Source organism: Tamandua tetradactyla, chromosome 13 (genome assembly GCF_023851605.1).
Source record: "Tamandua tetradactyla isolate mTamTet1 chromosome 13, mTamTet1.pri, whole genome shotgun sequence".
NCBI lineage: Eukaryota > Metazoa > Chordata > Mammalia > Pilosa > Myrmecophagidae > Tamandua > Tamandua tetradactyla.
In genome coordinates, this window is record NC_135339.1 from 93,968,870 (window position 1) to 94,113,048 (window position 144,179).

Genomic DNA, 144,179 nt, shown 5'->3' on the forward strand with positions numbered 1-144,179 from the left:
AGCTGCCACGGGGGTGCAGGGGGAAACTCCAGGCCGGGCCCCAAACACCTGTTCTCTGGCTGAGCCCACAGGAAATAGGGTCTCCATCGGCGCATTATCCCCTGTGCCCTAAGCGGGCAGGAGGCCCTGTAGGTAGAAGGGATGAGTCCAGAGCCCGCTGCCCCCAGGGCTACCCACGAGCGCCAGCATGCTAACCCCTCCACAGCTGCTCTCGCTATGGGAGAGAGACTGGAGGCTGTGTCCCTAGGCAGAAATGATGGGGGACAGGGCCATCCCACCACAGCCAGGGGCTGCCAAGGACAGCTGGCAGTTTCCTGATGTTAATATGTGTGGCCAAATCACTGACTAACTCAGCCCTGAGTTAGATTCGCAGGTACCATAGAGGCACAGGGACAGCACCTGGCATGGGTGCACGGCAGGGTCAACGCATGGCAGAGGGGTTGTACCTTGTAGGGTAGTATGGGGGGCACGTGGTGGTGAGAGCAGCTGGCAGGGTGGTGCCTGGCAGGGCGGGCATGTGGCGGGGTGGGGACACCTAGCAGGGGGTGCATGTGGCAGGAAGAGGCACCTGGCGGGGGCTGCCTGCTGCTCCCCTCTGCTGTTGTAGGTTTCGGCCTCGAAGGCAGCACAGCTGCTCCTGCACCCCCAAGAACGGCAGTGACACCCACGCGTGCAACCCTTCGGGACACTGCACTGCAAAGCCCTCGGCTCCGACGCCAGCCCCCTCTGCTGATGTGCGCCCAGAGCCTGGGGATAAGGGACCCACAAGCTCCCGGAGCTCAAGAAGAAAAAGACCAAGTTTCGCTCCATTATCTGTAGGATGGCCCCAGCACTTCAAACGCTAACTTTCCAGAAAAAGGCGATTTCTGCAAAATGCCCTGAGGTACGTTACAGCTACTTTTTGTAGGTTCAGGAGTGGAACCAAATTCCCACGTAGACCAAAACTGAGGAAATCTATAATTGAATTTTATAAGAATTAATTTCCTTATGAGGAAACCTCAAACGTGTCTTAAACAGGAGAAAAATTGGCTCCCAGGGTTGAGAGGGACGCGGCGACGGCGTGGGCTGTGTGTGCGCTGCAGGGGAGCCCGTGTGTCCGGAGCAGGAGGACGAGACCCACCTGCCGAGGACCCCAGGCGGCTGCCTCAGGCCGGCGTTGCAGGGTTCAGCCCCCCTGCGTCTCTGCACCCCATGCGCAACGTGACTTCTGCCCCCAGGACCCGCCGTCTCTGGGTCTGTTGGGTAAACTCAGGATGTTGGTAACCTGAGAACCCCAGGGAGCCCAGTCACCTCCGAATTAGGGAGGTACTGCTGGTTCTCCAGCGCCCCAAACCAGCAGGTCCCAAACGCCAGGGCCCCCAAGGCTCTCCTGGGAAGCTTCTGGAAACGCACAGTCCAGGCCCAGGCTTGGGGGCTCTCGTGCCGCAGGCCGTGTGCTCCTCAGTCGAGAGGGGTTGGCAGGGCCTCCTGTTGACGGCCAGATGGCGAGTGTGTTAGGCCTGTAGGCAGGACCGCCGCACTGCAGCGCCCGCGGCACACATCAGCAAGTGGGCACGTCTGTGCTCATGGGGCCTTTATCTACGGACATGTAGTGGGAATTTCAGACATTTCCACAGGAAATGATGTTTCTTTCCATTTTCTTTAACCACTTAAACATGTAGACTTTTCTCACCTTGTGCATCATACGAACACCAGCCAGATTTGGCCTGTGGACCAGTCTGCCCGCCCCCCTTTTGACTGTCACGTGCCCAGTAGGTCCTTTGCAGGGTCCTAACTCCTGTTGACTGTCACGGGTGGCCTGTCACCTTTGCCAACCCATGTCAGATGCTGGGGGCCGCAGAACGCACCCCCACAGGCGACCCTGCAAAGCCCAGGCCAGGCGGGCCTGAGAGGGGGCACTTGTGCCAGCCTTGGATGAACTTTTCCGCTTATTCCACATTTTCAAGATTTCTGGAATGGGGGGTCTGAATGGGATGTTGGGTCACAACAGGTAGTGGCTTCACGGGGTTCCCCAAATCACGTCCGTACCTGAGCCCCGTCAGCCTGTGGGTGTGACCTGATCTGGAAAAGGGCTTTTGGAGATGTGAGTCACTCGAGGGTCAGGCGATGAGCTCCTCCTAGGTTGTCAGGGCGCCCTAAGTCCTCCAACCCCTACAGCCAAGCGTGCTCAGAGGAGACAAGACGACAAGAGTGCGGCGCTGGGGGTGAGAAGGATGTACTGCAGGCACAGCCGAGGAAGGGGGGTGCCCGGGAAGCTGGAGGTGGCCCCCAATGGCCCCTGCAGCCCTTCTCCAAGCTCAAGTTCAGGCTTATGGCCTCAGAACTGCGCGAAAACACAGCTCTGCTGCTTTAAGCCAGCCCGTTAGTGCTGGTTTCTTATAGTAACCTGGGAAATGAGCATGAGAGGCCCGAGCAGAAAAGCAGGGCAGTGGAGCCTCCCGGAAAGTCCGCTGAGACTCCTCGCCATCCTGGTCCTCCGTGCATTGGACCCCAAGGCCTGCACAGTCTGCCGAACACAGGACGCGTCTGAGCCACGAGGCAGGAAATCAGAGGCCCGGCCGTATCTCCCGGCCCGGTCCCGGCCCCAGGCCCACACCACCCCGACAAAGCCCCTGCAGCCTCCCTTTTGGGGACCCCACCCCGTCCCCACAACCAGCCCTCAGTGGACTCCAGGAGCACAGGAGGCTCTGTGAACGCCCCTCGGGGTCCACGGGAATGTGGGGAGATCTGACCCTCGGCTGCTCCCCTGCCTGCTCCATCCGGCAGCAGGACTTAGCTGGGAAGTGCCTCTGGGTCTCAGGTGGCCTTCACTGCTCCGCTTCAGTCCTAGGGGCTGACGGCTCTGCTGGGGCACAGGAGGACCAGTGAGATGCACTGCAATAAACTTGGGGAGCCCTGAAGAGGCTGGAGACCCCTGGAGAACACAAGAAAAACCCAGAAAACCCTGGAGAATCCCCAGACACGCAGCTGCAAGGTCCACGGGGGACATTTGACTGCACCTCTTCTCTCCTAATAGGCTCCATGACATAACTACCTTCCTTAAATTTGAAAACAATTAGGAAACCATTTTCTTTGTTCACCTTTGCAGGAAAATGCAATACCCTATGTCATCAGGCTATAAAAAGCAGTTCTGCTACTCTAACCGCTCAGAGGAGCAGACAAGATTGCCTGTCATAGCATAACGAGTAAGAATGAGATTATCTTAGACATATATCTCAAACAGGCCTGGGTGGTGGGGGTACACACAGCCTGCCCCGACACAGCCTGGGTGCACAATTCTTATACCAAGCTAGAGAGCAAGGAGGAAGGAAAATGCCAGAGGCTTGAATGATGTGCAAGTATGTCTCTGGAAGGGAGAGAGAATTTCATTTTCTTACTTATTATCCCCCACCATGTGTCACCAATGGTCTGTGAAGGGAAAAAGGCAGAGGACCGCAGTAAATTTTCTCACTAAGCTAAAAAGATTAGGCGAGAGGCAAAGTGAGCGCTTAGCTTGTATTTCTCCTTGAACCAAAAACATTAGTTTACTGAGCAAACCTTTTAATGCTTCCATTGGCTAAGAAAATGAAGAAATGAAAGAACAGCCAACGGATGAATCTGACAGCTAGAAAAAGTTGTCTTAATAACATAGTTTGGGTAAATGTCCTCAGAATACTTTTTAAAAACTATAAACATGAGGGATGGTTCTACTCAGATCCATTTTCTAAATGTTACATTGCCACTGCTACTAAAATGACTTCTTGCAAGTGTATTTTGGAGGCTGCAGCCTGCACTGCAAATGAGAAGATGGTGTTTCTTCCTTGCTGTGTGCGAGCAGCAGGCTGACCTTCCAGCAAACACTGTCCTTCCTCACCTATAAAATAAGAAGAGTGCCTGCCCATCATTCCCCTGGGAGCCTGTAAGCCTTTCTCAGTGAGGGAACATTCCTGAAGATGGGCAGAGCCAGAGAAGCAAAACACACATGTTGTGTGCGCATGCCTCCCCTCCCCACCTCCCACGTGCGAGTCCAAGCAGGGCCAGTTGGATCTCTATTTCCCCAAGCACCTGCCTGGACTGCGTGCTGGGTCCCAGGGTGGCATTTAATCTATGGCATTACCCTTGAAGGCGGATATGGGTGGCAACCCCATTTAAAGGCTTCAGAGGCCTTGAGACTGTCCTGAGCCCACACAAGCTTGTAGGACTCGAACTCAGGTCTCAGGTTGGCCCAGAAGCTGTACTCTCCACTCTCTATCAACCACCTCCCTGTGCCTTCGAAAAATGAGCCATTTCTGTTCCATGTTTACAACTGTGCCTGGTAAGTGGCAGATGCTATCTATGATCCTAAGACACTGTGGCTAGTACACTCTTTTGTTTTATGAGCTTTTTCAGGACCCATTTGACCCATGGAGCCACTTATACATACAATTGTTAAGAGATTTCAAGTGTACAATAATTTATATTTGTAATAATGTTCCTGTCGGATATTAGTTTTTGAAATATTCAAAACAGGCTGAGTTGTGTTCAGTATTGTTTTATTACCGAAAGTAATAAGTTCAGAGGGAAGTACTAATGCAATTGAATGTCCACCGTACCATTTGAATACCTTTCAGCCTGTGTGTGTTTCTATCCCTGCCCCACCAGGCAGGCTCTTTAGGACTTGGAGCCAGTTTCTTATCTCCTCTGAATTAAAAAAAAAAGTGCCTCATAGGTTTTATATAGCCCCTGGCATGTGTTATTCCTTCTAGCCTCTTATATTCTGGAGCAGCTAGAAGGAAAAATGTGAGAGGATGGTATGGGAGCCCATGACAAACTCTGGGATCTGTCCTGTAACTAATTATTGAGGAGTGCTTTGAAAACTTAAAAAAAACTTCCTGTGTTCTTATGTGAAATATAACTTCGGTAAGGAACAGAGAGTGTGTGATTTCATTTTCTATCCGGTCTGACGATCTCAGCCTTAAATGGAAAGAGTTATTCACTTAACTTTTAGTAAAATTACGGCTGTCCTTGGTTTTAATCTACCATTTCACTGCTACTTTTCAACCTGACCCCCTGTTTCATGTCCCTTCTTCTTCTTTTGGTTTTGTTCAAGATAATCAAAATATTTTAATCATCTGATTTTCCCTCCATTAACTACTCGATAGTTGTCCTAGTTGGCTAGCTGCCAGAATGCAACACACCAGAGACGGATTGGCTTTTAATAAAAGGGGATTTATTTTGTTAGTTCTTCAGAGGAAAGGCAGCTAACCTTCATCTGAGGTTCTTTCTTACGTGGGAAGGCACAGGGTGATCTCTGCTGACCTTCTCTCCAGGCCCCTGGGTTCTGACAACTTTCCCTGGGGTGATTTCTTTCTGCATCTCCAAAGGCCTGGGCTGAGCTGCAAGTGCTGAGATGAGGTATGCTGAGCTGCTTGGGCTGTGCTACGTTGAGCTCTCTCATTTAAGCACCAGCCAATTAAGTCAAATGTCATTCATTAAGTCAAATGTCATTCATTGCAGCAGGCACTCCTCCTAGCCAACTGCAGATGTAATCAGCAACAGATGAGGTTCATGTACCATTAGCTCATGTCCACAGCAACAGAACTAGGTGCCTTCACCTGGCCAAGTTGACAACTGAAAATAAGTACCACAATAGTTATACATTATTTTGTTGTCGTTGTAATGACTATGTAGAACTCAAAATATGCATCTTTCATGTATTATAATCTAATGCAAAGTGTTGGTTTTCCCACTTTCCCAATAATTCTAGAACTTAGAACACTTTCCTCCCATGTACTCTCTCCTGCTTTTGAGTTGTAGTTGGTTGGCCTTTTAATTTTGCATATATTTAAAATCACACAAGATGATATTAATTTTATCTTTATAACCAATGTTCTTTATATTTACTCACATATTTACCCTTTTCATTTATCTGCCAAGTTTTCATTGATTTACCTGATGTCCATTATGTTTTGTGTAATCATTTGTCATTTTCTTGCTCTCTGGAGACCACCTTTCAGTGTATATTTTTTTAATGAAGCACTGCAAGTGATGAATTCTCCTTTCTCTTTTTTTTTTTGGTCATATAGCATCTTTATTTTATATTCATTCTTGAAGGATATTTTTACTGGTTATAGAATTTGAGTTGACAGGCTTTTATTTTTCTTGCTTTAAAGATGTTATTCCATCCCTCTCTGACAGGCTTCCACCATACCTATCAAGAAATCACTTGTCAATCTCACTGTTGCTTTTTTGAAAGTAATATTTCTTTAATTCCTGTAAGGTTCTCTTTGTTTTCAGCATCTCTATAATAAAGAGCTTAGACTTGTTTGGTTTGGTTTGGTTTATTATTATTTTATTTACTCCTTCCCAAGTTTCACAAGTCTTTTTGGATTTATGGTGTTAAATTTTCAGCAATTTTGAAATATCCTCAGCCACTGTTCCTTAAAATATTGTTTCTTAAAAACAAGACAAAACTGTTTTCTGACTGGAACCCCAATTAAAAGTTTTTTAGATTTTTTCACTCCCAGATATTTCTTATAACACATTTGTGTTTTTATTCTTATCTCCGTGTGCTTCAGTTTGTGTACCTTTTACTGACTAATCTTCCAGTTCATTTATCCTGTCTTCTGCTCTAATTCTACCATTAAACTCATCCCTGATTTTAGAGACTGTGTCTTTCAGTTCTAAGATTTCTATTTGGTGGTGAATTCACCCTCTGTTGATCTATTTCGCCCAGCTATTCATTTACTTGCCTGAACATATTAATTACTGGCATTTTAAAGTCCTTGCCTGCTGAGGCCACTATTGCCATCAGCTGTGAATTTCTTTCTATTGCCTTTTTGTGTCAGATGACCCTACCTCCTCACAGGTCCAATACTTTCTTGGGGGGTGGGGTGGGGTGCATGGTCCAGGAAATCAAACCTAGGTCCCCCCACATGGAAGGCAAGCATTCTGCCACCCATGCAGCCAAATCCAATAATTCTTTATTATATGTCAGACATTAAGCCAGCAAAATCGTGTAGGATATATAGAGTTACAGAGCTTTCACCTCTCCTCTGCTAAGCAAATAAATAGGGATTGTTTACCTTAATCTAAGCCAGAGGTCCCAGACAGCAGCCCACAGGCAAAACCTGGCCTGCAGCCTGTTGCAGCACATAAACTAAGAATGTTTTTTACACTTTAAATGGTTGGGAAAAAGATCAAAGGAAGGCATGACATATGAAAGCCCTATAAAATTTGAATCTCTGTGTCGACACACAAAGTTTTCTTGGTGCACAGTCGCATTTGCTTGTTTCTGTGTTGCCTGTGGATGCTTCATGCCACCGGGCACAGTGCCTGGTTCCCAGAGCGGCCATGGGGCCTGACGGGCAGGGCTGTTTCCCAGCTGGCCTGCTGCAGCAAAAAGATCATTTGCCAATCCTTGGTCTCAACAAAAACGACACTAAATTGAGGCTAAGTTGCAACTTTGGAAAGGCGCAACTTTGAGAAGACAAAGAAAAGGAGGCAGAAAGAATAATTGAGGGAATAATCACTGGGAATTTCCCATCTCTTATGAAAGACCTAAAACCCTCTTGCTACCTGCTTCTGAAGGCATGGCCGGCAGCTCGTGGAACTTCCCTGTGCTTGTGCCCCTCGGGGAACCTCTGAACGCCCCTGGGCACCTTCCCGGGGAGGGGAGCGCCAGCCTCTAGAGGAGACCGTGCCTCCGTTTTGTGTCTCTAGTACTGAGACACAGCCAAGAAGCCTGTGGACTTTCTGTCTAGGCAAAGCCCAGACCTTCAGTCTTGTTCCTGGTGTCCAGAATTGAAATATAGTCTCAGGGAAAAAAAAAAACTCTGGAATGTCAGCCCTACGACATCCGTTTTTTACTGCTGCAGGAATTCTCCGTTCCTTTAAATCATCCTCAGTGAGAAAGTTGGTCCACCAGAATTGTTTGAGATGGAAATTCCTCTCCAAATTTTAGTTTTAATTGTCACATTTCGCACTACAATCCATCTCGAGTTAATTGTTGTTTTTAGTGGTAAATAGGGAAAAGGTCATGTGTTCTTCTCCATATGATTATCCAAGAAGCCCATCAAAACTTAATTCCCTGTATTCAGGGCAGCATCGTCTTAAATCAAGTGTCCATATATGTGTGCTCCGTTCTGGACTCTATTCGTTGCATCGTCCCATATGAGCATCTTTGCTCCAATATCAAACTTTCTTAATTCCCCTTTATAATAAATATTGATACGAGAGACATCCAGTCCTTCCAGTTTTTTTTCCATTTTTTTCAATATGGCCTTGGATATTTTGGGGTCTGTGTACTTCCATATGTTCAAGTTTGCCAGCTGCCAGAATGCAATATTCCAGAGACAGATGGCTTTTAAAAAGGGGAATTTAATAAGTTGCTAGTTTACAGTTCTAAGGCTGAGAAAATGTCCCAATTAAAACAAGTCTGTAGAAATGTCCAATCTAAGGCATCCAGGGAAAGATACCTTGGTTCAAGAAGGCCAATGAAGTTCAGGGTTTCTCTCTCAAGTGGAAGGGCACATGGCGAACACAGGAAGAGTTTCTCCCTCATCTGGAAAAGCACATGGTGAACACGGTCAGGGTTCCTCTCTCATCTGGAAGGGCACAGGTCAAACACAGTCAGGGTTTCTCTCTTGGCTGGAAGGGCACATGACAAACACGGCGTCATTTGCTTACTTTCTCTCCTGGCTTCCGGTTTCATGCAGCTCCTCGGGAGGCGTTTTCCTTCTTTACCTCCAAAGCTCACTGGCTGGTGGACTCTCTGCTTGTGGCGCTGCAGCATTCTCTGCTCTCTCTGAATCTCCCATTCTCCAAAATGTTTCCTCTTTTATAGGACTCCAATAAACCAATCAAGACCCACCCAAATGGGTAGAGACATGTCGTCACCTAAACCAGTTTAACAACTACTCTTGACTAAATCACATCATCCAGGGAGATGATCTGATTACAGTTTCAAATATACAGTATTGAATAGGGATTATTTTACCTTTAGGAAATGAGATTTTGATTAAAACATGGCTTTTCTAGGGGGCATACTTTCTTTCAAACCAGCACACCATATAAACTTTAGAACATGCTCATTCATTTACAGTAGCAAACCCTGCTATTATTTCCATTGGTGTTGCAATGTCTTTTACATAAATTTGGGCAAAATTGGCAGCTTTACAGCATTGAATTTTCCAATTCGTATCACATGTTCCTTGATTTAATTAGGTCTTCTTTAATTTTCTCAGCATAGGGTTTCTAGCTTTTCTCATTGTTCTCAGTGTTAGTTTTGATCTAAATTAACTCACCCACCACTTGCAAAAGAAAACTCATGTATGGGTTTTGTTAATTTACACAAAGCATCTAATTCTATAGGCCTTGCTCTATTTTTTTTTTTTTTTACTTTTTCATTCACCCCTATAATACATGTTATTATATTATATAATATAAAGTAGATATTATGAATATCTACTTTATTGCTTCTACTTCCTGCATAGTAATCCAGGAGTATCCTTAGTATAGAAGAAGACTTAAAAAATGATGAAACAATTAGCCAATAGAAAAGTGGACAAAGGACCTAAAATCCCCAGGAAAAGCCTTGCAAAGTGTCAATATGTGTGTGAAGAGACTACACATAAACTAACAATCAAGTAAATGCCACAAAAAACCACCATAACTACCATTGCTCCCATCAGATTGTCATAAGCTAGAAAATGCCAATTACACTAATTTAGCATGGGGGGGGGGAGTTGTCACTCTTGACTCAGTCTTCCAGGGCGCAGTGACGATTATCCCACAGTGGGCGGCTTAAGCAACAAGCATTTGTGGGCTCATCATTGCAGGGCAGAAGTCCAACCCCCACATGCAGGCCTGGCCGTGTTTTCTCCTCAAGGTTGCTTTGGGGCTCCTTAGCTTGCATCTCTGCCCCATCACATGGCCGTTCCCCTGGTATCTGCTCCCCAGTTTCCACTGCCTTCCAGCTGGCTCCTTCCTGTCTGTCTTCCAACTGTCTTCTCCATAAAAGGCCTCCAGGGATACAGATGACTCACCCTGACCGGTCCAGCCACACATTAGCCAAAAATAGCTTCTCCAGAAGACCTTACTTACCGTGGCTCCCACATCACGAGAGTGCAGATTAAGGTTAAGAATTTGTCTTTTCAGGGGTACATGATTCATTCTATCACAGCTCTCATTGAATATTGGTAGGAGCAGGAAGCCGAGTGGCAAATATCTAGTAAAATGGTATTGTTTTTTGATGCATCAGATTCTCTATCTGATGTTTATCAAACAAAAACATCATCACAAGGTCACAAATAAGTGTATGTGATGATAATCATTTTGGTATTAAGTGTAATGGAAACAAAAAATTCAGACAACTCAAGTCCATTAACAGAAGACTAAAGATCTAAGTTCTTGCTCGCCCATGCAAGTGAAATATTTAGCAGCCATTAGAAAATAATCTGAGAGGTAGGGCAAGATGGCAGCTTAGTGAGGTGTGAACTTAGCCCTCCAGAGCAGGAGGTAAATAGCCAGGAACAGGACAGAACAACTGCTGGGGAACTTCAGTGACTGGACACACAGCGTACGCCAGCCTGGACCAGGTGGAACGGCTGAGACCCACACAGAGCTTCTCCAAGCCACAGAGGCCACACCCTTCCCTACAGGCTCAGCAGGCTGATTCTCCAAGGGGAAAGGAGATAGATTTTACTAGTAGCAAGGGCTTAGCTCAACCAAACTCCAATTGGAAAATTAATTAATAAATTCTGACTGAAAATTTACCCCAGCATAGAGGGGCCGGGGCTGACAGAAAAAAAAATCCAGAGGCTTTTTTAGTTGGACAGCACAAAATACTGCAAAAGGACTGGGCCCCAAGAAAAGGAGGCACATGGAGTCTGGAGATGCACCCAGCCACTTACCAACTCAGGCTCTTGATTGACAAAGCCAAGGAGTGATCAGCTCTGAAAAGCCCTTTTTGTGCTTTTTTCTTTACTTCTTAAACAGCTCATTAGATAGAACTGAAAGCACTCTCAGTCTAAGGCACTGCTCCAGGCAAGGATGGAACTAAAGCTTCTCTGAGAGACAAGGTAACTAGTCAAGTGAAAGGGGTTAATTCTCTAAAGGCTGTATCTTCCCAAGAGGAAGGTGGAGCCCAGCTCAGGTGGAATCCCTCCTTCATGGAACTCAGGCCCCAGGGACTGGAAAACAGAAGCAATTAAGGCCACCCTACTACCTCACCTCTGTCTCCACCATGCCCCCAGCAGACAGAGTCTGCTGAAGTTAAAGCACCATATCACTTCAACCTGGTGGAAAGCTGTGGGCAAACAATCACCGCATGTTGGCCAGGACAGGAAAAACACAGAGTCTGGAGGCTTCACAGGAAGAGCTGTCAATGGGCTGCATCTCATCCTTAGGGAAACCTGATACTGACTACTCTTTCCTCCAGAGACATGAGCCCATCTTGTCTGGGAAAATCTGACTAGGGCCTATAATATTAGAGGAAACCCTCCTAAAAAAAAGCTCCAGCTAAGTAGGGCAAGAAACAGAAAAATAAGAACTCAAAAAATCTGAGTAGTTAAACAAAACTTATACCAGAGGTCTAGAATAAGTTGAACTGAATGTCAAAGAACAGATAGAGAACAAAGCCATACAACAGGAAAACCTTAGGTAGAAGAGGGAAAACAACCTCCAGAATAAACTAATTAAGGAAATCAAGTGCCTAAATGCCAGCAAAAATTAATGAATTGTACTAGGAAAATCAAAGGTATGGCCCAGTCAAAGGAACAAACCAATACTTCAAATGAGATACAGGACTTGAAAGAACTAACTCAGGATATTTGAACAGACATGCAAAATCTCATTAAAAAACTGAATCAACAAGTTGAGGGAGGATATAAATAAGACATTGGGGGAACAAAAAGAAGAAATGGAAAGTTTGAAAAAAACAAATTGCAGAATTTACGGGAATGAAAGTCACAATAATAGAAGAGATGAAAAAACAATAGAAACCTACACAATAGATTTTTTCCCCACACAATAGATTTGAAGAAGCAGAAGAAAGGATTAGTGAACTAGAAGACTGGACATCTGAAATCCAACACAAAAGAAAATATAAGGAAAAATGGAAAAATATGAGCAGGGTCTCAGGGAATAGAATGATAATATGAAGCACACAAACATATGTGTTGTGGGTATTACAGAAGGAGAAGAGAAAGGAAAAGGAGCAGCAAGACTAATGGAGGAAATAATCACTGGAAGTTTTCCATCTCTTAGGAAAGACATGAAATTACAGATCCAAGAAGTGCAGTGTACCCCAATCAAAATAGATCCAAATACATACTCCAAGAAACTCACTAATCAGATTGTCAAATGTCAAAGACAAAGAGAGAATTTTGAAAGCAGCAAGAAAATAGCAATCCCTCACATACAAGGGAAGCTCAATAAAACTATGCATGGATTTCTCAGCAGAAATCATGGCTGTGAGAAGGCAGGGGTACAACATATTTAAGATTCTAAAAGATAAAAACTGCCAGCAAAGAATTCTATACCCAGAAATACTGTCCTTCAGAAATGACGGGGAGATTAAAATATTTTCAGACAAATAATCACTGAGAGAATTTTTTCTAAGAGATAGGCTCTGCAAGAAATACTAAAGGGAGCACAAAAGGCAGATATGAAAAGGCAGGAGAGAGAGGTCTGGAGAAAAGTGTAGAAATTAAGAGTATCAGTAAAGGTAAAAAGAGAAAAGAGTTAGATCTGACATTTAAAATCCAAAAGACAAAATGATAGAAGAAAGTACTGCCTTTACAGTAATAACATTAAATGTTAATGGATTAAACTCCCCAATCAAAATACATAGACCAGTAGGATGGATTAACAAACAGGATCCCTCTATATACTGTCCACAGAAGATTCAATTTAGACCCAAGGGCAAAAATAGGTTGAAAGTGAAAAACTGGGATTGCTGTTCATGCAAACAGCAATCAGAAAAGAGCAGGAGTAGCTATAATAATATCTGACAAGTTAAACTTCAAATGTAAAACAATTAACAGAGACAGAGACAGAGATTATGTATTAATAAAAGAAGCAATTCAATGAGAAGTCATAACAGTCATAAATATTTATGCACCAAGACAGAGTGCTCCAAAATATATGAGGCAAACAGTGACAACACTGAAGGCACAAATAGACACTTATACCATAATAGTTGGAGACTTTAATTCCCCACTCTCATCAATGGATAGGACATCTAGACAAGGAATCAATAAGGAAACAGAGATGTTGAATAAAACAATAAATGAACTAGACAAAACAGACATTTACAGAACATTACATCCCACACAGCAGGATGCATATTAATCTAAAATTCTCATAAATCATTCTCAAGAATAGACCATATACTGAGTCACAAAGCAAGTCTCAATAAATTTGAAAAGGTCTAGATCCCACAAAATATTTTCTCAGAACCTAATGGAATGATCTTGGAAATCAATAAGAGGCAGTGGGTCAGAAAATTCACAAATATAAACATACTCTTAAGCAACCAGTGGACAAGGAAGAAATTGCAAGAGAAATCAGTAAACATCCTGAGACAAATGAAAATGAATGCAGCAAAAGCAGTGCTCAGAGGGAAATTTATTGCATTAAATGCCTATATTAAAAAAGAAGAAAGAGCAAAATTTGAGGAATTAGCTATTCACCTGGATGAACTAGAGAAAGAAGGGTAAACTAACCCCAAAACAAACAAAAGGTAAGAAATTATGAAGATTAAAGCAGAAATAAATGAAATTGAGACTATGAAAACAATTGAGAAACTCAACAAAACCAGAAATTGGTTCTTCAAGGAAATCAATAAATTTGATCGACCTTTCACTTGGTTGACAAAAAAAAAGAGAGAGGATGCAAATTTTAAAAAAATCAGAAATAGAAGAGAAGACATAAACACTGATACTGCAGAAATAAAGGAAGTAATGAGAGGATACTATGAGCAACTATATGCTAATAAACTAGACACCATATATGAAATTGACAACTTCCTAGAAAGGCACAAATAAGCAACATAGACTTGAGAAGGAATAGTTGAACTCAACAAATGAATCACAAGTAAAAAGACTGAATTATCCATCAAGAAGTTCCCAAAAAAGAAAAGTCCAGGACCAGATGGTTTCACATGTGAATTCTACCAAGCATTCAAGAAAGAAGTAGAATCAAGGCTGCTCAAACTCTTCAAAAAATTGAAGAGGAGGAAAAGCCACCTAACTCATTCTGCAAAGCCAACATCACCTTCATACCAAAGTCAGACAAAATACTACAAGAAAAGAAAATTACAAACCAATCTCTTTAATAAATATAGATGTAAAAATCCTCAACAAAATACTTGCAAATAGAATCCAGCAGCACATTAAAAGAATTATACACTATGCACAAATAAGATTCACCCCAGATATGCAAGGATGGTTCAACATAAGAAAATCAATTACTGTAATACACGATATCAACAAATCAAAGCAGAAAGAAACACATGATCTTTTCAATTGATGCAGAAAAGGCATATGACAAAATTCAACATCCTTTTTTTGATTAAAACACTTCAAAGCATAGGAATAGAAGGGAACTTCTTCAACATGATAAAGGGGATTTATAAAAAACCCACATCATCCTCAATGAGGAGAAACAGAAAGCTTTCCCCCTAAGATCAGGAACAAGACAAGGATGCCCACTGTCACTGTTGTTATTCAACATTGTGCTGGAAGTTCTAGCCAAAGCAGTTAAACAAGAAAAAGAAATAGAAGGCATCCAAATTGGAAAAGAAAAAGTAAAACTTTCACTATTTCCAGATGACATGATAAATAAATGTCAAAAATTCCAAAAAAAATCCACAGCAAAGCTACTAGACCTAATAAATAAGTACAGCAAAGTGGCAGAGAACAAGGTCAACACCCAAAAATCAATAGTTTCTATACACTAGTAATGAGCAATCTGAGGAAGAGATCAGAAAAAAAATCCATTTACAATAGGAACCAAGAGAATCAAATATTTAGGAATAAATTTAACTAAGAATACAAAAGACCTATACACAGAAAATACAAGAAATTGCTAAAAGAAATCATGGAAGACCTGAATAAATAGAAGAGCATACCATGTTCAGGAATTGGAAGACTAAATATAGTTAAGATGTTAATTCTACCCAAATTGATTTCTATATTCAATGCAATACCAGTTAAAATCCCAGAAACTTACTTTGCAGAAATAGAAAAACCAATAACCAATTTATTTGGAAGGGCAGGGTGCCCCCGAATAGCTAAAAATATCTTGAGAAAAAATGAAGTGGGAGGGCTCACACTACCTGACTTTAAAGCATATTATGAAGCTAGAGTGCTCAAAACAGCATGGTACTGGCAAAAAGATAAATATACTGACCAGTGGAACAGAATTGAATGTTGAGAAATAGACCCTCTCATCTATGGACAATTGATCTTTGATAAGGAGGTCAAGCCAACCCACTCAGAACAGAGCAGTCTCTTCAATAAATGGTGTTGGGAGAACTGGCTCTCCACCTGCAAAAGAATTAGAGAGGATCCATCTCTCACACCCTAAACGAAAATTAACTCAAAATGGGGATCAAAGACCTAAACATTAATGCCAACACCATAAAATTTCAGAAGCTTTTTGTAGGGAAATATCTTATAAATATTGTAATATGAGGCAGGTTCTCAGACCTTACACCCAAAGCATGACTATTGAAAAAATAAATAGATAGATAGGAACCCCTCAAAATTAAACACTTTTGTGCTTTAGAGAACTTTGTCAGGAAAGTAAAAAGGCAGCTGATGTAATTAGAGACAATATTTGGAAAATATATCAAATAAGGGTTTACTATTCAGAATATGTAAAGAGATTCTTCAACTCAACAACAAAAAGACAAACAACCCAATTAAAAATGGGCAAAAGGCACTTCAGAAGAGGAAATACAAATGGCTAAAAGGCACATGAAAGTATGCTCAACTTCACTGGCTATTAGGAAAATGCCTATCAAAACAGCAATGAGATATCATCTACATCCACTAGAATGGCCATTATCAAAACAAAAGAAAATGACAAGTGCTGGAAAGGGGTAGAGAAATAGGCACACTTATCCACTATCGGTGGGAATGTAAAATGGTACAACTGCTCTAGATGGCTGTTTGGCTTATTACATATTAAAAAGAACTGAAAACAAGGACACAAATGGGCATTTGCATACCAATGTTTATAGCACCATTATTTACATTTTTCAAGAGATGGAAACAGCCCAAACATCCACCAACAGATGATTAGCTAAACAAGCTGTGGTGTATACATATGATGGAATATTACACAGCTAAAAGACAGAATAAAGTCATGAAATACGTAACAATGTGGATGAACCTTGAGTATATTATGCTGAGTGAATTTATCCAGAAATAAAAAGGACAAATACGGTCTGGTCTCATTCATATGAACCAACATTAATGAGTGAACTTTGAGAGCTGAAGTTAAGAACACAGGTTATCAGGAGATAGAAATAGAGTAGAGATTGGGCATTCGTTGCTGAAGTACAGATTGTGCAACAGGACTGATTGTAAAAATTCAGTAATGGATAACACAATACCACTTGATTATAGGACAATTATATTAGTACACTGAACAAAGCTGGGTGTGAGTATGATAGAGGGAGAAGGGCTGGGAGCATGCATGACACCAGAAGGAAAGGGAGAGGATAGAGACTCGGACAATATAACTTAGAGATGCCTAGAGTGGACAATGGTGGGACACATGTACAAATATAAATATGCATTTGCATGAGGGAGAACAAATGAATGTCAATATTGCAGGGTGTTGAAAACAGATGGTATATGGGAAAAAGTACAATCAATTGGAGCTAGGGTCTACAGTCAGTGGTAACACTGTAATATCCTTCCACAGAATGTAACAAAGGCATTATGCCAAAACCACGGTCAGCAGAGGAGGAGCCATGGGGGAGGGGTATGGATCCTTGTGGAAGGAAAGGAAATGTCTTCACATAGATTATGGTGGCAAAGGCATGGCTAATTTCTTGGGTTGGATTGTATGATGTGTGAATAAAACTGTTTAAAAGTAAACAGAGAGAAACAAGTGCTGGAGAAAATGTGGAAAAAGAGATGCACCTGTTCACCATTGGTAAGGCGATGAGAGGTACAGCCTCTTGGAGGGCAGTGTGGGGGTTCCCCAGGAGACTAAGGGTGGGGCTGCCACGTGATCCTGAAACCCCGTTGCTCAGTATGTACCTGGAGGAACTGAGGGTGGGAACACGAATGGACAATTGCACACCGGTGTTCATGGGGACAGTGTTTGTGATTCCGAATGGATGGAGGTGGCCTAAGGGTACAATGACTGAGGAATGGAAGGGGGAACTGGGCGTTTACATATTACTGAGCAGCTACAGGAAGGAATGAAGCTGTGAGGCATGTAACTAGGTGAACGAACCTTAAGGACTGTATATTGAATGAAATGTCAGAAACAAAAAGACAGATTTTATCATGCCTTACTGATGTGAGCAAACTATAATATAAAAACTGGGTGAATTAAAGTCAAGAGCAGGCAATATCAGATTGGGGCCTATTGTCAAGGGTCTTAGATTGTGAACTCTTACAGCAGCCACGTATATTCAGGATTTGTAACTGTTATTCCTAAATTCTGAGATACTGAGCTGTTTGTGTATAACCTGGACATTCCCAGAAACTTTGTGTATATATGCAACACCTGAAACTCAGAGTTAGAGCTCTGAAGCTATGAAAGTCAGCAGCTTTCATACCCATACGGGAACTGTTTAAAAAGTTGATAAAGGGGTCAGGTTTGACTAGAGATATGAATGAAGCTGATCTGGATAGGACTAAGGTAAATCAGAATACGGGGTAAAGGATGATATCATCCATATTTTAAAACTTCAACTTCTGTGTGAGGCCAAAGGGAGAGATATTTATTTGGTGCAAAATTTTTATTTTTGGCAGTGTATTTCCTAATTTAATTTGTCTTGTCAGTTTAGTTGAACACCATAAGTACATGGAATCTTGAACAGGGCATGTGTGCTGGTTTGAAAACATGTATATCCCCTAGAAAAGCCATGTTTTAATCAAAATCCTATTTTGTAAAGGCAGAGTAATCCCTATTCAACATTATATGTTTGAAACTGTGATCAGATCATCTCTCTGGAAATGTGATTTAACCAAGTGTGGTTGTGAAGCTGGATTAGGTGACGACATGTCTCGACCCATTTGGGTGGGTCTTAATAAGTTTCTGGAGTCCTATAAAAGAGGAAACATTTGGAGAATGGGAGATTTGGAGAAAGCAGAGAATGCTGCAGCACCACGAAGCAGAGAGTCCACGAGGCAGTGACCTTTGACAATGAAGAAAGAAAATGCCTCCCGGGGAGCTTCATGAAACCAGAGGCCAGGAGAGAAAGCTAGCAGATGGCGACGTGTTCACCATGTGCCCTTCCAGCCATAGCTGTAAACTAGCAACTTATTAAATTCCCCTTTAAAAAGCTATTCTGTTTCTGGTATATTGCATTCCGGCAGCTAGCAAACTAGAACAGCATGAGATCTTGTTGGTTTGTCCAGGTTAGTGTGATGCCCTGACACATCCCAGAGTAATTTGGACAGTGAATAAGGAAGTATTTGCAAAGTCTCTTTGGAGGACTGGGGAGAAAGGAGGAAATATTCAGCTTCCCCATTTGGATCATTCCTTATATTCTCGCAGGCAGTGGGGACAACCAAATCAATAGGTTGAGCCCTCGATCTTGGAGTTTGCCCCTATGAAACCTATTCCTGCAAGGAATAGGCTAAGCTTACTTATAATTATGCCTAAGGGTCACCCCAGAGAAACTCTTTTATTGCTCAGATGTGGCCTCTCTCTAAGCCAACTCGGCAGGTGAACTCACCGCCCTCCCCCTTCATGGGACATAACCCCCAGTGGTGTAAATCTCCCTGACCATGGGACAAAACTCTCAGGACTCACTGGGACCCAGCCTTATGGTATTAAGAAAGACTTCTTGGCCCAATGGGGGAAGAGAGAAATGAGACAAATAGTTTCAGAGGCTGAGAGATTTCAAACAGAGTTGAGAGGTTATCCTGGAGATTATTCTTACGTATTATATAGATATCCCTTTTTACTTTATGGTTTACTGGAGTGGTTGGAGGGAAACACCTGAAGCAGTCGAGCTGTGTTCCAGGAGCCTGGAGTCTTCAAGATGATTGTACAGCAATACAGGTTTTATGGTGTGGCTGTGTGATTGTGAAAACCTTGTGTCTGCTGCTCCTTTTATCCAGGGTATGGACAGATAAATGAACAAACATGGATAAAATAAGTAAATAAATAATAGGAGGGATAAGGGCTAAAATAAATTGGGTAGATTGAAATACTTATGAAATAAATTGGGTAGATTGAAATACTAGTGGTCAATGAGAGGGAGGGGTAAGGGGTATGGGATGTGTGCGTTTTTTCTTATTTCTCTTTATTTCTTTGTCTGGAGTGATGCAAATGTTCTAAAAATGATCATGATGATGAATACACAACTGTGTGATGATACTGTGAGCCACTGATTGTACACTATGTATGCACTGTATATGTGAAGATTTGTCAATAAAAATATTTTTTAAAAAAGAAAAGAATCTAAAAATCTGAGATATAATGATACCTAGATTGTGTAGAGAAGCTAGCAAATTTCAGAAACTTCAGTGCATTATCATATTATTTCACTTAATAGCATCATAAGTTTAATAATTAGTACATGGTGGTGCTACAATGTGGGATTCTGGCATCAGACTGTCAGAGTTCAAATTCCAGCTCTGAGCAACTCTTGCCAAATTTATAACTTCTCTCTGTCTCATGAGCAGTCCACATAAAGAAACTTAGACACAGGTTGGCCTAGAGGAAATGAGGAAAAAGGGGATCCATTGTTCTGTAGATTCACACACACTCTAACCCCTGCGCACGGAGGAAGGCATCTCAAAGGACGGATGCTGTTTTAGTAGTGGTGACCTCTGACTTTGACTTCGAAATCATTTCAGTCTCCCTTGAAATTGTGAAAATGTGAAAAAAAATGAAAAAGTTGAGCAATTTTGAAAATTTCAAAATGAGATTTATTTCAGGCATTTTGTATTTGGGGGAAGCATAACCCAGATAAACACAGGCTTGTTTCTGAGAGACTGTGCCTGGGCCTCTTTCGGGCACTGCACACCCACCCAGGTGACCACGGCGCCAACTGGATGGCCAAGCATCACACTGGAGTGTTGCCCCGAGAAGCGAAAGGAAATTGTGGTGACAGCAGGCAGTCGTCACCCCGAAATGCAGCAGCAGTGACCCTACAGAGAAGCCTTGGGCTCTAGGCACAGTGTGACTTACTGCGACTTTTAAACATTAAGCGCATCTTTGCAATTATATTCTGCCTGCCCCAGTCCCACCCCCCTGTACTATGTTTTAGAAGTTATTGCACATCATTTTCCATTTAGAAACTGGATAAATAACAATGCACTCGACATTAAAATTGGTAAATTTCATTCTAGACCTCTGTTTAACTTCTTTTAGCAACAATTTAAGGCTGTCAGCTGCCCAGGAGGAGCATTTAAAGCTTTTCTTTTTTTAATAGCTCACATGATAAACTACCTACAGCTAATTTAAAAGAGAATAAAGAATCAGGTGAGGTTGATTTAGAATGCTTCTTTAGCACTCTCTCTAACTTGATGGGATGCAGACTCAATAGTTAAATGTCTTGGGCACTTAATACTCATTTGAACCCTCGATTCATAACTGCTCACCAGGTGTCACATAAAAAAGGTAGAAGGATGACATTCAGCAAGAAGATAAATATTACTGTGCTAGTTGAAATTCTAGTGGAAGAGAGGTGGCTTCCTCTACAGGGTTTAACGGAGGAGAATTTAAGGAAGGGACTATTTAGAGGTGTGGACAGGGCTAAGGGACTCCACAGGAGGGTGCCGGCTCAGTGTCCAGCTGAAGAGCAGCACCTCCCTCTCCCCAGCCCCGGAGGCCTACAGGACAGGGGCAGGTCTGGTCTTGCCGGGGCTGTGGGAGTGGGGCTGGGAGAGGAGGGGACCTTAGGGGAAGGGAGGCAGGCGTCAGCACCTCCTCCTCTCCCCATTCTCTTCCCTCCTCTGGATGCCCCACTGGCCAAACCAGCTGGACCAGTGGGAAGGGGACCCAGTGACGCCATCTGAGGCAGGGCAGCCTGTGGGGCACAGAGCAGGGAGGGCAGGGGCTTGGCGGGCATCGAGGGAGATGACAGCACAACTGTCCACACCTAAATGACCACGAGCCTGCAATGATGACAAACCATGCCGGTTTTGTTTCCCCACTCGAGGCTCATTCTTAACTACGGGCAGAATCAGGGATTGTTAAATAACAGCTCACATTCATAGAGCAATCACCATATGCCAGGCAATTTACATGGATTAATCTGTCTGGTCTCCATGGCCAACCTGCGTGGTAAGAATTATTATAATCCGAAAAGAAATGGGGTGTAGAGACCAGGACCTGCTAGAAACTCCCTTTCCAACTCAGCTGCTTCCTTTCTCCAGACTGTTTCCCCCAACAGGAGAGGGAATTTAAATTATAAACCAGGCCATGACACTTGTACGGCTGAAGCTTTTCAGTAGCTTCTCATGGCAAGTAAATCTTCATCCTTCCAGAGTTCATCTCCAAGCTTCCATGGCCAGCTTGTCAAGGCAGGGCCCCCCGTGTCCACCGCAGAGCCCACTCTGTGCAATCCCTTCCTTCTACTGACTGCATGTGCTCTTGTTTTTTATTAGCCCACCCAGGATTTCTGCCATGTCCATGTTGCATCCTTTCTGCAGAGCTGGGACCGGGTAAGTATTTGAAGGGTGAATGGAGCTAATTGCCCTCCCTCCCACCACCCAGCCAGCCGTGAGGGCCCACTCAGTTTGGCTCTGGAGTCCCCTCCCCACAGCTGCTGCCCTGACACCCCAACTCAAAGCACCCAGCCACACAGAAGGAAACGACCTCGTTCTGCCACCTGCGTAAAGGCAGCCTCGCTGGGCCGTGCAGTGAGTTTCATGGGCCAGCTCGGCTCGAGGAGGACATGCCTTCCCCAGAAGCTGGCTGGAAAGACTGAGCAGGCCAGGATTGCTGCAGCTTTCATCTCTAAAAGCCCTTAAAAGTCTAAAGTTGTACAACTTTGGATCTGGGGCCATATTAGAAGCACTTGTTTTTGTTTTTTTATTCATAGGTATCGAAGGTTTCCCAAAAGTTATTATATAAGTGAAACCCAGAATATCAGATCCATGAAACATCTAAAAACTTCTCGGTTCTCCAGCTGCATGTCCAGGGACATCACACTTCCTGAGTCTGCGAAGACCCTGCTGATTTCCGTTAACGGGGGGGCCACCAGGTCACATGCAGCAGGTCGGAGGCAGGCCCATCTTGTTCGGTGGGGAAAAAGCAGCTCGGTCTTAAGTCAGTGATTGTTAGGGATGGTATTAGATCGGCTTCCCAGGAGCAGACCCTTAGACGGAGGATTGTTGCAGGGTCCACCGGGAAAGGACCCACATCCAATGTGGCGTAGTGCAGGCTGGGCAGAGGAGACACAGGCTTGCAAATGAGATTCGGAGACTCTTCTGCAGAGCTCTGGGGTTGAGATGGTCTTCAGAGTTGTGCAGGATTGAAGCACACCCCTGGGGAGGGGATGCTCGGATGGTACAGTTTCCTGTGGCTGAGGGAAGTGCCTCAAGCGAGGGACAAGCTGTGGGACATGGCTGCTGACCGCCCCAGCTGTGGGGGAGGGTGGATGATAGCAACTGAAAAGGCACATGAGGGGAGCACCTTCGTAGCCATGGCCACTCTCCGAGCCACAGGCCTCTGGTGGTGGAGCTTACACCTGGAAATAGCTTCTCTGATTCTCGATGCACACCCCACCCCATGGGGACAATTCTAAGAGAAGGGTGCTGCTGGAGGCCCTTCAGACACGGTGCCCCCTTTTCAGGAGATGGGGGACAGGAATGGCACATCATTTGCTTTGGAGGTGATGGCCCAGCTCACATGAGATTGCTAAGTCCCTAAACACCTCAACTTCACGCGGTTGACTACATACAAGCTCTTGGGCTCTACGAAAATCTCTAATGAACTTGCCACTTTCAGTAGTCGAGAGTGGCACTAATTTTTACCATTCCCCTGAAGACATAGTCTTGTTTTTATATTTATTTTCTTTTTTAAGGGGAGCAGTAAGGGGAATGTTGGGTGCACCAGTTTTGGGGGTTCTACTTGGCCTTCCCAACTGTCAGAGCTCTTACCGACAGGGAACAAATCTGAGGGTTCTGCAACCACCCGGTCTGTTCATTCCAATGTTTAATTCCGGGACAGGTAAACACCAGAGAAAAAATCATAACTAGGAGGACAGGACTCCTTGCATTGCCCAATATCCAGGAAATACAGCAAGAGCCGCCATGGACATCTAGTGTGTGGATGTCCATCTCAGTCCGCTCCTTGTACCAGCAGCCCCTAAGCCTGGTGCTACCCAAGGAAGTGTCCACATGTTTCTCTGGGAAACAATTACTGAATATCTCCAACGGGGTTGCAGGGAATTCCATCACTGGATCTGGCCCATCTTTCAGCCAGTGGGTTCCAGGTCTCAGAATCAGCTCTGATCCTAAACTGGGAAGGGATTGGGACTTTTATTGGAGTGACTGCTCTCAGCCTGCTAATCACTCATCTCTGTGATTTATTTTTAATTTACGTTTTACACAGTGTTTGCTGGCTGTCAGTCTATCTTGTCTGTTGGGAAACCATCTCCATCAATAGCTCCACAGCTCTGGCAGGTCAGACCAATGCTCCAGACTTGCTGCCCATTGCCAGCCTTGCATGCAGCCAGGCAGGGGTCCTTTTCATGCCTATTGCTATGGGCAGCCCTGTCCTGCAGAGGCCAGCCACCATGGTGCTCCTCTCACCAGCTCACACATGTTCACATGTCCCAAAGGCTTCTCAGGGGTTGCCTAGCTACTACATATACTCCAGGGTCCCACTTCTCTGAGCCTTTTGATTCCTTCTGTCCACCATCTTTCCCTGCAGTTCTAGTGTTACTACTTTATCTACTGCATGCAGACACTTTGTCCAGGCTCCTGTAAGTCACCCTAGCAGTGTATTCACACCGTGTCCCCAGGTATCAGACAGGGCACTAAGAGCGTTGCCTATCGATGATCTCTCCCATCCAAGCTGAAGTCCTGGATAGTGCATGCACATGGCCCTGACCCTGGCATTGATTGATCAGGACACATAACTCCTTTGGAGATGACCCTTCCCCAAAGCAGAAAGAGGCATGCCCCATCAGGTTGACTCAACTTCAATTCAATTCACTTTATTGAAGCATAATTTACATTTTTAAAAAATGCGCTATTTTAAGCATACTACTCTTTAAGTTTTGACAAATGTTTACATGTTTTCATGCATGAGACCTCCACCTAAATCAAGAAACAAAATGTCCCCACCATCCTGACATGGTCTCAGACCCCTTTGCAACCACCCTCCAGCCCTAGTATCTGGCAACCCTGAACTACTTTCTGTCTCTAAATTTTTGTCTTTTCCAGATCCATACTACATGGAAACTGTGCAGCATGTGTTTTCTGTGTCTCTCATTTCTTACTACCAGCAAAATATTGTGAAATATACCCTGTTGTTGTGTTAATTAATAGTTGGTTCTGTTTTATTGCAGAGTAGTTTTTCAAGGAGAGAGTATCTCACAGTTTATCCATTCATCTTGTGATGGGCATTTGTATGATTTCCAGTTTGAGGCTATTATGAATAAAACAGCCGCAAGTCTTTTGCCAGCACAAGTGCACAAGTCTTTTGCCAGCACGTGTTTTCATTTCTCTTGGCAAATATGTGGGTGTGCATTTGCTGGGTCATACGATAAAAAGTGTTTTAAGCAACAGGCAAAGGATCAGATATGGTTAGATCTCACTGATGAAATGATTAGACTCAGCAAACCTATAGAGTCAGAATCCAGAATAAAGTTTAGCAGGGACTGCAGTGGCAATAGGGAATGGGCTTTAAATGTGCAGGGCTCCCGTTTGGAATGATGGAAATGTTTTGGTAACAGGTAGTGGTGATGGCGGCAAAACATGAATGCAATTGACAGCACTGAATGTGTATCTGAATGTGATTCTAGTTTGCTAGCTGCCAGAATGCAAAATATGAGAAACAAAATGACTTTTAAAAAGGGGAATTTAATAAGTTGCTAGTTTACAGTTCTAAGGCAGAGAAAATGTCCCAATTAGAACAAGTCTATAGAAATGTCCAATCAAAGGCATCCATCCAGGGAAAGATACCTTGGTTCAAGAAGACGAGTGAAGTTCAGGGTTTCTCTCTCAAGTGAGAAGGCACATGGCGAACACAGTCAGGGCTTCTCTCTCAGCTGGAAAGTCACATGGCGAGCATGGTGTCATCTGCTAGTTTCTTCTCTTGGCTTCCTGTTTCATGAAGCTCCCTGGGAGACGCTTTCCTTCTTCATCTCTAAAGGTTGCTGGCTGGTGGACTCTCTGCTCCATGGTGCTGCAGCATTCTCTGCTCTGTCTGAATCTCTTATTCTCCAAAATGTTTCCTCTTTTATAGGACTCCAGTAAATCAATCAAGACCCACCCAAATGGGTGGAGACATGCCTCTATCTAATCCAGTTTAACAACCACTCTTGATTAAATCACATCTCCAGGGCGATGATCTAATTATAGTTTCAAACATACAGCACTGAATAGGGATTAAAAGAAACAGCTGCCTTTACAAAATGGGATTAGGATTAAAACATGGCTTTCCTAGGGTACAGACATCATTTCAAACCAGCACAGTGACTAAAAGGGGAAATGTTAGATTGTGTATATATGGTATCAGAATAAAATTTTAAACTAAATCCATGGAGGTACACTACACAGTGAGCCCTAAAGTAAACTGTGGACTTTAATTAGTAGTAAAATTATAAAAATGTGTTATCATCAACTGTAACATTTCCACCACAATGCAGGGTGTTGGTGGGGGTGTGTGTGGATGGGAATCCTGTATATTTGTACAAAATATTCTGTAAATTCACAATTTCTCTAATAAAGAAAAAAAAGCAAAACAAAACAAAAGAGTGTATGATTCACTTTATAAGAAACTGAACTGCCAAGTTGTTTTACGAAGTGGGTGTGACTTCACTTTCACTCACCTGGGATGGATTTATGAAAGCTCTCCTTGTTCCACATGTGTTTCACATGTACTCACCAGCCATTCTGATGAGTATATAACAATATCCCATGGTTTTAACTTACATTTCTTTGATGACTATTCATGTTGAGCATCATTTCATGTGTTTATAGGACATTTGCATAAGTATGTACATGTACATGTCTACTCAAATATTTTGCAAAAATTTTTATTGGGCAATTTATCCTCTTATTTTTTTGTAAATGTTCTTTTTGTATGCTGGATAGATGTCCTTGTTGGATATATGTAGACTGATTATGTATTCTCCTAGTGTGTAGCTTGTCCTGTCATTAAATTTGTGGTGTCTTTTGAAGAGCAGAGATTTTAAATTTTGCTGAAGTGCATTTAATCTCCTTTTTCTCTTTTATACTCCTTGTGATAAGTGAATTAAGAAATCTTCACTCCCAATTTCCTGAAGATTTTCTTCCATGTTTTCCCCCAGGAGCTTTATCATTTTAGCTCTTATGTTAGGTCTATCATCAGTTTCAAATACATTTTTAAGTATCATGAGAAAAGAATCAAGATTAACTTTTGTTTCCATTTGGAAATCTAGATATTGCAGTACCTTTTGATGAAAAAAACATTATTCTCCCATTCTTTCATGGACTATTCTGCTCCACCAATCTATTCATCTATCTTCATGCCAGTTCCACATCTCTGGATTATTTTAACTTTATAGTTAAACTTGAAATAGGGTGAAGTCCTTTTGCCAGTTTGAAATGTTGTATACCTCAGAAAAGACATGTTCATTATCTTAATCCAAGCTTTTGGGGACAGACATATTTTTTAAGGTGGGACATTTTGATTAGATCGTTTCCATGGAAATATGACCCACCCAATTGTGAGTGGGATCTTTTTTATTAAGTTGTTTCCATGGAGATATGTTTCCACCCTTTCAAGATGGGTCTTAATCTTCTTACTGGAGCCCTTTAGGAGAGAACCATTTTGGAAAAAGCAGAGAATTAGTAGACATTTGGAGATGCAGAAAGAAAATGCCCCTCAGGGAAACTGTTTGAAACCAGCAGCCAAAGCACCAGCAGACACCAGCCAGATGCCTTTTCAGCTGGCAGAGGCATCCCAGTCACCATCAGCCTTTCTTGAGCTAAGGTATCTTTCTCTGGATGCCTTTATGAATTTATTAAATTGTAAGTTTACAGTTCTAAGGTTGTGAAAATGTTCAGATTAACACATCCAGGGAAAGATAACTTGGTTCAAGAAAGTCAGTGATGTTCAGGGTTTCTCTCTCAGCTGGAAAGGCACGTGGTGACATCTTCTAGCTTTCTCTCCAGGCTTCTTCAATGGCTTCCCCAAGGGTATTTTATTTCTTTGTTTCCAACAATCTGTTGGTGTGGACTCTGTTGGCTCTGATGGCTCTAAAGCTTTTCCCAAAATGGTTTTCTCTTAAAAGACTCCAGAAAAAACTCTACCTTGAATGAGTAGAGACACATTTCCATGGAAATCATTAATCAAAAATTATCACCCACAATGGGGTGGGTAATATCTCCTAAGAAACAATCAGGAAAATCTCATCCAGCAATATTGAATGAGGATTAAAGAACATGGCTTTTCTGAGGTACATAATAGCTTCAAACTGGCACAACCTTAGTATGGACATTTGTGTGGCCTTAGGATTATAAATGTGTAACTTAACATATCCCTTTTATAAAAGCCAACTCATTTCTGGTATATTGCTTTCTGGAAGAGTTAGCAAACTAAAACAGATTTTGGTACCAGAGAAGTGGGGTTCTGTGGTTTGAAAATGCCAAACATGTTGGGACAGCTTTTTAAATGGATGAAGGGAAGGTTCTGGAGGAATTGTGATGTGCTTCACAGAGAAGGCCTGAACTGCTCTGAAGAGACTATTAGTAAAAACGTGGGCTCTGAAGACACCTTGGACAAGGCTTTAGACAGAAATGAGGAATGTATTAGTACAAATTGGAAGAAGAAGACTCTTGCTTTAAAGTGGTAGAGAATTTGGCAGAATTAAGTGCTTGCATTGAATGGAAGGCAGAATTTGAGAGTGATGAAACTGGATATTTAGCAGAAGAGATTTCCAAACTAAATGTGGAAAATGCTGCCTGGCTTCTCCTTGAAGCTTGTAGTAAAATGCAACAGGAAAGAGATAAGCTGAGAACTGAACTCTTGGGTACAGAGAAACCAGAAATTGATGGTCTAGAAAATTCTGGGCTTCCAGAAAGGCAGGCACCAGAAAATAGTGCCCCACATGAGCATTTAACCAAACATGGAGCCAGTCAGCCATTTTAGAAAAACCCAGAATTGTAAATGGAGATATTCAGAAAGGATTTATGGAAGGTCCTATTATCTAATGGGTGTGATCCATGTGCACTGCATGGAAAACAGACAAGTTTTTTGCAAGACCTGTGTAAACATAACCACTGCCAGTCTTGACTAAAGGGGCTGGAAAAGGGACAAATTGAAGGAAAAATTACTTTGAAGGCAGAGCCATGGAAGCTAAGGTCTGTCACCAAGAAACCTCAGGCCAGGTGGAAGATTGGATTAATCTTCCCACACATCCATGTGGAAAAGGTGAGTTTGCCTTGGAGGCAGAGGGCGGGCGTTCCACCTTGATGTTCAGGAAAAGTTATGGTGCCTCTGGCATCTGGGAGTGTGGAGAACATTCTTTAGGGATTGGGGGTAGCCTGGTGATTGCCCCATTGTTCTGAGGGAGTTGAAAATGTGTCCTGGAGATGGTAGAGAGCCTGGGTGCTTCCCCAAAGCTTGGATAGGGTGGAGCTGAGAAAAAGGTGGACTCCCAATGCACCTCAGTGTTGCAACCCTCACACCAACATTTGGAGAGAACAGGGCCAATGTGTAAGTCTTTACAGAGGATGGAACTGCCTCTCTTACAAGCCCTGAGATGATAAATGACTCTCAGACTTTCAAATCTAATGACGTTTACCCTGCAGTTTTCTGGAACTTTTTGGGTTCAATGACCCCTGTGTTATTTCCAAATTCTCCCAATAGGAATGGAAGTATTTGTCCCATGACTATTCCTCCATTATATATTGGCAGAAGATAACTTGCTTCTAAGGTTTCACAGATCAACAGCCAGAGGAGAATTTTACCTTAGGACAGGCCATGCCTGTAGCTGACTTTGTTGAGATATTGTACTGTTTCTGGCTTTGCATTGCATTTGTATCATTGCTGAAATGGTTTGAGGCTTTGTGATGTTTTGATGAAATGGGTGTATTTTGAATATGGAAAAACACATGTCTTTTGGGGATCCAGAGAGTGGAATGTGCTAGTTTAAAACCGTTATGTACCCCATGTGTTAGTTTGCAAGCTGCCAGAATATGATATACCAGAATTAGAATGGCCTTTTAAAAGGGGAATTTAATAAGTTACAAGTTTACAGTCTAAGCCTGGAAATGTCCAAACTAAGGCATCCAAGGAAAGATACCTTAATTCAAGGAATGGGTCAGGAACCCCTCTGTCAGCTGAGAAGTCTCCTGGCTGGCATCTGCTGGTCCCTCGCTCCTGGGCTCCATTGCTTTCAGCCTCTGTTCCTGTGGGGGCTCCTCACTTTCCTTCTCCAGGGCTGCCTTTCATCTTTTTGCTTCTCTTGGCTCTCTCTAGATCCTGGCTTGCTTAACATCTCATGGTGACGTCTGCTGGGCTCCAAAGCACTCCAAACATACGTGTCTCTGCTCTTCACGTATCTGTATCTGCGTCAGGTCTGCTGTGAAGTTTCTGTCGGCTCTGAGGCTCTGTCATTCCACTCATTTCTGACTTCAAATGTTTCCTCTTTTACCAGAGTCCCATAAACTGATCAAGACCCACCTGGAATGGGTAGAGTTACATCTCCATCTAATTAAAAGCTAATACCCACAATTGGGCAATCACATCTCAATGGATATGATCTAATGAAAAGATTCCAACCTACATATTTGAATCAGGATTAAAAGAAAGGGCTTCTCCCACAAGATTGGATCAGGATCAAACCATGGCTTTTCTAGGGTACACAATAATACTTTAAAACCAGCACAGCCCAGAAAAGCCATGTTCTTTACCTTAATCCAGTCTTGTGGGAGCAGACCTATTGTCTAGGACAGGACATTTTGATTAGACGGTTTCCATGGAGTTATATCTCCACCCATTTAAAGTGGGTCTTAGTCTGCTTGTCGGAGTCCTATAAGAGAGAGTCACTTTGGAAAAAGCTGAGCGCTAACACAGACAGACATCTGGAGATGTGGAAAGAAAGCACCCCTTCGGAAGGTGTTTGAAACCAGAAGCCAAAGGCCAGCATACCCAGCTCTGTGCCCTCCCAGCTGATGGAGGTGTTCTGGGCACCATCGGCCTTTCTGAGTCAAGGTGTCTTTCCCTGGATGCCTTAGTTTGGACATGGTTATGGCCTTAGAACTGTAAGCTTGTAACTTAATATATCCCCTTTATAAAAGCCAACCCATTAGAGTCGAGAGGTTATCCTGGAGGTTATTCTTATGCATTAAGTAGATATCACCTTGTTGTTCAAGATGTAGTGGAGAGGCTGGAGGGAACTGCCTGAAAATGTGGAGCTGTGTTCCAGTAGCCATGTTTTCTGATGATGATTGAACAATGATATAGCTTTCACAATGAGACTCTGTGAATGTGAAAACCTTATGTCTGATGCTCCTTTTAGCTACTATATCAACAGAAGAGTAGAACATATGGAACAAAAATAACAGGGGGAACAGATGTTAAAATAAATTCAGTTTGAAATAGTGGTAGTTAAAGGCGAGGGGTAAGGGGTATGGTACGTATAGTTTTTTTTTTCTCTCTATTATCGTTTTATTTCTTTTTCTGTTGTCTTTTTATTTCTTTTTCTAAATCAATGCAAATGTACTAAGAAATGATGAATATGCAACTATGTGATGATATTAAGAATTACTGATTTTATATGTAGATTGGAATGATTTCTAAATGTTTTGTTAATTTTTTTAATTAATAAAAATAATAATAATAAATGGCAAAAAAATGCAAAAAAAAAAAAAGCCAACCCATTTCTGGGATATTGCATTCCAGCAGCATTAGCAAACTAAAACAGTCCTACAACTTTGTTCTTATTTTTCAAAATTGTTTTGGATATTCTACGTCTAATGGAATTCCTTCGAAATTTCAGGATCAGCTTATTAATTTCTATGAAAAAGCCTACTGTGGTTTTGACTGGGGTTACATTGACTATCACAGATCAGATTGGGGAAAATGGACTCTGAGTCTTCCAAAGCATGAGCATGGTTTAACTCTTCATTTATTTAAGTTCTCTTTTATGTCTCTTAGCAATGTATGGTAAGTCTTTCATATATCTGTATATAAATTTCTCTCTAGGTATTTCATGAGTTTTGACACTGTTGAAAATGTTATCTTTTAAATTCATTTTCCAGTTTTGGCTGCTATTATATAGCCATAAAGTTAGCAATATTGCTAAATTCAATTATTAGTTTGAATAGCCTTCTGTAGATTTTTTAGATGTCTTAAAATTTCTACCTTTGAATTTGAATCTTTAGAACATTTGCAAGGAATGTAATTATCAATATAGCCAGGTTTATGTCCATCTATTTTTTCCTATTTGCCAAATCTACTCTTTGTTCCAGTCTTTCACTCTTTTTGCCTTCTTTTGGAAAAAAATAGAATATTTTTTTTATTAGTTGGTGTTTTTTATTTTATTTGTTTAATGGTTGCCTTAGGATAATATATGCATTTCCTGCTTTTCAGCATTTACATCAAATGACATTAAATCGTTTTTATATAATGAAAGAGTCTTATAACAGTATACTTTCGTACCTGCCTCCTTTTACATCCAACACATTTCATAAATAAATAGGGAAGCATCTTTTACACTCATACAGGTGTAATTTCTGACATTCTCCATTCTGTTTTTTTATCTGCATTTCTATCATTATCCATTTCTTCAGCCTGAAGAATATCCTTTTAAGATTTTTTAATTGAAAGTCTGCACCCAACAAATTTGCTTGTACTTTTTCATCTGCAAACATTTTTATTTCCATTATTTAAAAGTATATTTTATTGAATTTTGAAGAGATTTTTAAAGTACTAAAAAGATATTATTGAAAGGCCTTACATATTTACTTATGGGGAGTCAGCAACATTCTTTTCTGTATTTCCTTGTATATAATGTGTACTTTTTCTTTTAGCCCCTTAAAAGATTGTTTACTCTTTAATCCCTTTTTTCAGCAATTTGATTATGATATACTTTGGTGAAGCTTTCTTTCCGTATACCCTATTCAGATTTATAGAGCTTCTTGAGTTTATGATTTTCATCAAATTTGGAAAATAATTGTCATTATGTCTTGAAATATTTTCTGACCCCTCCCTTTTGGGATTCTAATTACACATGTTGTTCCACAAGTCACTAAGGAAATATTATTTTTTGAACCCAATTTTTCTTTTGGCTTCAGTTTGGAAAGTTTCTATTGTTGTCCCCTCCTATTAGCCCATCCAGTGATTATTTAATTTTAGATGATATATTTTACAGTCTGGATATCCATCTGATTTATTTTTGTCTTTCTTTTCTTTTCTCATTATTTTTATGTTTTCCTTTGAATATATGAACAAATTTATGACAGTGTTTTCTAATGTTCTCATCAGCTGTTTGCATCACCTCTGTCATTTCTGGGTCTGTTTCTATTAGCTGATTTTTCTCTTGGTTATGGATTATATTTTCCTGTACATGTGCATGCACAGCAATTTGTTACTACACTGGGTTCTTGGAAAGTTACATTGTTGAGTATCTGAGTTTTTTTTTCTTTTTAAAAGTGTTGAAATTTTCTTTGACAAGCAGTTAGGTTACTTCCAGATCAGCTTTATCCTATTGGGCTATTTTTAATAACTTTGCTAAGGCAGGGCTAGTGTAGCTTCTTCTTGGGGCTGGGGTGGCCTGTATCCCCCACATGTGAAATGCCAGGACTCAGTCTCAAAAGAATGTTTCAGTATTCAGTAGAGTGTCTTTATTGTGACTCATCAGCGCTCCAATACTTCATCCCTTACATGAGCAGGCAAATGTTGTCCCTTTCCAGCTTCCAGACACTTGTCCTTTCCCTGACATTTGATCTTCGCTGGCCTCCTGCAGACTGACCCTATGCATGTACAGTCTTGGGTTCAGTCAAGCACAGTTCTTGAATTTTTCTCTCCATAATTCCCTCCTCTCCAGCATCTTTGGAAACGGTAGCCACCTACAACTCCATAAACTCCCATTCCTCTCTCTTCAGGTCAGTCACACCCATTGACTCTGGTTGGATTCTTCAAACCTGTACAGTCTTCTGGAAGCTGCTTCTAGGCAGAAAACCAGGGCATTTGTAGGACTCATCCTTTTGTTTGATTACTGTCCTCTGCTGCCTATTGTGCGATGGCTGTAAACAGTTGTTTCCCATGTTTGGGCCAGTTTTCTGGTTTGGGTTCTGGTTGTGGCCAGAAGCAGGAGCCTTGGGCAGGGACTGGAGCTTGTTCTTCATCCTGTCTCCAGGAAGACAGGTAGGAGCAGACTTCAAGAAGCATAAGCATGTCTTGCAAGGCACCTACCTCATCTGTGGCCTTTGAATTACCTCTAACTGTCTTTCAAAAATTGGGACTAGGCCACTGCTTCAGGCTGGTAGGAGCAGAGGAAACTGAGTGTTCAAGGTAGCCAGTCACATTCACCCCAAGGTCCACCCCAAGTCTCAGGGTCCACCCCCCTCGTCTCTGACCTCTGTCCAGGAGACCCGCCGGGGCTACAGATTCAACCTTCTCTGAAGCCTGATATTCTTTCCATAAGTCCTAAACTTGTCCTTCATTCTGTCTGCCTACCAGCTGGCAGTTTCCTCAGTTCTGCTGGGGGCCTCCCTGCTTTCACATTTACCCTTGACTTTGTGATCAGTCACCCTGAGCTTCTCACTTTGTATCTAGTTAATCAAAGATGCTCGAGAATAGCCATGTGGTTCCATGGTCCTCACCTCTGGATTTTATTTCCCTCTTGGTGGCCAATGTAGAACCTCCCACTTGTATGCTGCTCCCTTCACAAATGCTAAACATTTCACAATTGTGCTATTGCATCATGCCAGGAGCTATCTGAACTCTTATCACCATCAGTTGCAGGATTTTCATGGCCACTTTCTTGGAAGAAGCCCAACCCCCAAATCCTATTCTTCCTAGGACCACTTCCGGAATCAACCCTTAGGTCAGACTCTGCCCAGGGCTTACTGGGGAGTGAGTGAGGGGCACAGGGGGTGAGGGAGAGAGGGTCTGAAGAATTCTTCTTGGTAGATCAGGTGGCAGGACTGGTCTTAAGATGACTTGAGGCTCCAGCCCCCCAACTCTGAGTTCCCTTGACCTTTATCCAGGGCTCTTCCATCAGAACCCCTGATCTACTCAGCATCCCCAACCCCTTGGGTTTGGTGTCAGAGGAGCTTTGCCTCCTGGCGTTTGCTTTCCAACAGCACCACAGTTTTATTGAATGCATGTGGGTCAGCTGGGGATTTAAGGCCTTCTCTGGCGAGTAGGAGGAATTGAGGAGGGGTGGGAGGGCACAGCAGTGCCTCATGGGGCTGTCATCCCATCACCTGGGGATGACAAGTAAAGCCCACACCCGGGAGTGTGAATAGACCCACTTCCCATCAGCAGTTTTCCACCCTGCCCTATGCTGTCCACGTGCAGCAGAATGAATGGATGTCCCCAAAGAGCAATGGGGGGGGGCGGTTTCTGGCAGCAACCACATGCTGCCTACCGAGCCAGGGCTCCACCCGGCAGAGAGGACCAAGCAGAGGGAGGGTGGGGTGGAGGTGCTCCCTCCACACTGGCAGGGAGAGGTCAGTGCTGCACTTGCTTTATAGGGGCTGCAGCAGCTAAATCTGGGCAGCTGCCCAAGTTTTGACCAATCATTGGATCAAAGCTGCTTCCAAATCCTCTGGCCATTACTATTTGATGTGCCCATCATTCAAGTTTAGGAGAGCTTGTTTTTTCAGTTTAAGCTGGAAACAGAGGCTTGAAGGGCCACATGGCTGTGAAAGGGGCTACTGAACAAAACAAGGATGCAGGCGGCACCTCTGCAGCTGTTGAGTCACAAAGCTGACCCTGGACCACATGCCCAAGACACAAGCTGCCTTACACACATGCACACACATGTGCACAACCCAATGGGTCTTCAGTATGCTCATAAACAGGGAGGGCATTCAAAGCACCCCATTGCCAACACCAACACAGCAGGACACAACGGCACTCAGAAGGGGGTCCACGTGGTTGGTTGTCCTCGGAGAATCAGAATGGTGGACACCCCTGGCTCATGAAGCTCTGCAACAAGCCTACATTGTCTTCATCCCCATGTTACAGGTGAACAAACTGAGTCTCAGATTGGGAACCAACCTGTTCCCCCAGGCAGACCAGGAAAGCCGAGCTTGTGGGCAAACACAGGAGGTGTGAAATCCGAGCAGGGCACGCAGGCTGCCCAGATGCCCTTCACCATTGTCTCTCTGCCCACTGCTCCTCATAGAAAGTTGGGAAATTCCAGATGTGAGAATGCAGTGCCTCCTCTACTCCTCCCAACCAGGCTGCACAACCCCCATCAGAAAGCATGCTCACCTGCACACCTGGCAGCTTCCCACCTCCACCTGGGCTGCGAGGAGAGGCGGGCTCCTGCGGATCCTCTCTTCTGGTGGGCCAAGGGAAAGGCATTGACATCCATTTTGCTGTGGTCAAATGGCAGAGTGGAGGGCACAGGAGACCCTACAAATCCCCCACAATACCCAGTCTTTTCTTTTGCTGAGTAGAGGAGATACTCTTCAGAGGAAAGCCTGGACCTGGAGATCTAAAGTCCTGCCTTCAAATAGCAGCTCTCCCACAATCATCCGGGAGGCTGTGAGCTGACCTCCTTCTTTATTTAGACACTGTGCACAATGATGGCCTCATGGTCGCTGTATATAGAATTGCAAAATCATGCCTAGTGCCTAGTAAGGATTCAGAAATACATTTCTGTTCCTGCGTAGGAGCTCATAAAGGGAGCCCTTTGGCAAAGGTAGAGTATTTAAATCCACCCCAAGTGATGGTCAGATTTCCTGATTTTTTAGGAAATCTTAACGTTTGAATGACATCAGTTGGGAATTCTGGAGTCAGCTGGACAGATATTACTTAAGACAAGCGAATAGGAAAGCCAGGAATGGGCATTTTCCCTGAACACATGAGGCAGATGATACAAAGAAAGTTCTCTCTGTCATTTCTAGACTTCAAGGCTGTCTCTGCTTGGTAACCCTAATCATTTTCATGATGGGAAAATGAGAATATGGCTTGTTTAATTAACATTTGTTTGAAATGGATATACGTTCATTTGGGCATATTTGAGTTTGTTCACCACGGGCATAACGTTAGCAATTATCAAGCTATCTTTTCACCAGCATTCCATTCCTGCTTCTTCACACTCTAGTTATCTTTCTATCTGTTTTCGTTCTATAGCATTTCATTATGATAGGTCCCTGCATTGGATAACATGCAAGCACGATGCAGGGATGCTCTGGCAAAGGGTGTCTGGTGGCTTGCATCAGTGGCCTCTGTGGGGGGTTGGAGCTGTGTGGACCCCGAAAAACATGTTCCTAAAGCTAGCCCATTCCTGGGGGTGTGGACCGTGTGAGCATGAGGTTACTTCAGGTAAGGTGTGTTCCACCTCAGTCAGGTGGGTCTTAGCCTCATTACTAGATCCTTTAAACATGGAATGAAATTCAGACAAAGAAAAAGAGGAAGCCGTGGAAACAAGAAGCTGAAATCAGCGAAGCTGGAAGAGAAGCGAGCGGCCAGGAGACACCACAAGAGTCCAGAATTGCAGGCAGCTCATCTCTAGGAAGAAAGCATCGCCTTAAAGGCAACTTGATTTGGATATTTTCATGGCCTCAAAGCCACAAGCAAATTGATTCCTGTTATTTGAACCCACTCACTCCATGGAAACTAAAATAGCCCCTTCCTGCCACCCCCCCCCCCCACTGCATGCTGGTTTGCCCATTACAGCAGAGATGTGGGTGCTCCTGGATGTGGCCGGGAGACCCCAGCGGCCTCGGGGTGGGGAACCCGACAGGACGGGATGGATACTGGAGGTCCCGACCGCAGGCAGTGTGCGTGAGCAGTTTCACACTCCCTGAGCTGACAGGACTCGGGGAGCCAAAACAAAGGGTCAGCAGGAGGCCAGGCTTCCCCTCCACTGGACCAGCCCTTCAGCCTCCCCCGAAGTGCCCGCAGCCTGCCACCCTGATCCCTGTGGCACCCACTCCAGTGCGGAATGTGCTTCCTGCTCCAGGGCCCGGCTCCCCCAACTGCTGCCTTCTCTCATACAAGGCCAAACAGTTAAAAAGTTTGGAGAGAACGAAAACGTTACCAAAAATTTAATATGTAAGAAAAATCATCAGAATACAGAAACCTGGTTAGATGTCCACCTAATAGTGTTTAAATATTATCTGCTTAGTGCTGAGAGTGTAAGAATCAGACTCACAAGTTAGCCAGAGACTGGCATGGGAAGGAAGCCGGAAGGGGCCTTCTCTGGGGGCTCGAGCAGCAGCCACACTCCTGGGGGAGCGGCGCCGTCCCCACGCTCCGCACCCCGACCTGCTTCCCGTGCAAAGGCCTGGAAGATGGAGCTGCGGTCTCACTGGGCCGAGCCGCACACCTGAGGCCAGAATCTGGGCAGCGCTGCTGACTCAGTTCATTTGACCTTGGGGCTTTTCAAATGCAAACTAGTCGTCAAAATTTATAACTAGGAGAGTTCCAGCAAAAAAAAAAAGCCTCACTTTCCCGGGTTTGGTTTGGCCTCACAATTGCTTTGCACTGGAGGGCTCACGCCCAAGGGGCAAACTGCTTCTGCCCGTGGAGCTGGCGAGTCCTCTAGACCCTCCCCCCAGAGCCATTCCTCCTCGGTGCCAGCCTACTCCTGCCCCCAGCATTGGGGCTCAGGGTCTCTGACCACTGACAGGACCAAGGGGGGAAGGCTCAGTCCCTGGGCCTCCCGACGCTGCCCAGCCCACCCTGCACAGCACCCCGCGCCTCCGCCCTGCCCCCTTCACGGCGGCTGCGCCGTCCTCGCTCACCTGGATCCCTGCAGCGACTGGACAGTGAGGCTTCAGGTCACTCCTGCCCAGCAGCTCTGGGGGAGGCAGCTACATACACCCCAAGGGAGTGGGCGGCCACGCAGCCAGGGAGGAGCCACCGAGGGCCTGCAGCTGAGTCCGGAGGGCGGACTCCGCCAGCCAGGTCGCACGTGGCAGGAGGACCCTGTTCTCCGGAATCCACGTGTCATCCTTAAACCCTCTTAGGAACCAGGTTGCGCAGACCCGGAGACCCGGGACCCCGACTCGAGCATGACGTTGACAGTTTTGGAATTTGTTTCTGGGGGAAACGATGCTCCATTCTCCATGGAGAGAGGCAAGATTGCTTTTATTGCAAGATCATTTTTATTTTATTCATGTCTAAGTGTTCTACCAGCTGTGCCACAAGGGGACGGCGGCGCTGGCCGGGCATGGAGGCGAGGGGGTCTTGGAGGAGCGTGGCCGGGGCCCGGGGGCCGGGCTCTCGTCCAGGAGCCCCTCATCCTGCACACTCCGGCCTCACCCTGCTCGTCTGTAGAGGGTGGGGCTGAGCTCCCGCCCATATGGCATGCACGAACCGGCACCTGAGGCTGGGGTGCTCATGGGGCAGGGGCGCGGATCCCACTGCCCTCCACCGCTTCCTCAGACCCCCTGCGGCCTCGGACCCAACCTCACTGGCCCCCGCAACAAGTCCCTTTCTGCTGGACAAACCCACAAAGAAAAAAGGACAAGCATGATAACAAAGAATTGGCCCCTTTTCCCACTCTGCATGGGCGTGTAGGCCAAATGTGCAGAGGGTGCAGTGGAATGAGCCAGACTGCCAGGACGCTGCAGTGTGTTCTCCTCCATTTGTTACTTTTGACCAGAAGTTTCTTTTTTATCCATGAAAGTATCTCAGTTAGTCCAGGCTTTTAGCCGACATGCAGAAGACATCAGTCCAACTGCCAATTCTCCTATTTCTACAGATTTCTCTCAGGGGTCTTCCCTGATATCCTATGAGATTTTTTTTAAGTTAAAGAAGTTATTGTTGTTTCCTACAAAGAGAAAGTCTTTAGAAGTACTCAACCTCGTCAGGAAGATGTTTAATGAGTAAATCCTCAAAGACGTTGGCAGAAGGCATTGTCATGGGACGCGTCCGTGTGGACAGCACCTCCAGGCTCTGGCCACTCCCCACGCAGGACCGCGCCGCGTCCAGCCTCACACAGGGCGGCAGGTCCCAGCTGCCCGTGGTCTGCAGCTCTCCCACGTGGGCCTTGCCTGGATCACCGACATCCCCGCCAAGCCCCACCCGCTGCCTTGGCCACAACTCAGGCTCACGAAGTCCTGGCTGATAAAATGGTGGGCAGAAAAGCTGCTCAGAGGACACACCTGTGGACACACACACACAAACATGGAAAAAGACACACACAGACATACAACCATATATGCACACACACAGGCATACACGGGCACACACAGACGTAGACATAGACACACGCACAAACGTGGGAACAGATGCACAGACAGACACACAAATGCACAGACACACAGACACAAATATGCAGGCACATACACAGAGACACACCGACACACGCAGGTTCACACGCATGTGAACAGAATCAGGGTCACACTCCACATAGTTTGGAATCTTGCCTTTTTTTGCCTTAGAATTAAAATATGACTGTTCCATGCCCATTTCATGAAGACGGGGAAAAAATCTGTCACCCTGTCTCAGACAGCCCAGACAACCTGCTATACAGTAGAAACAATTTTGAATCCTGCTTTTAGTTTCTAATTAAACAGTACCTCGTGAGGACGAGAGATTTGAAAACGTTCTTTGTCCTAAAGGAATTATACTGTAATTGTAGAAATAATATAGATGTGCGCTAATAGTGACAGGTAGGAACTCAAAACCTTAGTGAAACAGACTACTCCATTTTCCCCATTCACTGTCTTAATCCATCCATCCATTCATGCATGTGTGTGTGTGCGTGCGTGTGTGTGCATGCGTGTATGCGTGTGTGTGTGCACGCATGTGTGTGAATCTATGTGTATACCAGGCCATATAATAGATTCAGGTGTACAGCATACAGCGGTGAGAAAAGCAGCTGCCCCTCCTGTGGAGCTTTCATTCTGAACAGGGAAGCCAGCAGCATTGAATAAACAAGTAAGTAAGTAGGGTACCCAGTGCCTCTCAAGACAAACCAAGATGCATAAAGGAGATGAGAGAGAGCCAAGGGTTTTCTCTCCCCAGGGACACGTCTGAGACTCTCAGCTCCTGCCTGCCATCTGCTATCATCAGTTATTCACACTTCCTGATCAATAGACTCCTAAATATTTGTTGTTACTATTGTGAATGAAATATCAACATACTTGAGAGGTTTTCTAAGATGTTATTAAGTTATTGCAACTGTTATTTAGGCAACTCATTGATTTTGTATATTTATTTTTTGAACCAGTGAACGACTGAACTTTCTTTGTCCAAATAATTTTTATTTGATTCACCTGGGTTTTCTGATCAGGCCATCCTAGCACAAATGGTGACGTATTGCCTTTTCACTGCTAGGGAGCTTCGTTTGTCTTGAGTGCATGAGTGCAGGGTTGGGGCTGTGACGTAGCTGGAGTAAGAGAGCCACCCACCTCTCCCCAGACCGACCCTGGGTTCCTGCAGTGGCTGAAGGTGATGCTAATGCTGCTGGGTTCCTGCAGACAGCCTTCATCGTGTTAAACAAAACTCTTCATTTGAATATGCCTATGATTAAGCTAATTACGATATCCATTTTTTTGGTGGTTCTAAGTGTATTGTTGGTTTTCTTAAATAAAATCAAAACATTAAAAAACTCTAAATCAAAAATAGAATGGGTCTTTATTAAAAGCTATACAGGTCAAATCTTATGAAATGCCCTTTGTTGAGGAGATCATACAGTCATTCTCTGTTTCTCCTTTGTATTAAAACACTCTGATGTTGAACTATCCTTGCATTCATTGAAAAATACCTATTGTGTGCTCTGCTTATAATATGTTAGATTGAATTTGCTACTATTTATGCAGGATACTTTAGTTATGCTCATCTTTGAGACTGGTCTTTGGTTTCTTTTTCTTTTTATAGTACATTTACTAAGTTTTTAAAGTTTAAAGTTTATTATAATAAGTAAGTATAGATTCATTATAATATAAAAGTCAATAAAATTGAGATATAGCTCAATTAAAGGTGCCTTACACTATTTATTAGACAAACAAGCATTTTTATTTATTAAATGCTATACATGCAAAACCTTACAGGGTGAGACTTGGAAGTGTTTTCTAATTGTCTAATTATTTTCAGATGACAACCTGGTAGTGAAGTCATTATATTAAACACCCCCATATGCGTTTGTCTGAGTTCATTTATGACTTCAAGCATTTCTTATTTCATCAAATCTTTTTTATCTGCCACTTATGGAACACATGTTGTTTTAACTGCTGGACACACAAAGATGGAAAACAGATAAGATGAGTTCTGCATTTTGAAAGTAAATCTTTCACTCTAATAGGCAGAGCCAGATATCAAAACTAAGTAAAATCAAATGGGTCAGATAGCATAATTGATCCATTCAACCAAAAAGTTATCAGGTGTCTATTTTAGATCAGGTCCAAGGATAAGTGCTGAAAATAAATAAAAACAAAAATGTAGATGTAAATAAATATAAATACAGCCTGGGTCTCGCTTAGCAGTTGTTCAAAATCTGCTGAGGAAGACAGATGTGTAAGCAGATAAATTTATTTTAAAAAGTTCTGAGTGTGATGACAGAGCTACTAGTGGAGAATTATAAAGTAATAGATAAGGCGCTTCCACAGAGGCCATGGATGTTAGCAGAGGAAATGCCACTTGCACTAAATCTCCAAAGGAGACTGAGTGTTTTCCAGGTGAAAAACCATCTTAGAGCCCCGAAGCCCAGCCTAGGCCTGAAACACAAAGTCCTGCCTTGGGACGGGAGGAGGTACCATGGAGAGCAGCCCCCAGGCGGAGAGAAGTCAGGCAGTGGGGGGAGTCCTCTGCTCTGCCTGCCAGTGAGAAAGGCAGCCCCAGGCCCTTGCACCTCGTGCAAGCCCCTGAGATTGTTAGAGAATTCACTAGCCAACGCCTGGTGGAGACGTGAGACCTCCTGCCCCTTTAACTTTAGGCTGAATTTTGGGAACAAGGGAGGAGTAACCGGAGCTGAGGAGCATTTTGCATCATTGGCTCTTGATATGGGATTAGTCCACCAGTCTTAGGGAGTATGAAGAGGGCTCAGATGGGAAAGAAATACTATTGACATGTCTGTTGACATAACTGAACCTGTCAAGGACTGTAACAGATGGGAGACGTACTCCAGGCAGACACCAGTTCTCTAAGTGGGTGAAGTGCCCACTGCATCACTGGAGAACCTCCGTGGGGAGAGCTGTTGCCAACCACTCTACAGCCTGATCAACTTCCTGGACCACAAAGGGGACTTTGGGGCTGGGCTTGCTTTACACATCTTCCAGTAAAGGGCTCTTCGTGACCAGTGGCCAGCGTGTTCTAGCCGGGCAGTGTCACTCCTCAGGGAAGGGCTGGTTGTAGGACACCGTCACTGCTCTCCACCACCGCACCAAGAACAAACCGGGTAGTGTCTGTGCTTCCTGACCGGCTCACAGACGTCCGGCGGGCGTGGCAGGAGGCAGAGTGAGCACCACGGCCCCTCTCCCACAGGCAGCCACCTTCCGCTGTGTGCGACACTCACGCTGGAGGAACCAACAGCTGCTTCTTGCTAATGAGCTCTCAGTAAAAAGAGATTTATCTCTGGCTGCCACTGGGAACTTGGCCGAGCGCCTACAGCCGTTGCATGGAGAAGCCGTTTCTGTGGAAATGGGTCTCTGAAAATGCCCCTCACTTCCCAGTACAGCCTGCCTAATTTCCTGTGTTGTAAATATATTTTGAAACTAGAAAATCATTAACCCTGCATATTCTTACTGACCTTCCTTCTAATGGCTAGAATTGATTTTTTTTTAATGTTGGCTAATAAAGTGATTTGGAAACTTTGTGACCTTAAGTATGTTGAGGAAGAACTTTTTTGTTCTCAACAAATGCATTTTAAAAATAGCTTTAATCAAATACAGAATCAAGCTAACTAGAGGAGAGAATCAGTGGGCTAAGGGTTATCTATAGAAGAACTTCTCCTGGTGAGCACCCCTATGCTTCCTACTTAAAAATGTCCCATGAGGATAAAATTTACTCTAGCGGAAATGTACTGGTTCAGACATCCAAGGACACTTGAGCCCTTTGAGTCAGGCTGACTAAGACCTGCATCATGAAACTTGCACTCTACCCAGGAGACAGTGAATGAGTAAGAAACACCAGTAGATAAAACAGGAGGCAGAGGTGGAATCTCCCTGGTGGGTTTAGTCCTTTATCTGGCAAGGACAGGAAAGGTCCCTGGGGAAATGGGCTTCCAGCTGAGCCCTGCAGTCCACTGTGTCCTTCCCCCTGAAGATGAAAAGGAATAGGCAGAGGGACACGCAAGGGCAAACACCCAGAGGAAGAGAGAGCTGGGACACGTGTAGGAATGTGAGGGATCCAGTGAGACTGGAACACTGGATAAACGAAAAGGAGGAGGGAGATGAATTTAGGGCAGTAGGCAAGAACAAACCTTTCTGTGGCTCTTCGCAGGCCAAGACAAGGAGTTAGGGAGAGCAGTGAAGGGTTTTGTAGTGGGAAGGAATTGACGGAACTGAAAATTCACTGTGGTGATCGTGTGGCTACTGGATTGAAAGAGGGAAAGAACTAAGGGCAGAGACCGCGGGGAACTCATCACAGTAATCCGGGTGAGGGATTCTGGTGTTGAAAGTGTGACAACGCAGTGGAAATGGAGGGCAGAGATTGATTTGGAATATATATACAGAAAGGCAGGAGGAGTTATCTCAAGGCTAGGACATATGTGACAAGGAAGAATCAAGAAATCCTCCCAGGTTTGGGTCTCAAGATGAGGCCAGCTGGGCAGAAACGTGTTGCGTGTGTTGAGCTGAGTGTGCATGAGACACTCCAGGGGAACCTGTGGTCATGGGTTTCCCAGAGAAGCTTGGTTCGGGGACCCAAAGGTGCGTGTGGCCACCTTCTGGAAGGTTCTTATGCTGTGGCTGAGTGAGACCCTCACCCAGAGGCCTGGGTCGAAGAGAGGAGGTCTCAAGGCCGTGATCCAAATGCACGGGGCTGGTGGTGTGGAGAGGGTGGAGCTCACAGAAGGGACCCCTGGGTTTGGAACAGAGAGAATCCGTCTGTCCCGGGAGGGCTTCCTCATTCCTGTCCCCAAGAAGCAGTGTGGCCATCAGCTAGTGGAGTTCTGAGCCCCCTGTCAGGGGGGACACTGGAGACCAGGGCAGGCCGCCGTTTCTGAGGATGCTGATGTTGGCTATTTCTGCACGGCAGAGAGGCCCTGGGAAGTCCACGGCTGACAGGAGATAGTAATGAGAAGAGACCGAGCAGGTAGGGATTAATTAGTGGGGCTAACAGCTGCGTGGACAGCTGTGGAGCGTGATTAGGATGGGCAAGGGCACAAACAGCGAGGGGGCAGCTGCAAGCACGGGCCGGCCAGGCTGGGACCCCCATTTGCTCAGCAGCCCTGCTCCCCGAGGCTGTGGAAGGCAGGGGCCTGTCCCCTTCCTGGATCTGTCTCTTGTCCCAAGGTGATCTCTCGGTCCCTCTAGGTGCTTCGTGGATGTTACCAGAGTGAATGAATGAAGTCAGGCTTCTGAAACAAGAGCAAGTGGCTGCGAGGAGCACAGTGGCCCCCACGTCCCTGAGTTTCTCAGAATTTGCACACACTTTGGGGTGTGGGCTTGTGCATCACCAGCTCTAGAGAGAGTTGCTGGGACATCACTTTGCAGCTGGGAACACTAAGGCACAGAGAGGCTGAGTCTTCTGCCGCACTGCACACCACGGGGCTAAGGGAAGGACAACTGCATTGGGCGGGTTTGGCCCAGTGGACAGGTGTAAGGGCGGAGTGTGGGGGCCGTTCTAACTCAGAAGATAGGAGCTGGTGCAGCCTTCCCTGTTGAGTGAGGTTGTCCAAGGGACCCAGCAATGCACCGCTCTGCCCCAGACCAAACGTGGGAGAGAGACGGAGGCAAAAGGGCCGAGGTGCACGCAATGCGGGGTCGCCTGAGCTTGGGGCCACACTGGGGCAGTGGCTCTGTGTGGTCGCAGTGGACACACACTGGGCCCCCGTCCCCAGCAGAGGCCCCGGTCCCGCGGCTGGGGGTGCAGATTCTCACGGCCCCTTCTGCTGGGCCCAGCCTGCACGGCAGCCCTTTTGCAGAGCTGTGGGGAGCTGGGCTTGGCCGGCATGTTCACCTGAGGAGCGGATACTGCGTCAGGTGCCAAAGGAGCGCTGGCTCCACTTGAAACCCCTCTTGAAACCTGAGTCTCTGTTTTGAGTGAAAAGTTCTGATAAAATATTTGACCTCTAATAAGCGATCCAAGTTAACACCCAAACAAACAGCATTTGGAATTTATTAAGTTGCATTGGTGATACAAATCCTAAAACAATCCCAAGACCGGTGCCTAACAAAGGAGAGTTCTTCATTCGCAACCATCAGAGTCACAAAGTGAGCACAGGAGACAGCTGCCTGCCCTCCCCAGCCCCTGACCCCCCACACCGAGGGCCTCCAAGCCTCAGGCACCTAAGAATATCACAGGTGAACCAGTGGTTGAGATTCTGGCGCCATGGCGGATAAACGGCACTTGGCACAAAGTACTTGGAAAGCAACGTGGCGCTTAGATCAAGATATTTTAAAATGCAATCCCTTTCAAGCCAAGAAATCCAAAGCAAGTCTTATGCATACTATGTCTATCCCACTGTTATTTAGCATAATGAAAAATTAGAAATAACCTAATTTCTTTCCTGTACGCTGTAAATACCATAATCTAAACTCCTCCATCAAATGATAGGAAATATGAGAGACAATATTTCACAGATCAGTTTCTTAGTCTATTAAATTCTACAACCTCTTCTGGTGCACATTAATGTTTTTTACACTACTTGAAATCCAGAATAATATAATATAATTATAACTGAAATGCACTGGAGCAACGTGGGACGCTCTGCCTGGCCTTGGCCAGCCCATTGCCTTCACTTCGCCTGTGAGGGATCTCGCCGGACAAGGTGGGTGCTTGTTCTAGTTTGCTAGCTGCCAGAATGTGATATACCAGAAACAGAATGGCTTTCAGAAAGGGGAATTTATTAAGTTGCAAGTTTATGGTTCTTAGGCTGTGACCATGTCCAAATTAAAGCAAGGCTATAGAAATGTCCAATCAAAGGCATCCAAGGAAAGACACAGTTCAAGAAGACCCATGAATTTCGGGTTTCTCTCTCAACTGGAAATGCCCATGGCAAACATGATGACTTCTGCTGGTTTTCTCTCCAGGCCTCTTATTTCATAAAGCTCCCCTGGGGGTGTTTTCCTTCTTCATCTCCAAAGCTTCTTGGCTGTGTGGTCTCTTGTGGCTCTCAAGCTTTTCCCAAAATGGTTCCCTTTTAAAGGGCTCCAGTAAGCAACCCCACCTTGGATGGGTGGAGACACATCTCCATGGAAACCGACTAATCAAAAGTTCCCACCCACAATTGGGTGGGTCACATCTCCATGGAAACAATCATAAAAGGTCCCACCCAGCAATATTGAATGAGGATTAAAGAACTTGGCTTTTCTGGGGCATACAACAGATTCAGAGCAGTACAGTGAGCCAGGGCGGAGCTGGGCGCAACATCTCGCGAGCCCTACGCTGCCAGTTGCTTGGTGCCTTTGAGCCAGTTAGTGACCATCTAGAGCTCCCATTTTCTCAGCTGTAAATGGAGATAATAATGGGATAGCCATCCAGTGAGATGGCATTTTTGAAATTAAGATTCTCCGTGCCACAACCTCTTGGCCTTACCCGGTTGGCAATGCTTTGCCCTGGAGGCAGAGTGGTGACATGTGGCAGGTCAGGAAACTGGGGTGACTGTGAGACAATGCAACAGCCAAGAATGACGATGCAAATAACCCCTAAGCAGACTTCCTTGAACATATCTGAAAGGAGTTATTCAGGAAGGAAAAGAGAGAGAAGCAGCAGCAAAAAAATAACCATGCAACTGAAACTGTGGATACAGATGTCCTCAAAGTAGTTTTATGAAATTGGTCAAATGTAAAGTGCACAATTTAGGGGACTCTTCAGGCTACAGATATATGACTTTAAACAAATATTGATTATAATCATTTTTAGAGTTTTTACATTCTAACCTTACAAAAATCTTAACTACTGATTTCACTTATCTATTATGACTCTTTCCAAGCTTCTCAGCTATATTTAGTTAGTGTTTAATTGCTTCCTGGGACTCAGGGAGACCACTTTAATCAGTTCTCCTCCCTGGTCGGGTAACTTCAATTTACTAAAGGATATGATGCTACACCAAGCGGAATAGCCACCTTCTTAATGCCTTCTAGGCTAGAGTGGCCTGGGGCCAGCCGCACAGGGCCCTGGCTCACACATGTGAAATGGGGCAAGAGCGAGTATGGTGCTTGACTGCCCCCCAAGGAACAGGGCAGCCGAGCAGACAGGCTTCCATGCTTCCGGCATCTTCAGCAGAAGATAAAGCAGAGGACTCACCCTCCAGTTTGCCAGAATCCATAACCAGTCCCAGTTCAGCCCCCCTCAACCACTGGCCTCCAAAATATTTGATTTTGCATCCTATGGATTAAAAAAAAATCATGACACAGCCCCAATATGGAGACGCGTAAGTCATATGTATGTACTCTTGTGCTAATCTGTGTAAGAGAAACAGCAAGTAGATATTGGAAAAACGGATGGTAAAATAAAGACAGATTGTACTTTCTCCTCATATCCCAGCGACCTGTCCGCATTCGAAACCACCGTTTTGAAGTACATTGCAAGGGCTGAAGACGGGTTTGAGATTATGGGCTGACCACGTTGAGTACGAATTAGAAGCACGCAGTAGGTGTCCTTCTCAGCCTAGACTCTGAAGGGAAGTGAAGGGACTGGAAACAGCAAGCAGGGGCGGAGTTGTGAGGTCCACAGTCCACGCGGGACCTCGGCAAGCCCTGGCTGTGGTGGGGCCGGAACCTGCCTGGTTCCTGAAGAACAAGACAGCTAAGAAAAACAATTGTAACAGGAGCTTTCGTAAAGTATTTTAGTAAATATCTGTGTTATGGTTTGCTAAAGCTGTAGGAATGCAATATACAAGAAATGGGTTGACTTTTATAGTGAGTACGTATTAGCTTGCGAATTTACAGTTCTAATGCTATGAAAATGTCCAAATTAAGGCGTCAAAAGGACAAGACCTTCTCTGAAGATGGGTTATGGGCTCTGGTCACAGGGAAGGCAAATGGTGACACCTGCTGACCTTTCTCTTCCTGGTTTTGTAGCTTCAACTTCTGGCTTCTCTCCAAACTACTCTGGGTATTCCTCTGAATTTCATCTCTGGGCTTTGTCTCTTGTCCTCTCATAATGGGCTCCAGTGAAGGATTGAGACCCACCTCGAATGGGGTGGTCACATCTCCATGGAAACACCCTAGCCAAAAGGTCCCACCCATGACAAGTCTTCACTGCAGGAATGGATTTAAAAAACACAGCCTTGTCTGGTTGCATGACAGCTTCAAACCAGCACACCGTGTTTCCCATTGTTTGATAGCATGATCTCAGGTTTGTAAAATTAAGAATATGATGAATAAAAAAGATTATAAGGAAAACAAAAAGGATTGTAAGGATAAATTCCAGAAATGGCAGAATTATTGTTTTATTTATTCATTCTTTATACATTTATGAACTTTTCAAACTCTCCATGATGAGCCTATATTACTTCATATTCAGAAAAAGGTTCAAACCATGTTTTCACCCTGATGAATGTCTGACCTCGAAGCACACTGGGCCGTGTTTGCACATGGTGCCCGAGTCTTACACAAGTGCATGGAGGGGGCTGGGTGTGGCAGCGGAGTTCACACCTCAGTGAAGGGGTGCTGGCTGAGGGGATGCTCCCTGGCGCGCTGTCACAGGTATGAGGCCGGGTTCCCACGGGGAAGGTGACGTCGTCCCCTGGGGCTGTTCACAGGGACACACATACACGTGATACACAGACGGTGGCGACGGGCTCTGGGGAGGGGCCTTGCCAGCATCTGCCCGGGTCCACGCGCTCTGTGCAGCGCTGCTCCCCCACGCCCCAAGGGCCCCCGGCCAGGTGGGCTGAAGCTGAGGGACAGTCACGTCCATATGTTTGCCCCTGCTCACCGCCAACGTGGGTGCCTAGCACAGCTGGACACCGGGGAGCCTGACGAGCTGCTCCCCAGGACGGGTCCAGCGCAGGAGCATGCAGGATGCAGAGGGCGTCCCAGGAAGTATCCTGAGGCTGGGCAGGGATGCGACCTCCAGCTCAGGAACGTTCCTGAGCTCTGCAGCCAGCTGAGTGTCCAGGCACCTCCCGGGAGCCGAGGTGTCTGTCTGTCCAACATGCAGCCCTTCTGTCCCTACCACACCCATTGAGCCTGTGGGTTCCCTGTTCCACTGGCTGCCCCTGTCCCCTCGGTTGCTCAGATACGGACTCGGGCTGCCTTTCCCAGCCCTGACCTTCACTGAAGTCCCCCGCCGCGGAGTCTCCAGCCCCCAGCACCCCCACGTCCGTCTCCTCTTCCCTGACCTCGCCTCCAGGTCTGGACATGACTCCCTGGCCTGGCTCTCCCCACCCTGTGCAGCGTGATTGTTCTCACAAGGCAGGTGCCATTTCAGGAGGAGTCGCTGCCCTCTCCTCGCCCCCGGACTCCCCACCTGCGTCGGGACCTGCCCTGCAGCTGCCACGTCACGCTCTTCTCCGGGCATCTCGGCCCTGCCGCCCGCCACCCGCCTGGCCCAGGCCCGCCGAGGTCTGTCCTGACCCCCTCCCAGGCACGGCGGGGCCTGCCGCCCTATTGTCTGCCTTGGGCTGTCCCACTCCGCCGTCGCCTCCCCGATGTGCTCCTTCCTGAGGGGGAGACCCAGGCCGTGCTGTCCACAGCGCTGGACACAGTCAAAACGAAGGCCATGATCTGTTGCGTGAAGGTTGGTAAAGTTTCCGGAAAGACCCCGGGACCGTTCTCCTGTAGTCCTAGGCTTGGGGAACAGGCAGCGTTCTGACCCCCCCCCCGTCGAGGAGGACCTGCCCCGGGGAGCAGCTTCAGATGAGGTGGTTTCCATGGAGATGTGACCACCTCATTCAAGGTGGGTCTAAATCCTTTTACCGGAGTCCTTTATGAAAGGATAAAAGACAGAAAAAGCCCAGAGAATTCAGAGAAAAAGCCTCTGCAGGAGCTGAGAGAGGCGGCCACTGGAGCCAGAGGCTGGAAGCACCAAAATCCACGAGTGAAGGCAGCAGATGCCGCCGTGGCCTCCCCATGCGGCAGGAGCCCCGGGTGCCAGCAGCCTGTCCTCCGAGTCCAGGTATTGTCCCGTTGGTGCCTTGAGCTGGACGTGCTCACGGCCTCAGAGCTCAAATTTGTAAGTCAATAAAGCCCCATGGTAAAAGCCAGCCCATTTCAGGTGTATTTCACTGCAGAGGCTTTAGCAAACTGAAACAAGGGTTTTCTAGGAATGTTTAAAAAAATTGCAAGAAAGAGTACTTTCAGGTAATGCACAATCCTGGGGAAGGAAAGCGCCCACCTTCCAGGCAGCTCCTAGGGCGGCGCTAGCTGCGGCCCGTCCTCACCAGGTCGGTCAGGGGCATGGCCAGTCCTGGTGATAACCCTCAGCCTTCGCCACCCTCCCTGGCCCATGCCACGCACCCTTCTCTGTACCTTCCACCTCCACAGGATGGAACCAGGGCTCCAGGACACACACGCCTGCCCGCGGGGGTGTCCTCCCTCGAACGTCCCTAAGCGTGACCATCTGCACATCTCCGGGCTGTCTTGGAGACCCCAGAGTTCTGAGTGCACCATGGGGTATGCCGAGCATGGCCTCCCCCTGGGGCCCAGCTCCTGCCCTCCACCCTCCCAGGTCATCCCCTCCAGTACCCTGGGCCACCAAGGGGCCATCACCCACGAAGAGGGGTCACCAGCTCGTGCCCACAGCTCCTGGCTCCACGCAGCCTTGGCAGCCGGGGTGCAGCGCTTCGGGCAGGGCGGGTGCTGAGCGTGCTCACAGAGGCGGCTCCTGAGCCCAGGGCCACTGACCAGCCCACGGTGGACAGCAGGGGCCCGTCGTCCCTTGTAAGAACTCTGAGGATGCTCCGCGGAGAGAGAGTCCCTCCAATGCGGGAGCTGAGTGGGGCAGATTCGGCACAGCACAACTTCTAGAGTAAGGCTGCACTTTAGGGTAGGAGCAGCTGTGTGAATTTGAAAACACTGCAAAATAACTATTTAATTCTTTGACATTGGCCCCAGTAAGTATATGTACAAATGTTCATTCCTGGGAGAACCTGGATTATTGAGTCAAAGTGTCGACTTGAAGACAGTTTGGTGATCCAGTTTATTTAATGGCAAATACCCAGCTTTAAGTGGGAACTACAGCTGCTGGTGCAATTTATTTGAACTGTCTGACCTCAGATTTTAATCCCGGGTGTATTACAAGGGGTTTCCAGAAGACTGTGCAAGGCAGATCTTCCAGAAAGAGAAGAAAAAGTAGAGGTCTTATTAGAGGATCTTTAACACATGATGCTTGAAAATTAATTATTAAGTACTGCAGGTGTGGAGGGCAGAGACGGTTAGAGCATTCCCACGTGCCCGCGGAAGAGATTACTGGCCCAGGAAAGCCAGGATAGGGGCGCAGGGCCTCAGGGGACTCAGAGAGACCCAGGGAAAAGCTGGGTCCAGCAGGTGTGGTCCACTCCTTCTGCCGTCAATCAGTAAGACAGGAAGAAAATCAGCCGACTGGCCCTTTCCCAGGAACACGACGAGTAGAGAATGTGACAAGGGGTTTCTATTCCTGCAGAGGTAAGATTTCTCTTCATATTTATTTATATAAGCGTATTTATATATATATCATTTATATGTATTTTAGTACATGTCTAATTTTTAAGTGTCTTTAGTCCATCTCTTGGACGCGGTAAATAGTAAATTAGCCTAAAACTGGGACGGGCTTAAGCACAAGGGTCTTCCTGCTGCCTCCCTTAGGGGATGGCACAGGATTTCCCTTGGGGCCGCAGTCTTCATTTCACCGCAGAGCTGCGTGTCCAGCTGGGCCCTTGGCAGTGACTCCTGCCACCTGGTTACCAGGTTAGGGTCAGGCCCCAGGGCGAGAGCCCCTTGCAGGAGGAAGGCTCCTGCTCACCGTGCTTTGTCTCCCCACTTTCCTTCAGTTTGGGGACGTGCCTGTGGACATGAAAATGGCACGAAGGCTCTACCAGCGGACACACGTCCTCCTGCGTCCTCCCCAGAAGGGAGGGACAGGGCTCGGCCAATGCCCGCCTGCAGCCAAGAGGCTCTGCCCCGGCCCAGCCAAGGGTCCCGGGGATGTCGAGGCCATGCTGGTGGGGGGGCTCGCTCAGGCCCCCAAGCACCGGTTGTAAGCAGAGCTCGTCTCTGGAGGCTGCTGAGCCTTCATCAATGCCAACAAAATGGAATGTTATGGTGCATTCCAGAAACTTCCATTTCCTACTGGCTGAGGACTGGTAAATGAGCCGAAATCTTTACTTAAAAAGAAAAATCAAAGCAGAAGTTTGGGCGCGGCTTCCGAGGGCCAAGTGGGCCCTGGGGGGATGGGGGAGCCTCCCGCCTGCACCTGCCGGCGCCCGGGGGCCAAGGCGAGGGGGCCCGTGAGATAGAGAGGCCCGGCTTGCAGGTGGCCCCGCAGCCCCTCCTGGGGACCCACGGCCTTCACGCCCCGGCCGGGGCAGCTCTGATTCCTCCCTGGCCACGGGCCACCCCCTCGGGTGACCTCACGGAGGGGTCCTGAGCACCAGCCTGCGCGCCCTCATCCCAGCAGAGACCTGCACCTGCTCTAAGAACTCAATTCAGCTCCGTCTGAGGAATTTTGCAGAACACGAAAATCTCCATGATGTGTGGGTTGCCTGGTCTCTCCATCCAAGCCCACACTGTAAATGAGCAGGGGTTCAGAGAGCCAGAGGCGGAGGTGCGACAGGGAAGGGGGACAGGGTCTCAGGCCGCCGTCCCCCCTCACTCCAATCCCCACAGCCTGGCCCTGCCTGCCCCGCCCCTCCCCGATGGCGGGCGGCGACCACCTGGAAAACCAGGAACAGATACGTGTTAGAGGCGCCACCGAGCAGGTCCCGGACCGCTGCCCAGGCCCACCTGGCTTGTCCCTCCTGGTCTGGCTGGCAGGAGGTGCCCAGGAGGGGTGGGAGACACCATCGCAGACCCTCAGGACCCCTGCCCTCCTCAGGGCTCCTCCAGACCCCTCTGCCCACTGGGTCACTTTGTCCTCAGAGGTAGACACGTGTGAGGCTTCTGTCCAGATGTGGCCCCGAGGCCACTCCCTGCCCAGCTAGGCCTCCAAGGCTGGGAGGGACCCTGCCCAGGGCCCCCCAGAAATGACAGCTGGTGAGGCTGCAGCACCAGGCCGGCTCAGGCAGGGTGGCTGGCACGTGGAGCCTGTCAGCGTGGGGACCCTCCTGGCTGCCGCAAGGGGACGGCTGAGTTTCTAGGTGAGACTCCAGCTGCGGTGGGCCTGGCTTTCTTCCAAATCCACAGTGGGCTGCACGTCACCAGAGCACCACGTACGCCCTCCAAGGACACAGGTGCACGTGCTGCTGAGCCCGTGTGCTCCAGAGAGAGGCGCCACAGCCTGCCGGCAGAGCAGGGGCAGCAGGTGGAGCAGGTGGAAGGAAGCAGAGCGGGGCACTGCCTCAGGGCATCAAAGTGGGGGCGGCACAAGCCTGGACCCTCCCCCCTCCCCTCCCCCTTTCTTCCTTCCCTCGCCTCTCCCCTCCCCCACCCTCCCACCTGGAGCCAATTTCTGGGTTCCATGGAGGGTCCACCTGCTGGCAGGTTGGTCTAGGTTTTGTCAGGGCAGCCAGGATTCAGCATTCTCGTGTGGAGTGCCAGGCACTGCTGCCACCTGCACAGGCCTCCTTTCTTCCCCTGTTACTCCTGCTCCCCAGATTACAGCTCAGACAGTAAAAATCTGTAGAGAAGAATTAACAGGTGCCATGACTGAGCACTGAAGTGGGGGGCAAGTGGACTCAGAGTGCACCCAAGCGTTGGACTCTATAGGGTCAGTAGCGTCCCTGGGAACAAGCCCCAACCCCCGGCCAGGAGGGCACAGACGCAGCCCCCAGCCCCAGAGGCCACCCGGATCTGCAGGCCAGGGGCCCGTCACTCTGCAGTCACGCAGGAGACACGGCTCCACCCGGTGCATCGGCAGAGCTCACCCAGCCGCCCAGTCCTGCTTCCCCAGGATGTTAAAACATGCTCAACTCTCTTGAGCTATGATTTCACCGGAGTGAAATGCTAATGAGATATTTTTAATCAAAAGGCAACTTAAAATGCAGTCAATTTCAAAGTGGAAACATAACAGACGGTGGTGCACTGCTTTCTTAATACACTATAGACACGAACCACGTAGGAACGACAATCTTTAAAACATACCCGTTTCACCCTAAAAATGCAGCCCCTTGCAGACTCCCCGTGGCAGGGGCAGTCCTAGCATTTGAGGGCTGGGCTGGAGGCACATCAAGAGGCAAGGAGGAGGGAGAGCAGAGGAGCGGGCTGGGGGCAGGGGCCTCCGAGCCTCAGCAATGCCGCGCGGGAGGTCCCCGTTTTGGGCATCTCGGTCCCAGGGACCTGCACCCCGGGCAATGGCCACGGCCCGGGCACACTGCGTGCTCTCTCTGCTGCCCATGAGAAAGCAGGTGGGCACAAGGGTGGAGCCCGACCCGGGACCCCTGTCCCCCACCAGCCATTCCCGCTCGCCCCATCCAAAGACCAGTCCTGGGCAAGATCCACCATTTCAGTGAGTGTGCCCAGCGGACACGCGTGGACTCAGCCGGGGGGGGGTACCCCTACTCCACCCAGGCCCCCCAGGAGGAAGGTGATGGCAGTAGGGGGGCGGGGGAACAGGGAGGAGGGCAGGGCAGAGGCCCCGCTCAGCCCAGCCTCAGAGGTAGGAGGCTCAACAGGGGACACCCGGGGTGTCGCCTGCAGGGACTTGGATTTAAAAATGCAGGCAGGACAAACCATTTCCCAAAACCTTCCACTGTGAGTTAACAAGTGTAATTAAAAGTTTTAGAATTGCAGCCGGAGCTGCCCAGGGGGCCATTAGCACAGGGCAGGTGGCTGGAGCTTTTCAGTAATTATTTTTACCGTGCTCCGGGTCCCAGCCACTGCAGACGTTAAGCTTTTTCCAATTTAAAGTTGAACTTCAAGTAATAAAATTGGCTACGTTTGTTTTTAATATGAGGAATTAGAGTCTGAGTTTGCGGCTCAGGCAGGCTCTGTAATTAGTGACGGGCTCACAGGCTTGGGCCGAGGGAGGAAAAGCTGTCCGAATCCAGAGTCAGGAGAAAATGGTCTCAGGACCTGAGGCTGCTTAAGAGACAGGCTGGATTTAATCATGTTTGTATTCATAATAGGGAGAGAAGTGGAAATTCACCTTCAGGAAAGGGAAGCTGCCGCAGAGGCAGAAGAAAGCGCTTTGCGATGTGGGGATTTGCAGTCTCAGGCCTGGGAGAGAAGCAGCACGAATGGCAGCTCTCGGGAGGGCCGAGATGCCCCCCGCCAAGTCCCAGGAGCTCCCCTGCCCTGAACGCCAGCCTACTGGGGTGAAGGGGGGCCTCTCTCCTCCCTTCCTCCCCTCCTCCCTTCCCCATTCTCTCTGCCCCTGTTCCTCTGGCACTCACACCCATGCCTACACAAAAGAAATCAGGTTATTAAACAATTCTAAACTTAAAATATTTAATCCTAAATAAAAATATAAACTGAAAATACAAAAAGAGATTTTTGAGGTAAAAGCCCAAGTTCAAATGATTTCATATTTCCTTTTGCCCCTCTGCTTTCGCCACCATAAGCAGTAGAGCCCAGGACATGGCAGGGCACTGTTGGGGCACAAAGTCGGGGACATTCCACCCTGTCCCTTGCTGCCCACTGGGTCTTGCCTCTAGCAGAGCCTCAGTCCCCCACCCCCCCACCCCAGTGCTGACCCTTCAGCTCTGTCTGCCCCTCCGGGCCACAAGTCCCCATGACAGCTTGGTCCCTCACCCACAGACACTGTCTCATATTTGTCCTCTCCCCAGCCTAGAGCATGAGACAATCAGGGCAACTGGAGAAAAGGCCCGGGCAGCCCATGGGCACCCCGTCCATGGGTCATGCTTTGGTCCTGTGTGATGGTGCCAAGACGGAAGGTGCAGGGTGGGGAGGAAGATCTGAGGGGCATGTGCCACGCGTGGGTGTAGCTGTGAGGCTGAACCTGGCAGCTGATGGCGCTGGAACCAATGTGTTCTGTGATTCTATAGACCAATAAAACCTGAAGGTTTTGTTTTCTCATTAAAGATGAACAGAATTGACATTTGCATAGATCATTTCCAATAGGTCCTGGGGACTTGACTCAGGTAATTGTTAAAAATATTTTCTTGCCCGTGACAGCCCCATCACATCTGCCTGGCTGCGCAGTTGAAGGGGAGAGCCACACATCTGAACTGCTCCCCGTCTCCCTGGCATTTTCATGGGAATGTCACTGTTCTCTCTGCTTCTTAAGGTACCTCTTGGAGAGGGGGCAGTCGGGCTTTTATGCTTATTTTTTTTTAAGTGCATGGTCCAGGAATCAAACCTGCGTCCCACATGGAAGGTGAGTATTCTGCCACTGAACCACCTGTGCACCCCTGTCGTGCTTAATTTTGAAGGAAGGTTTTCATGGAGCCCACGTGGTTCTGCTGAGCAGACCCCGCAACCCTGAGTCCCACCCGGGAAGCCTGCTGGCCTTCCTTCTCCCCTTTCTCACATTGCTTTTTGGACCATCGTTGTCAGCTCACAGCCCTGGCTCTGTCGGGCTCCGTCAACGAGGCTCCATACTCTGCTCACTTCTGGGCCGTAGAACCTAACCTACGTTGAGGACAGATTGCCACGGTTGCAGCAGCAGATTGGAAGATGATTTCACTATCTGTTCCTTAGAGATATTTACTTAACAATGCATGGTGACCAGGTTTCAAGAACACAAATCTATTTTAATCACTGTTCTTAGTAGATGCCAAATGTCTCCAAAATATCTTAAAGAAGGTACACTCAGGCTCCTTCTCACCAGTGCTTCTTTTTGTTATGCAGGAGCTGTGTCTGTTTGGTGATGTTTGTTTGTCCATCTGGGTAAAGAGTCTTATGAACTATGGAGAATAGAGACAGCTACACAGCAAGTAAAAGGAAACAGACATCTGGTCTACCCAACAGCCAGTAAAAGGGAACAGGCATCTGGTCTACCCACCAACCCCTGCCCCCCTCAGAGCTCCTCTCCTTACTGCTCAAAACCCAAGCCTGACCCCTCCAGGAATCCCATAAAAATAAGCATAAAAGCCCAACTGCCCCCTCTCCAAGAGGTACCTTAAGAAGCAGAGAGAACAGTGACATTCCCATGAAAATGCCAGGGAGACGGGGAGCAGTTCAGATGTGTGGCTCTCCCCTTCAACTGCGCAGCCAGGCAGATGTGATGGGGCTGTCACGGGCAAGAAAATATTTTTAACAATTACCTGAGTCAAGTCCCCAGGACCTATTGGAAATGATCTATGCAAATGTCAATTCTGTTCATCTTTAATGAGAAAACAAAACCTTCAGGTTTTATTGGTCTATAGAATCACAGAACACATTGGTTCCTTTTCTGTCATCTTCAAAACCAAATAAGGAGCGACCATTAAACATGGGTGCGTTCTACTTTGGCTGGCCCTGGTCACTGAGAAGGCACAACGCCATCTGTAACCACAGAGAGGGAGTCAGCAGCAAGGCCACCATTGCGATACACGCTCAGTAATGGCTGGCCGGCTGGCAGAACGCATTTTGTGGATTCAGGCCGTGTGAGTTGGATCAAAAAGAATGATCAAGATACCATGATAGGAAGAGAACAGAGTTTCTGGTAAGGTGTGAAGAATTAAGCTCTATCTTTTTTTCTTTCTTTTTTTCAAGTGGTGGAAATAAAAGGAGGCAACCTAATACGCAGGCAAGATCCTTACTTGGACTTAGAAACCCCTAGACCACACTTCAGCCAGGTTCTAGCCCCTTCCCCTGGCCCCAAACCCAAGCTTCAGTTACTGGTCTGTGAAATCCCAACGGGCTGATGCCTTAGAATCATCATGTGGGTTTAGGGAGAGCAGAGATGGGCCACGAGGACAAATGGAGCCGTCATGCAGAAAGCATCTCTCTGCCCCTTCCTCTCCATGGTTCTGCAATTCTACCAAGAGAATTATCTGGATTCCAAGTAGAGATTTAGATGTAACCCATGTGGTTGGTTGATTCTCACCAGATCTATAGGAAACAACTTAGGGGCAGATACCAAGTTAACAAATTGATCTCACTGTCCATGACTATAGAAGTTTCATGAAGCCAGTGATTTATTCATAAGCCATGAAGTGTGGACAGCCAACCAGTTCAGAATGGTGGCGTCCGCCAACGCTCCATGAGCAAACATTTTTGAACAACTATTGGGTATCAAGCACCATTTTAGCATTGGGAATATTATCATGGATGGAGAGAAAAGAGAAAAAAATCCCCAACCACAGGATTTGTACTCTAGGACATCTGATGCTATATTTTGCATATAATCAATTGATTGATTGGTGTATCTATCTGTACCTATCACTTATCTCTCCATCCATCGTCCTTCCATCGTCCCTTCATCCATCTATCTATCACTCATCCATCTATTTATCTGACGTATCTAAATATTATATACCATTTACATTTCATTTACAGAATTTACTAGTGAATTTTGTGCTCTGAAGGATAGCTGTCGATGGCTATGCTGGATTGTGCCCTCAAAAAGAAAACTATCTTAAAAACTCATCTCTAATTCAAAAATGTCTTAGCCTTTATGCTGATTAAGTCTTGCAGCTTATACAGGTAAACTCATATGCTAGAACACCCGCTTCAGCCAATACAGCCAAAGTGATTTTTATGGCCAATTGAATAAACCACTAAAATTGGATCACGAACTTCAGCTTCCTCTCCAACCGTCTCTTCTGCTGGTTTGGCCGCTTGGCAAAGAGGAAGCAACTTGTTCTACAGAAATCCTACCCCAGGCCGCAGGTTTATTATTGCCAGATTATGGTGCATGTCTATTTAACATGCTTTCACGCTTTACTAAGTGAATTATTTTTAAATCCTATATTTAACTGCTGGCATTGAGCTTTGAGATATTTAAGAATGAGTTTGCGAATTGCAGCGTTAAGTATTCAGTTAATTTTTTAAAATTATTTTAACATGGTATGTGATTATGTGGAGAGCTCAATATTCCTCATTCGTCTGTACATCTAAATTCTCCTGAACAATGCACTTTCCAAAAAGTAAAGTGGCGGTGAGAATGCAGGCACGGCTGATGGAGGAATAAGGGTCCAGACCATCTGGGGACCTCCTGACGGACCCGGCTCACGCTGCAGGGCCGCAGCTGGCAAGGACGATGCCTTGCATAGAAGTGCGCATAAAAAGCATGCTGCAATTCCCGCTATCTGCACCCGCTTTGGAGTTGTGAACCCCAACTTCAAGAAACAGGCAGGTCCTGGGGGGCTGGCCGTGCTCTGGAGAAGACTCTCAGACACCGGCTAATGCCCCAAGGTCCTGCTAAGTGACTCTACTCTGCCTGTCCAGGTTTAAAGAAGAAAAAGGAGGGATGCAAAGCAGAGCGGGAGGTGTCTCCCCAAATGTCACATCCTGTGGGAAGAGCAGAGACCTGGCTCCACAGGGCGGGGCTGGGGGCATCCCTTGGACACTCTTGGGGCACCATCCCAGGGTGCCCTGAGGAAGCCACGGGGCAGGCGGTGCTCCAGGGGTGCAGTGGGCCTTGCTCCAGGGGTGCAGTGGGTGTCGAGTGTGTCCCCCAGCCCTGGAGAGAACCTCTGCTCCAGGGGCACCCCAGGATCCCAGTGCCAGCAGGGTTTGCTCTTCCTGGGCTACCTCTCCCACCTCCCCACCATCCGCACCCCTGGCTGCTGAGAGTGGACGCAGGGAGAGTGGCCTCCTGCTCAGCCTCTGGCCTGGCTGTGGGGATGGGCTGCTCCAGGAGGCTGGTGGGGGCCATTCCCACCCTACTAAGTCCCTGGTCCTTCTGGGGTTCTCTTGAGGGGCTCCTGTTTCCAATAAGGAAAAAATAAGGGTAAAGTAGTGCTTTACTGTTTTTGCTTTAATGCTAAATTCTATTAATTTGAAGAGCTGTATTTCATTCCTTTGTTGCTTTTCTTTTGGGATGTTATCAGGTCTGAGTTGTCGAGTTTTTCTTCACTGCATTCTCCTGCAAAAAAAAACAGAACCCCAAACTCATGTTCCTCACATTTTATTTTAAATTTTGCTAGTCTGGGAAATCCCAAATTTGTTCTAAACCACTCAGAATTATTGCCTAAAGTGACATAGAGAGGGCCAAAGAGACCCAACTCTTCTTCCATGTGCAGAGAAAACACTGTTTCTTTATTCCGAGATGATGTCGAGGACGTGATAAACTCAGGTGCACCCCTACTCCCTCATTGTCACTCTTGGAAAACCAGCAGCATGGCAGAAAAAGGTCGGACACCAGAAACTGAGAAATTTGTCAGCAGTTCATTCCACTGCGTAATTCATCCCCGCCCAGGACGACACAGTGCGCAGGTCTGACCAGGTGGGGGTCAGCAGCAGGTGGCGGGTGACTTCTGCAAACCTGTGAGCAGCCTGGCTCCTCCCTGGGCACCGGCCGGGGACGGGGGACCCGAAGATTCGCCAGGGCCAGTCCTGGGAGACACACACACAGCAACCCAGAGGCTCAGCTCAGGAGTGGAGTCATTGGGAACCCCGTCATCTCAACCGTAAGAAAAGCGAAGGGCAGAACTTGTGGGACCACGACAGAGATTTTAGTTACCGTTTGCTCTTTCCCCAGGAGAGACAAACATCAGCTAGTTAGAGTCTGGGGAGGATTCAGGCTTGAAGCTGGGAGCTGGGGGGGCCAGGCCAGGGCTGTCAGCCTTTGTCCACAGCCCCCCACTGCCGCCACTGAGGAGGGGGAACGCACCCCCCCCCCCAGGTGAAAGGGGCCAGAAAGCGTCCCTGCTGGCAAGGCCTGGCCTTTGGTGCTTCCAACCCTCTTCCCGGGGCAGCTGGGGCCGGGGGCTCCGGGGCTCTCCCTATCGCACAGCACAGAGCAAAGTGCCCTGGGTGCTTGGGGCCAGGACTGAGGATGGGCCCCCAGGGCATCTGGCCCCTCCCCGTGACACCCCAGCCCCATTGGCTACCGCAGTTGGGTCTCTGCCCAGGTGAGCCCCCTGCCTCTGCTTCGGGTGTCCTCACCCCCACCACTGCAGGGGGCCACGGGGGCTCCACAGCACAAGTCAGGCCTCCTCGAAGGCTCTCTGACCTCCCCCAGCGTGGCCGCCTCCTCGCCCAGGAGGCTTTGGGGAGCCTCAGTTCACCGGCAGCCTCTTCCAGAGGAGCCCAGAAAAGGGAGCGCACACCCCCACCTCTGCAGCATCCACTCTGCTTCCTTTGGTTTTGTACAGCAACCCCCCCCCTCCCCAGGAGAGGCAGGCCCCCCGACCCCACGGAGGAGGACCTGCTCCGGACACAGGCAGCAGCCCTAGGAGGGTCCAGCAGTGCGCACCGGGGAATGCAGAGCTAGAGGGAGAAAACCTCCCTGCTCACATGTCCCAGCTGGCAGGCCTCCGTCATGTTGCCCAGCTCCACTCTCAACACCCGAAGCCCTGTGTCAGCTCTCATTTTCTCTGAGTTATTTCCGGAAAGGTTTTACCCCATCCCTCACTCCCAGCTCGAGTCACATGCCTGCGACTGGCCAAGGACAAGGCCAAGCATTTGCACACCTGCTCATTTGGCAGTTTTCAAACATATCCTGCCGTGTGTGGTCTCACTCCAACTTCTTTGGGTTCTACCATCCACTCTTCTGTGTGTTTTGCTAACCCATCTTCCATTGTTTTTCCAAGTATGATGCGCGTCCCCTGTGGGAGGAGCTGGTGCCTGTAACCATGGCAACCCAAGGACCTCTAGTTCCTCTGAGCCGACTCACTCCTGACCCCGCTAGGGGGTAGGGCCTGCACCGGGTCCCCATCTGTGGAGGGAGGCCCTGGAGTGGGGGCGACATGGCCCCTGACCCCAGCTGTGGGCACAGGGGCTCCCGCGCTCACGAGAGGCAGGTGGGCTGCGCTGAGCAGCTAGGTTTGGGGGCCATGCTGTGGGTGCACGCGCTGTGGGGACGCGCATCTGGTGCACGTGCAATGGGGGGCACGCACTGGGGTGCACACGGCCCTGAGAGCATGCGCTCTCCTGCGCTTCTGTGACAGCCCCACCCCACCCCACATCTGCCGCTCTTTCCAGAACTGACATGTCAAGCCCGGAAGGTAACCAGAGTCCCCGGGAGCCCTGGGTGGCGGGGTTATTTTCGATGTCAGTCTGGGCGTGCAGACAAGTGGGGGGCGCGGGCAGGAGGCCAGAAAGGGACGCGCTGGGGGCCCAGGAGGAGATGCCGCCCTGGAGGAGACCCACGCTGCCCCGCCTGGGCACTGATTTGGGGCAGGTCTGCACTTAGCTCCGTAAGAGGAACGCCTGGCCAGTTCACACACCCCTCCCCCACCCCCATGCCGGTCCAGCTGAGCCCTGCGGCTGCTGCCCATTCCCTCCCCAGCGTCCCAGCGTCCCAGCACTTCCTCGCGCTGGCCTTCTCTGCCCAGGTGTCTAGAGACCCCAGCGGTCAAGGAGCCCAGAGGGACCCTGCGGGCCACGATTGAGTCCAGACTGGGCCTGAGCAGCTGGACCCAGGCCAGGCTCCGGGGCCTCCATCCAACCTCCTGGTGTGGCTCCTGCCCCTCCACAGGGGGCTGCTGTAGGGGTGAGAATGTTTGGAGCAGCCATGCTGATATCGGGCTCATGAAGCGTGCTTAGGAAGGGCGGGGCCCCTAGTGGGGTCCCTAGTGGGGGTCCCTGGTGGGGGTGCCTAGTGGGGGTCCCTAAGGGGGGGTCCCTAGTGGGGGTCCCTGGTGGGGTCCCTAGTGGGGGTCCCTGGTGGGGGTGCCTAGTGGGGGTCCCTAGGGGGGTGCTTAGTGGGGTCCCTCGTGGAGTCCCTAGTGGGGGTCCCTAAGGGGGTGCCTAGTGGGGTCCCTCGTGGGATCCCTAGGGGGGTGCCTAGTGGGGGGTCCCTGGTGGGGGTGCCTAGTGGGGTGCCTAGTGGGGGTCCCTAGGGGGTGCCTAGTGGGGTCCCTAGGGGGGTGCCTAGTGGGGTCCCTAGGGGGGTGCCTAGTGGGGTCCCTAGAGGGTGCCTAGTGGGGGTCCCTAGGGGGGTGCCTAGTGGGGTCCCTAAGGGGGTGCCTAGTGGGGGTTCCTAGTGGGGTCCCTAGTGGGGGTTCCTAGTGGAGTCCCTAGTGGGGTGCCTAGTGGGGTGCCTAGTGGGGTCTCTAGTGGGGTCTCTAGTGGGGTCCCTAGGGGGGTGCCTAGTGGGGTGCCTAGTGGGGTCTCTAGTGGGGTCCCTCGTGGAGTCCCTAGTGGGGTGCCTAGTGGGGTGCCTAGTGGGGTCCCCAGGGGGGGTGCCTAGTGGGGTCTCTAGTGGGGTCCCTAGGGGGGTGCCTAGTGGGGTGCCTAGTGGGGTCTCTAGTGGGGTCCCTAGTGGGGGTCCCTAGGGGGGTGCCTAGTGGGGGTTCCTAGTGGGGTCCCTAGTGGGGGTTCCTAGTGGAGTCCCTAGTGGGGTGCCTAGTGGGGTCCCTCGTGGAGTCCCTAGTGGGGTGCCTAGTGGGGTGCCTAGTGGGGTCCCTAAGGGGGTGCCTAGTGGGGGTTCCTAGTGGGGTCCCTAGTGGGGGTTCCTAGTGGAGTCCCTAGTGGGGTGCCTAGTGGGGTGCCTAGTGGGGTGCCTAGTGGGGTCTCTAGTGGGGTCCCTCGTGGAGTCCCTAGTGGGGTTCCTAGTGGGGTGCCTAGTGGGGGTCCTTAGGGGGGTGCCTAGTGGGGTCCCTCGTGGAGTCCCTAGTGGGGTTCCTAGTGGGGTGCCTAGTGGGGTCTCTAGTGGGGGTCCCTGGTGGGGGTGCCTAGTGGGGTGCCTAGTGGGGGTCCCTAAGGGGGTGCCTAGTGGGGTCCCTCGTGGGATCCTTAGGGGGGGTGCCTAGTGGGGGGTCCCTGGTGAGGGTGCCTAGTGGGGTGCCTAGTGGGGGTCCCTAGTGGGGGTTCCTAGTGGGGTCCCTAGGGGGATCCCTAGGGGGGGTGCCTAGTGGGGTCTCTAGTGGGGTCCCTAGTGGGGGTCCCTAGGGGGGTGCCTAGTGGGGTGCCTAGTGGGGGTCCCTAGTGGGGGTGCCTAGTGGGGTGCCTAGTGGGGTCCCCAGTGGGGGTGCCTAGGGTGTGGGTCCCAACACCATGGCTGGGGAGGGATATGCAGCCACTGTCTCTGGAGTCTGAAAGCGGAGAGTCCAAGCGTGCCCGTGCCGTTGCCCCTGCGTGGGCCTGGCAGGCTCTGCAGCTCACTTCAGTTCCTAGAATCGAACTCAAGTCCTCAAATCCCCCTCACCTGGGCCAACTTTTCCTTAAGAATCTTGAAAAAGTCCAGACTGAGCTCCCCTTGAGTTCTCTCATTCAAATCAGGACTTTTGAGGAAAACCAATAATTTGATCTAATAATCCAGGCTAAAAATCTACACTTGTTGGGATTGGAGATTTAAAAAAACTGATCTTTCTTTGGGTTTCTTGAAAGCCATCAAGGAGTACCCACTGCCCGGGCCTCTGCCAGGCTCACAGCCCCTCCTGATGCCAGGTCTCAACCTCGGGACGGCTCATGGGGAGAAGGCCGGCTGCCCCCAAGTGCCACAACGTCCTGGCACCCGCGCCCTGCCCTGCCCTTACTGCCCTTTCCCAGGACACGTGGCCCCCAGGGCACATCCTCTGTTGGTGTAAATGCCTGCACTTGTCCTTGGCTGAGAAAAGAGTATTTTTCTTTAATGCACATTCCTGTGTAGTGTTCTGGAATGTGAATATCCATCCTATTCTCGTAACTCTGGGTTCTCACCTGCTCTAGCCAACGTGGAGCTTTCTTATTCTAAAATCCCTGAGTAACTGTCACAAAGCACAGGGCTGCCCATTCCATCTCAGTATAAGTGACGCTACTGCTGGCCACAGCAGAATTTCAAACTGTGGATAAATATTGTACTTCGGCTTATAATTGGGTTCAATTAGCTTCTGTAAAATAAATTCTTGGCAGTAAAAGTTACAGATTAGTGATAAAATGCCTGAAGGAGTCAGGAAGATCTCGGACCTGGCATCATGGGGATTATGTGGTGGAACTGACAGTTTAAACTCACATTTTAATCACCTGCCACGAATCGAGTCATGATTGTGCAGATGCAGGGAGCTTGGGGGAGGAATGGCGGTGCAGATGGGACACCGAGGGTAGCAGAGGGCGGGGCGGCCCTTCGGAAGGGACTGCAGCCTGACCCACAGCCTGCGTCTGCAGGGAAGTTCACAAAGGGAGAGGAGAATTCATCAGGTCTCCCTAAAATTCTGGCTTCATCTCCACCTTCAAAGATGTCAGAGTTAAAGCATTTCAAGCAAACACTTTGTTACATGAGGGCTGCTTCTAATTAAAAAGAATCCAAATTAATCAAAGAATTATTATACAAAACAAAGCATAACTCTTTCTAATCGTGAATTCTCATCCTCCAATGTTGACCTTTCCTAAATCGGGGCATATTTTATATGTTTAACTTTTTTATTAAAAGGAGTTCTGACAAAATGCTGTGCTCAAATCATTTTCTTATTCAAATATGAACACGTGTGAGTAACTTAGCCTCAGTTAAATATTTATTCTTATGATAAGAGGGGTTAGATCCTGCCAGTGAGGAACACGCTTCTCCTGGGAGAAGGGACCCGGCATTTCAGACAATGGTGGCAGCACGTTTACCCCACTGCTGACAGTGATGCTGCAAAGGAAACACACGAGAATGTGTCACTGAGTGTGACTCGAGAGTGTCAGGGTGCTGGGAGGGTAATGGCTTCTCAGGGCTGCAGCGAAGGGGGATGGATTAGTGCAAGGACCCCCGAGCAGCAGCCGTGTGCCAGCTGGCACCTGGGAAGTTAACGCAGATGGATGCCCCTGGCTTCTGGGGTCAATGCCCTCGACTGTCCCTGTGGACAGACGGAGAGCCCAGCCGTCCAGCCCTGCTGCGTTGTGGACGCCAGGATTCCCAGCTCTCCCGGGCACATGAATGTTGAAAACAAGGCTTTGGGAAGAAAAACGGAGGACGTTCAGACAGTCCAGCTGCATGCTAATGTTCTCCTGTCAGAACATCACGTTGTCTGGACGTCACCAGATCTTGGGCTTTGAAAATCCTTCTTCTCTGAATCTGTATTCCATAATGCAGCTTTTATAAAATGTATTAAATTAAAGGGGAAAAGCCAATCATGGCAATTTTTGGAGATTGAGAAAGTGGTCAAGTGCCCCTCCCAAAGACTCCAGGTGAAGCATTTGAACTCTTGGGGGTGTCTAAATCTTAAATGTGTTTTCAGTATTTAAGAACAAAAACTAGCTTTCTTCTCTCTGCTGAAGGTCTCTGACCCGGGGGTGTGTGGAGGTTGAACCTGGTTTGCATTACTCAGCCCAATGCACTCAGTGCTTCAATGCGTACAGCTTCCCAGGCATATTCCGAGGGTGGGAGTGATTTACCCAGCTACTATTGGACTCATTTTCTTTCTGACATAGAAAATGCTTCTCAAAAATACCCCCCAGAACAGCTCGTGATGGGTCAACCATTTCGATTCCTCCTGCAACCACTGATTTCACGCCTCTTCGAGGCTCCAGATTCCAGCAGCACGTCAGCACCTGGGCCTTTCTGTATGCTGTCCTGCCCCAGAGTCCCCCAGTCTCTCGAGAAGTCACTGTTTAGGCTCCAGGTGACCTGCAGCTAGAGAGGGAGGCACTGGACAGCAGGTGGGCATCAGAGGACCCAGGCCAGCTGCAGGGAGTCGGCGGGCGGGTGGCACCTGGGGAACATGCACCCCGCCGGTCAGCTCCAGCCCAGTGACATCCCCCTTTGTCCACCCCAGGGCTGTAAAAGTAAGGCCATGGGTGTCCCATGGCAGAAAATATGGAATCGGTTCCTTGGAGGACAAGCGGAGATGAGAGTGGATGGCAGAAGATGGAAAGGGGAAGCTGGGGCGATGGGGTGGCCAGGGCCGCGAGGGCGTCCTCTCCGACCAGCTCAGGTGGGGAAGCAGGGGATGCTGTAACGGTGCCTGTGAGGGTGTGCTGTTCTCACATCAAGCTTCCTGAGCCACGGGCGGCCAGGGCTGGGAAAAGGGAGCCACGGCGGTCCAGCAGGGTGGAGCGGCCAGGAGCCTCGAGCCTGGTGGGATGCCGACTGGACGGGGCATCCTGCCCCAGAGGGGGCGAGCCCGGGGGCGGCAGCCGTGCCGACGAGGACAAGGCCCTCCTCCCGTGCTGTCACTTGAACCGTCTCGTTGTGGGAGAGTCTCAGCACCTCAAAAGCCACCATTTTAAGGGTATAATTCAATGATTTGTAGTAAATGTGTAGATCTGCACGACCAAAAACCACTTCTACATTTCCACTGCCCCTAAAGTCCCACGTGCTTGTTCCCACTGAAACCTAGACTTCATCTGCATTCCCAGGAAACCACTGACTGTTTTTCTGTCCCTATAAATTTGAAGTTTCTGGGCATTTCATATAAATAGGAACCATATAACATGTAGTCTTTCACATCTGGCTTTTTTCACTTAGCATCATGTTTTTGAGGCTTAGCACGCATGGGTAGTTCAGTCCTTTTTATTGCTTAATAGCATACCATCATATGAGTATGCCATATTTTACTGATCTATTCACCAATAAAATTATTGCCAATTTGGGGAAGTCATGAATGATGCTTTTTGTACAAGTCCTTGTGTGGACATGCTGCTCAGTGTCCTTGGAGCAGAATTGCTGAGTTGTCGCATACGTATTTTAGTTTCCAAGGTGGCTCTGGCAAATGTCATGAAATGGGTCAGTTAAAACAATGGAAATTTATTTGCTCATGGTTTTGAGGCTGGGAAAATATCCTAATTAAGACATCTTCAAGGTGATGATTTCTTCCTGAAGACCAGCTGCCGGCAATTCTTGTCCTGTGCCACGTGGCCACATCCGCTGGTCTCTCCCTTCTCTTTCATTGATTTAGGCTTCTTGCTTCCATGGCTTTTTCTCTGTCTTTCAGAATTTCTTTGCCTTATAAAGGATTTCTGTAATGGGAAAAAGAGCCACCATGATTGGCGTGGGCCACCCCTTAACTGAAGGCACCGCGCCAAGCAGGCTGCTCACAGTGGGTCCACGCCTAAGGGAATGGATTAGCTTTGAGGACACGTTCTTCCTTGGGGTGCCTACAGCTTCAAACCACCACAATAACATATGACATTTTGAGTAACGTTCTAAGAAACTGTACAGCAGTTTTCCAAAGTGGCAATCCCATTTCGCCTTCACACCAGTGATGGGGGGCCCAGAGGTTCCTCAGTCTCAGCCATGTCTAGTCGTCTGTACTTTCCATTAGAGCCGCTCTTCTAGGCATGCGGTGACACCACACTGTGATTTTAATTGCATTTCCCTAATGACTAATGGGGTCAAGAATCTTCTGGGGTGCTTTAAAGCCATTGATATACCTTCTTTGGTGAAGTACCTATTTAGATCTTCTGTCCATATTTTTTAATTGAATTGTTTGTGTCATTATTGAGTTGTGATGGGTCTCCATGTACTCTGGATTCAAGTACTTTATCAGAAATATTATTTACAAATATTTCCTCCTAGTCTGTGTCTTTTATTCTCACTTTCTTAATGGTTTCTTTTGAAGTTCAAAAACCTTTAATTTGAAGAAAGTCAAATTGTTTTCGTTTGCTAAAGCTGACAGAATGCAATATGCTGGAAATGGGTTGTCCTTGCAATGGGGATTTATTTTACAAGTTTACAGTTTTGAAGCCAAGAAAATGTCCGAATCAAGGCATCAACAGGACAATGCCTTCTTCCTGAAGACAGGCTGGTGGCAATCTGGGACTCCTCTGTCACACGGGAAGGCACCTGGTAGCATCTGTCCTTCGCTCCCGGGTTTCATTGATTTCAGCTTCTGGCTGCTCCTTCTGTACCTTTCTTCCTAAGCTTCTCGGTTTCTCTTCTAGCTTCTGTCTCAAGTTTTGGCTTTTTAATATGAGCTTTTATCCTCTTAAAAGGATTCTTCTAAGAGGATTAAGACCCACACTAAGTGAGGTAGGTCACATCTCACCTTAAGTTAGGACCCTGCTCACAATGGGTGTGCACCTAGAGGAATGGATTAACTTTGAGAATTGATCATGTCTAGGGGAACGACAGCTTTACACTGCCACCCACTTTATGCATTTTCCTTTTATGGATTATGCCTTTGTTGTATCAAAGGACCCTTTGCCATCCCTAGGTAGTGAAGTATTTATCTTATTTTTCTTCTATAATTTTTATGGCTTTATCTCATATTATGGTTATGACCCATTTTTTTGCTTGTGTATTGTGTGGGTAAGAGTTTATGAGGTTTTTGGGTTTTTTTTTTTGGCATTTCACCTTATTCCAGCACCATTTGTCCTAAAGACTATGTTTTCCCCATTGAATGACCTTTGTACCGTTGTTGACCTTACATGTAAGAGTTTATATCTGGACTCTTAAGTGTGAATGGAGTTGCTGTCTTAATTTCGTTTTTGGAATGTCCATCACTCATATATAGAGATACAGTGTTTTTTTATAATTATCTTGTATAATGCAAAGTCTCTAAACTTACTAGTTCTAGTAGCATTAGTTTTCCAAATTCTTTTTCTACAAACAGGATCATTTTGCCTGAAAATAAAGATAGCTTTACTTCTTAACAACCTTGATACCTTTTTGCTGTTGCAGCATGATCTCACTGGCTAGCACCTCTAGTACGTTGTTGAACAGAGAGAAAGTGGCCATTTACCCCTTTCTCCTAGTGTTAGGGGAAAGCATGCAGTGTTTCACCACGAACTTTGAGTTGACTGAAGTTTTTTAGTAAATGTCCTTTATCAAGTATAGAAAGTCTCCTTCTATGCCTGGTTTGTTGAGTGTCTTTTATCTTGAATGGAAATTGTTTTATTCAAATGTTTTTGCTACATCTATTGAGATAAACATGTAGATTCTGTCTAGCATTCTATTTATATGTTTATTTCATTAGTTGATTTTTAAAAATCAATCTTGTATTCTTGAGATAAATCCTACTTGATCATGGACCATTTTATATGCTGTTACATTCCGTTTGCTTAAATTATGTTAAGAATTGTCACCTCTATATTCATGAAATATATTGGCCTGTAATATTGTCTTGTGCGGTTTCTATCCAGTTTCAGTGTCAGGGCAATGCTGGCTCTGTTAGATAATATAATGTAGCAACTCCGGTTTTGATTTTCCCCCTGAGATTTGCCATTCTTGCCCTTTATTTATTTAATATCATGCCTGGACAAACTACGTGGCATTTGTTCTCCATCGCAGTGTGCAGCCAGTGATAGCTCTCTTTTTTTGGCTTCTTTTTTCAGCCTGGCTCCCTAGGGGCCCCTGCAGCTGCACTGCTTAATGGTCAGTCAATGACTGGCCAGAAGCTGCCTTCAAACATCTTGCAGTAGGAAAGCTCATACCCTCTGCCGATAGATTCTTGTCTGGACTCAGAAGCACGTTCAGTGACCTGGTAGAGCCCAAGCCTGTCCAACTTTGATTGTCCACTGAGCCCTTCTGTGTCTCTCTGTGTCTGTATGTAGGCGCCCAGGAGGCCACAGGTGTGTGAAATGAGAACCCTCTCTTTCCTATTCCTCCCTGTTAAATTCCCACCTAGCCTTTGCTTGAACCAACCGGACCAGTGAACTCTCTCGCTACCACCGCTCACGTCCCACCAAGGTTGCTACTGGATTCAGACGAGACTGGTAGGTGTGGCCATCCTTTGCTCCACTTTGAGTCGACCCTGTGCAGCGTGAGGATGCTGGTCCATGCCCTTACTTCTGAGAACTGCCAGGCAGCCTGGGCAGGGTGGGGGCTGCGGGGCTGGGGGCTGGGCAGGAGCGACCCCAAGCAAGAGCACCATGGAAGCCCACTGTTCTTACCCCGAGTTCAGCCAGACAAACAAGTGCATCGCTGCTTGTTACCCTGGTCAGCTTTCAGGGCACAGTTGTTTTGACCATTTTGTTAGGTTCATGGTTCCCTTTGGAAAGAAGATTTGGTGTCCCTTTCCGCTACCATGCCAGAAGATCCACCTCTCCCACATACGGTTCCAGTTCTGGTTCCATTGCTGAGAGTCGGGAGATTTCGGTTTAAATCTCTATACAATTCTGCACCAGTGGTGTGACTTTGAGTGTGTTAACTCTTCTTTCCCAGTCTGCTTCTGCTGTTGCAAAAAGAGAAAGTTTGACAAAGGGAATTTCTAAGCTCATGACCAGCTCTAAATTCTATTAACTCTAAGATCCAGAATTGCATATTATTAATCAATGGAATTCGACTCCATGAAGTATTTCAGAATCACTCAGTTCTTGCTCGTGTTAAAATACATATCCTTTCTTCCACATAAAAGTTTGTACCGATAGTTCTCTCTGCTTCTTTCTCAACACAGTCACCAGCCTCCATTAGAATATCAGGTGTGAAGTAACACTACTTTTATCCAAGGTCATTAGAAAATCCAGTCTTTCTAATGTGCATCCCACATTTCCAATATTGTGGATTAAACTCTTCTGAACATATTTCACCTTTTCTTGGGCTAGAAGTCTTTGTTATGGAAATGATTTGCACCATGGAACTATGGCAGTATGTATGCATGTACGTGTCTTCAGGTACCCACAGGCTCTGCAATTATTTCTCTTTTCATTGGTAAAGTCAGTTTTGGAGTCTGATGTAGAGTTGTTAACAATTGTATAGCTGTTAACAACTCTCTCTCTCTCTCCCCTCCCCTTGCGGTTTCTATATCCCCCCACCCTCCACTCTCCACTCTCCCTTCCCATAATTGTTGCTTCTTCCAGCGATCTGCTTCTGCTAATTCCCACCTGCTCATGGCTTCCTGCACAACCCCCACCCACGCGAAATGGGCAAACAGCGACGAGTGGCACAAAGTGGTGTCCCCAGGCTGTGCGCCACTGGTCCTATGACTGGGCGTCATAGGATGCCGCTGGCCTAACCAGCACCCTTCACTTGACCGCTAACTACATGCTAATGCCTCTCACTGAGAACTTATTTTAGCTAATTTAGAGATTTTACTACAATAATCTGACAACTGTTTGCATGAATAACTACGGTGGAAAAATCAAACATACAAGACAATGATTTCCATGCAGTTCACTGATTGTGAAATCCATTGCAATCTCTTACATCTGACTCTTGAGGTCCTACAAAGTCTATCTATTTACGTTTCTATCTTCCAATCTTCCCACTATTCATTATATTGCTAATTTAATTTAAATATTGTATTTTTGTAGTTTACATCAAGTTGGGCTGCTAGAATATATGTGCATTATTCTAAAGTCACCTTAATTTTATGTCTAGAATAGATTCATCAGGTGAGTGTTTCGGTTCACCAAGGGAATGCAGTCATTTCTTTGAATTTTTTAATTTTTATTCTAATTTAATGACTTATTATTCAATATCCTACGATTTGAATATCTTTAAGCATTTGATTGTGAGTACCTCTGATTTAAAAAAAATCACTCTAAAATATTGAAAATATGTTTACGATGAGATCGGTGGATTGTACGGACATCGATGCCGTGGCTGTGATGTTAAACTGCAGTCCTGCCAGGGTCTACCCTGGGAAAGGGGACGTGGGCTTGCTCTGTAGGATTTCCTGCAACTGTGTATGAACTTACCGTTACCTCAACATAAACATTGAATTAAATCTGTTTAGGAGAAAAACCATCTACAGCAAATGAATGCTTGTGTTTTTCAAAAGCTCAGTGCTCTTGGCACAATTAACTCCAGTAGATTCTTTGGAGCGTTTTCTCGTCTGCAGCTCACTGCCCTTCAGGATCCGAGAGCGGCTGGGGTCAGGTCTCCAGACACGTGAGAAGGATCCAAGCTGGGGGCTGGGTAGGGAGTGGGCAGGTGACACTGAAAACAATGCAGAGCTGATGTTGGCCGTGGCAAGCAAGATGCAGTGTGCCCCTGGCAGAGGGCCAGTTCCAGGAAATGCTGGGAAGTAGCTGGGAAGTTCGTGGCCTGAGGGGAGGTCTCCAGCTCCCATGTGCAAGCCTGAAGAGTCTCCACGGCACCTGCTCGCCAGAGGCAAAAACGCCATCTCATGCCTGCCCAACACTCGTCCAGGGTGATGGGAGAAACGGCCCTGCGAGGGGGTGATTTCTGCAACCTATGGAAAGTGAACTGCTTCTTACTAACAACTGTCTATGCATAAGATCTTACTTTTCACCGACAGAGCAAATGTGAACCTGAAGAGTCCTCTCCTCTGTGTGCTGTCATCTGCCACACGTTTGGGAAGGCTGACCCTTGAAGGATGAGTTTGCACAGTAATTAGTCACAGGGAATTCGCTTCAAGCTCACTCAGCAATGCACCCCTGGGCCTGGGCCTCAAGCCTCCTCATGGCCCACCCTTCTCCACCACCCGGATCCCGTCCTGACTCTCTGCATCCCCAGTGCTTCCTCACCCTCTCCTCTGAATTACTGAGATGGAGTTCCTCCCGCAACCTCTTTTTATCCACTGCTAACCTCTTTTGTTCTGTTCTCTACATTGACGTACTCATGAGTTTCTTAAAACAGAAATCAGATCAATAGTTTATTGATTCCCTTATAGGAAAAGCCAAGCTCCTCAGCATGGTCTTCAAGGCCCCGTGTGCCTGCCCAGCCCTTCTCAGCACCTCGCATCAGAGGGCTGCTCACCCGCCAGGCCACCTCCCGCTGGGCCCTGGGCCTGAGCAGCTCTTCCCGCTGCAGAGCTTCAGCCCAGAACGGGTCCCTGTGGAAACACCCTGCCTCCAATGGGCTTCCCTCTTCACCCCTGTGCTCATTTGAAAGGATCATGCACCCTAGAAAAGCCATGGTTTAACCCTGATCTATCTTGGGGAGGCAGCCGTTTCCTTTAATCCCTATTCAGCACTCTAGGATGGAAACTTGATTAGATTTTCTCCACAGAGAGGTGACATGCCGAATTGTGGGTATTAACGTTCGATTAGGAGATGAGGCTCCACTCATTCCAGGTGGGTCCTGAATGGTTTGCTGAAATCCTTTAAAAGAAGAAACATTTTGGATACAAGAACCACAAGCCCATGCAGTCAGAGACCCTTAGAGATGAAGAAGAAATACGTTCCAGGGGAGCTTCATGAAGCAAGAAGCCTGGAGAGGAAGCTAGCAGACGTCACTATGTTCACCATGTACCTTTCCACTTGAGAGAGAAACCCTGAGCTTCATTGGCCTTCTTGAACCAGGGTGTCTTTTGCTGGATGCCTTAGATTGGACTTTTCTATAGACTTGCTTTAATTTGGACAATTTCACGGCCTTAGAACTGCAAATTTGGAACTTCATAAATTCCCCTTTTTCAAAGCCATTCTGTTTCTGATATATCACGTTCCTGCAGGCAGCAACTAGAACACCCTCCAAAGCAGGCCAGCCTCTTCCCACTGGTGTCTGACCCAGCACCAGACTTGCTTTCTGTCCTGGGTTTATGTTTTAGTTAGTTTCTGTGTTAGGCTGAATAATGGCTCCTGGGAAACTCCCAACCCTGATCCCAGGAACCTCTGCACATGTCACCTCCCACGGCCAAAGGGCCTCTGCAGTCGTGATCAAGTCATGCATCTCAAGGAGAGACTATCGTGGCTCCCCAGTTGGTCCTAAATGCCACCACCAGTGCCCCTATAAAAGAGAGGAGAGGGGGTTTACTACAAAAGAAAGCAGGTGATGACTGAAGCAAGACACTTCCTAGCTTTGAAGGTAGGGGAGGCAGCAGGAGCCAAGGAATGCAAGCAGCCTGGCTCTTGAAGCTAGAAAAGGCAAGGAAACAATTTCTCCAGGAGCTCAGAGCAGCCAACAACTTGATTTCAAATAGTGAAACTCCTCCCACATTCTAACCTCCTGGACTAGGAGAGAATAAGTGGGTTGGGAATTTGTTACAGCAGCAGTAAGGAACTAATACTATCTTCTATTTGTATTTTCTCCTATGCTCCCTTATGAAACCTGGAGAGAAGCTCCCAGTGTGAGATTTAGAATAAGTGGCCATAGTAGGGATAATTTCATGATTTGGGGTAAAATGTAGAGATCAGCCCCACTCTTTTCAAGATGAAACCACCTTACCTTTTTCACCGAACATCATGTTTTGATATTGGTATGTGCCGAGTAACCACACCAGATGGTTCTGTTTAACAACTTCCACTGAATGACTAGTCCAGAGCCTCCTTACTCAGCCTCATTTTAAGGGATAATTTTTTAGTTCCCACTTTTCTCCATGAGAACCAGTACTGCGGTAAATATGTCTGTCTGTGAGTCCCAGTGCACACGTGAAGACACCAGTGGAGGAGAAAAGCAGGTGTGTAGTAAAACTTCTTGAGCTTTAGCGGATATGAATGGCGAGACTTCACTCAGTTCCATATTCATGATCCAAAAGCAATTAGGGATTCCCTCATCTTCCCATCCTTCCATGTCACGCGTCTTCAATGCTTGCTTCTCTGATGGGTGTGAGGTGGAATCTCCTGGATAACATATATGGGTTCTCACCTTTATCCAATCTTTTTAATAATTTAACACAATCATTTTATAACTCTCTCTATATTTTTCCATTATCGAAGGCCTCCGTGGCTCTTTCCCTGCCACGGATGTGTGGACAGGATCCGGCAAGGGTCGGGCTGCCCGGCTCAAACCTGCCACGAGCTGATAAGTGTCCTCACTTTTCCTCAGCCTCAGTTTCCTCAACTGTAAAATGGGAAGAATTTTCTCTCCCTGTGGTAGAAACATTCATTGTTCTCCAAAATGTTTGCTCCCTCTTCCATCACCCAGAGTTGTCATTCAGAAGCAACCATCCAGCCAGAAGACATGTTTCACAGCTCCCTCTGCATGAGGTGGGGCCCATGGAACATGAATGGAAATGCCATGTGTCTTAGGAAGCAGGCTCACCTCCTCCACCCTGGCTTTCCCTGCTCTGTCACCCAGGTTCACTCATCAAGGCCCAGAAGGGGGGCAGATAAAAAGGTAGAAGACTCAGGGTCCAGGACGCCCAAAAGGCTGCCTGCCAACCAGGAACTACCCACGTTAGATGATGGCATGTGCAGGAAATAAACTACTGCATTAAGCCACTCAGCTTCAGAGTCCATTGGTTACAGCAGCTTGCACTGCCTGGACGAACACACCTCATAGAGATGGGGAGAGAATTAAATAGGGAAACATGCACAATGTGTTTAGAATAGAGCCTGGCAGAGAATGAATAACAAATGAGCATTAGCAATTACTCACGTACATTTAGAGGCCAACAAATGGCACCTGTTATTCCTAAAAATGGTGGAAATTTTCCAGAGAGCTTGAATAAAGTCATCATATTTGTTCAAATGTAAATAAAAAAGTCATTTGCCAATTCAGTAATGAATAGAATCGCTAGGTTGAAACCGTGCTTCCCAAGAAGTAGAAACCCTGGGTTTGTGATCCAGTTGATGACTGGAGTTTCCTAAGAACCCTCGGGATTCCAGATCAAATGGAAGGGAGAAGGGAAATGGGGGCAGTGCCCACTTCATGTTCTCCTTCTCTCTGAACTTCCACTGATGGACAGTGTGGGACTATTTGAGGTTTTGAGGAGTTTGGGACAGTTTGGGACTATTTGAGGAGGAGTAATTGGTCAGCTTTAAATTATACCTAAAAAAAAAAAATAACAGCACTGCCTTACTGCGTCTAACTTTTCACAGTGGCCTTCTCACGTGTGCAGCAGTGATTGCAACCATCCACAGAGCCGAGGTGAAATGGAAGTAAGTGGTGTGCACGTGTCTCCCACCGCTCAGAGGGCTTGTCGGCATTAAACGCATTCAGCACCGTTGCGTGAACAAACAATGGAGGCTGTTTAGTGTGTTTCTGCTTCTCGCCAAAGAACACCTGGGCAGAAATCAGCAGAAACAGGATCGAAGCTCGAGCCTCCCTCCCTGCCCCCATGCTCCTGGGCTCCTGGGCTCCTGGCCCACGAGCATGGTTGCGATGGGCGTGGTGGTGAGGATGTGGGCAGCACCCCAGAGACCCGGGAGCGAGGGTGGCTGGAGCCAGGATTTGGTTCAAGATTCAGCAGGAGCAGGCGCCTACCCATCTTTGGAAACCTTTGGCAGTATCCCCCCAGGCCCAGGTGCCCTCACGTCCTCATCTGTGAAACTAAGACCCTGATTCTAACTTGGTACTGAGGGGCGATTGGCATGGAAGGGGGGCAGGTGTTGGGGGTCACCGGGGGCCTCTCCCAGCCAGCTTGGCCTTCAAGTCCATTGTCCAGAGACCTCACTGCAGCGAATGAGTGGCCTAATAGACCAGAGAAAAAAGTGAAAATCTACATCATATCTGCTGCCTCAAATATGTTTTCTCCTTCCTTGCAAGAGTATCATGCCTATACTGGGAATGAGCTTAAAGTCCAAATAAAGATTTGGGTTGAATTTAAGAAAGAGAAAGTCTTCACCTTTCCATAGGCAGTTCAAGCTAACATTTTCTGAAGGTATATTTCTGAACATTTTCTGCATAGCACATGGAAAATACTGAAATGACTTCTTCGACAGGTTATACTGTGCTCACTCTCCTCTACTCCAGGACATGGACGGAAGGCTGGAGACACAGAACCAGTGGCTGGAAGTGAGGCCCAGCCCCTAAGCTTGTGGACAGATGCACGTCCTCTGGGACGAGCTGAGCACAGCTGGCCGGAGAAACTGGAGCTATGTTTCAGGCGCATTCTAAGCCCCAGGGCCTGTATGGTGTTCTGAATGCACTATGACATCTGTACCTCAAGAGCTCCAGGAGAAATAAATACCGGTGCACCTACCACTGCTGTAATAGCTGCAGCTCAGAGAAGTGAAGCAAAGTCCGTGGAGGTGCAGAGCTCACAGTGATGGAGAGAATCCAAACCCAGGTCAGGCAGATGCCCAAGGCGAGCACACACTCCAGTGCGCGCTGATGCTCCTAAGAGCCTCGCTGGGGCCCTGCACACTCCAGAGCAGTTGAGGGCACCTCTGCCAGTTGACTTCCAGGGAGGAGAAGGTGATTCTTGAAAGATACAACTGATGTCACAGAATCCTTTCTGGTAGACGTTGCATGTAGTGGCCCCATGGAATGGGGCTTCCTCATGTCCGTGCCTTTGTACCACCTCTCCCTTGACTCTGCCTGGCCTGGTAATGCCGGGGAGGACACACTGTGCTACGTCTGAGCGGAAGCCTTAAGAAGGCCTGGTGCTCCTGCCTTGGCTCTGTGATGCTCATTTCCTTGTCCACCTGGCTGGTGACGGGGTCAAGTTGCTGGGTCAAGTAAGCATTGGCTTGACCATCACTGTGAGGATATTTTGTGGACTTAAACCATTAGTCAACTGATTTCATCTACAGCTGATTGCATCCACAATCAGCACAGGCGATGCCTTCAGCAGAGAGAGGCATCTAATCCAATCAGTTGAAGCCTTAAAGGGAGAACAGACGATTTCAGTAGTCAGAAAGGAAAGTTTTTATCTCTACTTCAGCTGCCAGCTTCTCCTGGGGAATTCATTGAAATCTACACTGGAGTTTCCAGCTTGCAGCCTGCCATATGGAAATAGGACTTACCGATTCCTGCAGTCTTGTGAGCCAATTTCCACGATAAATCTTGTAGTATTTGTATGTGTGTGTATATACACACACACACACACACACACACACACACACATGTTTCGTTTCTCTGGAGAACTGACTAATATATGCTGTCCTGTGAGACCAGAGAAGTCCATCTCAGAAGCTGCTCTGCTCTACAAGATAAATGACCTGCTGAGACTACAGGGAGAAGCCAAGGGAGCAAGACCCGGAGGCTGCAGGGAGAGAGAGAGAAGCTGAGACCCTGCCTGACCCCCCGGCTGATGCAGACACAAGGGACACACGGTGGGTCAGTGTGGCCCGCGGCCTGGGGGCATGTCCTGAGCCACTGGGTGTGTGTGGGTGGGGCGGGGGGGTCTCCACTGTGGCAGATAACCAGGTGGGAGGAAACACAGAACAGCCCTTCCCAGGACGAGCAGGTGGTCCCCGAACTGGAACGCCATGGCTCAGCAGGCCAGGGCACGGTGGGTCTGTTTCAGAGACCACGAGTGCCACTCAAAGGATGCTATGCTGGAAAGCCACTTCGGGGTGCCCTCTGCAAACAATGAGTTCTCCCAACTGAGACCGTGCTGTGGGAAGGTGCAACTGTGCCCAGGGGGCCATCACAGGCTGGGGGACGGGAGCTTGTCTACTGACGGAGAAGATCCAGGAACCCTCGCTCCCACCTCAAGGCCCTTGGCCAAGCGGCATATCCCCATCTGTCCCTAGCAGCTTCGATGGCCCTCTCCAAGGCACACGATGACTGCCGTTCCCCAGGGTGGGGGCTAAGTGCGGCCAAGCCCAGAAGACCCACTTAGTTCCCCCAGATAAGCCCCAGTGATCCGTGGGGCCCGCCAGGGCTGCTGCCATCAGCAGAGAAAGCACCTCCCACCTGCTGGCCCTGCCGGACACGGTCACAGGGCACAGGGAAGGGGGCAGGAAGGGACAGAGACATGATCACAGGGCACAGGGAAGGGGGTGGGGGGGTGGAGACAGGGTCACAGGTGCACAGGGAAGGGGGTGGGGGGGTGGAGACAGGGTCACAGGTGCACAGAGAAGGGGCGGGAGGGGTGGAGACAGGGTCACAAGTGCACAGGGAAGGAGGTGGGGGGGTGGAGACAGGGTCACAGGTGCACAGAGAAGGGGCGGGAGGGGCCGAGACAGGGTCACAGGTGCACAGGGAAGGAGGTGGGGGGGTGGAGACAGGGTCACAGGTGCACAGGGAAGGAGGTGGGGGGGTGGAGACAGGGTCACAGGTGCACAGAGAAGGGGCGGGAGGGGTGGAGACAGGGTCACAAGTGCACAGGGAAGGAGGTGGGGGGGTGGAGACAGGGTCACAGGTGCACAGGGAAGGAGGTGGGGGGGTGGAGACAGGGTCACAGGTGCACAGAGAAGGGGGTGGGGAGGTGGAGACAGGGTCACAGGTGCACAGGGAAGGGGGTGGGGGGTGGAGACAGGGTCACAGGTGCACAGGGAAGGGGGTGGGGGGTGGAGACAGGGTCACAGGTGCACAGGGAAGGGGGTGGGGGGGGTGGAGACAGGGTCACAGGTGCACAGGGAAGGAGGTGGGGGGGTGGAGACAGGGTCACAGGTGCACAGGGAAGGAGGTGGGGGGGTGGAGACAGGGTCACAGGTGCACAGAGAAGGGGCGGGAGGGGTGGAGACAGGGTCACAAGTGCACAGAGAAGGGGCGGGAGGGGTGGAGACAGGGTCACAAGTGCACAGGGAAGGAGGTGGGGGGGTGGAGACAGGGTCACAGGTGCACAGGGAAGGAGGTGGGGGGGTGGAGACAGGGTCACAGGTGCACAGAGAAGGGGGTGGGGAGGTGGAGACAGGGTCACAGGTGCACAGGGAAGGGGGTGGGGGTGGAGACAGGGTCACAGGTGCACAGGGAAGGGGGTGGGGGGGTGGAGACAGGGTCACAGGTGCACAGGGAAGGGGGTGGGGGGGTGGAGACAGGGTCACAGGTGCACAGGGAAGGGGGCGGGAGGGGCTGAGCAAGCCAGAGGAGGTCGGCACGCTCAGCACTTAAAGGTGCTCTAGATGCTCTCCACACTTGCCCTGCACTGGGACGTGGGGGCCCCGTGGCTGCCTCAGTGTGTTTGTGGTTCAGTGGGAAGGGGTCACAGCGGCCCCGAGGTGAGGGCAGTGGTGATGGAGAGGCCCCTGGGCAGGCCAGGGCTGCGATGGCCTCCAAGGGCCTTCCAGACCCCCCAACCCAGCCCCACACAGCTTTCCCCAAGCACAGGCAGCCCTGGTTCTGTTTCAATGTGCTTCCTGAGAGAGGAGCTGTCTCCAGCAGGACGCAAAGGGCACGTGCCTGGGCTGCCGTAATTACAGGCCCTGGCTGGGCTACCCTCAGGGCAGTCAACAGGAGAGGGCCAACATCCTCAGGTTTAGGTCCCTGTTCTAGTTTGTGAGCTGCCGGAATGCAGTATGCCAGAAACTGAACTGCTTTTAAAAAGGGAATTTGTAAGTTGCAAGTTAACAGTTTTTAGGCTGTGGAAATGTCCCAATTAAAATAAGTCACCTTGGTTCAAGAAGGCAAATGAAGTTCAGGGTTTCTCTCTTAAGTGAGAAGGCACATGGCGAGCACGGCGTCATCTGCTAGCTTTCTCTCCTGGCTTCTGTTTCATGAAGCTCCCTGGGAGGCATTTCCTACTTCATCTCCAAAGGTTGCTGGCTGGTGGACTCTGCTTCTCGTGGCCATGTCGTTCTGCTCTGCTCTCTCTGAATCGCTCTCATTCTCCAAAATGTTTCCTATTTTATAGGATTCCAGTAAACTAATCAAGGCCCACCCAAATGGGTCTCCACCTAATCCAGTTTAACAACCACTCTTGACTGAGTCACATCTCCAGGGAGATGATCTGATTACAGTTTCAAACATACAGTACTGAATAAGGGTTAGAAGAAACGGCTGCCTTTACAAAACGAGATTAGGATAAAAACATGGCTTTTCTAGGGCACATATATATTTTCAAATTGGCACAGTCTCCCAACTTAGGGGAGCTGTGCCATGGCCAGTGTCCCCAAAGAGGGACAGATGTGCCTTTGGGAAACCTCGTCCTCTCCTAGGAGAGAGGAAGGGTGCAGCCCGGGGTGTCCATGGAGGCATTGGGTCTCTGCAGGCAACTAAAGTACAGACAAGGGATAACTCAGTGCTCCCCGAGCCTCAGGGGCAGGATGAGTAGGGGGAGCCCAGGGCATTTTTCATGCAGTGATGTGATCCGCATGACTCTACCATGGCAGGAACATGACACCAGGCACTTCTCGGAGCCCGCAGGGCTGCACAGCACGGAGTGGACCCGACGTAAGACAAAGGAAACCACAGGCTCTGCTCACTGTCATGCATCCAGGTGGGTGAACCACTTGTCACAAAGGCACCCGACTGTGGCAAGATGCAGAAAACTGGAGACTGTAGGGGTTCAAGGGAGGTGGCATTCCTGTAACTTCTGCACAAGTTTTCTGTAAACTTCAAAGTGCTCTAAAGAAATTTTCTATCAAAATAAATGAAATTCACAACAATTTTAAAAACTCACAAAAACAAGTGACTTAAAACTACCCCCGTCCCCCTCCCCCACCTCCCACCACAGTTCCCTGCCCCTGCCCTGGGTAGAAGATTCTGGGTGTGCAAAGCAATTAGCGCCTTAATTGGGGGCATCTGCACGGCACACCCTGCCTTATCCGTAGTCGGTGCCAAGTGCCGCCGTCCTGAGCCCCGTCCTCGGGCCGTCCTGCTGCTCTTCTGGTGTCTGCGCTCGGTGAAGATCGCTCTTCTGGCCAGACTCCGTCAGCAACATCTGTTTTGGCCAGCTGGAGAACCTACACGCTAATTACCTCAGCACGCTGAGTTATTAAGGCTCTGATTAATTGCCTTTAAAGTATACACTAAATGACATTGAAACCATAGAAAACACATCGGCCAGAAATCAGAATTGAGAATTTTCCTCCTATATGTCTGGTATGCATGGAATGCTGGAGAATTCTCAGAAAAAGAGAAGGTGTTAATTGTATCTGGACAACGAGCATTTTGGCTCCATCACAAAGCCTGGAGGCATGTACTTGGCAGGTCTGGGTGAACCTGCCACATGACCTGGTCCACGGCCAACGTGGGTGCTGGTCCACGGCCAGCGTGGGTGCAGGTCAATTGCCAACATGGTAGCAGGTCCACAGTTAATGTGGGTGCTGGTCCACTGCTAGTGTGGGTGCTGGTCCACGGCCAACGTGGGTGCTGGTCCACGGCCAGTGTGGGTGCTGGTCCACGGCCAACGTGGGTGCTGGTCCACGGCCAGTGTGGGTGCTGGTCCACTGCTAGTGTGGGTGCTGGTCCATGGCTAGTGTGGGTGCTGGCCCACTACTAGTGTGGGTGCTGGTCCACGGCCACGTGGGTGCTGGTCCACGGCCAACGTGGGTGCTGGTCCCTGACCAACATGGGTGCTGGTCCACGGCCAACATGGGTGCTGGTCCACGGCCACCAGGGACACTGGCCCAGGGCTGACTCGGCACCATGCCCAGGCCCATATCGAATAGACGAGCAGGGACGAGGAGAGGGGCTGGAGAGTTGATCCCACACAAGAAAATCGAGTTTATCATTACCTTTGCTTCTGGCCCCTGGGCTTCTAACTCTTCATGAAACACGTTATTACTACTCTTACTCTTCCAGCTGAGGCAGCGGGACCCCGTGGGCCGGGAGGGTCTAAGCACCCCAGGAGCTCCTCCCCACGTGGTGCTGGCCTGTCCACAGGCAGAGGGAGGGTGCGCGGCGGCCTGGGGGAGGAGCTGGGCTGCCCACCTGACCAGCTCACTCGCCGCATGGCTTCGGGGCCTTGGATCCCTGGGGGGTCAACGCTGGGGGACACAGCAAGACACCTGTGTACGTTCCCAGCCTGCGGGCCCTCAGGACGGTGGGGAGATGAGGTCGCTTCCCACCTGCCACGGCACCCAGGAAGCACAGGTTCCGCCCACGCCTTTCCTGGCACCTGCGGCCCCCTGCAGTGTGGCCCTCAGTAGGGCAGCGCTCCTGGAGCCAGCCGAGTGGGGCTCAGGGGCCTGCTGGCCAGTCTCCTGACTCTGGGGGATCCCCTCCCCCCGGGGGACACCGATCACCACTGCCTTTTGCATGGCCGGCCAGCAGCCCCTGCACACCGCAAGCCACAGGGCGGCTGGTCCTGGAGGAATCCCAGGGCAGTGCAGATGCCACACCCAGCCCAGAGCGCCCAGCCCTGCCCGCCCTCAGGGCCTCCAGCACCCCTGCCCCGACCCTTCCACTGGGAGCCCCAGGCCCCACACTGCCTTCAGTGTTTGCTCAGTGCCCAATAAAACTTTGCCAAGTTTTACCTAATCGTGGAAGCCTCACAATAAATGATTTAAATATAAAACATATGAACTTTTTCTGTGCCCTCGGACTGAGATGGCGGCAGTTGGACAGCTGGGTGCCCTCTGTGACCCAATGGCAGGCACGAGCTCCTGGCTGAAGGCGTGTCCCACAGCCTCGATCCCTTCTCAGTGCCTTCTCGGGAGTGCTAGTGAATGACTGATGAAGGTGACTATCTCCATCCTTGGTGGACGCGCGGCTCTTCTGACCCTCTGCCCGGGACTAAGGCATATTGTAAGCCTCCACGGACGTGACGGTGAGATGGGAGGTTGGTTCTCATCCTCTCCAGGCTTCAGTTCCCTCATCTGTAAAAAGGGGGAGAAAAAAGAGCAACCCCCAAAGGTGTTCTGAGGCTTAATTGCATGGATCCTGAATGAAAAATAAATAGATAAGTGAAGTTAGGTGGTGTTCTCTATTGTTCGTGGGCGACTTGTTTAAACCAATGTGTGTCAGAGATGTTAGCGTGCTCTCCTGGGTTACACAGCTGCTGCCTGGCGGGGTTGGAGTTTGTATTTGGGTCTGTTTGTCTCCAAGTCTGGATTTTTCTGCTTAATGACAAGACCTGCTTTTCAGGACACGACATCCCTAATACATCATCGAACCTTTCCACTGAGATATTGCCAAGGACCAAACCTTCCACTGGAGTGCCCGTTAATCCCCTGTTAAAGGTAGGCATGCAGGGGTAGGCCTGCAGGTTCCCTTTCCTGGGTGCGTGTGGGTTCTGTGCTTTCCTACAGTTTTCCTCGTCCGCTCTGCCTTTTCCAGCCCGCCGCGATGCGTCTGGGAAGGTGGACTCATTAGCGATGCTGAGCTCCGCAGCCTGCCTTGAATATCAAGTGTCTGCAGCAAAGTGAGTGAGTCCTTCAGAACTTCCCTTCAAGTCAGCCAAGCCTCATCAATTATTAACTGAACTGTGACCTAAATAAATCACAGATCACGCTTCCCTGGAACACCGTGAGTTGCACGCCCTGCTGTCCCACCCCTGGCTGGTGCGAGCATGAAGGCAAAAAGAAGTCGCCTTTCAAGTGCGATTATAAACTGGTAACAATACAAAATTAGCGCAGCCCGCCCCGGCCGGCTGGGGTGCCCCCGCTCTCCACCCGTCGCCAACGCTGCAGGATCCCATCGATGGCGAGAAGAGAATAATTGGCGTGTGTTTAACAGGGAGGTTGAAAACGACTCCCCTTTAATAAATATAATTTCTTATTATTTAATGTCCATCTGTGACTGTTAAATATTTGACAGGAAGGTTATTGTTGAACATTTACCAAAGAGACCTGTTCTGCCAATAGTTAAGTGGCAGCTAAGTGACACCAATTAGAATAAATTGCACATTTATTAGATAAGTGCTGTGCCAGCTGATAAGTGTAAAGGCCCTTTCTGGTTATAGGTTTGTGTCGGCTCAGCACACTCCAGGTGCTGGCGCATGCTTTCCAGTGAGCAGATCTAGAATGTGATCAGGCAGAGAACACGATTGATCCAGTGATCAGACAGAAAGCATAATTGATCCAAGCAAGCAGAAAAAGAGCATCATTGATCCCAGTGATTGAACAGAGCAACTGATCCCAATGACCAGATAGAAAGCGTGACGAATACAGCCAGTGCTAGTGACTGCACTTGCCTGCTTGTTTCTCCAGTGTTCCCTCTGCTATCTGCGGGAGAACAGCACAGAGGCTGCAAATGTGCCGCTCTCCCCCCATGTCTTTTCATTCTCAGAAACTTTCTGGCCGTCTCCAAATCCTCCTCAAACTGGCCTCGGCTGCCAGCAGCTTGTGGAAGCCCGAAGTGCTGCTCGCCTGCTGACTGGTGAGGTCTCCACCCCTCTGCTCAGCAGACCGCCCTTTCTTAGCCTTAACCCACCACCCCTGGAAACTCCAGGCAAGCTGGGTGGAGCCTCGGCAGGAGTTTCACTCTGGAGCCTGCGGGGTGATGGAAGGATCCCTGCTTGCTTTGCACATCTCTGCAAAGCCACCTGCCACGGGCAACAGAGCCATGGCCAGCCTCAGACACACCCAGAGGGTGAGTCTAATATTGCCAGGTGACCCTCGTGGAGGGTGGCAGCCTTTGAGATGGGCCTGAGGGACCCCAATCCACCTTACCCAAGCAGGAGCCCATTCATCAGCCTTTTCCTTTTCTTACCCCCACCCCAAAATCAGGGCGCTCTAAGTAAAATGTGGTCACTACTGAAATAGCACGCAATAATTCACATGCCCCCTTTAAAAGAAAAGGTTTTGACGTGCAACGAGGAGACTGTGGGTCTTTTGTTTGCTTGTTTGTTTTTTAATTTTCTCTTCTGCCTGATTTCCTTTCCTGCATTTTTGTGATTTTGGAAACCCTATGTCCCAGCTTCTAGAACATTACCTCTCTGACTTCTAACACAGACATTACGACCTCAGGACAACTTAAAACTCTTTGGTTCGCAACTGATAGGCCTTAAGAGGAAGCCAAAAGTGCTCGTGGTCTTGCAAGTTTTAAATTGACTAAAGAGCTGAAGTTTGCTCCTTTTCTCCCCCTCACAGAAATAACGGGGCTAATTCGGGCTCCCTTGGGCTGCTCACAGGTCTCAGTTTCCCTCTTGGCTCCCTTTCGTTGCTGCCTTCTCCAAACTCGGGACAAACACTTGAGGCAGGGTGAAGTGGGGTGCTGGGCTCATTAACATTAAATTAGGGGCCAGGTTAAGTCAGAAAGAATGAAAAATAAAAATGAGCATGTTTAACCTCCTGGGGATGTTTTTTTCTAATGAGATTTTTATGCCACTGGGGAGAGAAGAGAACACATCACTCCCTTTGAAGAGTTAGGAGAGATACTTTTGGTCTCAGATAAATACAATCTAGTAGGGCCAGGATAACTGAGAAAACCAGGTTAAAAGGCACCTGTTCCCACCAGCTGACTCTCCTTCCTGAGCCTCCCCCTGCTCCCCACTTGGTAAGGCCCCCAATGTAAGCCAGGACAGGGCATCAGCAGCCAGAGCCTCTCCTTGCTGCCTCCCCGGCTGCCGGCTCTGAGCATCCCTTCCCACACCATCAGCATGGCTCCTCTACTTCCTGAATGAAATCCTAAATTGCCTGTAAAGCTCTTTCTCCTCAATTTTGGTAACAAGGACCCAAAGGCAACTGCCGATGGTTCTGGGGACAGTGAAGGTGACACCAGCCATCTGAGCACCGTGTCCTTCCTGCCATCTGCAGGCCATGGCGCATCCTTCTCATACCCCAGCTCCTCTCCACTTGTGTCCACACTCTGTGACCTCACTAGCTTTTAGTCGAAAGGTTAGCGGGTCAGTCTGATTGATGAGAAGCCTTAAATCTTGAGTTTGAGTTCTTAGCCTTTAGTTTGGGCCACAGTTTCATTTTTGCTATGCTGCTTTCTTTGTCCTGTGCACAAGGTGAAAGGATACAGATGGAATCTTTGAACCCCAAAACATTGCTTCTTTACCCTCTGGCACCCCAGCATATTCCATGTCATAAGTTAAGGGGCCGGGAGCCGTGCCTATTTACCAAATACAAAATCCCACCAAACACAACTCGACTTGCGAGGGCCATCATGGGAGACTTGCCAATGAGTCACATCTCCTCACCTTGGAGGGGCCCTCGAGAAGGGCGAATGGGAGGCCCATTTTAATCAGTACTTGGAGTCTACCGAGGAATTATGAGACTAAAATAGCTTGCATAAGCAGTGAGTTTTGTATTTCTATGTTTTATTTTTGTCTGACTTACGGCTTCAAAATTTTAAATTGAAGCTATCAGCTCTTTATTTGTGTCTGTCTTTATGTTTGATGTATGCTATCTTCCTATCTCCAGATGGTTTACCAAATTAACTTACAAAATTCCTTAAAAGTATTCTGTTCAAATTGGCCTGTGGATAAATAAGTGCTTATATGTAAAATAATACTGCTAAAGTCCTAAAGCAAAGTTGTAGAAAAGAATGAAGCAACTTCTAACATTTCCAATGAGGAAGGAGTATTCTTAGAACTAAACCCCAATTTTTTTTTTAATTCAAGTTCACATAATTCAGATTGGCCTTTGATAAACTGCACTAGGTTAATTTTGTTAGTTAAATTTTAAAAAGCTGTATCTTCTGTTATCAATATTAAGTGCAATACAAGCACAATTTTATTCTACTTGGGTATTTTCTTCCTAAATGTATATAGGTTTACTGATCAAATAAGCTGTCATTATATCTGTTAGATCTTAAGATGATGAAAAATTTAAATGTTGCTTAACCAATTCGAGTTATTATTTGGACAAATTTTAATAATAATTACGTTTTGTAGGATCTTTTAGGATCTTTCTGGATAACCCATGTAACGTATGCATGACCTGTTTTTCTTCTGTCTTGAAGTAAAATGATTGGTTGTTGCAGAATGAGAAACAGGAATACGTAGGACAAAAACTGAATGGATATTGAAAGTTGTAGAAGGTTTGTGGAAAAGGAATTTTGTCTGTCATGGTCAAGGTTGGCTAAAATTTGATAGAATTACAAGATTTTTAAGAGTTTTCTTATCAGACTGTATCTTCATACAAAATTAGAATTTGTTTTTTTCTCTGTTAAACTGACAAAGTTTCCTTGGATTATTGTCTTGCTCTTAGTGTGACATTATCAAATGTTTTTCTTAACCACGTGTGTGATGGGCCTAGAAGGCGCAGTTTCTATTTTATCAGAACAGTAGTCTTATTGATATTTATATTGACCACATCATCCTTTGTTGTTTTAGATAACAAAACTTCTCATTTTTAAAAGAACTAAGTTGTTTTTTTATACAATCATGTTAAATTCTATTTATTTTGAAAATCTTTTACTGTCACTTTGATTAAATAGGGAACCAAATACTGTTTCACAGTGACTCATTTTCTTATTTAACAAAATGTGCTAACCAGACAAATTTTAACATTTTGCCTTTCTAAGATCAAACCCTAAATGATGTCTTATCATTTAGACCTCAAATTATCTTTGGGATTTTCCAAAGGGAAAATCATGAAGGGTTTGTTCTTTCACTTTATAAAAAGAGAAGTAGAAGAAATAATTGGGTTTTTTTGACATGTTATGTACTAGAAATGTTGTCAAATTAAATAGAATTTTCTAACCTTCTGTTAGTTAAATTTGTATAGTAAAATGCTGTTATATAAACACTTCAGAAGTTGCGCAAAGTTCCTAGAGATTTGTCAACGTCCTCACTGTCCATGGAATGTCTTAGTGCTGACCTGCTAACACTTCCAGTAAAGTGTTATTGGTCATAAATTCCATTGTCCTTAAAATGTTACATGTCACGGAGACAACCATGCCATTGTTTCCTTCTCAACCATGCCAAGTTTCCTTCTCAACTGCATTGGTTTTGTAATGAATTTCTGCCCGAATTTTCACTTTTGTAAATGAGTAATAAGTTAACATGCCCCTCTGAGTCTTTTGCTCCCCTGTGTGTAATTTTTATCCTGATGCTTCCCTGAAAACACTTCTCTCAGCCCCAGCCAAGTGCTTGGTCTCCACCTGCAAAGGCACCTCAGAGACCCACAAAAGGGCCACCCAGGGACGTGGGGGCTCAGGCTTCAAGCGACATGGCTTAAATCCCAGAATTTTAGTGATGAAGCCAGTGGCTCTGAGATAGCTGACACAAGAGTGAGTGGAGCAGGGCTCAATACCCAGGACCAAATGAACTGATAAAGAGTGATTGTAGTTCTCTTTGGATTATTGCTGACATTTTAATTCTGTTTTCTAGATACAAGGGATACCTCAGCCTTTTCATGGATGCTATCTAAAATTGATAAAACATTCATTTTTCATCCCTGCTGGGACCCTCCAGAATCCAGAAACTCCTGTTGAATATTATCATGTTATGGCAAAATAATTATTTGCATATGTTCAATCAGAATCTGCCCTCCTTGTGAGCAGGACATGACTGGAGACCCTGGTCACACGCCCAGGGCTGTGGCTGGACAGTTGTGTTGAGAATGATGCTCATTTAACCAGACATGACCAGGTGCTTCTAAGGAACTCAGGTTGACTTTATGGAGAAGATGAGCACAAAACCCTTTTGGAAAAACAATCTGGTGCCAGCTCCAGGGTTCCCACCTTACAGATCAGTAAAGAAGTTACTTTCTGGCACGCATAAGAACTAGTGATACTTTGGGGACATCAAAAAAGAGAAATTCACCCAAATCTATAGGTTCTGCAGGTGAGACCTGGTGTCGAGTTCTTGGCTTGGCTCCTTGGCCTGGAGAGCCTCTTAAAAGTCAAATTAGAGGTTCCTAATGAAAACTACCAGCAAAGCAAACTTTAAAAAGCCTATGTGTTGGAATCAACAATTCCATCCTGACCAAAAGGGGGAAAAGAAGTGTAATTAATAAAGTTTCAGTGGCTGAGAGAATTCAAATAGCATCGAGAGGCTACTCTGGAGGTTGCTCTTATGCAAGCCTCAGGTAGACCTTGCTACCTGTCATAACCTGCCAACCCCCAACCAGAACCATCCCAGCCAATCCTAAAGAACACCTAGAGCAATATATAAGATTCCACAAGAGTACTATGTACTAGAGTAACTTTCCAGAAACCTACAACCTCAGATGGGTTGTAGACAAGTCCTGAAACCTAAATGGCCCAGCCTCTCCAGAACATCTGATAGTTTCATCTCCCTACCCCATATTAGCGACAGACCCTTCCAATATGAAAAATTTAGAATGGCCATAGCCCAAACACCCCTAAAGAGAGGGATGGAAAGATCAAAGGTGATTGTGGAGTTATACAGAGAAGATAGGAGTTGACAAATGTATATGAATGCTGAATCATTGAACTGATATCACTTTTAGTCTCCAGTATCATACCAGCTAGAAGTAAAAACCTAAAATTGTGGAATTGTAACCCACGTCAAACTCTGAAAAATGTTCTACAACTGATTGTGGTGCTGTGCTTTGAAATTTATTGCTTTTTTATATGTATGTTATTTTTTCTCAAAAAAAGAAGGGAAAAAAGTCAACTGTGATGATACAAGAATATTTAAGCCTCCTACTCTCCTATATTTTGGGGCAGCTAGAAGGTAAAAAATACAAGAGGATTGTATGGTAGCCCATGACAAACTCTGGCATCTGTCCTGTAACTACTTGGTGAGGAGTGCTTTGGAAACTACTGCTTTTTTCTTTCTTTGTATATATGTTATACTATACAATTAAAAATAATTTAAAAAAGAAGAGGCAAGAAAGAATTGCCTCCTATAAATTTCAGATTTCTAGCCTCCAGTACTGTGACACAATAAATTTCTGTTGTTTTAAGTTAAAAAAGGAAAAAAGACCTATATGATAAATTAGCATTCTTTCTGCACCTAAGTAAATAACCAGGCCAAGTCTAATGGACCCAGCCTTATTTCCTGATTAAGAATAATCTTTTTTGGTGCTATCTTTGATCAAAAGGAGGGTGGCGATGGAGAAATTTTGTCGATATAAACTGACACACTCCTGCAGGTTCTCAGACTCCGCTCCAGTGTATTGAGCTGTTCTGCGTCTGCTTTCTAAACTGCAGGTAACTGCACGGGTTTGTCACCCACTTGTAAACTGGGCTGGATCCTGAGCCCTTGCATATGTGTCTACCCTAAATGCAGTCAGAAAGAGAACTTAGAATCTTTTTCACATGGCCTCTCACTGACAAGAAAGTAATGGCACCCCAAGTACCATGGCCTACCTGATGTAGGGTTTCCCTCCTCCGTGCATGCCATCAGGCCTACCCTAAGCACACACGACCTGGCACGAGTAGCTGCAAATCTGAGGTCCTAAAATAGCTTTAACCTCACCCGCAGCCCCCCGCAGGCTCCCAGGGTGAAGCTGGGCATCAGCGCTCTTACAGCACAAGTGGGCTCCAGGTACCCTGACTGCCGTGAACAGGCTGCATTTGTGTCAATAAATCGGGCCCAGTGATCAATAACCTAAATACTTTAGAGGGCCAAATTATGGTGATTAATATCAGTCAAGTTCACCCATTTTGGTGGACAGAAGCCTTTTCTTGTCATACGGCAGAAGCTATAATTGTCGCCAAAAACCTTTTACAGAATGTAGTCCCTGCCTGGGCATTGCTTCCCCAGTGGCCGAGGCATGCTCAGTTTACCAGGCAGTTTACCAGGCAGGCCATCTGAGCGCAGTTTACCAGGCAGGCCATCCGAGCTCAGTTTATCAGGCAGTTTACCAGGCAGGCCATCTGAGCACAGTTTACCAGGCAGGCCATCCGAGCTCAGTTTATCAGGCAGTTTACCAGGCAGGCCATCCGAGCTCTAGCTAAGGTTCTGCAAACAGCGGCATTGCCATTGTCGCTGCCACCTGCAAACCTCTGGAAAGGTGCAGAGAACCGACAGCGTGTTAAAGCTTAAACTGTCCGAACTGAGGACACCAGGTACCTTGGCCCGAAGTCCTTCTGCTGGCCTATGGCCATTCTAAGGGCACCTTTTAGGGAACAAACTCTTTTTGAAACTCCCCCTAGAAAGACTCGACTGGCCTCCATCTTAACATTGACCCAGCAGGGGATAACTTCCCTAGCAGGAGAAAATTCAGTATTATAAATCCCCAACGACTTATGGGAAAGCTTATCTCCAACAGGGGAGGGAGGCAGTTCCAGATGCCATCTCCCTCAGACTGCTCAGGCTTCTTGACCTCTGCTGATTGGGTATCCTGGAAGCAACCTCAGCACAAAGCAGTGCTTGGACCACGCAGGAAGGGACCTTAGTTCTGGCACAGCAGTCAAACTAGAAGGAAGCCCCTTGGTTTCCCTTCGCAACTTACAAAGTTTCCCAGTGATTGAAACTTCGTCCAAACTGGAGATCTACAGCCAGTGTTTCCTAGGGTGAGAAGTAGGTGGCTTCACGTGGTGGACAACTTCCACCCAGGATGATGAAAAGAATCTCCTGTCATATTCCTTCTATTATTTCCCACAGTTATTGCAGTGTTTTTATTGTTTCCACACTCCTTTTGCATACCTCATTCACCTTGCTTGGAAATGTTTGCCACAGTGATGTTGAAGTCACTCCTGTCCGCCTCTTCCTTCCCCCTCACCATTGCCTGAAGGACAATCCATTCACTCGCCTTTCCCAGGCCATTGCAAAAGGAGGAAGTCTAAATGACTGCCCAGTCTTCCAGCATAAACCCCGATCTGTCCAGGATGTGGGCGACCCCACTGTCCTGCCAGTGACCAACATTGCAGTGATTCCAAATGCCACAGTGTCTCGCAATCAAGCTAGCAGGATCACCCACACTCAGAGGTTGTCACAGCCTGTCACCCATCCCATATATTAGCCTCACTGACACTGTAAACAGATCAGGCCTATTCCCAGCTGACCACACTCGCCATGCGTTAACACATGGCTGGGCCAGAGAGTGCCCTCAAACAAAGCCACGTGTCCTCCTTCACCAGTCCAAGGGGCCTGGCGGGACAGCTCCCTCACGTCTGCTCTGTTTAAAAAGGACGTCTTGGCCCTTTTTAGATATGGGATATGGTGGCACGTCCATAAGCAACGCAGGGTTGGAAATGGCCCACTGGAGCAGTCCGCACAGGTAATCGTCTCTCACTGGGGCTCTGTGTGCACCTGTGGGCTGTGACTCATCTGTGGAGGGTCCACGACCACAGCCCACCCGCTCCCTCTGCCCGGGCATTTCGACATGTGGACGGCTGGTGTGCACCAGGATGGTGGGGCTTGGGCCTCAGTGGTTTCGTTCAATTTACAAGTCCAGAGCTTCACCACCTCACATAATCTGTGCTCCTGAGACAAATGCCAGTTGCCTGGGGGTGTCACTGAAGCTGCAGGACCCCTCTTAGTCAGGAGTTAACTGAAATGGAAGTATGAGAGCAAACTTCTAGAAGGACAAATTGCTGAGTCCATTGCAAAGGCTATTGTTGCACAGCAACTCTTGAGATTTCTTAACTAGAATTATTTTAGATGCTGAGCATCTCCTGGATCCCTGCTGGCTGAGCAAGGAGGGGGTGTGCCACCTGCGGCACCTGGTCGACCAGGGAAGTCAAAAGCAGCTTCCTGGGACAGCCAGCCCAGCTGCATGCTTGAGTAACTTCTTCCCTGTGGCTGCTGTTGGCCCTCTTTGGTTTCAGTGGGCTTTGGTCTGAGGACCTTTGGCTCAGAGGCCCGCACTAGGTATTTTCCTCTCTGTGGCCACCACAGGAGTCTCCCTGGTGCACTGTCTCCTTTCTAGGGATGAATGGCGGAGCCCAGCCATCTCACCAGGGCCATCTAGAGCAGCAGGAGCAGGAAGAGCAGAGAAACGACTGGCCCCTCAATACCTGTAACCAGCGTTCACCCACCTGTGAGAGTGCACAGAGCCAGCAGGTGGACACCGAGAGTGGTCCTCATGCCTCACAATTTCATCTCAGCCCTGGGCCAGGCTGAGGGCTGGGCCAAGAGGGGGAATTGATAAATAAGACCCCACAGGCCCTTGCAAGGCAAGGCCCCATGCCAAGCCCCACATCAGCAAAACTAAAACCCTAAGCCAGATTCTATTTCCTGTGAATGCCCAGCTCACCCAGAAAACCAAATTTAAATACAGCAGGTCAGTTCTCACTAGCTACATTCCTCATTCTCTGACCAGCTAACCTTCTATACCTACACCAGCCAACTTCCTTATTCCTGCACAACCCCCTGCTCCCCACGCTGTGAGACCCCCCCACTAAGTAAAATGATGGAAACTAATGTGATAGCATCAGCCAATGGGAACATTTCCTCACCAGCTTCTGCTTTCACCCTCTAGGACCTCCCTTCTCCCCCAGCTCCAGAGAGCTCCCTCCCACTTTCTATTCATGAATGGCTCGATAAAGCTGTGAAATCCTAAATTGCATGAAAGGTTTTCCTTTATCATCTCAAAAATTCAAAAGAAAAATTAGAAACTCAGGCCAACTTTCAGGACTTTATCTACTGTTTAAAAATCTATCTTTTATGCCCCCAATCATCTAATTCAATGGAAGCCAATAGTGTCTTCCTGGAACTTAATCCAGTAATTGGGTGAAGCATCAGCGTCCCAATGCCAAGCTCATTACTGAACCAACAGATTAAAATGGCACAAATTGAGCTGCCTGTTCGCAGCCGGGTCCAAAGGCCACATCTTGCTAACCGTGAGCTCATAAAGGAGCAATGTTATTTGGGAAACCAAAATGGGAAGATTCATTTCCAACTGAATATGCTCCACCCCAGGTCAGGGAGTTTGAAAGGAGGTAACCTTATTAAAATCTAAGTAGAGACATTGTGAACCAATCTAATAAAAATATATAGCTGACCTGTGCATGCTTTTATACAGGAGAAGAGAGGAGACATGAGAAGAGATGGCAGGGAAACAACTCTTGGAGAGCTCAAAAAAAAAAAAAAAGAACAGGGAAAATTTATCTCAGTTTCTTAATTCTCAATAAGTATTTTAATATGTAAAGGATGTGCGTCCTTTTCCCTGATGCCTTGCAAGCCTGGTGCTCATCCTAGCAAGTCCGCAGCCCAGGGAGCCTGCTGAAATTTCGTAATGGAACCAGCACAGCTTAAAGGACTGTACTCCTTCCCTTAAATTGGGGTGATGAGAGGCACTGTCATTTTCCTTGTCGAGGCAGCGCTCATTTGAATATTTCTCAAATTTTACATAATACCAAGCTGGGTTTTGTATTTGATATATATCCTCTAAGGGTAACAAGAACAACCCTCAGTGGCCCAGGGCCAGCACCCCCTGATTGATGCAGCTTCTGGGTGTCTGCAATGAGCTACTCCCTTAAACTAATTGCCCAGCGGACGTGGTTTAAATATTCATTATGCAGGCGTTTGCCAGGCAGTGAGCTGGCTTCAGATGGAGAGTGTCCAGCACAGGTAGCCAGGGTGTGGCTTTAGCCCCACGAGCGCTTTCTCCGCAACAAAGGAATGTTGCACAAACTGCATGTTTGCTTCTGACTTAGATGCCCCCTTTGATGGGGGTCTCAGCACTGACTGAGAACACACCCGCCTTATTGCCCCTGGGTTGGCGGGACAGTCATTTTCTGTCTTAGTGGACTCTAGGCATTCAGATTGGAGGGTTGTCCTCTTTGGAGTCTCCCTGCGGTAGGGCAGCAAGGATTTCACTGCTGCTGCATTTCTAGGAGAAACGACACTGTTCTGAGAGGCTGAAACTGGTAAAGTCAAGAGGTAAGGGGGGGGGGGATATGCACATGTCACTGATTTTACGTGAAGATACAAGCTTTGCCATAGATTTCATTTCAGTGGTTGAAAGCAGAATGATTCAAGAGTAGATGGAGGCAGAATGGGGATTCCCTTCAGTCTTAAAGAAACACAAGTAAAAACTCATTTTAGAGCTCCTTTCTGGTTGCCAGTTCACGGTTTTTAATCCAAGACTGTTGGGATTGGATCATGCCCAGACCAGGCTGGGGAGTTTGAAAGGAGGGAAGCTTATTAAAATGTAAGTAGAAACGCTGTGAACCAATCTAATAGAAATACACGTGCTGGTCTGTGTGTGCTTTTATATGGGAGGAGACAAGAGACATGCCCCAGTCTTAAACCGCACGTCCCTGTGGGTTGAGCCCACATGTGAACAGGACTTGGAGACATCACCATTAGCTCAGGCGTGGGTTTCTTTGTGAAAGGGACTGAACCAGGAGGGCCTGAATTCCAAAGTCTGAAGTCCTTGTTAGGGGAGAAAATTAGACAGAGGCACAAGGACTGAGCAGGAGCAGGGGAGGCCACGCGACGGAGGCGAGGTGGCAAGCCGAGGAACCCAGAATGGTGGCCAGCAGTCCGCAGACGGCCAGTCTCCGGGGAAAGCAGGGCCTGCATGACCAGTGCTTTTGGACTTGCAGCCTCCGAAACTATGAAACCATAAATTCCACTGTTGAAGTCAGGCCACTGTGTGTGGTTTGCCGTAGGCTGAGACGGTGACGGGGCTGTGCGGGTGAGACTGGCACACGTGGCACATGGTGTCCCTAAGCCTGGAACACGTGCTCTTTCTCCTCAGCCTCGTCGTAAACTTTTGGGCGCAGAGATTTGATGCTGTTCTCCTTTGATTCCTTGTGTCTAGTCCCATGTTACAGGTGTTATGATGAAAATGCCTTCAGAAATAAGGCTTCACGCAACTGTTCAAAGTCAAAGGACCCTTGGTATTTAACGTTTGATAGTCACGGCATAAAAGACCATATGGGGAGAAAAGTACCCTTTTTAACTACTGTGAAACCTGGTATTTGAAAACTCATTTTGGGTATCAGAAAATGGGTAAAATAAGTTTAAAACTGTTCTAATAATTCCAGGATACATACGGCTCAGCTGAGAAGATGATGGAGTGCAAAGAATGGTGACTAATCCTCAGACAATTGCAGAAGACTTGGGGTTTTTCATGCTTTTTTCAAGATCTTGACATTTTATTGAGGTATACATAACCAATCTAAAATATGCATCTCTAAATGAAAGGAGAAAGTATGACATCACAATCTTACATTAAAGGGCAATTGAGTCAAGGAACACATCTATTAAGTCAATTCTGGGGAAGAAAATAGCCAGAAAAAGGAAGAATTACTAATGTGATTCCAGTTCTATAAAGGCATCTGGAAGAGAGATACACAGCTGAGAATGCTTGGGAGATGCCAGCATATTTGCAATTCATACTCTGTAGTGTCCACTTCAAAAGTGAATGAGGGCGGTGCGACGGAGGCTCAGGGGCAGAGTTCTCGTCTCCATACCTGAGACCCAGGTTCAATTCCCAGGGCCTGCCCATGCAAAAAAGAAGAAAGAGAGAGAATGGGAACAGCACTGCCCAGACCAGGTGGATCAATAAGATGTAGGGAGAAGAAGGCAGAACACAGGACCTTCTAGTTTGTATTTTATTTAAGCAGAGAGCTAGAGGCAGTGGATGAGGAGCTGAAACACAGAAATCAGCTCTGCTTCAACATTCCTTGGTAATGGGTAAAGAAGTACATGCAATTATGCTGAGCAGCTTGCTAATTGGAATAAAGTTATATTTGGTTTAGTAAAAACTGAAACACTGCAGTCTCAGAAATGAAGTTGAGCCAGAGGCACCAAACCGGAGTACTGCTCACGAAAACTGTCTCCCTTGGTCCACTCTTCTGCTGGAAAATGACAGCACATTTGATGGCTAATTTGGAGAGAGTTTAATAAGAGTACAGGCGAAAGTATAGAGAAACCATAAGTAATAATGTAGAAATTGGGGTGGATAATTAGGGGTGGGAGTCATTAAGGTTCCTGGGCCTTGGGGGAAAATGTAGGGAGCAGTTGTCAGAACAGAGAGAGAGAGAGGGTGAGGCCAGCCAGGGAGAGAGGGCGAGGCTAGCCAGGAGGACCCCTGCAAGAGGGGAACAGAGCTTGGTGTCTCTCTTCCTCCCCTAGGACCCCCACTGTGCTCTCTTTCTTGAAGCCAGAACCCAGAAGGCCACCGATGCTCTCCACAACAGTTGGCCTCCTTCAGCACAGGGCAGGGAGGAGAAGGACGATGGGGAGGCAAAGAGGCAAACAGAAGACATCAAACACAACATATCATGAAGGGAGACAGTTCATGCATGTGCTACACTGCATCGGGAAGACCACTGCCTCAGAGTCTGCTTCTCTGTCTCTTCCCAGCCCACAGCCTAGCACTGGTTGGTGTTGAATTAAATTTGAAGAGATATCTAAATGGGATGAATGGATGGACAGATGGATGGATGGATGGATGGGTGGGTGGGTGGGTGGTATGGATAGATGGATGGATGGATGGATGGATGGATGGATGGATGGATGGGTGGGTGGTATGGATAGATGGATGGATGGATGGATGGATGGATGGATGGATGGATGGATGGATGGGTGGGTGGGTGGTATGGATAGATGGATGAATGGATGGATGGATGGATGGATGGATGGATGGATGGATGGATGGATGGATGGATGGATGGGTGGGTATATAGATGGGTAGGTAGATGGATAGGTGGGTAGTAGTTGGATGGGTGAATGGGTAGATGTTCCTGTTCTAAGTCTACGTCCACATGCTCATTGAAAATTGATGTTCATGATAACACAGCTGTTCTTTCTTTGTGGAGGACCCAACAGCTGAGTCTCTGGCACTGGAGGGCTGTGGTCTGGCTCCTCCAGGGCAGTGGTACATGACTCATGCTTTGAGTGCTGTTATATTACTAAAGAGACTAAGTCTATTTTGAGTTACTTTCTATAAATGAACAAATGCAGTTATTGTTTATATTTCTCCTTCAGTATAAACTACTATTTGCCAGAAGTTGATCTCGAGAGCACATCCCTGAAAAATTCTAACTGCTGTGCTACTTTCAACTATCTGTTTTAAATTAGATGTTCCTGGTCTATAATCTCAAAGTTATGCCTACAATGAACGATTGGTTAAATTCAGTGAACACTAATATGGAATTAAGAAAGGAGTATTAAAATTAAAATTTAATCTATAATTTTAATAAATTCCACTGAAGATAATCTTCACCTAATCCAGAAGTCATAGTCACTTGATCAAAATTGTCTAACATGTTGAAAACAAGGATAAGGATTAAAAAGCAGTTTTTTTTTTAACTTGGCTTTTATTTATATGCAAGAGGTAGTCAACCCACACAATGGGAACAAGTAAGAAAGCCTCAAAACGAAATCCTGAAACATTATTTCTCATTTTTTTCATTTAGAAAGAAGCAGGAAAATAATAAACACATTTTCTTCATTCGAAGTTGAAGAATTCTAGGCTCTATCTAAGAAAGCACCTTTTAAAATCTCTTTTGATGCCATGATATTTAATGTATTTGGTTTATTTATACATATATACATACCTTATTCTAAAACATATTTTATTAAATGTTTATTAAAATTATTAAGCATTATTAAATGTTAATTTAAAATATGTCAATTTAAAATATATTTGTCAAAACAATTATAATCATATTCTCTCATCAGTTGTAACAAGGTAACACACAATTGAAAAATATTTTAAAAATGGGCTGGGTATTCTGCATGGTCTTTCTACGAACCTACAACTTCCCAAATAAATAAATAAAAACCTATTTGCCAAAAATCCTGCTTCATTGCCTCCAAAATCAATTTAGAATAATTGCATAACATGTGATGACTATTAAATAAGAAAAAGCCTAAAGGCTTTCTTCATTAAAGAGATTAATAAATATTACATTTGAATAGATGTATTACAAAAATGTTAATGCAATCTGCATACAGACCGAAAACTACACTGGGACTAGGTGAAGACAAGGGGAAACGGGGGGTAGAGGGAGAAGAAGGGAAGGAGGTTATTTAAAATCGCTTCTTTCAAAAATATCATGTGGACATTTAGGAGGGAAATTTTCAAAGGCCTAAGAAGGTCACGGAGATGATAAAGAACCACAAAATTCACCCAGGTGTTTCCGGCTCGGCAGCTCCAGGCAGCTCCACTAAATGTGCCCTTGCCCCCCATTTCAACCACAATGTGGAGGGGCAGAGAAAAGTTATGCTCCCCAGGACTGACCCATATTTTGACCAAAAGAAAAAATATTTCTTAAAGTAAAACAAAAGTATTTACCAATTAAAATATGTATATATATTGGGAAATAGTATATATATATAGGTGGGCAGGAGAGAGGCCTTGGAGTTTATTTAAGAATGTCCAAGCAACTAAGTATTGAAACCAACCAGGGAACTCAAAATATTACAATGTTTTGAGGGGAAAATTCAGCAGGACCAATGTGTTTGTTAAAAGAAGAACTTAAGTTATAAACTTTATTTATCAGTTTAATTGGTTTATTAATTTAGGTTTCAGATCCACGCTCTGCAGGTAACGGAAACCATGCACGCGCTCTAAAGAACGAGCATGAATTACCTTTCTTTCAAAGACGCAGTTTAAACTCGGCAGAATTTTAACCTAATTAGCGTATGCGTCATTATTTCAAAACGTAATTCCTCAACATTTGGCTGTTGTTGTCACAGATTTAGACCCTGTGATGTCCTGACATGCATTCCTAGCAGCTCTCTCGCTCACGAGCAGTGCAAAGTTGAATTGCTACCCAGAATGTTTCATTCGATCAGACCTTCTTCCTCAGTAAAGGCATCGCCAGGCAAGAGTCCGAGCGTCACTGAGGGGCAGTGGTCAGGTCACAAGCTTGGGCCCTGTCCAGGTCCCATCCACCAATTCACACTCCTCCTGCCCTTCCGAAAAGCACGAGATTGTGTGAAAAACCTGTCCTTCACTGCAGTTTATCATGTAACTCACTCGCACATCTAGACATTTCATCCCTAATAACAAGTTACTTGGGACCTGCGATAAGGATATACCAAATCCATGTGAAATGGCATACATTTATATGTGTGTGGATGAGTGTGATACACATGCTATGTGCATGCTTGTAGATGCCTGTGCATGAATTTTCCACAGAAGATAGTTATGTGTATGGATTTATGTAGTTTTGTGCAGTATTTGTGTGTTGTCATGTGTGTCTATCGTGTGCATTTGCATTTGTGTTTGCACATTCTGTGCATGTTGCTGTGTGTTTACATGTGTATGTACATGTGCATTTGTGTGTGGTGCATGTGTGCACATGTATATGCTTTACATGTGATGCTTTGCACACAGATGTGCTTTGTTCATGGCATGCTTATTGTGCATGTATGTGCTTTGCATGTGTGATACTTGAGTGAGCACATATGTGCTTTGTGTGTGTGATGCCTATGTGGTCACATGCATGCTTAGCATGTGAAACCTGAGTGTGCACATATGTGTTTCGTGTTGTGATGCCTGTGTGTACACATATGCACTTTTTGTGTGTGATACTTGTGTGTGCACATATGTGCTTTGCATGTGATGCTCATGTGTGCACATATATCCTTTACATGTGTGATGTCTGTGCATGCACATATATGCTGTGTGTGATTCCTGTGTGCACATACATGTTTGCATGTACTGTCTGTGTGTATGTATGTGCTTAGCACATGGTACTTGTGTGCACACACATATTTGTGCATGCTGCCTGTGTGCTCACCTACATGCTTTGCATGTGCGATGCCTGTGTGTGCACATACATGCTTTGTGTGTCTGATGCACGTGTGAGTTTTCTGTGCTGCCTGTGCGTGCATGTATGTGCTTTGTGCATAATGTTCATGGGTGTATATATGTGCTTTGTGTGTGTGTTTCCTGTGTGCTCACATATGTGCTTTGTGTGTGATGCCTGTGTGCACATGTATGTGCTTTGTGTGTGATGCCTGTGTGCACACGTATGTGCTTTGTGTGCGTGATGCCTGTGTGCTCACGTATGTGCTTTGTGTGTGTGATGCCTGTGTGCACACGTATGTGCTTTGTGTGTGTGATGCCTGTGTGCACACGTATGTGCTTTGTGTGTGTGATGCCTGTGTGCTCACATATGTGCTTTGTGTGTGTGATGCCTGTATGCTCACGTATGTGCTTTGTGTGTGTGATGCCTGTGTGCACACGTATGTGCTTTGTGTGTGTGATGCCTGTGTGCCCACGTATGTGCTTTGTTGGGTGATGCCTGTGTGCCCACGTATGTGCTTTGTGTGTGTGATGCCTGTGTGCACACATATGTGCTTTGTGTGTGTGATGCCTGTGTGCACAACGTATGTGCTTTGTGTGTGTGATGCCTGTGTGCACACGTATGTGCATGCTGCTGACATAAACGCTAGACGACAGCCTGAACAATGTCCTGGTTCTCACCGTAACCAGATGAATTTTGTTTCCCGGTGCCTTGGCCTGGATAAAAAAGACAAAGTCTGGGCTCATCGAAGAGATTCCATTTCATATCTGTCCTTGGCCCCAAATGGAATCCCTAAGACAAGTTTTAAAGGCAGGTTACAATACAGGGTCTCTCCGGATTCTGGCTGATCCTAAGCAGCCTGCCCCTCCTGCACACCCCAGGCTCCATGGGCCAAGACTACCCCTTTTCCCGAGGGTCTCGCCCACTGCCCAGTCTCCTGACCCACTGCTAAGCTGGCCTCCATGTGCCGGCAACCGCCACCCTCACCTGCACATGCTGCCAGTCCCGAGGCACATGCTGAACTGTGAAGGGGCATCTCTGTCTTAATACACTTGTTGAATTCTGCATGTGTCCTACCTCAAAACCGGAAAACCACAAGTCCTCCCCAAATGGGTTCCTTGACCATACTTGATGTTCAGAGAGTTTAGAGGAGGAATTAAAACCAGCATGTTAAATATAAGACATTAAGGTTTACCTCACATTTGTTAGATGACAGAAATTCCTAAACCTCTCTCCTTTCCTAATGAGCATGGAGCAGTCATGAGTGAAAATGAGGGCTTGGCACAAGTTTCCCAAGCGCCGCCTCCAGCCACCCATGGGGTCCCTCCAGAGAAGGGCCCCCTTTCTCTCAGTGAACATAAAGGAACCAGAAATAGGACTTTACAGGAGAAGGGAAACAGGAATAAAGTGTGTCCTGACAACTCATCCTGAAGTGTTTGTGTGTCTAATCCAGGGAAATAACTTGATTTTCACACTGTCAACCCCAAACTCAGAGAAATTCTAAAATTGAACTTCAGATGTTTATAAAAGCAAGTCCTAAAAGTGCAGCAAAGCTGTTCAGTCATGCAATTTTTTCCCACTTTATACCTGGACATGCAACAGACTACAGAAAAAAGATGTACATCTCAACCTGTTAAAGGTCACTTATGCAAAATCCACAGCTAACATCATACGTACAAGATTGCAAGCTTTCTTCCTAAGGTTAGGAACAAGACAAGGATGGCAGTGCACACCACTTCCAGTTAACCTTGTCTGGAGGTCCTGACACAGCAACTTGTAAGAAAATGAAATAACAGGTGTCCAGATCAAGAAAAGGAAGAGAGAAACTATCTCTATTCATGGATGCCATGGTCTTCTAGATAAAAGAGCCCGAGGAAACCACCAAAAGCTACTAGGACTGATAAACCATTTTAATAAGTTTGCAGGACTCAAGCTTAATAGTCAAAAATCAATTGTATATCTACACAGTAGCTTTGAGCAAACCAAAAATGAAATCAAGAACCAAATTCCATTTACAATGGCGTCAAAAAGGAGATAATAATTAGGAATAAATTTATCAAAAGAAGTGCAAAACCTATACTCTAAAACCACAAAACATTGTGAAAACAAATTAAAGAGCTAATTAGGTGGAAAAGCATATGAGTTCATGGATCAGAAGACTTAGAATTGCTAACATAGTAATATACCCCAAATTGATCTGCAGATTCAATGCACTTCCTATCAATACCCCTACTGACTTCTTTGCCGAAATGGACAAGTTGATCTTGAAATTCTTACGGAAATTGAAGAGATCTAGAATAAACAAAAAAGAAGAAAATTGGAGAACTCATACTTACCGATTGCAAAATTTACCAAAAATTCTCAGGAATCAAGATAACACAATACTGATATAAAAGTGATAATCAGAGGTAGAGAATTGAAAGTTCAGAAATAAACCCTCAGATTGATTTTGACAAGGATCCCAAGGCAACTATATGGGGAAAGAACAGTCCTTTCAACAAATGGTGCCGGGACAACTTGATAACCACATGCAAAAGAAAACGGTTAGGTTCCTACCTCTCACTATATGCAAAAATGAACTCAAAATGGATCAAAGACATAAATGTAAGAGCTAAAACTAGAAAACTGTTAGAAGAAAACATAGGCCTAAAACTTTGTGTCCTTGAATTAGGCAAATGGTTTCTTAGATATAACACCAAAAGCAAGAGCAACAAAAAATATATTAACTGGGCATCAACAAAATTAAAACCTCTTGTGCTTCTGTTGCTCAGATGTGGCCTCAGTCTCTCTAAGCCCAACTCTGCGAGTGAAAACATTGCCCTCCCCTCTACATGGGACACGACATCCTGGGATGAAAGTCTCCCTGGAAACACAGGGGATGACTCCCAGGGATGAGCCTGGCCCTGGCACCATGGGCTCAACAATGCCTTCTTGACCAAAAAGGGGAAAAGAAGTGTTATAAAATAAGGCATCAGGCTAAGAGAGTTCAAATAGAGTTAAGAGACTGAAAAAGAGGCTGCTCTTAGGCAACCTTCGGTTAGACCTTGCTACCTCTCATAGCTTGCCAATCCCCAACAAAAACCATTCTAGCCAATCCTAAAGAACACAGAGGGTGTTTTATAAGATTCTATGAAGTTTCCAGGCACTAGGATAACTTTCCAGAAACCTACAACTTACAGATGGGTCCCTGGATCAGATGAGTCCTGACACATAGAGGGCCCAGCCTCTCCAGACATAAGCTAATTCCATCTCCCTACATCATATTATTGACAGTCCCCTCCAACATGAAAAATTTAGAATGGGCATAGCCCAAATACCCCTAAAGAGTGGGAAAAAGATCAAAGCTGATGGTGGAGTTATACAGAGAAGGTAGGACTTAACAAACAAGGATGCTTGCTGAATCATTATATTGATATTTCTTTTAATGTCCAGTATCTTAGAGCAGCCAAAAGGAAAAACTTAAAATTGTGGAATTGTAACCCATACCAAACTTTGAAATCTTTTCTACAACTAATTGTTACACTGCACTTTGAAATTTATTGCTTTTTTGTATATGCTACTTTTCACAAAAAGGGGAAAAAAGTCAATTATGATGTTAAAAAGTCAATTATATATATATTCCTTCTACCCTCTAGTGTTCTGGAGCAGCTAGAAGGAAAACTCTCAGATGAGGGTATGGTAGCCCATGACAAACTCTGGTATCTGTCCTGTATTTACTTGTTGAAAAGTGCTTTGAAAATTACTGCTTTTTCCTTTCTTTGCTTTGTATACATGTTATATTAGACAATAAAAAAGTGAAAAAAAAATCTTTTGTGCTTCAAAGGACATCAGCAAGAAAGTGCAAATGTGACCCACAGGTGGAGAACTTTTTTGCAAATCACTTATCTGATAAGGTACCTGTATCTAGAATTTAGAAAAAGCTGTTACAATTCGGTGATAAAAAGACAACCCAATTTTAAAGTGGGCAAATCTAAATAAACATTTCTCCAGAGAAGGTACACAAATGACCAGTTATTATTAGCCATCAGGGAAATGAGGATCAAATCTATGAGGAGATGTCATGTCATACCCACCAGGACGCCTATAACAGAAAAGACGGACAACGGCACGTGTTGGTGCTGATGTGCTGAAATTAGAAACCTCACACGCTACTGGTGAGAAGATAAAATGCTCCCGTGCTTAAACGTAGAGTTATCATACCCCACGATTACACTCATAGATGCGTACCCAAGGGAAATGAAAATACATGTCCACAAAATCCTGGGACATGAATTGTGCACAGCAGCTTTATTTCTAATAACCACAAAGGGGAAACTGCTGAGTCATCCACCACCTGACAAACGGATAATTAAAATGCAGTGTATCCATACAATGGAATATGATTTGACTCTAAAAAGGAACAAAAAACAAAAAATGAACTTGAAAGAATTATGTGCTAAGTGAAAGGGGTCAGCCAAAAAGGACCACATACTGGATTATTCCCTTTATATGAAATATCCAGGAGAGGCAACGTTATACAGACAGAAGTAAATCAGTGGTCGCCAGGGGCTCCGGCGATGGGAGGGTTGGAGGTTAGGGTGATGGCTAAGGGTTATACAGTTTTTTTTTCAGGGCTAATGTAAATGTTCTAAAATTTGTCATGGTGAAGGAAGTGAACCTCTATGAATATACTAAATGTGCACTGTACACTTTAAATGGGTTGATTGTATGGCATGTGGATTGTATCTCAAAAAAGCTGTTACAATAATATACATATGCTTATGTGTATTTATATATTTATATACATAGATAGTAGTTTTTTACAGTGAGAGAACATCAGTGGGGAAAAGGATGTCATAATTACATCAAACTATATCTCTATAATTACAGCATTTGAATGTTAAACTTAGCAAAGTTCCTGCTTGGTGGCTCAAAGGGGACTCAATTTCCCTGTCTGATTCCAGGAGACATACCATGTCACGTGTGGCAGTCAGGTTCAGTGTCAACTTGGTCAGGTGATGGTGCCCAATTCTGGTGCCAAGGACTTGAATCGTTAGATGTGAGGCTCATCAGTGGCTGGTCACATCTGCAGTGGCTAAGGGCAGTGCCCTCCAGAGTGAGTGAGGTTTGATTTAATTAGATGAAGGCTTAAAAGAGAGAGGTCAGAAGAGAGCTCAACCCAGCACAGCTCAGCACACCTCATCTCAGCACCCACAGCTCAGCCCAGACGTTCAGAGATGCAGAAAGGAATCACCCCGGGGAAAGACGTTGGAACCCAGAAGCCAGGAGGGAAGCAGACACAGCCGTGTCCCTTCCCCTATAAGAGAGACCCTCAGATGAAACCCAGCTGCCTTTCCTCTGAAGAGCTATAAATCTTTAACTAAACAAATCCCCTTTTGTTAGAAGCCAGTCCATCCCTGGTGTGTTGTGTTCTGGCGGCTTTGGCAGCTGGCGCACTGGGGCCGTGTGGCTCTCATCGTGCACCCCCAACCCTGACTGTGCCTTGGCAGCGGACAACGTCTCCAAGAGCAGTTGTGCAGAACTGACTGCTCACTGGCCACCAGCTGGTCGCTGGCCACCAGCTGACCTCTGCTGGCTGTGCAGGGCCCGGTCGCAGGGAGCTGCCTCCAACCTGGTCTCAGGGGGTAGCTAACCCAGCACCCTGTGCACATGGGTTTCTCAAACATGAGTCCTCACAACAGACAGTGTCGGGGTGGGGTGCCCTCCATCTGGGCTGACACTGGCCCACATGCCTTTGGGAGTCCTGGGGCTCGACACCTGGAGGAGATGGGAGGGCCAGCCTTCCAGTTCAGGGGAACTGGCCAGGACTGGAGCTCTGGGGGCAGGGACAGGGACGGGCCAGCCGTGGGCATCTGGGCCCAATGAGCCAAGGACGCAGGTCTCACATTGACCCCCAAAATTTCACGTGGTCATGTTGGGAGAATTCCATTTGTCCCCCCCACCCCCACCCATAGCGGATATTTAATACTCATTTTCAGTGAAAGTCAGTGCAGGGAAGTGCCGCTTCATTAAGTGCTGCCTTGTAGACAACAGTGGTGCCCCACAGGCTTGGGCAAGCAAGAAAAAGGAAACAAACAAACAGAAGTACAGACAAAGCATCCTCCCTTCGCCTGCATTTGGAAGCGGCCTATCAGCAGCTGCACTACCAGCTGAGGCCTGTGCAGGCGCCACCCCTGCAGCCACAGTCCTGGGGTCTCACTTCCCAGAAGGGACAGCTGAGTCCGAGGTGGCTGCAGGAAGTGGCCTGGGGCCAGGAACAGTGCGCTGCGCAGGCAGGTGGGAGGAGGCAGGTGGGAGGAGGCAGGTGGGAGGAGGCAGGTGGGAACGCGGGTCTCGCCTCCGGGGCACGCCCACCCCCCATCTCAGAGGTGATTTTCCATCCTGCCCGCGCTGCTGTGTTTCCTCGCAGAGGTTCTCTGGTTATGCGTGTCTGGTCTTACTTTTCAATCTCTTCTATTGCCACAAAGTCCAGGGCCCAGAAAGGTGGGCTAAGATGCAGTGCAGGTGAGAGCCAGCACCGTCATCCAGGTTTGGGGAGAAAGCCTTCTCCAGGAGGAGGGGTGACAGGTCAAGTGACCTAAGCACAAAGGATCCTTAGCGCCTGCAGTCCAGCAGCCTGGGCTCTCTGGTTCCTGTCCGCACGTGGAAGAGCACTGGGCTCCTGTGGGTGTGTTTGATGATTGAATTTCAGAAGGAAAGCCCAGGAGCTCAAGTCCTGCCTCCTTGGGCAACTGTGGGCCCCTGGATGTACATGGACTGCCGGGTGTGCATGGACTGCCAGGTGTGTGCGGGCTACTGGGAATGTGTGGGATGCTGGAAGTGTGTCGGTTGCTGGTGTGTGTTGACTGCTGGGTGTGTGCAGGATGCTCGTGTGGGTTGACAGCTGATGTGTGCACGCTGCTGGGTGTGCATGGGTTGCTGGGTATGTGGGGCCTGCTGGTGTGTGGGGGCTGCTAGGTGTGTGCGAGCTGCTGGTGTGTGAAGGCTGTTGGTGTGTGCCAGCTCCTGGGAGTGTGCGAGCTGCTGGGTATGTGCAAGCTGCTAGGTGTATGCAGGTGCCTGGGTGTGTGTGAGCTTCTGGGAGTGTGCAAGCTGCTGGATATGTGTGGGCTGCTGGGTGTGCAAGCTGCTGTGTGTGTGTGCGGGCTATTGGGTGCATGCGGGTGCTGGTGTGTGCAGGCTCCTGGGAGTGTGTGAGCTTCTGGGTGTGTGTGGGCTGCCGGGTGTGTGTGGGCACCTGAGTGTGTGTGGGCTGCTGAGAGTGTGCGAGCTGCTGGGTGTGTGTGGGCTGCCGGGTGTGTGCCTGTGCTGTCGGGACTTACCTGATCACCAAATTCTCAGGACGCTCCTGCTGAAGGAACAACCGCACTGCTTGAAGCAGGAGAGGCCGAAATCATGATGCACTTGACGAAACACAGATGGGGCCCAGGCCATTTGTGCTGCAGGTTTGGGCGTAATTAATGAAAATGACGAGGTTAATATGCCTCGCAATGAATAGCTTTCATGCAACCTCATCTTTTATTATGTTCCCTGGCAGTGAGCTATTAATAGTGTTGAGTCTCAACTTGTTCTTTCAAACATTTCAGACACAAATAATAGAAGATTTCCAATTAAAAGGGATAATCTCCCTTCAGAAGCAAAGTAGGAAGCACAGTGAATAATTTAAAAAGCTTTTGGGATATAAAGATTTATTCTATCTCCCCATAAGCAATAAGTCGGCGGCATTGATTAACAATTTAAAAATAGAAGACGGGGATGCAGTGAGAAGTCGTGAGGCAGCATCTCTTGTCCATGATTTTTTATCACTACCGCTTTCCCAACATGTTGCCATTACATAAAACATTATTTCAATTAGTTTTCTGCAAACCTCCAAGTCATATTCAATAAGACTTTACTGATTTAAAAAATAGGAACTGGGCAACAGAAAGAAAAAATTAAGTTACCGAGAAAAATAGCAAATGCCCACAGGCTTTGAGATGTTTCAAACCATATTTGAAGACTATTGTTTATCTATTTGCCATTTAGGGTGATACGTTTTGATTAGCCATGAGGCTGGGCAGTGCATATTAAGACTATTATCTGAAAAGGGTTCTAGTCTGGACTCATATAGATTTATTGTATATGTGTGGCAGAGAATAATTTGGTACTTATTCCTAGCACTAATTCAAAATTAATGTATTTGAAATCCCCAAGCCATTAACTAAAATTTCTACCCTTCAGAACAAGTGTGTTTGTCCTAGACACAGCGTGAGCAAGAAACCGGACTGGAAGGAAATTCTGGAAGCCTGAACTGGTAAGAGTAGATTGTAGGTGAGTTTCCTTTAAGCCTCTAGAAATTTCTGGGGTAGTATTAGTTAAGAAACAAAGGTGGCTGGCTAAATGCAGCAGAGAACAAGGCCTCGTCTTCTCGGCAGGAATTTATTCATTGCACCCAAAGCAAAATTTGCTTTAGGGTAACACGGCTGGAAGTCTTCCTGGCAATTTTTTCATGGTTTTTCATGGTTGTGAAGCCCACCCCTAAGCAGTCTGTAGTTTCCTTTATTCATAATAATAGGACACGTTCCCCTGCCCAAACGATGATCACATTGAATAATGCTCACCTGCCCTCGGTGGCCTGGAGAGCTGCGGCCCTTCCCTTGGCAGCAAGTCTGAGATCCCCGGCTGAGGGGCATCTAGAAAGGAACCCATGGTAAGTGCCCCCGGGCTCTCAGCTCAGACCATGCTGGACCCTCCCCGGCCCTCTAGGGTTTCTTTCACACAATGCTTACAACAGCCTTTGGAGTCAGGGTCAGTTTTGAAGCCCCATTTTGCCAAAGACAAGGGAGGCTGCAGGAGACCCCAGGACTCTCCAAGGCCCTAGAGGAGTAAGTGCAGAGCTGGGACCTGCCCTTGGCGACCTGCTGATCTGACCCTGCTGGAACCATGAGTCTGGGCACTAGCAGTACTGACCCGGGCTGCCTGGGCTGTTACAACGCCCACAGAGAAGGAGACAGAGGGTCAGAGAGGAGAAGCCATCAGCCTGATTCTCTCCAGGTGTACCTAGCCCAGCCCCATTTCAGCACCTGCACCTGCAGCAGCCTGAGGCCTGGGCCCCAAAGCAGGGCTTCACATGGAAAAGTACCCCAGGTCCCAAAAGGGCCTCAGGTATCCTGGGAAAGGTTCAGGTGTGCAGTCCTGGGAAAGGGCCAGGCGTGTAGGTCTGGGCAGAAGGAAACAGGAGGCAGTGGGGACCCGGGATGGGGACAGCGGGAGGAGGCGGCCCAGACCCCAAGGAGAACAGGGTCCACGCTCAGGAGGGCGCCTGTGACTCCTCAGCCTCCCCTGGAGAGACCCCTCAAGCAGAGTAGCACCCCCATCCCTCGCTCCCACAGAACCTGCCTCGTCCTCCTGGCTAGCACACACCATGTTTTGCGATGAGATGCATAGCTGTGTGTCTGCATGTTTAAGGACTTGGTCCCCACCTGGGGTCTCTGAGACCTGGGAGTGAGGGCTCTCCCTGAGGACCCAGGATTGCACCCCAGCCCTTAACTGGGCAGGAGCAGTGTGGGCACTTGGCAAATCCTGGATGGAAAAAGGAAGGAGGCAGCCAGACAATCGCAGCAGCCATCCTCGGTCACACAGTGGCTGGGCGAGGTCTGGGCGTTGGAACATCATCTGGCGGCTGTTCTAGATGCATCAGCTTCGGCTTCAGGAAGGTTCGTGTCGCGTCCGCTTGGTCTCGATGGTCACCCTTAGTTCGGGTGGATCCAGGCTGAGATCTCGTTCTGGAGCAGATGCAGCCTCCTTCCTACAGACGCCCAGCGGTTCAAGGCTCCTGTGTACAATGTGCTGCGTCAGCCCCCTGGGCTGGTTCCAGGGCAGCCCTGCCAGCTGGGACCTCTGGGCGAGCCTGGGAATGGGGAAGGAAGGAGGAGAGGCTGCTTTAGACAGGGGAGGAATTCCTTCCACAAGAAGCCTGTTGATGCCTTTCAGGCTTAAGTCCCGTCTATGGTGAGGAGAGAATATGTCTAATCCATTCAGAGACTCAGACCCGGAGGAAGTGGCTTTTTGGGGTCTCCTATTTAGTTCCACCCTTCACCCTCTGGGTCAGTGCACAGTTTCTCAGCCCCTTCTCCACACCTGCTTAGCTAGCTCCTTCCAGCCTCCACACACATGTCACTGTGCAGAAGTACAAACGTCACACATGACAGATGTATACACACCAGATACATGAGCGCATACAAAAGCCCCGGGCATCTCATTTCAAAATGCCGTGTCCACAATGATTTTTCAGTTAGCATAATTGGAGGAAAATTCAGGTGGCTTACTTTTGTTTTTACCTTCTCTCTTCCTTTCGTTCTCTTTTCCACTCTTTATTTTGTCTGCCTTCCTTAAATCCTAAATGCATTTATAGCTGTTTTAGCAACAGCTGTGTGGTGTTGATTTCAAAGAGAGTGGCTGCATACTATCAAACTCTGTGCTCCTAACTTTCAAACGAAACTGCAAATTGAAAGCCCTCAACTTTTGATTACTAATCTGTTACTAAAAGGAAATAGATTACCAACATGAAATAAGGTAATTGTTCCAAAGAGAAGTTCAGAGAGAAGCACAAGTAGCTCCTCATCCCGCACTGCATCTGCCTACGTTGTGAACTAAAAAACGGTTAAGTTCAAATTCAGGTTAAGATTTTAAAACAGCTCAATTATCTCTTTAATTATTTTCCATTTAATGTACATAGCTACTCATTGGTCCTGGCCAGGGTTGGAAATACAGAATTAATAGCCAAATAAACTAATGTAATAGCCTCATTAGTCTGCTTGAAGCAAGAGTCAAATAGTACATAAAAGTCGACTCCTGTGAGCCTTTAAGCATCAGACTTATGGAAGCAGATGTATTTTGGAATTCCACCTTGTGAGGTCTGACAAGGGGGTATGTCTTGGAATTTCGAGACGTTCTGTTTGCATGCGTGTGTGTTCACATCTGTGCGTGTGACGGGTGGGTCACTGGGGCGAAGGGAGCGTGGAGGACTGAGGCTCGTGGCCGCATTCCTCGACCCTGGGGGCCACACCCCCAAGAGGGAGGACATGGGTCAGACATTTAGGAAGAAGACAAAGGTCTGGAGAGGGGCAAAGAGGGACAAGGGACCATGTAGGAGGAGTTGGGGTCATACCCGACGGCGGTCGGAGCTGGGGAGGAGCAGGAAGGAATCAGAGGACCAGGAAGATGCGGCAAATGTTTCGGAGAGGCTTTTCCAGGACTTAGACATTTGCTGGCTGAGGACGCGGAGGTGAGGGGTGCGCCTAAGGACTATTCCTAACTCCCAGCCTGGGTGCCTGGACGGGTTATGGGCGGCGTTTTGTTTACAGCTTCAGTGAGAAAATTACCCCACGCTTCCCTGGCATCACGAGATAACTGATAGACCTTTGCATAGCAACCCTGTTTAAAGAGGTCTTATTTTCAGTCCATAATTTGTAACTTCTCAGACATGACCGAAAACCCAGCCCTTCTGTGACGCCTCTCTCACCTTCCCTTCACACAACCCCCGTTCATGAATTCACTCTTCACCTTGCAGCCAAGTGGCTGTCTCGAAATATGAATCTGCACTGGAGCGTCCCTCCATGGCAACTCTTTACAGGGCCCATATCTGCTGGTCCGTGTTCTAGCTCTGTGGCAAACAGTGACTGCTCATTGAAATTGCATGAGGAAGTGAACGTGATGGGAAGGGATTGTTTTGTTTTCTGTCGGACTCTTTCATAGCACTTGGTGTCACTCAGACAGGTGACTTGCAGCCTTCCCCTTTATGCACAGTTATTGGAGACTTTTCTCCTATGCATGTCCAGCCCGCTGGCTGTGGGACTCACATGGTCCCCACCAGCCGTCCCTGCCTGGTGTGGGTACTCAGAAGACTGTGAGACCCCAGCACCCAACTGGAGCCACGGGCCACCTGTGGAAGGTGAGATGCTGTGGGCCTCACCTGCCTGCACAGCAGGATAGAGGGACAGGGGGTTAACGCTCCCTGAGACCCTCCCCTAACCAATGACCAAGAGGAATTGGTGCCTGCACCCCAGGTCCCTAGACCCCTAGGGAGAGAACTCCAGAGCATGTGCTGGACACTGTTCTCAGAGCTTCCCGGCCTGGTGAAGCCCAGGCCACACACAGTGGCAGCTGGCTGGAGGATGGACTGTCCCTCCATCCCGCTCCTGCCTGCCTCACTGCCCCACTCCCCTCCCAGAGTCCCTGCTCCTCACAACTGAACTGAGTCTTCATCTCAGAGTCTGCTTCTGGGAAGGCCCAAACTGAGATGTGACCTCCGACACCATGAGAGAAAAGGGAGGGCTTTAGAGTGAGGCACAGGACCTCAGCCCGTGTCCCAGAGCCCTCCCAAAGGGCGACATCAGACGCCCCGCTCTGCCTGCCACTGCATCGTCTTTGGTCTGCTCACCACTTTAATATTAATTTGACAGCCTTCACACTCAAGGTTTGCTTTGTGGTTTGCCAAACATTTGCCCTTGGCTGATGCTTGGACCTGTGCTTGGTCCCCAGAGGCCTCTGAGTTTCTGGTTGCTGCGCCAACCTCCCACCGAGGGCAGCCACTGGGACATGCTCCTCCCCTGCTCGGTCCCCAGGGAGGGTGCGCAGAAGGGGTCTGCTTCCCTGACTCAGCAGGGAGTTTGGGGAGCCGTTTGTTCAGCAATGGATTCAGAGAAGGGATTGCTCCTAGAATTCCTTGTTTAGGGTCTTAGGTATGTTGGTGTTTGCTAAGTCTGTGTCATATTAAAAAAAAAAAAAGATTGGAAAACGGAGCTGTGTTCCCTTGGCTGAGCTGGGGAGGACATGGCAGTTTCAGGAGAGAAAGGCCATGATGAATTTGCCAGCTGGCATCTCCTTCCGTCCAGTGTGTCAGAGCCTTCCATAGATAACCCACGTGGAGTCTTCTTCGGAATGTCAGGCTTGCATCAGTCTTGCAGAGGAAGCCAAGATATCTTTCAGAAGGCTTGGGAAGCTGGACACCCACTGCGGCTTCCAAAAAATACCGCACATCTAACACCCAGATGGGACTCTTGCCCACAAGCCCTGAATACTTGTTCTAACAGGGACTCATCCTCTCATTCTTTCCTTAAATTGCCCATTCTTGAATGAATGGTGATAAATTGAGAGAGCTATGCAGTTAATGTTTCTGTGATTCTTTGCAGGTTATCACAAAGTAGTCCATGAGGAGAAAAAAAGAGCAGTTGGAACCTCCATTGACTGAAGTACTGTAGGGGTCAGCAGTGTGGCTGGCTGCTGCAAGACTCCGTGAATCTTAGGTTCATTTGGAGAAGTACCATAAAAGAGAAGACGCCTGTTTTTTTCTGGGAGCATGCCCTCCTAATACGTGCTCTGAAAATCCAGTTGTAGGAACACTAGAAAGAACTGAAGATGTTTGTGAAGAAAAATAAAAGCCTCAGAGTAGACAGCTCCTAGGGCTGTCATGTCAAATAATGGTATGATGCACCCAGGAGGGGAGGGTTACATCAGCTCCAGTATCTCTCTGAAGCTGTACCAACTCATTCCCTAACTGTCCATCTGGTAAACCTTCCAATGAAAGAAATGGCTTCAACTGGCACAATTTTTCTCAGTGAACCTGAGCTTGCTCCAATGAGAACTGCTTCTTGTCCTACCCATGTGCAATATCTTCTTAAATCTTGTCCATAATTGCCATCAAACTCACCCATGCATAGTTATGTGTCTCCACCCTCCAGTTCCCCACGAAGGTTGGAATGGCTGGGTGTTTTGTCAGCCTTCTGGCACTTTGCTTGATCTCCATGAGTCTTTCACAAATTCAATGAGCTCACTGCCCAAGCCTCTTTGGTTGTCATGTGGGCCTCTGGACAATCACATTTCTTTCTCTGGACACTCTGCCCCCCTTTGCCAATGATGGCACTACCTTTTTTGTCTGTAAACTATTCCTTAAGTGAGGATAGGAGCAAACCAGGAATTGAAGCGTCTCCAGACATCGACACCTCACCTCTGGCTCCAGCAGGAGACCCAACTTTCCTGAGCGTCTTCCTGCCTAAACATCCAGAACTGGCTTCTCTTCCTCCCTGACACACTCACAGAATCTGTACTGCCTTCAAAATCACTTTTTTAAAGCCATAACATTCTGTCAATTATTGGCTGTGTCCTCTTCGGAGCCTCAGCAGACAAGTCCTGGGTTTTGAAGGCACATCTACATTCTTTCTTCACTAGACTAATCAGTGATGTTGCAGACAAACTGCATTTTAGGATGACTTTCCAACTGTCTCGAGCCTCCTTCTCTTCCCGTCTCAGGCCATGGAAGCAACTTCCTTATCAGTGCTGTGGCCGGTAGGTTCTGCCCTCCTTCCCAGGCTACAACAAACCCCCCATGACATGACAGCATCTCCAAATTCTCAATACGTATCCATTTTCATTATCTGTTCTCTCTTCCACTGAGTATTCACTTCAGATGCTCTGCTCTCTGGAAATTGAAATTGTCAGAAAGTAAATCCAAGGCCAAGCTGGACAGAACAGGTCAGAACTCTTGCTTTGTAGACATTTCTATGCTCTTGAAAACTGGTGTAATTCTGTGAGCCAAGTATTGTTCCTTTCTTTATGAAAATTTATAAAGTACACAGGCATAAGGATAATTAGTTTTAAACCATACAAATCTCATCTGTTCTCTTTTCAGATGACCATGGAAATGGGATTTAACACTGCCTTTTTTTCTTTAATTCCCTGAAGTTCTTTGTGGTTTGTAAACCAACAGCAGCCCTGTCCTATCTCATCAAAGCATAGTTTGGCACCAGCTTCTTTAATGCATTGTAAGATATTCAGCTTTGAGACAAATACATATGAATTGGTTTCATGTGGTTTAGTTCTGTCCTCATATGACTGCAAAGACTAATCTCTGGACAGAGGAACCACCTGGTCCAGTTAGCAGTAAAGATCAAATAATCTTAATTTTGGTCAAGCTGGCATGATAAGTTCCTGGTATGATAACTTCTCCATGCTCCAAAAACACAGCAGTAGATGATGTGTGAAAATGACAAAATGGAAAAGACAGTTCAGGACTCAAAAGCAAGATAAATCTTGGTTTATGAACAAAAAACAGCAGAAATGCTGGACATTGTGCAGGGCTGGAACCACAGGCTTGATGACTCCAGGCTTGGAACTGCCAGTAGCTTCATTTCTCAGACGACAGGGGACGAGAAAGAGTCCATGTAAGATACTGAGTGCATAGGCTCTCACTGTTCAAGTCAGGATGTGGACTGCTGTGAGCAGCCTGAACCAAAAACACAGCTAAATGCTGCTGAGGCTTCAATGGAAGGCAGTAAATGTGCAAAGAGTGGAAAGCACAGGACAACCCCACAACAGGGACTAAATAGAACCACCCGCGGGCTTGCTGATCGCTCTGCCATAGCCCAGTCTCAACTCATAACTGAGACCAAAGACACCTTTTAAATATCTGGCTCCAAGTTGAGCATCAGGAGGCAACCACAACACTGACAAAGAAGAAGGAATACAGAAGGAGAGAGAAACAGTAAAACAAAAAAATTAAACAGCAAAATTCTCCCCTAAACCAAAATTAGAAACAAGTAAGGAATATTAAGGGTTAGAAATACAGATGACAAAATCAATAATTGCAGCAAGGATTTGTCTGGTTGAAAATAATTCTATATGAGACTAAAATTACTTTAATATGATTATATAGAAGGTGCTTAAAAAGATAAACATGGGATAATATCCATCCAAAAACTAAACAAGGGTAGTTCAGTGGTAGAATTCTTGCCTGCCATGCAGGAGACCCAGATTCGATTCCCAGCCCATGCACTTCCCAAATAAACAAGCAAACAAACAAATGAAAATTGAACAAACAAAAATTCAACAAATGGTGCAGCAATAAAGGGATACTCACGTGGAAAAATAATGAAATGTGACCCCCGCCATACAGCATACAAAAAAAAGCTGAACAAGGAATTGGGAGACAAACATAAAAAGAAAGAAAAGAGGAACAAATAGATATAAAAATAACCAATAGTAAATCTTGGGAATGAAAAAAAATAGTCAATGAAATTGGAATTTAGATGGCTTTATCAATTCTATATTAGATGCATTCAAAGGGGAATATAAGGCAGGACTGTGGGATTCAAGTGGAATTCACTGTAGAAAGACAGATAATTTAGGCTACAATTTTAAAATAAAAGGAATTGCAGAGGAAAATAATGGAGAGGATGATAGAGAAGTAATGCTAACAATAGCTGAGAAGTTTCCAGATTTTATGAAAATGCTTATCATTGAAGCAGATCAGGGATGAAGAATCCTACAATCAAGCAGAGAGAAAGGGAAATTACCTACAGAACAATTACAATGAGAGGGAATTGCTCATTCAATGATAATATATGTTAGAAGACAATGGGGTAATTTGGAATAATTTCAAAATGCTGTGTTAAAATTAATGTCAACTTACAATATTTACCCAGCTAAATGTTCATTCAGAAGTGTAGTAGAAGGGCGGGCCATGGTGGCTCAGCAGACAGAGTTCTCACCTGCCATGCTGGAGACCCGGGTTTGATTCCCAGTGCCTGCCCATGCAAGAAAAAAAAATTGGAGTAGATGAATTATTTGTTTGAAATTCTCCCTTGCCCCTACACCTTCCTATAGCTCCCCTAGGCATGGACTTCACGTCCTTGACCCATGGACTTCAGCCTTGGCCATGCAATTTTCTTTGGCCAGCAGAGCTGGGAAGGCCAGTTCTGAGCACTGGGTAAGTCTGCCTGTCTGCTTTCCACACAAGAAACGCATGATCCAGGAAACTAGCTCTCCTTCAGCCTGACCCCTAGAGGAAAGATACAGTGGAGTCAACACGTCCCAGCTATAAGATGATCACAGTTTCATGAATTTTGCAATCTATTTGTTAAAAATGACCATTATTTAATACCAAATTGTGTAACTTACTATTTAACAAATGATATTAGAAACAAAGATAAATATTTCCAACCCATAACTTTCCGATTCTTTTTCTGATTTTACAGTTATCTGTGTTCTTGATGTCATTTACATATACCGTATCTATATGCTGAGAATGCAACCGCAGATCCCTTCCCAATTCTGTGTTCAGTCATGTCAGGACGTCAGGTTTGATGTCATTTACATATACCGTGTCTGTATGCTGAGAATGCCATCGCAGATCCCTTCCCAATTCTGTGTTCAGTCATGTCAGGATGTCAGGTTGGCAGCGTGAAGTCAGAGTCCCTGGTTTGGCAGGTAGAGGTAACAGAAAGGTATAACAGGGGGCCCTTCCCGTCCAGCTCCACCTGGGAAATCGTGGAAGACCCTGGTCTTGGCCATCCCCCAGAGCTGTCCATGCTGACGGGGCACTTTTGGTCCAGCCTGGCTGGAGCAGCAACTGGAGCCGGGCAATGGAGCCCCCATTGCCATCAGACGCTCACAGCCCACCTGAGCCAAGCCTGCCCCTGGAGGTCCCTGGTCCATCCCATTGGCCCAGGAAGACTCTGTCCAGAGAGGAGCGCTCCTTCCCTGGTGACTGGCGAGAGCTTCCAGAACAATTGTCCTGACACCCAGAGCAACTGCAACTTGTTATGTGCTTTGTGGGGTTCTCCCCGGGGACACCAATAACTGTTCCCGAGTGAATGAAGGAAGGAGGAGCCTCAGGGAGCCACATCCCAGACCTTCCACACTGTGAAACGTTCTCTGAAAGTGAAGTCTGTTTTACCCTGGGAGCTAAATCCAAAATGCTACAAAACTCAGAGCCTAGTTGCCCCCATATTAGTAGCTCTTATTAATAAGGAAATTGAGAATTCAAGCATTTGGCAGGGTCTTCTTCGAATGAGGAATAAGAGGAAAGGACCGAGGTCCTCAGAATGAATGGCCTGCGCTTTGCGAGATTCCGCTGGTGAGCGGTTGTGGAAGAATGGTGAGCTGCAGAGCGGGCAGTGGTGGAGAGCAGCAAGGTGCCCAGCACTGGCCAGCCCCCCTGCCTGCAGGAGGAGTGGGTGGCAATACCCTGCTGGGTCCCCTCCTCGCCCTAGCCCCCTCTAGGGTGAATTCTTCCTTCCAGAGCTGTGCACAGGGCGCCCAGCCAGCTCCCCAGGCCCCTTCCCCGGCATGTTCCCCCTTAACGGCGGCTCCCCGGACCAGGTCCCCACATTCTGAACGCAGAGTCCTTTTGAAGCTCTCGCCTGTGCTGTTTTCACACCATCCCCGACTCATGCGGATGTGAACATTTAAGAGAGCAAAATGCAAATTAAAACACAAAGGTCTCTCAGCACCACTTAGTTTTGAGGTTATGAGCTCTGCAGTTTTAGAGACCTGCGGGGAATTGACAGGGACGCAGCTCACATCAGCTCGACGAGGCCAAAGGGAGCCCTTCACTGCTGAGCTGTGGACATGCGTGCTCCGGGGGCGCCCCCTAGGACGGCACCCACTTAGAGGAAAGCCGAGTGTCCAGGCAGCAGAAAGGTCTGGCTTTCGGGCTCGACACCTCCTCACCGTAGCCACTGCCAAGGAGCTGACAGTTGACAGAGCACTGGTCACGGCCTGCCGGCTCTCTGCCACGGCTCAGGGCCATGGGGGCTCAGCCACCCCAAAGCGCCTTGTCTGCTTTCAGGGTGAAGGCTCCAGAGCCCACCAGGACCTTCCCCCCTCCCCTGGTCCCCTCAGGCCTTCAGTGTTTACGTCTCTGCTCTGTGCTGGGCACGAGCTGAGGGGAAGGATGATTAAAATCACCCAGCAGGGCCGTGCGATGGTGGCTCAGCAGGCAGAGTTCTCACCTGCCATGCTGGAGACCCGGGTTCGATTCCCGGTGCCTGCCCATGCAAAAAAAACCCACTCAGCAAAGCGTGTTTCGCCGAACTCAGCAGACTCACCCGATCTCAGATCTGTTCACGGATATGGGGCCAGGCCAGGTCTTCAAGCCAGGCCCCTGTTCTAGGCTGGCCCATAGCAAAGCTGATATCTGGTCCCATCTAATTTCTCAGCCTTTTTTTCTTAATGATTGGAAGCGTTCTGTCTCTGAACAATTCCACCCTGAAACCACCACCGAGAATGAAGAAACCGATGTGATGTGGCTCAGTGTGGGCACGGAGCGTCTGGAACAAAAGTGCAGGGTGCTCCTGAGCCAGAGGTTTGAGAGAGACACTGGACATGAGCCAGAAAAAATGCTGCTGTGGAGTCAGTTAACTCCTTCATGCCCAGTACATAAAACTAATTACAGCCAACTACACAAGTCCTAATTTCCGAGATCAGGAGCCTGCAGTATTCCCTTTCGTATTTTCCTTTAGAAAGCGTCGAGCCCTGTGATCTCTGCTGACTTGGGAATCAGTGCAGTTGGCCTGCTTGGTCTCTCCCTGCCACTGGGAGGCGGCACTTGTCTCCTCGGCAGGTCCAGGTTGAGAGGCCCCGGCCACGGTCAGTGCTGGAAACTCTGGTCTCTTTCATTGCTGTATGTGGTGGCCGCAAACCTGATGTTTCCAAAGGATAGGACCAAGGGCTGGAGTTACAGGAAAAGCTGAATGTCCAGACAGCAGATAGGCCTGGCTTCCGGGCAGCTGGTGACCATGGTTGAGGGACCAGTCCCCACTTGCCACCCGTGGAATGGCCACATCGATGCAAACTCTCCACCACAGGCCTTCCCTGGCCACGGAATAGGGGGCAGGACGGACACCTGGTTCGCCTTAGGAGTTTTCCCCATCGCTTCTCCACCTAGCCCATTGTGCCAACTGTGCAGCTCGAATCCTCCAGAAGCGTGCGAGGTATAATGTCTCGTTGGCGCGTTTGGAGCACTGGAGCTTGGCTTCAGGTCTCATAAAAGCAGGAAGCAGTAAGTAAGGGAAAGCAGGTAGACCCCCTCTGATGGCCTTCCTAAGTCCGCCACAGAAATCACGGAATACAAGTGATAGAAAAGACCATTGGTGTGGTTTGCTGGACCTCTCATTTTAAAGACGAGGAAATAGCCCAGAAGGGTGAGTGATAAAGGTAAGCATGAGGAATCACAGTCCACTTGTCCGATCTGAGCTGAAATGGGCCCTGAAGGGGTCAGATTCAATGGGCAGCCCCGGTCCTCACCCTTGACCTCTCGGCAGCTCCTAGCACCGCCGTCCACAGCAGCATTCACCAGGTCTGCTGTTCCTCAGCCCCTGGTGGGCCTCCCACCTCTCCCACCATCCCCTCCAGAGCCTCCCAGCTTCTGTCCTTTCTCCCTAACCCCCAAAACCTGGCCTTCCAGGCCATGGTCCTTGGCCCTGCTTTCTCTCACTGTGCACTCTACCTACAGCCAGCACCCCCCACCGCCATCATGCCCCCTCTTGGATTCTGATGCCCCCACCTTGATGTGCCTCAAGACATCTAACCCAAGTGTCCAGAAGTGATCTTGGAATTCTTCTCCAAAACGGTTCCTCCTTCCTCGCTATAATTCACTGAACATTCAGTGGATGTTGTTTGTGCACCTGCCAGGGCCACGCAGTTCTGGGCAGTGGGACGTATGACCAGATGGACCCCGACCCCTGGCCTGGTGGACTCACTTCTCAGTAACTGCCACTGCCACCGACGCAGGCTCCACCCTTCTCCCTGCCACCCCCAGGCCCTGGCCAGCTGCGAGTCCTGCAGGTGACTCTGCACAATCCCCTGTGGTCTGGATGCTGCGTTCCCTTCCGGGGCTCTCCTCCCTAACCCCGCCCCAGTCCACTCCCTCTGTGCAAGCTCAGCTCGCGTCCTGCATAAGCCCCTCTGTGCTTCTCCTACCCTGAGAATAAAATCCACGGGCACAGCTTGCCCCTCCACCCATCCTCCTGCTCCCCACCCTGCCATAAACCACGCTCAGCTGCCGTGGCCTTTGTCACCTGCGCACACCAATGCTGCTTTCCGGCCTCAGAGGCTTTGCACATGCAGGTCCCCTGCCTGGAGCCTCGCCCCTCGCCTCGGGCTCGCCGTCTCCCACCTTCATTCCAGCCTCCGATGCACAGCCCCCCCATGAGGCTCCATCCTATACCAGGTGCTGTCACAGCACAGATCATAGTTCATACGCGTGTGTGTGTGTGTGCATGTGTGTGTGTGTGTGCGTGTGTGTGTGGCACCCTTTGTGAACCCTCCGTCTTTTCCTAATAACGGCAAGTCCCAGACGAGCGGGCACCCTTCTTTCTCGTTCTCTTTTCTTGCGCCCGGTCTCCTCTGTCTCGGGCCTGCAGACCTCGGGGAACACGCCATCAGCTCGCCACGAGCAGACGCACCATGTGCCGCTGCCGGGAGCCGCCGCAGGATCAGGAAGCCACAGGCCACGGTGCTGAGAAAGCGTCTGCTGCCCGCACTAGGCCCAGCACTGCTCTTTCCTTTCTAAAGTATCCTGTGGTTTAAGTATTTCACTCACAGTTGGACCTCTCACTGTGTGTTTGCCACGTTGCGTGTGAGACTGAGTGATGCTGAGTTGAGGAGAGGTTACCCTGCAGGGGCCTCCACCCTGGTGGGCCAAAACCTCAAGTTTGCACCCTGGGCCTCCCTTCCTTTCCCTCGTGCCCATCCCACTCCGAACTCACGTGGCCCCCTGGAAGGGGAGCCCTTTCCCACCGCCTGGATGCCTTTGCAGACTTCAGCATGGCGGCTGCCTGTTCACCAGCAGGTATTCTGTGCCACGGGGATGGAGCAAAGCTGCATCGGAAGGTGGCAGGGAGCCCGGGACATGGCCTGGGCACCCGGGGGGTGTTGCCACAACACCACGGGGAGTTTGAGAGCCGGGGCAGATATTGAAGCCGAAAGTTAGATTACGGTAAATCACAGGTTTACAGCACCCAGAAACCCAGGAGGGATGCCAGAAGGTATTTCCACTAATTCGAAGCACGAGTTTGCTCTTCTCGCAGCTCTGCATTTGATCTGGTGGAATCAGAGCTTGTGGCCACAGGAGGCGGAGAGGACAGATGCCCGACCCCACCGCCGTCAGTGGCAGCCCACTGCCACACCCTCCCCTCAGCCGCGGCCACAGCCACACCTTCCCCTCAGCCGCGGCCACAGCCAAGTCCTCCCTAGGGGCAGACCACAGCCAGGCCCCCGTCTGCTCCATGAGTGGCTGTTCTGCGTGGAGAACAGTGGGGCAGAGGCCCTGGGTCTGACCACCTGGGTCCACATCAGAGCAGGCAGGGGCTGTGGGGCCTTGGACAAGTTTCTTGACTTCTTTGAGCATCTGCGTCCTTGTCTCAAAATGGGGAAAACAGCAGCAGATTCATCAAAGGGCCACAGGCGGGACTGAATACAAAGCATGTCCCAGACAGATCCCACACCAGAACGTAATCGCAGGTCCCCAAAACACGGCTGTGCGGAAGACTCACTGTCCTGGGGAGCTGAGCTCCTTTCTCCAGAGCCTGACAGCTCCTGACGGGAGTAACCCAGGACATTGGACACCCGTCCTAGCCACCAGCTCCAGGCGAGCGAGCCAGGAGTGAGACGCTCACTCCTAGAGTTTGCACAAATGTGAACAGAGGGTCATCAAGCCCGTCGATGTTGAAGCTTAGTGTTACCCTGCAGCGGTGTCCAGTCACAGGGCAGTTGGCAGGCTAAGCCCCCTGGGTGAAGGACACGGCGCCCCAGGGAGGCCGTCCACACGGGCTGGCGTCCACTTCCCGGCCACAGGGACAACAAGGCCTTCCTTAAAAACAGCAGTTCCAGCAGGCCGGCCTGCGTGGCCCCTTCTCCATGTCAGACGCTGGGGTATGCTTTCTGTGGATTCTCTGACTCAATCCTCCCCCAAATCTACGAAGTAGGTGCTGCGACAGTGCCCAGATGATGACACGTGTGGCACTAGGCTGAGGACAGTGGGGGCATGGGCAGGTGGTGGTGGGCTCTCTGAACACGTAACACGTGCCGACAACTGCCCTTAACAACAGCCTTTAACGATGTTACATCCAGCAGGCATCTCACGCCAGCACAGGCTAGGGGTCAAGATGTGTCCTGAGAATAAGTTCTGTTCTTCCCCCACCTCCAGCTGCCTGCTTTCGTGGAAGGGGCTACACTGTGGTGACCGCCTGGAGGAGTCAGTGACTTCCCAGCCGACAGTCAATTCACAGATAAATGCATGGTGGGCCTTACGGAAACAAAGCCGCTGCCTTGGTGCCCAGAGAGCTGCCACTTCTTTCACGTCCCTCATGTTCCAGCAAAAGCCTGCATTTTAGGTCTCATCAGTAATGACCAGAGAACTTTCCTTCCCTACAGAAAAGCGAAGCAGAAGCTCCCTGAGGGGTTTGTGTGGGGGGTGAGGGGAGCGGAGCCTGCCTGGGGAGCTTTGCTGGGGACCCGGGCACAGCTCGCCGCGTGGCAGGGCTCTGCCAACGGAGATGGTGATGGAGGGGGGACTGTCACTGCAGTCAAGGCAACAAGAATGAGAGGCCGATCCCTTAGGGGAGGACGCGGGGAGCAACGGGGTCTGGGGGGACCCTGAGCACACTGTCCTGAGGGCAGGTCCTGAGACACGGGGCTCCTTTGGATGCTCAGACCGAAAGGCGGCCGGACTGCAGGGAGCCTTGGGAAGCTTGGACTGAAGTAAAGGTGGGGCCCCTAGTCCCTCGTTAGGAGGTAAAGGTGGGGCCCCTAGTCCCTTGTTAGGAGGTAAAGTTGGGGCCCCTAGTCCCACGTCAGGAGGTAAAGTTGGGCCCCTAGTCCCACGTTAGGAGGTAAAGTTGAGGCCCCTAGTCCCACGTTAGGAGGTAAAGTTGGGCCCCTAGTCCCTCATTAGGAGGTAAAGTTGGGCCCCTAGTCCCACGTTAGGAGGTGAAGGTGGGGCCCTTGTCCCTCATTAGGAGGTAAAGTTGGGCCCCTAGTCCCACGTTAGGAGGTAAAGTTGAGGCCCCTAGTCCCTCATTAGGAGGTAAAGTTGGGCCCCTAGTCCCACGTTAGGAGGTGAAGGTGGGGCCCTTGTCCCTCGTCAGGAGGTAAAGTTGGGCCCCTAGTCCCACGTTAGGAGGTGAAGTTGGGCCCCTAGTCCCACGTTAGGAGGTAAAGTTGAGGCCCCTAGTCCCTCATTAGGAGGTAAAGTTGGGCCCCTAGTCCCACGTTAGGAGGTGAAGGTGGGACCCTTGTCCCTCGTTAGGAAGGAGCAGTGCAGTTCAGCCGAGGGCGTTGGTGGGTGGTGAGAGGGGCCTGTTGCCCCCTTCGGGAGATGGCAAAGGCCTGTGGGGGGCTGCAATGGCAGCAGCCAGCAGTGCGGGGTTCAGTCGTGCCCGCCGACCCCCACCCTGGGCTTTCCGCCTCAGTGTCCCCCACCGTGGGAAGGCCTCCGGGCCCCACCTAGGCAGCGCCCCTCACCCCGCGCCTTGCCTCTTGAGCACATCCCATACCGCAAGGCTGCATTTGTCTTGTGAGCGTCTTCCCCTCCAAACTGGAAGCTTCAGGAAGGCAAGGGCTTTAGCCTCAGGACGGCTTGGGGGCTGGGGGCAGGAGAGCTCCACGTGAAAGAAGGAAAGGGGAAACATTATGTTTTTCTTAGAAAACAGGATGTGATTTCCTATGCTTGAAAGTTGTTCTTTGACCAGTATCAATGATGACAAGACATATGTGTCTGTTATAGATTCGCAGTAAAGGATAATACAAGTTGAATATGAAAATGAATGGGGGAAAAAGAGGCAGTGATCTAATAAAGATATCATTTCCCTAGAAGATGATAGCCATTGGAATCTGCGAGTTTGAGTAAGTGAGAATATAAGTGTCTTCAGTTTAGGGTCACGTCTTATCCCAAATTCTGCTCTATAGTAATAGTGAACATCATTTTTTGCATTAAAAATTATTATAATTTGGCTAATTTTCAGATAGCAGTGGTTTCTGTTCAATGGTTCACAAGTTACAATATGTCTTTTGAGAATGAGAGAGATTATTAGAGGCCTTTAAAAATCTAAGTACAGTAAATTAAATTGAGTTTTCTCTACATGTTAGTGTTTATTTCCTTTTCAAAAGGGCTAAAATAGGCTCAATGGAATATTTTTCTTTATAAAAACCATTGGTTTGTAAAGTACAAGATTATACTCAAATACAAAGTGATTTTATCTTTAGTTAATAATTGAACCATTTAATAAAGCCTTGATGTTGCCTAATTGACAATTTCCGAATAGTCCCTGACACCTTCTCAGAAAAAAACACCTAGTACATTAACCACTTTCTGGAATTTAGAAACGGGACCTAAGAATAAGGGTAAAGTGTTGATTAAAAGTGTGACGTAGTGTAGTGAGAGTTGGTGTAGTGGAAGACATCTAAGGGGCTGGTGACTGCTACCCAACCCTCCGCGGTGTTTAGTTACAAACGACCCTTTGCAATTGGGGGTCACGTGACTGCTTAGGCAGGTGTCTCTCCAACACTCAGCCTCAATAGATCACACAATGAACATCAGTCACCAATTCTGGATAATTAAAAATAATCAATGACAATTGAAGAAATAAAACTAGAACATACTATTTCTCAATAACTAAAAATAATTCCTTCTCAATTGACTGCCAGGCATATGGCAGCCGATGTTGGGTATCTCCGTCGGGGGCCCTGGGCATCTGATCAGACACACAGGTTGAGGTCATGGGGTAACTTCTCATTGGGGCCTTGGCTGCTCAGTGGACCGGGCCACAGCTCCACCACCCAAAAGGCCAACGATTCAATTTAGTAGAGATTAATAGAGTCCTGCAGGACTCCCTGTGTACGTTAGACCCCCATACTATTCTCTGTAATGTGTGACAGCTTTCAGATGTAATTTTAAAATATGCTCAAAATACATCACAATGTCTTTTTAATGAGTGAATAAAATCCTCCCAAACCAGGGAAGTGTCTTGAGGGCTGAAGCATTTGTTCAGTTGGGTCTTCAAGCAACACTGGGATATCTGATCCTCCTCAGGAAACCTGACATGCCGGCCAGGAGGTCCCTGGAGCTAAGAGCCCCCTTGGGTCGCAGCACTGGGCACACATGTGGCCAGAACCAACGGCCAGGACGTGCATGTATCGCGTTACACATTCCGCTAACTGTGCCGCTCATTCTCTGCCCAGCTCACCGAACAGTGCAGCAGCCCTGATCAATAAACCATTTTGTACCATTGATCCAGTCCTGTGAATTGGACATATCATTCCCCAAATGGGCAGCAACAAAAAGCACAAATACGTCAAACACAAATAATAGCTCTCATGGCCTGAAAGTACTTTTGCCAAAACAAGCACACCTTCCAGCCGACTCTCCCCCACTATGAACCAAAACTGCTGCCCATCAGAGATCTTTAAACAAACAATGGTTGCCAAGAAAATGAACAAAAATGCTGTGAAGTACATAATCTTGCACTCCATATTCCAAAAATATATGTGAACAATATTTCACATCTCTTCTTTCTCTGAAACTGCCAAATTAGCTGGAGATCCATGTTTTGAGCACTCTTGAGTACAACCGATTCTAAACCCTACTTAAAGTCTTGTTCAAACTTGGACTACCACCTCAGTCACCCACACCCTGCCTCCACTTAACTCGTATAAAGTGCTGTTAAAAGGTACTTTTAAACATAGCATTTAAAGAGCAAGAGCTAAAAGACATTAACAAATTGTTTCCAATATTCCACTAAATTCAGTCTTACAAAAACTTTCTTTGGGAAATTTGAAAGTGAAATTCATGATGTAGTAATATACTATATCAAAATTAAATGGTACCTTCGGATTTGTGAGAGAGATTTTGGCTTATTCATTCATTCATTACAATATGGGTTTGTTTGTTTGTTGGCTGACATGACATCTTTGGAATGAGGTTTACCTCACTCTTAAGTATTTTCTCTTGATAAGCATTTTGATGGATAAGTCACAGTGAACTTAGAACACCAACCTAAATATTCCCCTAGCATATAGTAGTTTATAATATGAGACAAATAATATACCTTAAGGTCTTTCATTAATCATAATAAAAATTTAAAGTAAGATAAAATAAAAAAATAAAATAAAATCATCCTTTTGTGGGGATAACGTAGAGCAGAGGATGCAAGGAAACTTGCACTTAATTTCAGAGATTAAAGAGCCCTCTGTAGGAAATCTAGAGCTGTGGCAGTGTCCACACCTGGGAAAGGCAATCAGGTAGGGACTTGGCAGAGATGAGGGAATATCCTAGGACTCAAAGGATAGTGTGGGTCAGACAGATGGACGGGCACCTGCCAGAATCCCAAAGTGAGGACTGAGTCTCTCCAATCACCGCAACTCCAAGATTTGCCAAAACCCATGGCAGAGGAGGGGTTAGAACTAGAAAGAAAAGTTTTTGTCCTGTTTCCCCTTGTAATGGTGGATTCCGGGGTTCTTGTAGAATTAAATTCAGAGCTGAGCCACAAATATCAGAAACTGATCAAATAGTGACAAGATCAAAGAAGAGTTTGGTTGTTGGGCAGATCACAAGTGAACTCCTGCTAGTCCAATCTGCCGCCCAGCCCCAGCTTAGCGTACTCCAGCGGGAAGAAGAGAAACCAGTGGAGGACTGCTCGGTAAATGACTGAAAGAAAACACGGCTATACCTCAGTCTCCACTCTTCTTTTATATACCATGTCCAGAACCAAATGAAAAAAATCAGAAGGCATGCAAAGAAGCAAAAGCAATCTCCTAAATCAGATGAAACCTAATGAGTAGAAGCAGATTCTCAGATCACCCTGTTACTAAAATTAGTATACAAGGGTTTTAAAACACTTATTATAAATATTTTAAAATATTTATAGCAAAAGATGGACATAATGAGGTAGAAAAGTATGTATTTTAGGGGAGAAATGCAAACTCTAAAAAAGGATCAAATGTACACATAGAATTGTAAAGTACAATATCTGAATACTAAAATACTGTGAATGGAATCAAAAGCAGATTTGAGAGGAAATAATCAGCTAAATTAAAGACAGTATCAGTAGAATCTAGGTATAGAGAGAAAAACTATTGAATAAAAAGTGAACATAAAAACAAGACATAGTATTAACTCTTTTCATGTTTAGCTTAATACAGATGACCATATATATAAATATTTATAAATTCTATTAGGAATTGAATCCTGTACCCCACAAAAGACAATTCAAGACTTAATCCACATTCTTTGGGCTGTGAACCCATTTGAAAATAGTATCTTTGAATATGTTAAAATGCCTCAGGGTGTGGGCTCATTTGTTAATAGGATCTTCCAAGACGTTATTTAAATGTGTCTTAGAATCAGTTGTGTGTCTTAGTCCATGTTAATGGAGGCCTTATAAAGAAAGGATATTCACACTCAGTCACAGAGAAGTCAGAGAAAGCCACAGGAAGAGACCAAGGGCATTGCGGTGTGATGGAGAAGACAGCAAGTCAAAATTCCCCAAGGATTGTGGTAAGGCGTCATCAGAATGCCACAAATTCTGACAGAAAGCCTGGCTTTGCTGATGGATTTTGCCCTCCAAAATTGTGACCAAATACATTCTTCTTTTTTAAGCCACCCGATGGTGTTGAATCTGTCATAGTAGCTCTGGCACACTTAGACACCTGTTTATATATGCATGCGTTCATTTGTGCATAAATCCCCTGGCCCTGCCACCTGTGAGCATAAAATCAATGAGCATAGCTAGGGCTCCCCTGTTCCCTACCCTCCCAGATCTGGGGAAACACGGCTCTGGGCAGCCTAGAGGATGGGAGAGCCAGACATTGGTCGAGTATGGGAATTCACCAAGGCTGGGGTCTTTGCCTTCGATGTGATTGCACCTCCAACGTGTAGCACGAACAGTAAAGACGTGCCAAGGTCCCCAGCCAGAGCCCCCAGGGAGCACACCTGCAGTTGCACAAGTCGGGTTTAGGACTCACTGCAGTGAGAGGAGAGCACACCCCACAGGAGCCATAGGCTTCTCATCCAGACAGCCAAGACCTTATTCTAGGGAGGGGCTTGGGTCTTAGGGAGGGTCTAAGGAAGCAGAGGCTCGTTCCGGGTTGGATGCTGTGGGCGCAATCCAATCCCTGGGAGGCCCAGTGGCCTTAGTTTTGTCTTTCTTAAGCAACATTTTGAAGGGATCTTGTCTTGTTTCCTTCTCCACGTCCCCAGAGTAGCCTGCTCTGAGGCTGGCTGGCTGTGAGATTCTTCACACTGAACAGGAGAGCAAATGGTCTGGCCGTGAGCACCAGACCAGGTGTGAGAACACTGAAGTCCAGCTGGGAGTGTCTTTCTCACAAGTCTGTGAATTCTATGGAATACTGAAAAATTATGACCACAGAATCCCAACATTTCCACTACAGAGCACATATGCCATGGCAGGGGGTACCTAATTCAGCCAAAAACTGAATTTGAAACAGCACACGTTGGCTCATGGCTCTCACGCGGCATCTGGACAGCTTGCAGGGCAGTGGGGCAGGCGGGCTGGCCTGGGCTCTGGCATAGGCTGACCACCTGCTTGGTCCCGGCTGCACCCCCACTCAGCTATGTGACTTTCAGCTCATTTCTCCTTTTTTAAATTGAGAAATCTTCACATACATACATTCTATACATGATATACAATCAGTGGCTCAATAATATCATCACACAGTTGTGTAGTCATCACCATGATCATTTTTAGAACATTCGCATCACTCCAGAAAAAGAAATAAAAAAGAAAAAGAAAAAACTCATACATACCACACACCTTACCCCTCCCTCTCGTTGACCACTACTGTTCCATCTACTGAATTTATTTTAGCCTTTGTCCCCCCAATACTATTTTTTATCCATTTTTTATTAATCTGTCCATTCCCTAGATTTAAAGAATATCAGACACAAGTTTTCAACAATCACACAGTCACATTGTAAACATCATATCTTTATACAATCGTCTTCAAGAATCATGACTACGAGAAAACTCTCCACAGTTTCAGGTACTTTCCTCCAGCCACTCCAATACACTATAAACTAAAAAGGGATATCTATATAATGCATAAGAATAACCTCTAGGATAACCTCTCGATTCTGAAATCTCTCAGCCATTGAAACTTCATTTTGTCTCATTTCTCTCTCCCCCTTTTTGGTGAAGAAGGCTTTCTCAGTCTCTTGATGCCAGGTCTTGGGGGCTCATCCTGGGCTTTCTGTCTCATGTTGTCAGGGAGATTTACACCCCTGGGAGGCATGTCCCACAGAAGAGGGAGGGCAGTGAGTTCACCTGCTGAGTTGGCTTAGAGGGAGAGGCCACATCTGAGCAACAAAAGAGGTTCTCTGGGGGTGACTCTTAGCCCTAATTTTAAGTAGGCTTAGCCAATCCTTTGCAGGAATAAGTTTCATAGGGGCTAATCTCAAGATCAAGGACTCAGTTTATTGCTTTGGTTGTCCCCACTACTTGCAAGGATATCAAAAATTCTCCAAATGGGGAAATTAGATATTTTCTCCTTTCTCCCCATTCCCCCAAGAATTATTTGCAAATAATTCTTTATTCACTGCCCAAATCATCTGGGATTTATCAGGGCATCACACTAACTTGGACAAACTAACAAAATCTCATGCCTTATTCAAGATTCCCTGTACTTATGGCGTCCAACTAAACTGACCATACAAATTAAATTAGGAAATGTACTACCCAAAATATAAATTTTGCACAAATAGACTTTGGTCTCTTTAGTCTCACACAGAAGTTGGAGTTTTAAAATATGGATGTCCTTTACCCAGTCTTCTGAGATACCTTAGTTCTATCCAGATCAGCTTCATTTATTTCTACTCAATATCTGATCACTTCTCCCACCTTTTAAACAGTTCCTATATGGAGTACCGCTGACTTTCATTGCTTCAGAGTTCTAACTCTGAGTCTCAGGTGTCATGTAAGTACCCAAAGTTTCTGGGAAAGACCATGTTATATAAAAACTCAGCTTACTTCTTAGCCTCTCCATATTTGAGTTCTCCCATCAGTAAATGAGGATAACCATTGCACCTCTCTGTAGTTGGTTGAATGTTGGCCCCTCAAAGATAGGTTCATGTTCAAACTTCCAAAACCTGTGTGTTATTACCTTATTTGGAAAGTCAAGGAGCATTACCAGAGACAACAAGGGACATTTCATTGAGATCTTTATTTGCATCTGCTTCCCTCCAAATTGGGAACAGGTTGAGAGCGAGACCATCTGAGAAGTCCTGAGCTCAGCCCAGCAGGCATCCCCAGGGCGCTGATGCAGAGAACAAGACCACGTCCACAGGAGGTTCCAATAAGTACTTATGTTAGATCACTTTCACAGTTTCTGGGACCATTCTTTTCCTTACCTCACTGGCACCCTTCCTTGGCACTGGGCTGGCTGATCTAAGAAATGTGGTTGAGACGCACTGGGCCTGGAAGTCCAGGGTGAGGAGCATTATGAACGTACCTTACCAGGCTGAAGGGAACCTGCCATTGCATGGTGGCCTCTGGCTGAGAGCTGGGACAATAACGGTGATGCATCCCTCAAGTCCACAGTGTAGTGGCAAAGGCACCACACTTCTGTAGACACGTCGCCAGAATGCGTGACGGGGAAGGAAAGAGAGTGGGTCAGAACTGTGTTTTCCAGGAAAGGGGCTGCACTGTTAGCTAACGCTGACCCTTCAGAAATAGTCACAACATTTACTGTCAAAGAATATTAATGAGCTTAAATCCTTCAGAACGTACTGCATGTGTTCTTACATCACAATTCATGAGTTATTTAGATGAGTTTGGGCAAGTCTGAGGTTGACCAGTGAGTCAAAGCAATGAGCATTTTATCTGACTCGTGCAGAATTTATTGAAACAATCAGGACAGCCATTGCCTTTTCATAATCTGATCAATGGAAACCCACTGGGAGAGACACGGTGTTGTAAAAAGTAATGGTGTGTAAATGAACTTGATATTTTTATTGCAAGAATATATCACAGCACGCTTTAAGGTGGAATTTCAGCTCAGCCACCACATAGATTATTCCAATGATTCACGGAGATATTAAAGGCAAACACTGTTGTCTTTTAAATAATCTAATAAAAAGCTTATTAATGGGGGCTATTAATGAAGTAATGTACTCATTGACTAGAAAGAATTCAGCTGAGTTCTGTCAAACTTTGTATTTTGCTAAATCTGAAGCCAAAGGCATTTTCCCCTCTACTCCCGGCTTTCCTGATGCTTCTTTGACAAGCTGGTATGGTTTGCAAGGCAGATGTAGGTGCAGCCTGAGTGAGGTTGTCTCTGCTGGTCTCAGGAGTCAGCAAGACAGGCAGCCAACCCCTTCCATTTTTACCTGTCGGGAGAGCACCTGGAACAGCAGGGTTGGAGCCACACCTGGCCAGAACAGGTTGCTAGGAAATGCTAATGAAGCAAGCGGCAGATGCCCTCTATCCACCAGCAGTGACCACCCCACCCTCCTCCCTGCAGGCTCTCATCAGCCTGCCCCATTTGTCCCTCTGCAGTACATTCCCTGGGATACCAGCATGTCCCATGAGAATTTGACTGGGAGTGACTTGGGCTCCTCTGACAAGCAGACCCCAGTGTGCAGAGAGGGGGCCGGGAAGCAGCCAGGCCCTGCAGGCCACAGGTGGTCGGTGGTCACTGCGTCACTCAGCACCCACCATCTCCATCTGAGCAGTGGGGTGAGGGCTGCCTTTCTTGGGGCTCTGCAGAGCTAGTGGCCCGTGTGCTGGTTAGAAGGGCATCTGCTCAACAGCGAAGCAGAGCTCAGGCCACCTGGCTTCAACCAACTTCAGGGCCTTGGGCAGCTGCAGGGCCTTTCCGTGCCTCAGTTTCCCCACCTGAGAAGAAAATAACATTAGTGCACCTGCTTCCTAGATTTGTTGTGCGGATAAGCCAGGGGTCACGTGGAACACGCTTAGCTCGGGTTTCAGCCCTTTGCACGTGCTCTGTTCTCCGCTGGGAGCCCCTTCCCCACAGACATCAGCAGTGCGCTCCCCACTTGTTCAAATCTCTGCCCAGGTGCCCCTTTCTCAGTGAGGCCTGCCCTAATCCGCTGGGTGAGACACACTGCCCCATTCTCTGGACTGCCTTCTCCCATTGCCCTGATTTTTACTTTTATTACTTTACCTAGCACTCGTCATTATCTGACATCATCAGACCTCCTGTTGCGTTTCTACTGCGCCCTTCAGGATATCAATTCCCTGAAGCTGTTGGTCAGTCCACTGTTCTCTCCCTAAGGCCTGAGAAGGTACCTGGGACCCAGCACTGCTCATACGTGTCTGTAGATTGGTGAAGGAGCGAGTAAGTGAATGAATGAGAGCCAGTGCAGGCTGCTGTTAGATGGTGGAAACGTGGAAGGCACAGACCCTTGGGAGTGAGTTCAGCCTCCCGCCCTCTGCAAAGGAGCAGATGCCCAAAGGCTGATATTTGGTGGGGTTGGCCCTGTAGGTACCTCTAGTGCCTGCGCAAATTTGGGTTTGCAGCTCACAAAGCCAGTTTCCTGAGTTCCCTCCCCACCCCCACCCCACAGATGAACAATGGCCACCCCCTCTCCCTGAGGGGCTCCCCTTTCCTTAAGAGTGGGGACTATTTAGCACAGAAAACTGGGCCAAGTCCAGGTCACTTCCCTTGTGACCACCACCAAGCCCCAGGGCAGCTGGTGGGAGGGACGTCCCTGCCCTTGGCCAACAGGAGCTCTGGCAGGAGCATGTCTGCAGGAAGAGTTTGGCTCTGGTATTGGTAAAATGAAATCTAGGAAGGGCCCCCCCGTGACTGTCCCCCACCTCCCCACACCTTCAGAGAACCATGTGAGCAGCTCTGAGCCGTACATTGAACCTGGAGAGCGGCTTCCCGGGCAGCTGCTTCCTGCCTGCCTGCGGCTCTACCTGCTGTTCCAGGTTCTTGCTGTCACAGCGGTGGTTGCCTACAGAATGAACTTTTAGATCTGGCTAGAAGTTTTTGTTTTATTTTGTTATAATTAGAGGTGTCTTAGTTTCCTAGGGCTGTCCTAACAAAGCACCACAAGTCAGATGGCTTCAGACAACGGAAGTTTCTTTTCTCAAAGTAGAAAGGCAAGAAATGTACATTTGTGATGTCGGCCGGGCTGGGCTCCCTCCGAAGTCTGCAGGGACCCTCTGCTCCGTGCCTCTCCCCCAGCTCCCGGGGCCCGAGGGCTCCTTGGGCGGAGGGGCCTCTGTCCCGACATCATAGCGCCATTTCTCTCGGTGCGTCCATCTGTGTCTCCTCTCCTTTCTTAGGACACCAGTCACGTTGGACCCAAGTAGCGGGAACTGACAGTAACTTGTTAATTCCATCTGTAACTGCCCTACTCCCAAATAAGGTTGCATTTCGGATTCTTGTGGATTAGGACTTCAATATAACTTTTTGGTGGATACAATTCAATACATAGGAAAAGGTAAGATTAATTTTATAAGAGAGAATATACAACTTTCAAATTTATGAATAAAAATATGTAAAGGAAACAAGTAATAATGCAAAAGAGGGAAATGGAGAAAAATCATTAAAAATTACAGTGTAAATGTGAATTGGTTACTTTGTCTAATTAAACACCAAAGATTCCTATTGCAGACTTTTATAAGAGATATACATGTGAAATAAAATATCAGAAAAGCTAAAATTACAGATCTGAGAAAGGTTAAGCAAGACAAAAAAAGGAAAACAAGTTGGAAATTTTTTAAATTAAATTGGAATGCAAAAAAATATAGGAAATGGGATAAGGTGAAAAAGCTCAGAATTTCAAGCATTCAACATGATAGAATAGAAACATATGACAATATATTAGACATGCTAGAAAATGTTGCTAAAAATAAGCTCACCATAGAATTTAACAAATGTCTTCCTTATTTTGGACCCACAAAGCAAGTAGATAGAAAGGAAATGGTGAATAATAAAATTAATAGTGTGAATTTAAACAGTGTAAAAATTCTTTCCTTGCGAACATACAGTATTCATGCATTTCAAATGGAACATAAAACATACCAAAGTTACATGGACTATTTTTAAAATGATTTAAACTTAAACCAGAAATAAATTCCAAAATTCAGAAATAGATAGATTCGTGTTCCAACCACAATGCAAAGATGCTACAAATAAAACCTGTCAATCAGAAGTCAGAGAACTGGAGAACCAAAATAAAATATGATAGAAAACATGCAACTGCTCTCCCTCTCTAAGCCCAACTCTGTGAGGAAAATCGTTGCCATTCCCTGTACACGGTACGAGCCATTCAGGAGGAAAATCCCCCTGACAATGTGGGGCGTGACTTCCAGGGATGAGTGTGGCCCTGGCACCATGCGACCGGCATTGCCTTCTTGACCAACAGGGGAGAAAGAAATGTAATAAAATAAGGCATTGGTGGCCAAGAGAGATCAAATAGGGGCTGCTCTGGAGGTGGCTCTTATGCCAGCTCCAGTCAGAGAGTGCTGACTGCCACGGTTTGCTAAACCCCAACCAACATCCCTCCTGTCCACTCTTAAGAACACTTAAGGCTCTCCAATTTCGGGAGCAGTAGAAGGAAAACTCTGAGATGATGGTATGGTAGCCCATGACAAACTCTGGGATCTGTCCTGCAACTACTTGTTGAAGAGTGCTTTGAAAACTACTGCTTTTTCCTTTCTTTGCTTTGTGTATATGTTATATTATACAATTTAAAAAGAATACCTAGGGCTCCAACTGAGACTCTATAAAGGTTTCATGAACTAGGTTTTCCTTCCTGGAACATGTAATTCCCAAAGGGTTCCCAGGTCAGATGAATCCTGAAACCCAGAGGGACCAGCCTCTCCAAGGTTATCAATTAATTACATCCCCCTGTCATTTAGTGCGGACACCTCTTCTCAATGTGAGAAAGTCAGAATGGACATTCCCAAAGATCCCTATAGATTGAGATAAAGGTTAAAGGAGAGGAGGTGGTATAAGAGAGAAAATAGGATTTAACAAATCAGTATGGCTGTTGAATCACAGCATTAATATTCCTTCTAGCATCCAGTGTTTTGGAGCAGCTAGAAGGAAAAACCTGAGATGATAAATGACAGGTAGCCCATGACAAATTCTTGGATCTGTTCTGTAACTATTTGTTGTAGAGTGCTTTGAAAATTATTGCTGTTTTCTTTCTTTGCTCTGTATATATGTTATATTAATCTATAAAAAGGCATTAGAAAACATGCTCTTAAAAATATGTTTCTTATGCCAAAGAGGAAAATTCTCAAAATTCGATCATTAACATGAAAAAAGTAAGGAAGGCATGTGTCAAAACTCACTGGAATTAGTTGACACTGGACTCAGAAAAAATTCATAGCTCTTAATAGTTCTATTTAAAAAAAATTAATAAATGGAAATAAGTTAACTAAGTATTTAGCTCAAAATCTAGAAAAAAGAAAATACACTGCACCCAAATCAAATGGGGGTACAAAGATAAAGACAAAAACAGGATTAAAAAAACAATAATAGAATTTATGAATACATATAAGGGCTAATTTGAAAAAAATTAATAATGAAATATACATATAGAAAAGTGATAGATTTCAAAGTACAGTTTAACGAGTACTTACATAACAGATTTCAAAATATAAGTATGGGTTACAGTTCTACAGTTTCACCTGTTTTCTTCTGGCTGTTCTAATACACTAAAAACTAACAAGAAATATCTGCATAACGATTCACTAGACATTCTCATTTGTTAATCCTAACTTCTCTGCTACAACTCCTCCCTCTCATTTGATTAGTCTTTCAATTTTCAGGGGTATTTGGGCAATGACCATTCCAACTTCTTCAATTTGAAAAGGGGCATTGATATCATGGGGTGGGGGTGCAACTGGGTGATATTCTTGGAGAGATTGGTACCTCTAAGTCACAGAGCTTATCTGGCATAGAAACAACCTGGAGGTTTTAACCGTCTGAAAAATGAACTTAGTAAGAAAAACTTTTATAGTGTCTCTGATAGACCCCTGGGTTTTCTTTAGGGCTCTCAGGAACACTGTTGTTTGGAGCTTGATATACTGTGGCAATTCATAATATCTGGCTGAAGCTAGGAAACAGTTACCTCTAGGATGACCTCTCGACTCTTTTGAAATATCTTAGCCACTAAAACCTTATTTTGTTACATTTCTTTTCCCTCTTTTGGTCAAGCAGGCGCTCTCTATTCCACAATGCCAGGGCCAGGCTCGTCCCTGGGGGTCTTGTCCCATGCTGCAAGGAGCCTTGCTCCCTGAGAGCCATGTCCCGTGTAGGTAATGAGTTTATTTGCAGAATGTGGCTTAGAGAGAGAGGCCGCATCTGAACAGCAAAAGAGGGTCTCTGGGGATGACTCCTAGGCATGTTTATAAGTAGGCTTAGTGTCTCCATTACAGAAGTAAGTTTCGAAACGGCAGGCCTCAAGATCGAAGGCTTGGCTTATTATATTGGGGACTCCAAAACTTGAGAGAATATCAGGAATTTCCCACATGGGCAAGTTTAATGGAGCCATATTTTTTCTCCAGTCCCTTCTCTGTCAAGGGACTTTGAAAATTTTCATTATCTGCCCCAAATACTCTGAAATGTATCATGGTATTACATTAAGCTATACAGAAATCATCACCTCTCATTTACTATTCTAGGCTCCGTGTATTTAGGTTGCTTAAATAAACTGGCCAGACAGGTTAAGTTAAATAGTGTGCTATAGAAAACTTGAATTTTGGACAAAATAAACATCTCTTCCTTTGGTCTCATACAGAAGACGAAGTTCTAAAATACAGACAATGCCCTCCTTTACCCTATGTTGTGATTTACCTTAGTCCCAACCAGAAAATCTTCATTCCTATCTCTAATTGAAATGTAATCTCTTTTTCAGCTTCTTCAACAGTAGCTTAGAGAGAAAGGCTAACTTTCAGAGCTGCAGAACTCTCATTCTGAGTCTTAGTGCCACACAGGACCCACAGATCCAGGGAACTGCCAAGTCATACTCAAAGGCACAGAATCTCGGAATTGAGAAATATCACTTAAAACTCAGGGATAAATGTGACTACTATAAGATCTTACAATCTAGGCCCTGGTTTTCTTATAAACATTTTCTAAATGAGACTGTACAATATTTGTCCTTTTGTTTCTGGCTTATTTTGTTCAACATCATGTCCTCAAGTTTCATTCTTCTCATTGTATGATAAGGGCTAATTTTAATAAAAAAAACCCCTTCTGCATATTATTAGTTACAAAAAGAGAAAGAGAGGATCTAGATATAAAGGAGGGAAGAGAGGATGCAATCCATTTGAATATAAAAAGTTCTAAGGGCTATTAAATTCATATCTCAATGGCAAGGCTAAATTTCCAGGAAAATATGAACATCAGTGCTAATTCTTGCAGAGAAGGGGCGGCTTGGAGCTATGTTCCCCCAAAAGCATGTCCTTAATCTCAAGCCATTCCACGGGAATGCAATAACCCATTGTAAGCAGGACCTTTCTGTGGGGTTACTCCAGTTTAGCTGCGGCCCAGGATGGGTCCCGATCCTATGACTCGGGTCCTTTAAGGAGAAGCCACAGGAAAACGCTGGCAGTCAGCGGCCCCGAGAAGGCACGGGGGTGCTCCCAGGTGCAGTGCCATGCAGAGGAGCCCAGGGCCAGGGACCGCCGCAGACTTCTTGGGAAAACATCGCCTGGTGGCGCCGGGATTTTAGACGTCTTCTCACCTCAGAATCGTGAGTCAGTAAATTCCTGTTGCACGCATTTATTTTAGTGACCAGGTGACTGAAACAGGAAGGCGTCTTCCTGTGAATGGAGAGGAGCGGAAAACTTGCCAGCTGAGCCGTGAAATCACACCCACCACGTGTGATCAGCACCATCGCACTCACACCCAAGAAGCAGGCAGGGTCTGTGCTCCTTCAGTTACTCCAAGGCCAGGCACCGAGGAGAACCGCCCAATGTATCTCACGAGGGCAACACAAAACCCGTTAAGAACCTGGCGAATTCAGAAAGGAGCACTGTATTTCTAGCTCATTGATTTCCATCTGTAATCCTAAATAGCACACACATGTGTGCCTGCACACACACACACTCACACACACTGAAATCCCAGGAAAATAAGATTCATGCAGGATGGCCAGAATTTGTAATCATTGAGAGATGTGTAAATATAATTCATCTTATCTGTAAGTTAGGTAAAAAAAAAAAAAAAAAAAAAAAAAGGACTATGTCCAGTTTCGAAACAAGCAATTGGTACTTTTTAACATCCATTATTGATTTCTCAAAGTTCAAAGTAAACTGCATATGGAACAAGCTTCTTAATGTGAGAAACATATTTGTCTCAAACCGGCAACCAGCAGCATATTTAGTGCCAGACATGAAAAGCAGTTAAATTTGGACCAAGACAAGGACACCTGCTCTCACCAAAACTCAGTGTAATCCTAAAAATACCACTTACTGCAAAGTGACAAAAAGAACTCAATGAAATGCACAAATAGTAGAAAGGAGGTGGGAAAAGGTAATTATTTAAACAGCGTGTTTGTCTATTTGTTGATTCCTTAAAACATTGAATACATGCAAAAATAATAGCTTTCCTATATACTAACAGCAAACAGAAAGTAGAGTGGATATATTCATTAGTAAGTGGCAATAAATGATGAGGTATATACATATAATCTCATATATTTGTACATATCACTTTTAATTGTGAAAAACGTTGGAAATTTCTAAATAGTACATGTGGTTCATTATATTCTTTTTGTTATGTTCATCAACTGTTAACAATGTTAGCTATGTATTTCTTGATATAAGAAGGATACTTACAGTATAGTAAATGAAAAAGAACACTTAAAAGCTATGTAACATGATATATTTTCCTCTATCTCTTTTGTAATGTCTTCGAGGATAAAAACCAAAAATCAAATATTAACAGCGAAATCTTCTGATGAAGATTCTCTTTGCTTTTCTATAGATGTTTTCAACCTTAAACATGAATCTTTCGTAATTAAAAATACTTTTAAAAGGATAAAACCAATCTACTCGGGCTGTAAAGTTTTATAGTAGGAAATTTTAATATGAAGAAATAATGAGATGTATCTGAAGTTTTATCTGCTTTTTAAAAATATGTATAATATCACCTTTGCATCTAATGTTTGTTTTAAGTGGCTTCGTTTCAGTATGGATTTTTAACAAAAGAGAAACAGAAAATGGAAACATCCATCTCAATAAATCTGAGTAGGAACCCAGAAGCCCATTACACCAAAATCGTGATCAGCAGTGGTGGGGACAGCCAGTTTATCAACTTATGGCCAGGTGGGACACCCGGGTTGCTGGTGTCCTTTCCTTTTTTTACTTTCTTGCTGTTTTGTTTTGTTTGCTTCTAAGATGAAAAATATATATATTTTTAAGGACAGAAGTGTTTTGCTGTTCCCTTTTCTCCTTAACTCGTCGAGTAGTTCTTTGGACCCAAATACATTGTGTCGTCCCTGCCCCCTCGAGACTGCAGGTCCGCCTGAGGGAGACGCAGGCTCCACCCTCGCAGTGGGTGGACGGAAGGGGTCCCAGTGGGGCTGCTGGTCGGGCCCTGGCTCTCCAGGTCAGATGCTCAGGCTGCAGCTTCCCCATCCCCCAGGCCCATGGAAGTGACTTCCTAGCACATCAGTTACGTGCTTTTGTAACAGTTGGAGTAAAAGACATTATAAAGGCAAGTATTTGGGGGGATTTATTTATCCTCACTGTTCCTCACTTACTTAGTGAAAGTATTCGCCAAAAGTTAAAATCCCAGTGGCATCATCTATATTTATATATATATTTATATTTGCATTTATATTTGTAATGCAAATGCCCGTGGCACAGTCCTGGCAGCTCGGCAGAACTTAATGATTAGCCATTGACTTGTGCTGCCCAAGGAGAGACATATACTGCCCCGCTGGGATTTTAGAAAATTTTGCAAAATCGAGGGATTTCTATAGCAAAAGTCAATCTATTCTTACATGGCTTAGGGCCAAGGGCATGTGAATTATTTCTGAGTGAGCGTCACGCTGTCAGTGTGCTTTGTGTCTCTCCCATCCTCTTGGTACCAGGCAGAAGCATAACTCAAACCCCCGCTCCTCAGCCTTCTCCTGCCCGTAAAGGCAGGGCAGGGTGCCTCCCCGCTGCAGGGTCTCTCTTACCCCAGCAAAGAAGACCCCGTGCCCACTGGCTGCTTTCTGAAGGACCGTGCAACTCACCAGCACTTTGCCTCAGCTTTTCATACCAAGTTCTAATTGTTCAGCAAAATGTAGGGGGCACTGACTGCAGAGCTGGCAGAGGGCAGCAGGAGCTGATGAACAGACCCCCAGCCAGCACTCATGGGCCAAACAGGTGCCTGGCTGGGGCAGGTTTGGGTCAGCTTTGTCACCCAGGGCCAGGAGGGTGCATGGGCCTGAGGTGGGTGACAGGACATGGGAGCGTCCACTCTGATGGTGCCACTGTCTTTGCACACGATGCATGGGTCCAGCTGGCTTTTGCTGGGGGATGGTGTGGGGAGGGCTGCAATCTAATGGGAGATTACTCAGGACTGGGGGAAACTGTAAACTGCAGGCTGCCCTAGAACCCACCTCAGTGAGGTTTGGGGACGGGGGCGTGAAGTCGCCCTAGGGCAGAGCCCCTGCCATTAGCGCGTGTTAGCACGTGTTAGCGTGTGTTAGCACGTTAGCGCGTGTTAGCACGTGTTGTCTCTATAGCGTCTCATCATCACTGGGCAGTGATGGCCGATGTGTCCTTCCAGCCCCAGGACCAAGCAGAGCAGCTCTCAAGAATTACCGAACCCCCCAACGAACGGACCATTAAGGAACAGACCACGCACCAAAGATGGCAAACTGCGTCCTGCCACGTCCATACTGTGTGACCGAAAGCAATGCCAGCATCAAATGCATTTCAGGATTCATGGCAATAGCGCACACCCCTCCTAGAAGGGCACAAAGCACTCCAGCGTCTTAATAACTGAGAAGTCCTAAGTAA